At 41.8% G+C, this 115,366-nt stretch overlaps 4 protein-coding genes across 7 annotated transcripts; 2 read left to right on the forward strand and 2 right to left on the reverse strand.

Moving 5' to 3' along the window:
* Positions 1–23,325: 23,325 nt before the first annotated feature.
* Positions 23,326–39,515, forward strand: top3b (DNA topoisomerase III beta). Its single transcript, XM_085787337.1, has 18 exons — positions 23,326–23,410; positions 27,517–27,648; positions 28,041–28,147; positions 28,263–28,337; positions 28,731–28,927; positions 29,666–29,822; positions 29,905–30,018; positions 30,433–30,523; positions 32,186–32,340; positions 32,493–32,598; positions 32,975–33,121; positions 33,701–33,874; positions 34,249–34,377; positions 34,593–34,742; positions 35,152–35,252; positions 37,273–37,474; positions 37,724–37,911; positions 39,062–39,515. The coding sequence occupies exons 1-18, from the start codon at positions 23,341–23,343 to the stop codon at positions 39,341–39,343; spliced, it is 2,577 nt and encodes an 858-aa protein (XP_085643463.1). The 5' UTR covers positions 23,326–23,340; the 3' UTR covers positions 39,344–39,515.
* Positions 24,306–26,275, reverse strand: LOC146981800 (uncharacterized). The gene is made up of 3 exons (XM_085787951.1): positions 26,212–26,275; positions 25,060–25,282; positions 24,306–24,589 (listed from the first exon to the last, which is right to left on the reverse strand). The coding sequence occupies exons 1-3, from the start codon at positions 26,273–26,275 to the stop codon at positions 24,361–24,363; spliced, it is 516 nt and encodes a 171-aa protein (XP_085644077.1). The 3' UTR covers positions 24,306–24,360.
* An 817-nt stretch (positions 39,516–40,332) lies between the features above and the next one.
* On the forward strand, positions 40,333–46,963 carry ppm1f (protein phosphatase, Mg2+/Mn2+ dependent, 1F). Its single transcript, XM_085787352.1, has 8 exons — positions 40,333–40,449; positions 41,925–42,155; positions 42,993–43,123; positions 43,447–43,649; positions 43,767–43,955; positions 44,640–44,783; positions 44,968–45,061; positions 46,044–46,963. The coding sequence occupies exons 2-8, from the start codon at positions 41,989–41,991 to the stop codon at positions 46,388–46,390; spliced, it is 1,275 nt and encodes a 424-aa protein (XP_085643478.1). The 5' UTR covers positions 40,333–40,449; positions 41,925–41,988; the 3' UTR covers positions 46,391–46,963.
* Positions 46,964–52,263: 5,300 nt separating this feature from the next.
* On the reverse strand, positions 52,264–111,247 carry LOC146981802 (tight junction protein 2-like). 4 transcript variants are annotated; one of them, XM_085787351.1, is made up of 23 exons: positions 110,723–111,247; positions 81,786–81,839; positions 80,062–80,186; positions 79,452–79,554; positions 76,993–77,494; positions 76,179–76,282; positions 75,032–75,185; positions 70,193–70,298; positions 69,664–69,767; positions 68,660–68,723; positions 67,987–68,137; positions 67,793–67,901; positions 65,814–66,033; positions 64,149–64,333; positions 63,096–63,191; positions 62,925–63,004; positions 60,642–60,852; positions 60,442–60,542; positions 59,369–59,587; positions 56,331–56,432; positions 54,157–54,627; positions 53,974–54,059; positions 52,264–52,792 (listed from the first exon to the last, which is right to left on the reverse strand). In XM_085787351.1, exons 1-23 carry the CDS (start codon positions 110,795–110,797, stop codon positions 52,660–52,662), a joined length of 3,555 nt encoding a protein of 1,184 aa, XP_085643477.1. In that variant the 5' UTR covers positions 110,798–111,247; the 3' UTR covers positions 52,264–52,659. The 4 variants fall into 4 exon arrangements, with proteins under 4 accessions (XP_085643477.1, XP_085643476.1, XP_085643475.1 ...); XM_085787350.1 differs by having other exon boundaries at positions 52,377–52,798; XM_085787349.1 differs by lacking the exon at positions 110,723–111,247 and adding an exon at positions 95,497–95,720 and having other exon boundaries at positions 52,377–52,792.
* Between the last annotated feature and the right edge of the window lie 4,119 nt (positions 111,248–115,366).

Here is a 115,366-nt window from a genome sequence, read left to right on the forward strand (position 1 = left end):
CATTTTAGAAGAGGAAGCGTTTCCCGGTCAAAAGCACGTTTTACACACAATAGCTCAGCCTGGTGCTACACTGATTAAACTGCCTCCATGTCAAAAGAAAAACACTTATCAGTAACAAATAGACAGGCCTAGTAGTTGATTATGGGATGGTTCGGTGTGAAGGGGTCTGAATATCGGCTGCCACAGTTCTCACAATGAACTCCATGTCTACACAGGTTAAATTACATTTGCCTGTGTGTAACTGATGACTCATTTGTGATGTGCTCCGGTCCACGGACCCCTGACGGACCCCCGCGTGGACTGCTGGATTCACTGATATTGATAAATAACCTAGTTTTGATAACTCAGGAATAATCACTTTCACCCACCTGTCATTCAGACCCTTTTATCACGCATGCCCTCACGTGCACGCGCACTTACTCTGCTCCCACTTCTCTCCCTCTCTCACTCACTCACGCACGCACGCGCACACACACACACACACACACACACACACACACACACACACACACACACACACACACACACTGGCTGTTGTACCTACATTTTAAGCTAAGAGCAGAGAGTCAGACCCACCGACACATCCACGTCTGGACCGCCAGCTCCGCGGCAGCAGCGCTCTCCTCCCGGGCAGGCAGGGCTCTGGTGAGCGGTACCTGGCGGATGCAGGCCAGTCCGTGCACTTCAGCACACAGAGGAAGCACAATGGAGCTAAGTTGCCACTTTTAACGAGGGGAAAACATCCGGGCTGTTTCGGTTCGTCTCCCACGCGCGCGTCCCTTTCAGCCGAGGTAACGGTTCTCGAGGCTTCACGGCTCCTCTGGTTTTAGCACGGGATTTCGTCCATTGGCAACCTCACGGCCTCCAAGCTTCGGACTCCATCTTTGACTAGTTGACATTCAGCTCTTGCAGAGACACATTCCTTATTTGCATGCCAGTCTGCTATTGGTCCGTTTCTGCGATTGTCTCTGTCCTGATTGGTAGAAATTGTATCTCATCACCTTCGGGATTGGTCACATACCAAGGGGACGACATTGTATAGTTTAATTTTAACAATGAACAAAAATTCCTTCTTCCATTCACAAATCTCTCATCGCCCGCCTTTGAGGTGCTGCATCGTGTTGTTGTGCTTCAATTGAACGAAAAAGACTCAGCGGCTCTGCCACTTTGTCAGCTGCAGGAGTCCTGGAGCCTGCACACAACACAACATGGACTGACTCGTCCACAGTGGGGACCACCCTGAGTTTAGCAATAAGCCTACACGTCACTGCTCCTGTGTGGAAAGTGAACTGTAGGACAAGTCCGTGTGTAGCTACATCTCACACAGGAAACCTCTGGCTGTAGCAGCAGGCGGCAGCAGCAGAGGAAGTCCCACCGTCCATACGTGGCGGTGTCGGTGCAGCCAGCGCGGGGCAGCAGGGCACGGCCAGGGTGAGAAAAGGTTAAAGGCAACGGGGGCTAAACTGGAGGTGCTGCGGCCGACGCTTGGAGGAGGGCAGCGGCCTGTGAAATCTGGCATTCCTGGCCATTGGAGCTGAAATAATTGTATTGTCCGGGCGGGAAAGACTCGCCTCTACATCAGCCAGCCCCTCTCTACCTCTGCGCTGCGCGTTTGGTGTGTGTGTGGTGTGGTGTGGGCGTCAGACACAACGTGTAGGCCTACAGATATGATTTATCACGAGGAAGGATAAAGAATAAAAAAGTCACCTTCGCCAGTTCCAATAATGCAGTCTCCTGGAGTCTGTCGCCCCCCGGGGATCAGGGGACACCGCGTTTTTCCCCTTCATGTCAACAAAGCCGCTGGATCTGAGTTAAGGAAAGAAAGGCCTGTCCCCTCTCTGCCCCCTCCCCCAGGTCTAGAGCAATAGTAGCCCATACATTTTATTGTCAGGAAGCCTATAGCTGCATGCAACTCACATGAGCCGTGAAAAGATAAAGAAAAGAAGCCAACTTTTTACATGACTGATGAAAACTCTCTTCGTGCTGCAGGACACAGATCGGGGTGGACTCTGATCCCTCTCTCTCATCAAAACCACTTTTTAAAACTTTGCCACCGGGTTTTCAGAAGAAACCTGTCTGCCATGACGTGCTGTAGATGCTATGTAAGGAATGCGCGTTCACGTTACCGCTGCTCGTGTGTAGTGTAGAGTGCATAAGAGGTGCCGAGCGGAGTCTGTGGGGCCGCAGGAAGCGCTATGCCCATATTTAGAAGTGATGGCCGAGCTATAAAGTTGACACGCTGACCATACTGAAGATGAGTGTTGCTCTTCCTGTGTTGTCTACTGGCCTATGGGGTTGTAGGCTACAGGACAGACAGCCACATATCTAACACTGAGCACATGAACGCGCAGCGCGTGATGATGTTTGTTCAGTTATAAAGAAATGCTTTTCATTATCGCTTTGGTATGAAACATGTCTGTCTTTTTTTAATCGGATCGGTATTTTTTTTATAAAGACCTGTACTGGGCAACATAGCCTACGCGTTTCTAACTGGAATCGTCTCCACTGAATGTAGGCTATAACATGTTCACATAATGGGACAGAAACAACATGTGCTCAGGTAACATTTACAGCCACACAATATTATGTCGCAATTTTCTATAGATCCCAATTTATTTATTTTTTTAAACAGGGTGAACGTTGGAGGAACAGATAACACAAATTGTCAGTCAGGTTGAACATGTTCAATGAGGAGCAGAAGATAGTATACACTGTATAGTGTGAATATTATGTGCAGGCTAGCCTATAAAATGTTCATATTACATATAACATTTTTGAAATGTCTGAAAACTTAAACATGATTAAATGAACCTACAAACAGGGAACCCACTGAAATATATAAAAATAAAATAAAAATGTCAGTATGAATTAGTTTAGGCTACTTATTCATGTGTAATCAGTGGACACTGTTAATCCACAACAGAAACAGAAAAAAAGATCCAGTGACAGTTCAGAAAACAAAAGAGTTTCATTTGTCTAAATAGGCTACTTGTTCATTTATGGTTCATGCAGTGCTATTTATAAAAAATAATAATAATAAAAAAATAATAAAACATCACATTCATGACTGGTCTCCCCTCCCTGCCTCAAAACATTTGATATGCTTTAAAAAATAAAAAGATTTTTATAATCATGTCTTTAAACATTCATCAGCATACTTGGTTGGCTCTTTATGTAGCCTACTATTCACCCACACTGTTGTGACACATCTGTCATTAAGCACCATGATTTTAGCTGCAATTTTACATCAAATCTAAATATGGCCCCTCTGTAACACATGAGGTAACGTTGGATTAAATAAATCAGATGTGAACAAAAGGAAGTGTTTGCACAGACTCTCAGAAACGAGCACAGATACACTGTGTGCCGCTGTGATTGCAGGCTGTGTCATGCATGGCCATGGTCCAAACTTGTTTGTCAGTGCATGCTCCAGCAGTTGGTTAATTTTTACTGAAAATTGTGCAACACATTGCCCAAAGCAGAAGTCAACAATGGTAGCAACAATGTACCTGCTGAGCTTTTATTCATACCTTCAACATTAACTATCATTTCGCTAGTTTTGTTTTGCAGTTTGTTTGTTTTTTTGCATTCATTTAGAGTAACCATTTTCAGGGACATTCAGAAGAATCTTAACACTTAACACTTCACATCACAAAATGAAAGTAGCTGGTGATGAAACTAATTGGAGAGTTTGTTCCAGGATCCAAGTGTTCAAGGGAAGTTAGGCCCTATTTGTCTGTTTTTGCTTCATTTCAGCAGAGAGGTTTTTTTTACAGAAACTTTTACAACAACGATTAGCCCGTCACAACAATACACCAGCTTTTCTACGCAGTTATTCAGCCTTGGTTCAATGTGAATCAGACCATTGCAGACCGATTCTTCAGACTTAAAAATACGTGTGTTTAGTAACAGAGGCATGTGCTGACAATTGACTAAAGAAAAGGAAAAAGTACTGTGGCCCATTCTGTCGTCTTTTAACAATTTTGTGGAACAAAACCACAATAGCACAATAAAAAAGCACAATACAAATATTTATGCAAGCATATTAATTTGTAGAGTAAGGCAAATATAATATAAATTGGGATCAAACGTTAAATTAAAGACAAATCTGTGATTTAGGTTTAGTAAATCCTAAAATAATATTCCAGCATTGGTTACATGCATCACATAAGTGTTCATCATGTTGTTAACTTGTGACTGACAGATCAGAGGGGCCCAGTATATCAATTTGTGTGATTTAAACATTTAAACACTGTTGTGAAAAAAAGAAGAAGAAAAAAAAACCAGTAAATTTTTGCACCCCAAGTGACTTCCTATGCCATGGGCCACTCCCGGCCTTGTGGTATTATGTTGTTCCGTTCTTCCTCTGCTATGCCCCACATGTTTAAACCTCAGACCCTGTATTCATGTGTGTTTCTCAAAATTGTCTGTGTAGCCTCAATGCTGTCTCCCTTTTATTCAAAGCCTCCACCGTTGTGCTGAGAGTACTGAGCGATTTATAGAATTAAAAGAAGAGGACAAATAAACTCAACAACGGGTTGACAATAAGGCACCAATGTATCACACTGTTACTCTGCACCAGTCACAGTTGAAAGAATTCAGACAGACAGCTTGTGTTTGTCCTGGCCACAGCCCCGGCGCAGGTCATGTGACCTGTCAGCAGCAGCAGGACACACCTCTCACAGGCTCTCACAGGAAAACAACCTGGCCTTAAAGAATGGACCTGCTGCAGCTGGAGGCTCCATCTCACAACCTTAACGTGGCGAGCAGTGATTTTCTATCAACAATTAAAATGAAGAGGGAATATCAAATGGACAATACTTTGAATTTCAATATACAAAACATTTGTGGTTGTTATAATAGTTATGAGTTATTAGTTCATTACTCACAGTAGGGGTTTCTTCTATGAGCAGAAGCTTGCCTATGAGTCCTTCAAACTTGTTTTTCTCATACAACCGATGGGGGTGGCCCCTGAAATAGTGCAGCCTACAGATGTTATGCATCAATGAAACATTCAAGAAGGAAAATGGTGCTTTGTATATTGTTAAATAAATTATTGTAAATAATATATATAATCATTGGCTTGTAGGTGTTTGGGAACTACTATACATAAAATAATGTATAGGGAATTATTCAACAATAACTTCTGTGTATTACAAATTGTACCTTTTAAATAAGTCGAGTAAAAGGTACATGTCCATTAAATATTGTGTAGTAGTAGCTCACACATCGTGCAGTAAACAACCTCAGCTGCTGATATCAGCTCTTGTACATACTGAGGCTGTCCCTGATACTTCCATCATATCCTTATATGAAAAAAATAGAGACTATTCAGGAGCTTCAGAGCTCACCAGGGGGTTTTCTGTTTTATCCTATAGGCTACTTACCTCAGGCTGCTTGTGAAATAACTGTACCCATATGAAGCTGCAAAGGAAATGAAGGCTTGTTAAGCAAACTGTGGTCTGTTGTCGGACACTTGCAGAATGCCAAAAATCGAGGGGACAATGATGTTGGTAGGTAGGTCTGCTGACATGTGGTTAAATACTTGCTTGTCATCCTGTTTTGGGGGGATTGGCTTTCATCAATCAGACTGTTTTGTTTGGGTGATCGGGAACTACGACCTCTATAAGATTTGATAACTGACCATTAACAGCTTTGTAGATGAGGAGGAAGATTTTAGAGAGAAGCCAACACATGAGAGGAGAGATCTATCTTCCAAGCTCCTGCCAGTATTGCGCTTCAGCATTTTGAATCATCCTGAGGCTTTCCACGGAGTTATTGGCACATCCTGATATTTAAAAATTACAGTAGTCCAGTCTAGAGGTAACGAATGCATGGACTAATTTTTCAGCATGCTTTTTAGACAATATGTTTCTAATTTTCCTAACATTGCACAAAAGGTAGAAGGCTGTCCTCCAGACTTGGTGCTAATGCCATGGCCATTACCCCAAGGTTTTACACTAGCACCACTGTAATGCCAGAGTAAGGATATCATTAGATTATGTGTTTCTGAAGTGTTAAAGGCCAAGTACAATTACTTTACTTTCTTTACAATTTTTTATGATGTAGGATGTAGGAGATGTAGGAGCACAAATGAAGAGACGAGTGCATTGTCTGAGACCATGAGTAGATCACTAGGAACCTTAACTAGAAGTGTTTTTTAATCCTGACTGAAAATCTTCAAGCAGAGCATTCCTATCCAAATACTCACATGGTTAGCAACCCCTGTCTTATTAATGCAGGGTCACACAGGGGTTGGAGCTAATCCCAACTGACATAGGGAGAGTAAGATCTATCACTATGCCACATATAGAGATGATCACATTCATAATAGACCAACCAATCATTTTTTTTGACTGTGGGAAGAAGCTGCAGTACCCGGAAGAACCCATGCAGACATGGGAAGAACATGCAAACTCCACTCCACTCCTCCCTGGCTTGGGAATGGAAACTAGAAACTTCTAGCGGGGAGATGGGAGTGCTAACTTGGCTAAACCATCTAGATCAAGAGTAGACCTTTTAAGGATAAGTTATTGTGAGTGAGTATAGTGATTACTGCACCCCCAAAAGCCTGTGGATAATGATGGGTTGGTCAGATTTAGTAAAGTGTTGCCTAAGAGTATCAGTCTAAATGTAAACCAGTTATAGTTGACTCTGAGGCTACTGTACTGGACAGGACATCTTCGTCAGCTGTGAGGAGGAGATGATGAATCTGTTCTCTAATAGTTACAATTTTATTTGTAAAGAAGCTCATTAAATCACTATTACTGAGGGTTAAAGGAAACTTAGACCAGACTAGACCTTCAGCTGCGACTTTGTGTCAGCCTGGCAGAAACCAGTTGTTTTATTGTCTAATGATGAGTAATTCTAAGTTCTGGCTTTACAGAGGCATTGTTCTAACTCTGTTTAAGACTTCAAGAGTGTTAATTCATTCAGAGCAGCATGTTCTTCCTGCTTCAACCAAGTTTCAGTGAGACTCAGTTTCACTTACATGAGCAATAGTTTTGATGTATTTTGCTCTTCTGTTTATTTTTGGATTTAATGAATCTAGGAGTTAGACCTCCTTCATGAGCTGTTCAGCTTCTTTCCCCATGCAGCCACAGTCTGGAATCCATGCTGATGTTAAGTTTGTGATTATGAAAGTGTTGATTTAGATATTTTATATGTCATCAAACTGCTAGTCTTAATAATAAAAACATGTGTTATATTCTTTGTGTTATACTCGGACTACACATTGTTTACTCGACTCTACTGCTGCTGATCCCAGCTCTCACACATGGTGCTTTCCGTGCTGAACCACAGCTCTACACGAATAGATGCTTTAGAAAACAAGTGCATTCATATTCCAGTGTTTAATGGTCGATTTGGTGCTTATTTGCAGGTTTGCTTTTTAGTCAGTGGATATTTTCATAATTTCAAGTGTTGGGGAAACAACACTAAGCAGCAGCATTTGTAGCAGTAGAAATGTTCTTTGTCAGTTGTGTCAGTTTTGTATGTCAGCATGTCTTCCACATCACAAGGATTTCTTAACAGTGAGGCATGACAGTAAACGGTGGTGATGAAACCAGAAATACTTCCTTTTTATTTGTCCAAATGTACCAACACAGCATTACAAAAAAAACAAAAAAACATTACCATCTGCACAAAGTATCAAAGTAAAAGTAATCATTCTGGAATAGTGAATCATATATTTATTCACATACTTGAATTAATACATGATATATGGTATGAATTGCTAATACTAAAATATAATAGTGTGCATAGCTGTGCGTAGCAAACAGTTTATCAAGTAGTTTGCAGCCTTGGGCTGAAGGGTCACAAGTTACCTGGGGGTTCATGAGATGATCATCCATCCATTGGGCACATTGTTAATCCATGTGGGGGGTCTGAAGCCAGTCATTGCCGACTCTGGGCAAGGACAGAGAACGTCCAGGAGTCCATTTCAGGGATGACTCTAGGCCTGGTATAAACCTGTGTCTCCAGTGATGTGAGAGTCTTCTGTGCAACTGAAAAACATGTGAGTTTTGTGTTTGCCACAAAACAAACAAACATAGGGACAAAGAGCACCATGCCAAATCCAATGTCAAATTTCAATGCCAAAATAATGTTTCAAACATGTGAAAAAATAAGCAGTATTCTCAACTCTGGAACACTGAAATGGAAAAGAAAAGAAAACCATACACACACAGAAGGGGACAGCAGCTGCCTGCAAAAACACACATTTAAAAAATTCATGGTCACTTTGGGTAAAACAAACAAAAAACATGTCCTAATGTTATGTCATCCTAAAGAACACCTAGTGTGGTCATTAATTGCTTCTCAGTCACTCAGCATTGCATCTGACCCTTTGGTGTGAGCCCAGCCACCTTTAATTAATGTTAGCTCCAGCTTCTGCCAACATGCTACAGCTCACTGATATAAAGTGTTGTGGAGTTTTACTAAGCAGATATGTGTTACAAAATCTAAAATGTGCAGTAGAATAAGTTGGAATAAAACTTATACATTATATTAAGTTTTATTCCAAAACAGGGACAAGCTGTTTGAGGTGATGGTCAGGGAGCAACTCATATCAGTGACGACTGCACATCTTCACTTCTGCATCACACACCTGAGAGTGCCCACAGTGTTGAACACATCTGTTCTTTCATTTATGTGACAAATATATCAGAATGTCAAAGACTTGTTCAGCTGTTACATTAAGCAGCTCTGAATTAAAACTTGTTGTAAGGATTTTGAAAGTTTTATCAACATTACCATAGATCTATTCAGGGCTGTTGTATAAGGGAGAAAGGTGATGATAATTCTAGGGCCCAGCGCCCAGGGCCCACAAAAAACCCCAGTAGTCTAATCTTAGTATGACTGATTTATTCTGATAAGACCCTGACTAATACTCATAGTAATGCTGCATTAGCATCAAAACAAAGTAGGCTAAATAAAAAACGATAAAAAAAAGTGGAAAAGTCAGGGGGTAGGGGCCCACTTTAGGATTCTTTAAGGGGGCCCAGAATTCCTAGCAACAGCCCTGGATCTATTAAACAAATCACTGCTATACACAATATCAAGTGTTTGTCTTTTCTTCCTACATCATAGGTATTAAAATATTAAAAGGTTTAGGGGTGCATGGAGCTGAAGAGACAGGTGAACAGTATAATTGATGAAGGATGTGGTTGTACGGGCAAAAACTACTTTCACCCCTGTGGCAACCTTGTTTGCCAGTTGTTTTTTGGAGGCGTGAAAAACATTCTGCACATATGACTTTTGGTGGTAAACCTCCCTTCCTCTCCACCTCTACTTTTTACAAAAACATACCACCTCTTTCTCCTTCTCATAATCTTGCAGAAATGTGAATAACAACACGTCACTGTTGGTATACTGCATCCAGGGAAAATGCACATGGAAGAGAAGGCAGAGTTGACTATTGATCTAACAAATCAAATCAACTCAAAAATGATGACATACAGTTTAATAATTGTCTGTTTTTTATTCTCTAACTAACGATGTTTTTGGAAACAAATCTGCAAATTTGCTTTGAAATATGTTTGATCACACACTTTATATGCAAATAAACTGGTATTTGTTGTTCTTTTTTAGCCAGTTAACACACAGGGAAATTATCAGTGTTCCTGCAAATTAATGTGCTGTGTACTGTATTCATGAGCAATAGTACAATATTTTTGTTTCATGATAAGACAACAACAATACTAACAATGTTTCCAGATTTATTTATGTTTTTGTACTAGGGCCATTACAATAATTTACTACTAGTGCCTCTGTTATCTGGGTATAACTTCATACTTGCACTGTTACAATGACCAATCATTATTACTGCTGTTCATAGTCTCTCTCTCTCTCTACTCCCCCTCCCCCTCCCTCTCTCTTTCTCCTTTCAAATCCACCCAGTCGATGCAAACTCGAGGCTGCCCACCCTGCACCTGGTTCTACTGGAGGTTTCCTCCCCCTGTCGCCAAGTGCTTGCTCTTTCTGCTGGGTTTCTCTCATTAATAAAGTCAAGTGACCTTACCCTGTAAAATGCCCTGAGATAATAAGTATTATGCTTATTTGGTGCTATACAAATATAGCTAGTTGAACTGATTTTAATTACTGTAAATTGAATTGTGTTGAACTGAGTTTAATTGAATTGAATTGAATTGGGCTGAAATGAATTGAATTGATGGCTAATGGGGCAGGGAAGAAACAGTAGGCCTATTAGATGAATAATTTTGTTTTATATTTTTGTGAAATACATAATCATGTAGCCTATGTCTACAGACTAGAGCATCTACAATTTTGTGCATGTAACTTAGAAAAAAAGAAACATTTATGCATTCATTATTCAAATTTATTCCGTTTAAATTAAAGAAATTTAAAGATTTGAATGTGTTGTTGAGCATAGCCTATATAACCATAATTTATTGCCATTTTGTTTACCATTAAATGTGTGTGTAAAATGTTTCATGCAGCTGTGACAGAGCCACAAACCTCAAATATGGCAGTGTAGGCATATGTTTCTTTATTGGACGAGCAGTTTTTGCTGCTGTCACAGTCCAGGGTTTCACTCAGTGCCCCCGACACCCCCCTCCCACACACACAGCTGCCTATCAGTGCTCTGAATGATGTTCCTGCAGAGGGGCAGGGCTCAGGGTCCTGGCATTCCAGAGGGAGGGGCCTAAAATCGAAGCACTGTGATGCATTCAGTGAAAAAGGAAATTTGGGGGATTGGAGGCAATAGGCTACCTTCCAGGTTGAAACTTCCTCCTGACCGATAAACCAAGCTGTGACAGGTCCTCAGGCTGACGGGGAAAGACGCTTCCTCCGAGCTGTGCTCTGGTTCATTTGTAGCTAACAGTTACAGTTCAGTTGGTGAAGAGAATGACAAAAGTAGCAAGATAAAAGTCATCAAATATTTGCTCTTCTAGTCAAATTAAAACCGGTGTTGATTTTCACGTTGTAGGCTAATTGAGCTCAGCATAGAAATATGGTTTATTAGGACACATGTCAACTCCTACCAGTTCTTCTAATAGGCCATCTATGTCCCATTCCCGCGGTTAATCCCGTGTTACCTGAATGCAACATTAACCTAGGGGGACCCAACCACCGAAACAGACCGCGTTGTAGCTATACATTGCAGCTCAGATACAGACCTAAGAGCCCGTAACCATAGAAACCTTCTTGGAGAAGGAGTGGGTTGAAGCAGCTCTGCCTACTCAAGTGAACTCCACAGCCAACAACGCCACCTTCAAATCCTCCAGTCAACTCCACTGTTTAATGGCAATCGTTTTAGTCTGTTTATGTCTGATTGACACAGAGCACCCCCCGCCCGGCCCCTCCCTCCCTCCTGACGTCGCAGCAGGCCGAGGCTGCGTGCCGCCGCCGAAAGGGTTAACCGCGGAGCCGCTGGACCACACATGTTGGAGGGAGCTGAACGCTGACCAAACCAGTTTACATCAAGCACACTCTCATTTAGCTGCAGACAGGCCAAACTAATGGAGCTGACAGGATTAACGCCGCAAACCCAACTATGAGAGATCAAAAAATCATTCCTGCAGAGATTCCAAGGCGGGATTTCACCGTCAATATGTCTCATTTAATTCATTTGAACGAATTTTTAAATTCCAAGATCCTGGTCCGAATTTTTTCGATCACACAGTGATGTTGGGCCTACGTCTAGTTTTTAATCTTTGTGATGCAGGAAATGAAAAATATCAGCACTATTTTCAATTCCGTTTCTCTATTATGTGAAAAACAAACAAATAATCAAACAAAAAACATTTGCTGAGATTTGGCATCATAATCAGATTGATTACATTTGTTAACACAGTAAAAAGGGACAGATAATAGGCTATTGTTTGGTGCTGGATGTTTTTTTGTTGGGTTTGGGTAGGGATTTTTTTTTTGTATTTTTGTATTTTGTTTGTGATATTTTTTAAATTCAATTTGATTTATTTATTCATTTATTTAGATATTGAAAGTGTAATTGTTTTATTCAGATAGGCTAATCTTACCTGATCTAATTGGCCTATGTGTGTTTACACAGGCCTACATTACAACATTAACTGATTTTGTTGTTTGACAGAAACACTGACACCAGTTTCTCATATTAAATTATACACAAAACCTGAGTGAAGTAAGAATTATCAGATATTTCATATTGGCATACTTGCTGAAAGAAACATTTGTTGGTTATGGTGATTTAAAATGTGCTGTGTATTCATGTTATTTAAAAAATTCATATAGAATTTTTATTGCTGTCAAAGATATTTTCAGCACATCAGGCTGCTATCATTTATTATCATGTCATTTAAATGTTTTAGATGACGGAGGGAGGTGGGGTGGGGGTGGGGTCTAATTTAAGAACATTATCAATTGTTAGGGCAGTCGGATTAAATGTAGCCTATTCTTTGTATGTAAAATATTAATATTAAGCAACCAGATAATTGTAGTGGAGAAGTACAATATTTCCCTTTGAAACACAATGTAGAGGAAGTAAAAAAAAAAGTACCTTACATAGTTCTAAAATATTGTTATTGTGTGATATATAGCCTATGTCATCCAGCTTTAGATAGGCTAACATAAAATAAGTCACAGTCGTTTGTATGTTGTGTTTGTTGATGCCATATGGTCTATGTGTTTTCATCAGTGTAAAGTAAGGCATGGTTCCTTCACTTGGAATGTACATATATCAGACAAGTAAAGAGACAGAGACAGACAGTGTTCAAAGGTTGGAGACGGCCATGATAGGAGAAGTATTGTTAAAACAGTTATGGAATTCCAGGTTTGATGCACATGGAAGACAGAGGAGCTGGAGCACAGACATGGAATACAGAGATGTCAAAACAACACAATATGTTAGCTTTCCCCAAACTTCTGTGGCTTTTATCCCCAATTAACTGTCCTGAAATGTGTCTTGAAAGGTCACATCTGTTCTCCACATGTCCATCCCACTGATCAATATTTGATTTCAATGTCTTTTAAAGGACACACTCTATGCATCCATTGGGTTGAAGACAGATATTAAAATAATAATAATAATTTTGCAAGAGTCTTTGGCAGATTACAACACTAAAATAATAATAATAATAAAAATTACAATAACCATAATGCAACTTAATGTCTGTGAAAAAACTAAACTGAATTTCTCAAACACCTTCATACAGGTCAAACAGTTTATCTCACCTCCCCCAGGGAGAGGTCATGCTCTAACTCATGGTACTTTGGACTTATTGCAGTTAGACACTGTGGAGACACTTTACTATATTTCCAGCTTCTAAAAACAAATCTACTTTTCTGTATGGAAACAAATACAAATACTGCCGTCCTAACAAACAAAGGAAAGGCAATGGAGAAATTAGATCTAAATGTGAAATCTCTGCAGTAGCATCGCTGATTAAAGCCCCACTTCGAGAGACAACTTTAACTTTAAACTGCCAAAGATGAAAATGAACTGAACAGGATGGAAACACCTGATACTGAAGGTTGTATTTATGTGTTACAGTAAATCAAATCTAAACCATGTTCAGAAATGAAGCCAGTTAGAGCATGAAACAAAGCTGCTGCATGGGTGCTTCCGACTTGCTTAATTTTAATTTATCATTCTCAATATTTCTAACATGTTTTTGCCGACTAGTTCCTTGATAAACTCTGAAAAGGACTGGAGACACATCTAATTCCTCATTCATTCTGAGACTATAAATTTCACGTATGCAAATATCATGGACTTTGTGTGATTTTTCTTCAGCATAGAGCAGTAGAAATAACACAAGCTTGTTCCAATTCAGGCTCCATGTCTCTCAGAGGACACAGTCTACGAAGGTGTGACCTTGAAAGACTTCAAAGATGCTAGCCGTGTCCCATTTCATGGATCATATGTTTCAGAGGCATTTGAAGACCAGTTGTGTCACATGACAATGTTGTCCCATCTGGAGGCTCCTTCAAATGCAGCCTTATTTACTGGAGCAGGGTGGATTCTAGTGGCCCAGCCCATCCAAGATTCATTATGCACAGCTAAGGTTACAACTGTTAACACCAGGGGCCTTAAAACTTCAAGGTTTTGAGAAAAAAAAATTGTGCGTTGTCATGGATACTAGATGATAGGAGTCGCAGTTTGCAACATAATAGTATTGGCAGACACAAATAGTGACGCAAGGCATAAATCCTCGCTAGTCCAGACCATCTTAATTCAGTTCAGCTCTCACAGTCTACGGTGGCTGTAAAGGGCCACACATTTGTACAGGTGCAGAAAAATCCATCAACTCCCTCAGCTGCTTCAATTGAAAATTTGAAGTCAACTGCTTGTAAAAGACATGGCAACTTGTCAAATCTTTATTATTATTATTATTATTATTATTAATTTATTATTATTTTTCATTTGCATTTCAAATCCCTTGAAGTTGAATAACACGAGGGCTATTCTAATAAATGTGATCAGGATTTTTTTTCACCTTGAGACAGGCATGCAGAAGGATTACGGGCAAAGTTTGCCCTTTGGCCTGATGGTGGTGCTAAAGGAATTTCCAAGTTTTACAAAATATTTTTTGACCGAAAGGTTTCCCCTGTCAGGAGCATACTTGTGTTGATCATCACATTTAAGATTTTCAGATCAGCATCCTTGGAATGGTGGTCTGAAAACATAAAAAAAGTACAAAAATGTCCAAATTCAATTACTGTTTCTTTCAGAGACAACAATAAAACACCTTTTCAAAATATATTGAAGGCATGTTTCAGACACAGTTCCATTCATTCCTATGCACTTTCAACATCCATGAGACAGATGCCTGTAGTTTGTGAGGACGCTATTCATCTTTCCAGAGTTGATGGTTGCTGGTGGAGGAAAAGAAAGAAACGAAAATCCTATGTTTTAATTGAATGAACCCAATTAATTACAACCACGGCAACCTGTTGTACAACCACGGCAACCTGTTGTACTTTTCTACAACAGAATTATTTTGGGGGAAACAAATAGACTCCCTTCATGACCTGAGTCTGTCGGCACTATCTTCAGTGAAGTTCACGCTCTGCCTGACATTCCCCTAACTACTACCATCATACAGTGAAGGGCAGTAGCACAGTAACACATACACATTTGTCATGATTACACTTTTTAACATGGGTTGAAGTCTTTGGTAATTAGACTCCAAGTAGACGATAAGTTGTGACATTCCTTCTTGGTTTACAGAGCTATCAGAATGACCTCAGTCTTGACTTGTTGCAGAGATTCATTAGGACTGAAATCAATAGGTGAAAGAGTTAAAGAAATCAGACTCATCTGCATATATGACAAACCACTCTGTGCTCTTAGTAACAGTGATTTAACTTTTCACTGGTTCATGTCAGGGCTGTTCTTCAGAATCCAACCCAGTTCTCTAATTTGTCTGACAGTATTTAATGATCAACAGTCTCAAACGTTGCACCAAGATCCAGTGAGACCACTACAGTTATTTTACCTGTGTTTAGTCGAATGTTATGTAGTGCCTTCATGATGGCAGGCTCAGTTCTGTTGTGTTGACAAAACCTTGACTGGAACTGATCATAGCCTGTAGACACCTCCAGGTTTCAGGAGAGGATGACTGCAGTCTGTGGTGACGCAGAATCCATTGTCTGACTGTAAGGGCCTGTTACTGACAAGGGCCCTTAAAATATTATTTCATTTGTTTGTTTTTTTGTTTTGCAAAAACAGCCAATAGGATTGTGGACAATTTGAAGCACTGAGTGTCTCAGGCTGTATTACGTAAGTCAGCAAAAATAGTTGGACCTGAAATGTTTGTTGTTATCATTATAGGACATGTTAGCATGCATCATGTACTCTCTAAACCTATTGTTATCTCAGATTCGCCATTCACTAAATATACTGCTTTTCAATGGATACATCCATTTCATTTTGAAACACCAATAAGCAGAGGGGAAACTTCCGCAGCCTTTACATGTGGTGTGTGGCTGACCAGTGCTTGACCACTAGTCATGGACATTTGTGTTTAATGGCCCCACTCCTGTGATCCAGCCTAAAACATGCCCCATTTACAAAAGAGCTGGTTGGTTGATGATAGATAGGTTGTGTTTTAATGAACACGTATTCAAAGTTATGATGGTTCAAGATATAAAGACAAAAAGGTTAACCCTGCTTGAGGTGATTCTAGGGACCAGGACAAGGTTTTACCAACAAACCCAACATGTCTCATCATTGTGATTGTATTGGCACCGTTATCTTTAGTCATGTGAAACTACATTGCTGTAGTTGCAGTGTTTTAATGTTGTGAAATCTTGTTGTTGTTGTCATTAAGATGCTATTTTGTGTTTGTCTTAGCAGATATGTTTTCTGCTCCCTGCCCAGGGACCTCAGATGAAATTGAGCTCAAGCTAATTCTGGTACAGCTGAGAGCCGTGCACTGTCCCTGTTAAGTATACAAATAAACAAATAGACTACAGATAACTAAACATTGACATCCAGAGACACAGAGTAACTTCAACATGGAGTAGTAATACGTCTGTGAGCTGAATTATACAAAATCCTATAAATCATCACCATTGCCCTACATGCTGCTTAAAGAGTCTTGTGTGTGTGTGTGATCTTGTGTGTGGACGCATGTTGCATAGAAATCATTTCTTGCCTGCGCTGCACTATCACAGAATACCTCCCCATCTCTGTCTACATGGAATCCATACCATAATACTCCTGTTCTCCTGCAGTTCCAGATCTGAGCTCGCAGTCTGAGCTCCATTCTGAATGGATCTGGCATCATGGAGGAAAATGCGAGCATGTTACCATAGTAACACTGCTTGTCGCAGCCGCTCATATGGTATAGAAAGAGAAAGCAGTGGTGCAGGCTAATGTACATTCATTTTGCAAGCTTCCCATGCAGTGAGCAGCTCAGACTCTGTTCGCAGTGAAGGTGACTGCAAGAAGCAGCTTTTCTTTAGTGTCAACTGTCTGAATAACATGAAAGATCCAACAGCACTGCAACTAGAAGCAGGCTCAGTGAGGTGCAGACATGGGAGGGAATAAGTAGCTTCATCATGTTTCCTGACATCAAATCCTCATTGAACTGTATCTGGACTGATGGCTGACATACACTTCCTGGTAAGATTTCTGAGCTGTAGCATGTCAAAGGAAAGCATTTATGCAGATGTTGCTGCTGTTACTACTCCATTAGAAGATATAAACCTTTAACATTATCATTACAATGTAACTGGGGCCGGATGGCATGTAACAAATTTTCTGGACCACCACATGAGTAACAGATTAAATGAGTCTATGATATGTTTATGTTGACCAACCAAAAAAAAAAAAAAAGGCTGAGTGTGAACTGTCAGCAAAAGAATACACTAACTACACTAACATAGATGAGAAGCTTTATCCCAGCAGACACAGGTGCAATGCATAAGTTTACCCTAAAATGTTCAGAAATTGAATGAACATTAAAGGTGTGTGAAGGAGCCACAGTGATAATGTGATGACTAAGACATCTATTGCAATTCAGACATACAGTCAAATGAAATTGAAAAGCTCACCGTCTCATGTTATAATCCCACTACATGGTTTGTGAGTCAGTGTGTCTCCTCAGTCCTGAAGGAGGACCAGAGCTTCCTCCAGAGCTTGAAGTTACACTACAGCTGTAGCATCATAGAAACAAAGAGATGACTGAAGCTCCCAGAAAGTCATCTTCATCTCCATCCCGTAGAACCTCTCCATGTGGCTTTCCACCACTGGATAAACTCTGGGAAGGGACGTCAACTTTAATTAGTTTTGCAGCCGGGTATTTCATACTATTACTGTGCATGTTTGTGACTGTCATCAACTAGCCTTTAAACTTTATTGTGCGGAGGAGTTTCCTACGTGAGGCAGATGGACAGATAGTGAGGGACAGACAGATACTGTGCATGAGGAGTGAACAGTGAACACCAGAAATGTGAAAGTCCTGGTGGTGGTGGATGGCCCGACTGTGGAGAAGAGATGCAAAAGCAGTGTGACAGATTTGACAAGCAGCTCAGCCCCCTTTGAGTGGTCCCATCGGTTCTTTATGATGCATCCGGAGCTGGTGGACCAATGCATGGAAGCATCAGGTTCTCTCTTGAATTTTGTGTACTTTGTCCAAAACAGATGACAGACGACAGTTAAAAAACAACAAAAAAAAAAAACTATTATTATAATGTGAATTGGCTTCATTCAACCAGTTTTATACACTGGCCCCTAGACAATTCAACTGCTATGAATAAATTCAGAGAAAATATGAAAATTGAAAATAGCAGGAGGTTGTAGTGAAAAAGAACAGCTCATAATAAAAAGGAGAAATGAACAAACTGTATGAAGAATGAAAGCAAAGTTAACATGTGAACTGAACTTAATTTTCCGAGTTGGGATAATTTAATTAAGTATGCAAATATCTGCCTGCCCCTCCTCCTCGTCAAACATTCATAACCCATAGATCAAATAATAACAGGGCAACCAGAGGATCAGCTCGAGGAGACTGTGTTGTCCCCATGAGAAAAAGTGCTTTTGGCTGCCTTCTCAGTAAAAGCAGCACAGGACTGGAACTCAATACCAGGGCATATAATTTATTCCTTAAAAGACAGTTAAGGGAGTGGTTAGTGGATCATCAATCACCACTAATCCTGTAAACCACATTCATGTTATTGTCTCATGTACATGTCCATGTCCTGTTTCTCAATGCTATTGCATGTCCATGTAAATTCTTACTGTATGTAAGTTGTATTTTACTGTAATGCAATGATGAAAATTTGCCTTACTGGTTAACTCTGGCTCACTTGCAGTTTCTTTTAATAAATACTGTTGATTAGTGTTGCATTGTTCCTGTTAAATAAATCAATAAATCAATAAAACTTTGAGCTGCAGTAAAGTATGAACATGCACATTTCTGCAACCAGTTCTGCTCCCCAGTGTTAAAAGTGGTTTTGAGCGGCCTACCGTCTGAAGTGATCTTTAGTTGACATGTTCTTTATGAATTGCTGGATTGTGGATGGTGTGCAGTTTCCTCAAGGGTGTGTTGATATAAACAGTATACACTTGCGGTGTTTAGGGTTTTGGGGCGGCCACCAGAATCAGAATCAGAATCAGAACTGTTTTTATTGCCAAGAGCAGTAAAGGTCAGTTTATACAGCACGAGGAACTTGTCTTGGTGTCAGGTGCAGACATAAAGGTACCAAAAATAGTATAAAGGGAGGGATAAAAATAGAATTAAGAATTAAAATAAAATAAAATAAAATAAAATAAAATAGAATAAATTAAAATATTCTAGTGCAAAAGATATGCATATACTATAGGCAAAAAAAACAAAAACATACGCATATACTATATAAAAAATAGAATAGAATAAAGATATATACAAAATACTACTAAATAAGTTATTAAATTATTGTAGCAGTGCAGAGTGACTGCCATAGGTTTAGGGATATTTAGGGGGAACTGGGGCATTGTTCATTAGAAACTGTTCTTGTGGCGTGAGGTCCTGGTCCGGATGGACCAGAGCCTTTTGCCAGAGGGGAGGGGCTGGAAGAGTTTATGTCCAGGGTGAGAGGGGTCAGCAGCAATTCTGGCTGCACGTCTCCGGGTCCTGAGATGGGAGGCTGCAGCCGATCACCCTCTCGGCAGAGTGAATGACACGCTGCAGTTTGGCCTTGTCTCTGGCCGTAGCTGCAGCACACCAGACTGACATGGAGGATGTGAGGATGGATTCAATGGTGGTATGGGAGGTGAAACTTCTTCATCTGCCACAGGAAGTATATCCTCTTCTGAGCCTTCTTGGTGAGGGAGCAGATGTTCTGCTCCCATTTGAGCTCCTGGGAGATGGTGGTGCCCAGGAAGCGGAAGGACTCAACCAGGGTCACTGTAGAGTCACAGAAGATGACAGGGGGAGGGCAGGTGGGTCCTTTCTGAAGTCCACTATCATCTCCACTGTCTTCAGAGTGTTGATGGCCATGGCCATTGTGGCTTTGGCCATTGTGGGGTTAACGTCTGAGGCCTTTTAATTCCAGGAGTAATGGAGATGTTAGTATTTTTTTTTATCATCGTGTCAGGTTTTGGCATTCCACCACTGACTGATGAAATGACTTGACTGCAGAACTTGTCGGCCTTGTCCACATCACCTGATGGAGGCTGTTCCTCCCTTTACTGCCAGTGATGGTCCTCATCAGCTCCCCCCTCCGATGTAGTACTGCAGATTCCTCTGTACTTCTCTTCTGCAGACCTTCATCTTCAGGTCCTGTTGCACACACAACACCTCAGCTTCTCCCTGTCTCCATCCTCACAGGCCTCCCTTTTCTGGTTGAGGAGAGTTTGTTATTCAGAAACAAACATACATATCTTGTAGGTAATACATTGTCCATACAGAGGTTAAAGCAGAAGTAAGTGGAATGTTTGTATTAATATAAGTCTTAAATAGTTATATCTTCCGACGGCAATCACTTATATAGAGTGTTTGGTCTGAAACACGGGTCTGTCAGTCACTCTGCTCTGCTGTAAGCCGAGGAGAAAACTTTCCTTGTATCCTACAACCTTTATCCAATGAGGAGAGAGAACGGCATAAAGGGGCGGTCCTCTCTGTGTGTGCAGCCAAGGGATGCGCGTGAATGTGGTGACGTAGGGACGAGGGCGGGGACTGCTAACTCCATCGGCTGACAAGAAGTGAGCCAAAACGACCGGATCGCTTACTTCTGCTTTAATGTAGAATGTGGTGAATTCAACCGTTCTGTTAAGGTGTCCCAGTCTTCTATGACCCCAGCAGCACATCCCAATCTGTCTACTCAAAACAGTCCTTTATAGAGGCTCAGTGGCATCTGGGGTCTGGTTCCTCAAAGGACAGGTGGTAGCAGCCTGCCTTAGTACACAAGCTTTGTGGTGGAGCTGAGGCAGTGTAAGCCTCCTTGACAACAAGTGAGAGACACGCATGTGTGTGTGTGTGTGGGTCCTACTCTCACCTGACTGGCTTCACTAAGTACTGTATGTTGACTTGCCTCACTGTGTATGTGTTGTCTAGGTAACCTCTTATTTCTTTTCATTTACCATCCAAAAAAGAAAGCTGACTTGCTGTGTGGGACTTTAGTCTGTGACAAAATGGAAGCTGTTACAATAATAGTGCCATAAGACAGTGGGGTTGGTATATATAACCAAACCACCAGCACACATGGGCAGTTGGGCATATGAATAATATATTCACATTCTTAGTGGCAGGACCCTGGAAGCAGTCTATCCCCCCCTCCCCTCCCCAGGTCATTCAGTCCACTGATATCCACAGGACTGCATCTGCTCAGGGTCTGCTGATTCAATGGATGGCATGGAGGGGGATGGTTGTGGTTAAGATGCATTTAATTGATTACCCCCCTAGAAGGGTGGAGGAGGGGATGAATGAAATGACATGCAACCACACACACACACACACACACACACACACACACACACACACACACACACACACACACACACACACACACACACACACACACACACACACACACACACACACTCTGCTCTCTCCTCAAAACATATGTCTGCATCCTTGCACCACCCCAAAAAGACAACCCTCCCCAATCAACCCCTTCCCTCTTTTCCAGCTTTGTGCCTTTTGCTGTAAATTGTGGATCACAAACTTCTACCTGTCATCCCTGTTCAAAGCCATAAAGTACTTTGATGATTTGTACTTCTCTCAGCCCAACACTTATAAAAAGACTCAAACACAACATAATTATCAGTGGGAAAAGGGTGGCTGGGGGTAGACCTGTGGTCTACTACTGTGTCTTAGTATTCCATGTCATGTACTGCCATCTATTGGTCAAAATTGGGAACAGTCTTTAGACCAACTTGATCTCACAGACTATAGCTTTGTCAGATATTCTAATATCCTATTCAGGTCCAAAGATGTTTCTCCTTTAGTCAACACTTGTATATCAGAACAGTTTTATGTGTTAGATCAGATTCCCTCTGCCCTGATTTGACCTGAGCCCATGCAATGATGTCCTCTACAGAACGGTGTGTGTTTAAGGGCACGGCTGTAGATGGCATGAATGCAAGAGTTAATTCAGGAATGGTTTTGGAGCTTGTCCCTTAACAAAGATGTACTGAGATTCTCCGAATCTGATATTATGTGTTGTAAACACTGAAACCCCACAATTCTTTGACATTTTACATTGAGAAACATACACTTTTAAAGAGTAGGCCTACAGAACAATTCTCCATCTAAACTTGAGACTTTACTTATCTGTTGCCAGGTAGCTTAATTCTTTGTGAGATGTTCTGCCAGGTGTTTCATTACTTGTTGCCAGTGTCCCAATTTTTGTTGTTGTTGTTGTTGTTGTTGTTGTTGTTGTTGTTGTTGTTGACATCAACAACGTCAGCAATGATATTGTTTGGTGGTTTGCTCAAGTCTCTTATGTCCTGATGATTCTTTGATGATCTTGAAAATCCATTCATGTGTCTTAAGACAGAATCGAACAGGATGAGGCATTTCAAGGAAAAATAGAAAATAGTTGAACCTGGAAATCATACTCTTGATGTGCACTAAGACATGGAAGTATCTTAGACATGTCGATCCTTTCATAATGGGGGTGGGTCACCGGGGGGCTATGGACACAAGGGGATCAACAGCAAATTGGCAGGAAGATGAGGAGAAATACAATCTAGAAAATAAAATATTTTGTATGGCCATTATTTTAAAAGTCTTACCATGCCATGCTGCATCTTCATCTATCCACCTATTGACTGGTGTCAAAACAAAATGGCTTGTTTGCTTGTTGTGAGCTAGTGCTTTGCTAATGTAAAAACATTTATTTGCATTAATAATAATAAAAAAAGAAAGAAAAGGGAATAGGCCTATATTGAGACTTTTTTTTTCTTTCACGTTTGCTGTGAACGTCATGCTGCTGACTTTGAAGCGAAAATAGTGGCTAAGCAAACTCCCAGAATAGCAAGTAGGCTACAACAGTTCCATTAAACAAAGCCAAAACATATACGTACACAGTCAAGATCACATTATTCAGTCACATTATTTAACTGACAACTAGTAGTTTGTAGTATGGTAGCCTATTCAGTTGTTCCTGTATTACTGTAACCACACTCCAGTCCAGTAGGTGGCGGTAGTGTTCCTTTCATATGACTCGCTAAACCGCCAATCAAGACAAAGGAAGACCAAGCAGGAAGGAAGGAAAGAAAGAAGCCGACTGTCATGATACCGGTGTAGGCTGTAAGTTAGACAGTTAGCAACACAGGTGTATCAGAAGAACTATAGGATTAGCAAGTAGTTCTTAGCAAAAGTGAGAATATCTCCATAGTGCAGCGGTTCTCAGTAGGAGCGTAACAACAACAGCACTGGCGCTGAGACGGACTGACAGCGTTTCAACATGAGGACTGTGTTGATGGTGGCAGAGAAACCATCACTGGCTCAGTCCATTTCCAAAATCCTGTCTAGAGGCGAGTATGAACCATAGACTGTATGTTATGAAGGTGTGACTGTGGAATGAGACATTTCTTTAACACGTGACGACAACCGTGGGCTCAGATCCCGCTGTGTGGGCTGTCCTGCCTTTACTATAGCCTACAGTATATACTACAGCATTGTTAAAAGTTCATCTCTAATGTGTTTCATCGAACAACATCTAAATACTTTGTTGTACAATCGCGCCAATGTCATCTTATTAACAGTGACTATGAATCCATGTTGGGGACAACTGTGGGATGGTTTGTGAGGCATATTCATCATCAGTGGGATTAGTCTTCATGTTAAGAACTGACCTGGGACCTGGAGTTGATTCCCAAGTGAAACAGAACAAAAAGTGGCTTCATGCAGAACTTTGTAAAAACCATCACTGCATCATTTATTATTTAAAGTTTATGGTAGTTTAGCTTTTTCCTAATGTGATAGTGACAGTGAGACAGAGAGAGAGGATGAAATGCACCTGGGCTGCTCGGACTGAGCATAAAAGCTCTGTGCTTGTATGTGGTTGCTGACTTTATTGGTTGGTTCATGTTTGAGAGTGATGTGACAGTCACAGCAGTGACAAAGACTGTGGTCATCGCTTCCATAGACATTTCTACTTTCAAAAAGCAATACCAACAAACCAAGTAATACCGCAAGTATCTGTATGTTGGGATCTATCAGCCCACCCCTAGGTCGAAGGCCACATAGAAAGTATTCAGAAAGAAAACTGTGGCAGTCACACTGTGAAAATACTAATATAGACACAAGGATACCATTTAATGTAAAATAACTTTTATTCCATGTGATGTGCATTGAATTGTGACATCTTGAGTGTAAACTGGAAAACAATAAGAGTGAAATGGACTATTTGTTAGAAACTACCAGATTTACAAACAGGTTGTTTATCAGTGTCCTACGTGGACGTTGGAGGAGTCAGTCCTGTTCAGCTGTGTCTGGAGATGGCACATATACAAGCTATGGTGATGAGTTCAAATTCCAGAGAGTAGCTGGCTGTGGGGAAGCAGCTGGGGTTTTTCTTGAGGACGGGCATCTTCAGGGACACAGGGATGGTCTCTAGACCGAAGGCATTGTCCAGCCCCCTGCAGGAGTGGCTGGTGTGGCAGCTGGCCTCATGGATGACCTGAGGGACCCGGTTCAGGTCGATGTTCTCCCTGGTGAGAGATAAGAGACAGGTTTTTCACTTGACTCATAGTTCATTTTATGAGAACACAGAATATGTAGAAGTTTGGCTGTGGTGGTCTGGAGAAGAGGAGAGAGAGATGCTGCTGGGCTGAAAGTAACTGTTACTGTTACAACAGCTAGGATCTGGGTCAGCCAAATACTAGATTCTGACCTGGTCTTGTTCAAGTAATCCAGTAATCTATTGATCCACTACCCTTAACTCATCTGTATGGTGAAGGATGAAGTTTGTGTTATGATGATAGACTGATAATAAAGATGTGTATGAGACTACACTTTGGATGTTGGATGCTGAATTTTAAGCCTTTATAAAAAATTTAAATCTGTGAGTAGAATGAATATACAGATGCCAAGAAATAGGAAATTCTCCACTGACATTTTAAGATGAGAGTCTATGGGGATGGAGCGGTTTCTGGGGGCCAACCTCCACATGGATACTCACACGTAGGTCCAGGTTGCAATGCTGCGCTCGTTGATGTGGCTGGGCAGGTTGACCAGCTGGCTGTAGTAGTCGTGCAAGCTATATGGACAGAAGGATTCGTCCACGCACTGACTGCCCAGTGGGATGGCCGGACACTGGTGGAAGGCCAGCAGGCACAGCAGAAAGACACGAAGCAGCTGAACACAAAGGAACCAGGATGGTGTTAGTGTGGACTGAGTTCTCTCTGTTGCTCACCTGGATATGGATTTGTCCAACTGTTACTGTAGTCCTCTGAGTTTAATAAACACTGCTTAATATGGTGCAACGCTCCCCTAGACAGTGTTGTGCATGGATTGACCACATAGTGCTGGCAATACAAACAACAAGGATAGCGATATTTGTGTAATAAAATGGATTCACATTAGAATCACGGTTCTGTCTCTACAGACGGGAAATCGATTCATAACTAAAAACTGATTCAATTTTTTTTTTTACTTTTTGCAGTTAAAAAAAGTTGCAGTCTGCAGATAAAATCATCACTCAAGTGTATATTACGTAAAGAGTTGCTTCAGAACAAATGATATAGCCTAGCTGAAGTTGTCATGGTAAGGTGTATTGACTGATTTCTACTACTACTATCTAATGGAGAATCCCAGTGTGGCTTCATTTGCTCAGCTCAAGTCAGAATAAACTACCTGCTGCTGAATCCTGCACTGATGCAACCTGCTACATGTATCCTCTAATATTTCATCCTAACAGGATGTGTGCTTGTTGGGCACACGCCATAGCTGAGATCCTGCACACAAATAGCACTCCACCTTTGTCTCAAGGAAATTAAAAAATCGAATGGTGGTTCAGCTGGTCAGATGCAAACATGAACTGATGAAGCCTCTTGGATGAGAGGTGAAACCTCTTCCTAGATAAATAACCAAGTCCAGTAGCGTTTGATTTTTAAATTTCCTTGAGATAACTATGACCTGGACAAATGAGAATATTCACAGGTGCTCCACCTTTGGGACCTTTGAGCCCATGAATGGAGAATCACAGAATATTTCTGCATCTTGTGCCAGGTCTGACTAAACAAATCTGAACATCAGCCTCCTCAACAACGGACCTGTTGCATCCTTATGACATCATTATAAATCCTTACTTTTAGAGCAGATGGAGTGTAACCCGTGTCGCTGTCAGCTTCAGCATCATAGTAAAGACTGTAGTTTCTTACCTGCAGATGTTCCATGGTTTAAGTTTCTGACTGGAAGTTGGTCTTGGTGCTGTGTTTTTTTTTTGGTTCTAGTTTTTCGTCTCTGGTCCTTGTGTTCTTTGGCTTCAAGTCGATCTACCTGTATCTGCTCATGCCTCCATTTATATAGTTGCTTCTTCTCAGTATTGTCGTTGCTTTACGTGTGCATGTCTGGATTGGTAGGGTTATTGGTGATTCGGTTGTACACGTCAATTAAAAGCAGTTTGTGTCTATGTTCTCCTCATTTGCATTCGTCCTTGACAGAATCATTTTATGCAGAGAGGACGTCACTGTGTAGCATTGAGCCAGAGTCGGCTGTCAGAGGTCATGTGTTACCACTCCACCTTCTGTTAAACTCCATGTCTGACTCATTGCTATTTTATGTAAATGTTTGAGTGCGTTTCGAAAGTTCATCAACGAGGTCCCACTGGTCTTCACTCTTAGAAAACACAGTAGGACCTACTTTAATCCTGCAAGTGTGTGAGTAGTACAACTATTGTGGTTCAAGAAAGCACAGATCCAGCAACACTGTCACTGTCACTGAACAAAACAACACATTTGGAATGCAATCCTCGGTGTGACCATAAAAGAGAGTTACTGGTAATCTAAAAAAATTAAGATATATTTGAAGTTGGAGTATTAAACAATTGTTGCCTAGGTGAAGGCCTACTTTTTCTGCACAGATGGGAAATCTTTATCAGTATCACAAAAAGGCTTAAAAGATAATGGCATTAGTGTCAATAAAATCTTATCAGTTGCCATCCCTCCAAAAAGCTCCACAAAGCTGCAGCTGCAGCATGCAGACATGTCACTGTGTTCAATGAAATGTATTCATGAACCAGCTGTATGCCAGCATCATTTCATATTTGAAAATTGGTTATATAATATCTTAAAGAAAAACAAAACGGTGAAATGCATTTTGAGAACATGGCAGCCTACTTCAGCTAAACCAACAGAGTAAACCGCTGTAATCTGATGTTTTTTAGATGAACAGAGTAGCAGTTTGTGGACTTTATTTACTGTCTGTCTTCTGATTGTCTTCTCTAACACATTTTCCACAACTGCCATCATTTCCCTTTTCACCGGCAACATAAAGTGATTGGAGTTCCACTTGTGCTGATTGTTCTCCAGCTCATCTATTCAGCCTAACAGAGAAAAATGTTGTGAGATTGATATTGTGATTTAAACAAAAATAGCTGCATTTACTAATGACATGTAACCTCTTGTTGGCTTTTTAGGAACCTGCAGCAGTCGCAAGGGGCTTAATGGAGCATGCTCAGTGCATGAATACACTGGCAGCTTCCAGGGCCAAAGTGTACGCTTTAGGATGACTTCTGTTTGTGGACATGTGATGAGTCTGGATTTCATTGGTAGGTAGCATTCTCTTTGAGATTAAAACGTCTCTTTGTTACATTTTTCTTCACCAAATTTTCATTAAAAAACACTGTTAACACCACCATAGAGACAATAAGGACATGTTTGTGTTTTATTGAACTGTATTATAATACATCGCATGGAGCTTACCATTTATTGCTTAGTGTAGTACAAATTATCATAAGGTTAACTCTAAAATCCATGATTTGGGCATCAGTGATGTACAGGAGGTATGCATATACTCTGTGACATCACTTTTTGTTTGTCAACATGTACATTTTGATATGGTTTCAACCTCTACAATTCCCAAACTCGTGATTTGGATTTCATGGATTTTTCATACTAAAATTTTTAAATCTTCTTTTCTTGTAAAATCTTATTTTTCAAGGAAAATACAACAACTGGGACAAGGTGGACCCTGCAGAACTCTTTAGCAAAGCTCCCACGGAAAAGAAAGAAGCCACCCCCAAACTCAACATGGTCAAATTCCTCCAGGCAAGGTTTAGGGTTGACCCAGCATTTGGTTTTGATGGATGGATGGATGTCTTTATTGTGGGATCAAGATGTATCATCTAATATCTTTGCTGATTACTCATTTTTTTGTGTCTAGGTTGAGGCACGAGGCTGTGACTATGTGGTTTTATGGTTGGACTGTGATAAAGAAGGCGAGAACATCTGTTTTGAGGTAATTCAACCCCCATGTACATATGGAATTAATATTTGATCTATGTGTGGATAGCGTTTTTGCATTTACCCCAATCGCAATCTTTAAATCGGTTGAGCACATGACATGGCAGTAAACATGCTGCATTTGGGGCGGTGCGTGGCGCAGTGGTTAAAGGCTACAGTCCTCAACGCAGGCGTAAAAGCCAAAAATATACTTAAAAAAAACATGCTGCATTTCATCTCGCCTCAAGACGTCTAAATGTCAACTTTCATTTTAAATCATTGTGTCATCGAACACCAAACAAAATGTCACGATCAGGATTTGATTGAGTCGTAGAATGTTAACCAGACCCCCCTCAAACTTGATCAGGAAATGCTTCTTTCCTTCAGTCATGTTTCTCTTGCCTCCAAGGTATTGGATATCATCGAGCCAGTGATGAACATGGGGAGTGTGATTGGGCAGAGTGTTTTCCGAGCCAAATTCAGTTCCATTACTGACACTGATATCTGGAACGCCATGAACTGCCTGGGAGAGCCCAACCGCAACGAAGCACTGTCAGTGGATGCGCGACAGGAGCTGGATCTGCGCATTGGCTGTGCTTTCACCCGGTACAGTATTTCTGCAGCCATACACTGGCTTTGGCATGGTCTGTTAAAATAATTACTGATCTCTACATTTCAAGTATAAATTAGTTGATTTTGTTAATACAATTAGATGGGGTTGGATTGTGTTGGAGGCACAGTACCACAAAATAGTGTAATGTGTGTGAATGTTAGAGGAAACTTGATTTGCAATCATGTTTCATCCATATTTATATGTTGATGTGCTATACAAAGAAATACAGAAAACATCAAGTATCTAAAAAAATGCCACTTAATCTGAACTTTTCCACAGGGATGTTATAAGTGGATGTAAATGAAGCTGAGACTTTAGCGGCATAGCAGCAGCTTGGACGTTAATGTCCTAAGGACCCATGTGTCAGTATAAAAAACATGTCAATGAGAACAGCTTCATTGCTGTTTAGCTGTATTAAAGTCCTGTATGAATAAGATAACAGATAAAGAGCTGAACCTAGCTGGCAGTAGACTCAAACCAGCTGATGTTGGTAGTGTTACTGTCGGTTCCACAACAGTTTCCAACAAAATCCTCATTTTAAACCGTTGATTATGTGGCCTGCTCAGGTTTTGACCCAGTCTCGTTTGTTGATAAGATTCTCTATGGAGTTATATGTGGTAGATTTTCTGTTGCCTAATGAGTTAAGGGTTGAGAGTGAGGGTCTTTGTTCTAAGGTAATAATGCTCATCTAAAAATGAAAGCCTGACCTTTGGTGGTCAAATATTTTACAGGTTCCAGACAAAGTATTTTCAGGGCAAATACGGCAATCTGGACTCCTCCTTGATCTCTTTTGGACCATGCCAGACCCCCACGCTTGGCTTCTGTGTGGAACGCCATGACAAGATCCAGTCCTTCAAACCAGAGACTTACTGGATCCTCCAGGCAAAGGTAAATCTCAGATGCTGCCTGAAACCATTTCAGTCATTTCCTCCTTCTTGCTGTGTTGACAGACATACTGTGTTTTTGTCAGGTGTTCAAAGGCAAGGACTGCTCACTGACACTGGACTGGAAGAGGGTGAGGGTCTTTGACCGAGAGGTGGGTCAGATGTTTGTCAATCTGACCAAGACATCCAGGGAGGCCAAGGTAAGAACATAAAACCTAAATATGCCAAGCACACTAACCATCGTCAGTATTATTAACATGAATGTCAACTATAGTACATTGTAGAATGCCATCAATGTAACGACTGATTAATAAAGTATTTGCATTAGATATAAATATAACAATATACAGCCTGACTGACATTGACACTGACATTCCTGAGGCCGATAATTATTTTAGTATTTTAGATTATCAGAAGTGCTAGAACTAGTTGTAACAAAACCAAGTGGCCACCTAATGATGATAAATAGACTCTAGGGAGTCACTGATATATCAGTATGTCAGTGTGTCCGCATCCTAATTCATTACCACAGAATATATATGATTACAACATTTGTAATGCCCCACCAGATTGATTCAAACTTGACATGACATGTGTAATACCTCACTCTACAGGTGGAGTCAATGAGTAAGAAAGAGAAGACCAAACAGAGGCCCCAGGCCTTGAACACAGTGGAGATGTTACGAGTGGCTAGCTCTGCTTTAGGTAAATTTACACCAACATAAGCATCACTTCTCTCTCCTCATTTGTGATATTTGGGGTGTGCACATGTATTGTCTACTGGTCAGCAGTAGAAAGCAAACAACTGGGTAGTGCTCTCTAGCGCCTCTCCTTCTAAGTGTGATTACCACTTACAGTAGCAGTGATAAGTCAAGCAACATGTCAACATCCCACACAACTTCCCACAAGTAATGAGGTCTGAATAAAACAATAATTAGAAGAAATGCTATGAATTTATATGTTATGTCCTCTATGTAATTTAGTGAATAACGTTGATATGTATAAGGGGCTGTTCAAATGTAGCATCTTTTGTGCGCACAAATCCATAACTTTCAATGCAGCCACGCTACAACTGCCAGTAAACCCTGAACTCTGTCAGCGCTTTTAGCATTTCTGGTTCCCTCGTCTGAAAGTCAATACGTTTTCTGAATGGGATTTTGGTAAAATCCCTCAGATCAGGTCTGTGGTTAACAAAAGCTTAAAGGGACAACGAGGAGTTTTGGAAAAGCGAAGCGTTTTCACACTACATTTATGAGCCTCTGCGCGCACCGTAAAATTATTTGACCGGCGCAAGACGGACTCATGTTTTCATTCATCAATAATTAAAGTCAGAGGTTCAAAGAGGTTCACATACCGTCGTAGTTCCGACCATAAACGGCGATTTGGCTGCGTTATTCTCATGACTCGCCACGAAGGAAACGCTGGTCGGCTCGACCAGCATTTCCGCCACCACTAATAATAACAAAATAACGATAGAGACAGAACGATATATTTATAGAAAATGGGCCCATTAACAAGTGTGGGTAATGTAGATTCATCCACATTAACGTGAGACTTTTTTATAACCGAATAGAAACTCCTCGTTGTCCCTTTAAGCGAGTTTCAGGTTTTGTTCTAGGACATAAAACACATCAGTAAATACCCTACTGGTGAATGTTGAAGCTTTTACGTGTGGTAAAAAAGGCAGTTGGTAACAAGTTGCTCAATACGACTACAAACCCTGTCGGAGACATTAAACCCCCAACAGGCCAGAGTGTTCTTATGGAGGTTATTTGATGTCATTTATGGCTCTTCAACAAGTAAAAACAGTACCATTTCCCCATTAGACAATATATTTAAAAATAAAGCAGCTGAAATCAGTGGAAAGCTTAGTAGTGGTGATGTCAGTCATGTGACCGTGTAGTAGTCCGTTACAGCCTAACGTTAGCTTTTTACTTCTGGCCATCGCATCAAGCTTCAGATACGGTATAAAAGGAGTTCATATGTGAAGATTATCTCACTGAACAAACCTATTAAGTATCATAAACTTGTGTTAGTCACAGAGCTGATGTTCTGACAGAATCCAAAATGCAATGCAAAAATCCCATTCACTTTCTTTTCCTGGAACCAGCACCGTAAACTTCTGGGTTTTGCCGTCATCCCTGGCTCTCTACTCCATAGCTTGGCCCTATTGTTGTCAGTTAGATCAGTATTTCAAATTAACATGATCCCTTAGTCTCTGGTGACATATTGGGTGAATTTATGATTACTTGCCATACATTTCTTACATATAGCTCCTTTAACCATTGCAATGATCAAGACATAATATGTCCTAGTTTTGTGAGTGTGTAGAAAGAAGAGAAAGAATTAACATGTTTTGTTTTTTAGGCATGGGCCCTCAGCATACCATGCAGATTGCAGAGCGCCTGTATACACAGGGCTACATCAGCTACCCACGCACGGAGACAACCCACTACCCAGCCAACTTTGATCTGAAAGGGACACTAAAGCAGCAGGCCAACAGTTCCATATGGGGAGAAGAGGTGAGGGCCACTCTGGGGTCAAGGACACATGAATAAATGCCTTGTGTATGCATACATTTACAAATACAATAGACCTCTGCTCCTAGGCAGGCAGAGTGTGGATACACTTTTAAAATCTCTTACTAAAAAAATGTAATTTGCTTCTTCATCAGGTGAAATCTCTGCTTTCCACTGGAATAAACCAACCTAGGAAAGGAAGCGACGCTGGAGACCATCCACCTATCACTCCCACACGCGCTGCCTCAGAAGCAGAACTGGGTGGGTCAAGTAACTCATTAGATAATGGATAGTAGGTAATGAATATCTACTCTGACAGCAAACAGGTAACGAATAGGCAACTCTGTGATCACTGATGGACTAGAACATACTAGTGTCTGTGGTTTAGAATAAGATGAAAGTCACTGTTGAGCTGTCAGACAAACACATGACACTGAGCGTTGCTATGATTAAAATCACAGATTTCTCTGGTTTGAGAATTTAGGGAAACGTTTGAGCTGTAACAATGATTGTGGACAATCTTGAATTCATACCACCAACCCCTCACGCTCTCTGTGACATACCCAGACTGCAAGATTCATGCACAGACCATGTAATGTACAACCATTAATCCAAATCTTCTTCTACTGTTCAACAGGCAGCGATGGCTGGCGACTGTACGAATATATTACACGCCATTTCATTGCCACTATCAGTCAGGACTGCAAGTACCTACAGACCACCATAGAGTTCAGCATCGGACCAGAGGGTTTCTCATGTAGTGGCAAAACACCTATATCACCAGGTACAGTCACATTCAAACAAATTCAGTAAAATTACATTTTCATTTTCATTTTCACATACTTGGAAACCTGCTCAGGCCCTGCTCATAAAATTACATTTTCATTTAGATTTTTTGCATGTAAGTGGAATTGTAGTGTAATCTAGTCTACATTTATGTAGACCAGGTTAAGACTTGAAAAATGAATTCTGCTCCTTTTTAAATTTGAATAAACATTTGAATATTGCTCACTGTGCAGCAGGGTATGAAAATAAAATACTAATGGTTTTTCCATTTTGATTTTTAACTTGGTTCTAGAATCCCTATACGTGTGTGTGTGTGTGTGTGTGTGTGTGTGTGTGATAATAAAACTATACATTTGTTAATTGCACTTTCATCCTTGCTAATCTAACAAATGTGAATGCAAATTAAACATATATGGGAAATTATGATGCTATTGTGAAATTACATCATAATGTGAGAATAATCCCCCATAGACTTTTGTATTGTTTAACGCCCTATTATGACTTTTGAAGTGAATAACATTGAACAGGAAAGTGCAGGTCAATCAGTGTTTTCTTCTTTATGTACTTTCTTCACCAGGGTTCACAGCGCTGATGCCCTGGCAGAGCATCACTCTGGAAGAGGTCATGCCAGAATGTGAGCATGGAGACTCTTTCACAGTAGATGAGATCAAGTTGGTGGAAAAGCAGACCTGTCCTCCAGACTACCTCACAGAGGCCGAACTCATCACTCTTATGGAGAAACATGGCATTGGTATACCCCAGAGCTGCTTTTTGGATATAATTCCTGGTTATTTTGTGTAACTGAAAATGTTTGAAGACAGGAATCAGGTTGTTCATAGTGAGTCTCGAAGACCGTTTGAAACTTTGTTACATTAAACCCAGGGTTACCATGGTTACAAAGGTGGCCCGGGAATGTAAAAAAAAAAAAAAAACAGCAAAGAAGAAACAAGTCTATGCAGATACACATGCAACCCTTTATTGAATCAGGCCCTTACTGTAGTCATGTGTATTATTGGTTATGTGGATTATTGAGTCAGAGTTCATTACTTGCTACAGTTAAGATCTGCATTTGGAGAGAATTGGCACTTATGATTTGTGGCCCCCCCCCCCCCCCCCCCCCACCAGGAACCGATGCCAGCATCCCTGTCCACATCAACAACATCTGTCAGAGGAACTATGTTACCATAGAGAGTGGCCGCAAGTTGAAGCCCACCAACCTGGGCATTGTCCTCGTACACGGGTATCACAAGATAGGTAATCTACCCTTTATTGCTTTACATTCTTTGAAATGTATTATTTGTACTGTAGGTGTCTGGAACATTGTTAAATCAATGTCAACTGAACATGGGACCAGTGGTATTCACTGATGTACAATATGAGTCACAATATTAGAGTGACTTCAAACAGGTATGTGTTTTTTTTAGCATAGTAATGCATTCCCAGTAACAGGCTTTATTTGTATTGTGCAGATTCAGAGTTGGTTCTGCCCACCATTCGCAGCGCTGTAGAGAAGCAACTGAACCTTATTTCCCTGGGCAAAGCTAACTTCCAACAGGTCCTGCAGCATGCTCTGGATATCTTCAAGAGGAAGTTTCACTTCTTTGTGGATTCCATTGCTGGTGAGTTCACACGTCCAGCACAGTGTCACAAGCTTAAATCCAACTCATGATGACCTTGTTAGCAATGTATTTAGGACCTGAGCACTGAGTATGCCCGGGCCACCATGGTTCCACCATCATCCACTTTTGCCTAGAGGCTTTTAGACATGTTGTATACAGCTTTTAGACACATGCTAATGGAAGTGAGCAAAAACTGTAAAAATGCAGGATGATAACGTCAATTACAAGGATGCATGAGAATTCAGTAGCAAGGTGGAAGGAAATGCAAAAGGAAATAAAGGAAAGGGTTAAACGTTTAAAGGGGTTTCTAGCACAGTCATAACACTAAATAAACTGAGGGACATATCATTTAAACATGATACTGCTTGGTTCATTCCTATGTAACTCTCACCTCCACTTTCTCTTATAGGCATGGATGAGTTGATGGAGGTCTCCTTTTCCCCCATCGCTGCCACAGGAAAGCCGCTGTCCCGCTGTGGCAAGTGCCACCGCTTCATGAAGTACATTCAGGTCAGCAGCATGGTCAAAAGACAAGCCCAGATTTTGTAGATCATTTTGTGACTGCTGCTTTGATTGCTTTGAGAGTAGTCATCAGCTACAAAGACAAAAGACAAAAATAATAGTCATAAAATAACAGTTTAAACGAGACTTATAGTGACAGCTGTAGGGATAGGTGTTTTATTTTATATGTCCCTGAATTAGCTGAGATGGCAAACACAATTATGGAGGTGGAAAAAAATGCACAATATTGGATGGTGTCTATAGCAACCAATTGAATAAGGTAAGGCATAAGAAACAGAGAGTGCCAAACCACACCCCCATACCATATCCTCAGAGACTGCTGAAACAGCGTTATAGAAAGCCTTCATTGTCTTTTGGACACCAAACAGACCGTGTCTTCTGAGGAAGTGAAGTCTTTGGCCAAATTTACAACATAGATAATCAATGTGATCAGTTTTCTATGACCACCAGGTCATGAACTCTCACTGCCTTTGGGTCAAAGATAATTTCTTCTGTTCTTGGGGGGTGGCCTGGAAATGGGCTATTTCTCTGTGGTATACCAATGGGCAGCAGGATACTTTGCTCATATGTAGTTTTTAAGGTTTAACTTTTAAATCATCAAGGCCCAGCTCATGTTCCATTCTGAACCACATGATGTCTGACTGCAGCTCTGGCCTTCAAAGTTCAGCAGACAAACTGTATTACCATTTCCACCTGATGAAAGAACCACTTTTCAGCTCATGAATGAAACATTAGGTTGCAGATCTTTTGGTCACCGCCAACGTATTAGGTCATGTATGTCGTAGTGGGTCGTGTATCGCTGCTAAGTGGCGTGTTCTGGTGCTCCATGTGCAGGAGGGGGATGTGCACACAGTCAGTTTGCCTCATTACAGTTTCAAGGAACCTTGTCAGTGTCAGTGGTCAGTAGACAGTGTCCAGCACGTGTATTGGAAGTCACATGCTGGTGCTTTTGGCTGTAGAAAGTCTGCACACTCTGTCTCTTTAAGACTTCCATCTTAATTCAACCTGGGGGTATAGTTTCCTGATATTTTAGGTCTAAAAGAATCAATCTGAAGATTTTCTCTTTTAATGTCTCCTGTTTTGCAGTAGTCGTGTCTGTCCCTGCATCAACACAGCAGCATAGAATGGGAGCGGACAGATCTTACGCTGTTTAGGCTTCAAACATACACAGAGGGGTTTGTTCACTTCAAGAAAGACGACATGTTTGTAAACGGAGCTGGAATAAAGTCTCGCAAACTCGCAAAGTCTTGTGTGAGAGCCAAGTTGACGGCTAACTATGTTTACAGGTCGTCTGAAGCTCCCGTATGTTTTATCAACAAAGGAATATGCAGAACTGCTTCAGAACAGGAGCAATTAACAAGACAATCTTCAGATTCCTTCTTTTAGACCTAAAATATTATGAAAATACAGCTCCAGGTTGAATTTGTCTAGCAGTTGATTGGTAAAAAAAACACTATTTCATATGTGTGCACTCATAACTCAGACTTCAAAGATGTGATTATTGAGGCTCACTGACTTGTTGCATATACTAACTAGATATCTAACTTTATATCTGGCCCAGTTGCTGAACAGCAACAACCAATCAGAGTGCAGGACACGGGATAATGAGGGGAGAAAGAGCCTGTGTTGCCGCTCAGTCATGTGCTATGAACTCTTTACGACTTCAAAGCAATCTAAAGTCAGCAAGTTGTGTAGTGTGAACTGTACAGCACTCTGAACTGATCCACCATGGCATCATATTACTACAAATCAATAGTTTAATTTCTCTTTATGCAGTTACAGAGCTACAATAGTGTCTGCAATAAATAATAATGATAATATGTAGTTATGTATGTTCTGAATTACATTTGAATTAATGAATGCATTATCGAGTGTTGATTGATGCCTGACTGTAACAATTTGTGCACAAGATCAAATAAACTACAACTACTTATTATATGTATTATCAGTAATAAATACTAAAAGAAGTGAATAATTAGTTATGTCTGACTCTAACATGTATCTGCAGGCCAAGCCCAGCAGACTGCACTGCTCCCACTGTGACGAGACCTACAGTCTTCCACAGAATGGAGCCATCAAGCTGTACAAGGAGCTGCGCTGTCCACTGGATGACTTTGAGCTTGTCCTGTGGACCTCTGGGGCCCGGGGCAAGAGCTACCCCCTGTGCCCTTACTGCTACAGCAACCCCCCCTTCAGGGACATGAAAAAAGGTAGGACCAACACATGAACTCAGTAAATCTTGTGGTTGTTGGACAGTGGCACAGCTGGAGCCTCGCACCCCAAAAGCATAATGTGGTGTTGCTGGGTGGAGCCTATGCCGAATGTCACATGAATTGAATGTCAGAATGAGTCACCTGCTTGATTAGCTGGTTCCCAGAACACTAGTAAATCAATGAAAAGCACAATTCACATTTGCAGCTATTTTCTTTTGACAGTCTTTAAATCTCTCTCCTCCTCAGGTATGGGCTGCAACGAGTGCACCCATCTGTCCTGTCAGCACTCTCTCAACGCTCTGGGCATCGGACAGTGTGTGGAGTGTGAGAGTGGGGTCTTAGTGCTGGATCCCACCTCTGGGCCAAAATGGAGGATGGCCTGTAATAAATGCAACGTGGTGGTACACTTCTTTGAACATGCACACAGAGTGCAGGTAAGAAAACAGCCTTCCTTTCCCCCAGCAGCTCATTAGGAACAACAGTAGTTGATAATGAATGATAAAACAATCATAATGTTGTGCAGCCTGATCCTGAACCTCTCAGTCCTGCAGCACAGTGAGATGGGATGTTCCTGCTGCTGTAGCTGCCTCTCTGACCTGCCACCATGTTGTGGAAAGGGTGGTTGTTATTGTCTAAGACGTCCTGCGTCTTACATAACATGTGTCTCTCAACAACAGTCTTCAGTGAGTCCAGACTCCTGTCAATCACAGCAGCAGCCGTTTTTTAACCAGACAAACTAAACCCAAGCAAGGCAAGGCAAATTTATTAGTACAGCCCATTTTTATAAACAGTTTGTCTCAAAGGGCTTTACACAGCATCATAACGACATCCTCTGTCCTTAGACCCTCACATCCACAGAAAAAAAAATTGGATCACCCAGGACGGGCAGACGTACAATAGATGTTGTATACAGACAAGAAAACAGTTTACAACATGGAATATGGAATGACATGGAAAACATAGACTGCAGGACGGTGGCCACTGCTGACTGACAGATGTGCATGTACATGTGCACCATTTCACTGCACATGGTGCACATGCACTGCATTCTGCCCCTCCTGCTAGATGTTGTTGGTGTACAGGGATCAGTCCAGTTTACTGAACAACCCCCCCCCCACAAGTCCTCCGACACTATCGACCATCTCCTAAAAAGCAGTTCTTGTCAAATTCCGGTACTCTTCCTGCCTGTTCCTGATACAGCCCACATTATCTCTGTCATCCAAGCAATGACAACAGGGGCTGTCCCTGAGTCCCTGTTAATCTGTCTCTAATGATCCGATCACATGTTGTCAGCTACAGGTGTGAACACTTCCAGGACCTTTCAGGACTTCTCTGAGATCTGAACATTGGGAGGTGGTCTGGACTCTCTGTGGCCACATTCCTTTCTTCCTTGTCAAATTAGTCTGCACAAGTTGTTACTGACTCTTATCAGCACTGATGTAAACACCCAGAAATAAACCCGACGGTGAATTAGCAGGTTTACCAACATTAAAAAGTGCTTATGCCCTCTAATTTGGGTTGAAAAGGGTTATTACAGTTGGCAAGATGCTATATCCTGTTTCTGAGGTTCCTCTCTTCCCGTAGGTTGCTCAGGAGACCTGCGACACCTGTGAGGCCTCTCTGGTCGCAGTTGACTTCAACAAGACGCGCACTCCGCTTCCCGCCGGCGAGACCCAACACACCGGCTGTGTTTTCTGTGATACGGTGTTCCAGGATCTGGTGGAGCTGAAACACGCCACCATGAGGCACTTCTTGCATCGGTGTGGAGGTCGAGGACGAGGAGGACGAGGACGAGGCAGAGGACGCCGCGGCAATCCTAAGAAACCAAAAGACAAAATGGCGGCCCTGGCAGCATACTTTGTATAACATCTGTGGATAGTAAATCTTGTTACTTGTTTGAAAGAATATGAAGGTGTGTTCACACATTTGATTGCAAAACATGTATTTAAAAAATGTTTCCTGTCTGCATGTTAATTCAGACAAAAAAGATTAAACATGTCCACCCACATGACAGGAGTACAGACCACAATTAATGAATATATTTATTGATTGATTGATTGATTGATTGATTGATTAATTGAATAGATAGGATCTATATTCCTATGTGGAATGTAGCAGGAAAAGCAATGGATCATTCACCTCACTGGAAACAAGAGGCTTCTGGGTGATTTTATGTGGAGCAGAAGGCTGGAACAGATGAGGCTGATCCATGGTAAGTCTTAGGGATGTTCTCCCCAGGGTCAAGTCCTTCTTCTATTGTGTGAGTCTCTGAGCAGTGGTCCACAACTTCCTTGGGCCCAACAAATGTCCTCCTCCACAGCCTGTTGATTTAACAGTTTCATTTTTCATGTTCAGTCCACTTTATGCTTTCCAACTTCAGCTTTCAAGTGGATTATTTCTGCTGATGCTCTTCCATACTGTATTAGGTTTTTTATTAAAAGTATATTACTTTCCATATTGAAATTTCATGTTTTAAATGTACTCAAGTTATTTTTGTCAATAGCTCATTATAATGTTCATAGACAAACATGAATCACCAATAATAAAGAAATGATGATCCATATTCAATGGTTCTAGGTGTTTAGATGACGGTCTAGAAACTGAATACTTTGGGCATTTGGGCACAAAGCATTTTTCATGATCTGATAATAGTTTTATGTAGTTCCCTGATATTTCCTCATTAAAAAAAATCTTGAACATCATCAATGTCAGGATAGACATAGTACTAGTAATACAATCCTCTATAGTGATTTCCTGTGTGGTTGGTATAGTATGTCTATGGTTGGTATGACCATGTAAAGCTTATGGTACAGCCCTTTAAAGCCACAGCGGAAAGAGGGCGGAAGTATGATGACGTACAGGAAAAAGGTCCAATAGGGTGTAGCGCACTGCAGCTCGCTCAACATTATTACTAGTCTACATTGTTTATTTATTACCGGGCAGCCTCTTTACCATCCGGCCAACCAGCGCAGGTTTGTGTGCGTGTGTGTGTTCATTATTTAATTATTTTGTACTTTTTGTCTCGTCGTATTTTCAGTTGTGTGTAGGCTACGTCGTGTAGCCCGGACTGTGCTAACCTACACGGCTCTATGAACCGCCCTGGGGCTTGTCAAGATTCAACACATCCAGACAGGAATGAGTGGGTTTTCTCGACTGACTGGGTGTAATTAAGGTTTCAGCTGCAGTGGAAACAAGAAGCAGACCGTTTACGATGTGTGCATGAAATAACTGTATCTGCGAAAACAAAGTACAAAACATAGTAAAACATAGTAAAACTCTGAAGCTGAGTAATGTGGACTGCGGGAACCTTAGACCCGCACCAGAATGTGCCAAATCAGTGTGTGTACCGGTCTGTAGCCTACATGTTAATCCATCAAATTTGTGTGTGTATCGCACATTATCTTTGTTTAATGAAGACGGGACACCTCCCAGCAGCCACACACACACACACACACACACACACACACACACACACTGTTCGGCCGGATGCTGAGTTGTGTTGCTTCATGTCTGGTAAAGTTGGGCCCAGTCAGACTGACAAGAAACACACCGACTCACTGTTTTGACTTTCAGGTTAAAACCTGACACATAAAGTCTGTTACTGCATCATGCGGTGGAAGAAGCTTTCAGCTAGCCTGCTGCTAAGACACAACCCTATAGCTACCGGTCATGTCGGAACTCCGTAGGTTTGACAAGAACAGCTCAACTAAATATGATTTAACACAACCAACATCATGTTGAATCCTAGTCCGAGCAGACAGTGTGATGATAGACTCTCAGTTTAGGGAGTTAAGCTGCACGAGACTCAACTGTTCCTGCACAGAGGCTGAGGAAAGGCTGGGTTCATGATGACAGAGCAACATCTACTGGCCAGAATGTGAAATACACCAATGCAAACATTAGTGTTTTAGGAAGTATCAGTACAAGGGAAACCATGATTTTGTAGATATTTTTTTATTTTATTTTAAACAATCAACACATCCTTAAGTATAGTTAAATAAAGCATTTATTAATGTTACACAACTATGCTCATCAGGTATCAGTCTTGTCCATACCTTGGCTAATCCATTGACAATACAATCAGCAGTGTCCATCACTATTATAATCCAGCTATAAACTTAATCTCTTGTCATGAAGGTCCTATGCACACAGTCATGTGATACAGACAAGAAGTAAGGCCTCACATATCAAATACAGGATGTATGAAATGATCCAGCCACATTCCACACAAACCTCAAAACCTGAATATCTCATGACGTCACTAGTTTTCAGTTCTCTCTGCTTGGTAAACCTTTTGGCTGGATCCGAGAAATGCTTGACATTGAATGCTCAGTGTTCCAGGGTTTGGTGTACAGCGAAGGCCAGGTATAGGCTATATACAATGATAATCTTATAATGTTGATTTGATTTCTTACCACTGGTAATTCAAATTCTCTGCCCTCTTCAGTCTCCACCTGTGACCTTTGGGCCCTGACCTCGCCTAAGAGCAAACTGCAGCCACAGCTAGCGGGATGGAGGAGGAGGAGGCCAGGAGTTTCTTGGGTAGATTTGTGGAGGAGTTCCCAGCTGCTCTGGAGGAAGGCAGCCCGTTGCCTGTCAGCCCCCTGAGCTGCAGAGTCACCGAGGGGGAGCTCCAAGGAGAGAGCCTGGAGCTGGGCCTGAGGCTGCTGGCTGCCAGGTGAGACCGGCACGGAGAGGGACGCAGACTAGTCCATGTATTACAGGCCTGTAGGAGAGAGAAGAGTTATAGCAACACAACATTCAACGCAACAAACAACAAGACAAACAGTGCTTCCATCTGGCCTGCAATATCATAAGATACAATTAAATGTTTGTTACATTCCATCAAAAGCTCATCCTGCCTTTCTCATTATGGATCATAGAACTTCATTAGTCTTCATTTAATTATCAACTCTTACAGTCAAAGAATGAAATGAATGTAATTAAGCGTCAGAGTCTTCTCTGCAGCAAGCTGTATTAGTAGGTATCTTCTTTAATATGCTGATGTCTCTGCTATGTATTCAGATAGCTGTGTTAATAATTGACTACCACTTCATTATGAGTTCCATCAAAATGATTTATGAATGGAACATAATAGTGTTCATTAACCTCCAAACTGAGAGAGTGACTCCAGCAGATTCCAGGGTGCAATGTGTGTGTCTGTGTGTATACAATTACATATGTGTGTGTTATAATTAGTCTCTATGAATGAACATTCAAGCTCAGCTAAAGTTAACTATCTCTTCTTGCTCACATTGTTCATCTGAAGGAAAGACTCTCTCTCTCCATTGTTGTGTCCACTTCCTGTTTCTGTGGGCCCAGTCTTCCCTGCACCAACATGTCCTGCTATGAAGGAAATGACAAGTTGATCTAAGTTACATGTGAAGTAAGCAGCTTCAGTGTAAATGTGCAGCTGCTTTCAGTCATATTTGTGTTTGAAGAGTCTTGTTTCTCTGTAAACTCTGCATGTACAGCTGTGTGGTGAGATGGTGTTGTTGCTTGTGTGTTGGTTCAGGGCCGCTCCTGCAGGCCTCAGTGCCGCCCTGTGCCACGCTGCCTTGTCCCAGCTGCTGCAGAATGACCTTTCACCTTTCCAGTGCCCTGAAGAGACTGAGGTTGCCCAGGATGAAGAACAGAGAGTTACCTGTGAGTGTTTTACGTCTGTGACATGTGGGCATTTGTATTGTAGGGTTTTACTGAGAGGCAGTTGCAGCTGGTGCATATGGAGAGTACTTCTACGTAGGCTAGTAGTCTTACTATATTCAAATACTTCTCTATGATATTGACATTTAGAAAGGCTTGATGGACAATCATTCTGATGATTGTGGATCACCGTCATCATGATACTATGGCACAACTGTGCAACTAACAAATTGAATATTGCTCCCCAATTCATGAATTGGATAAACGAGAAAGTACCAAGTGACTGTCATTTATTCCTTGTGTATTTCTGTTTTTTTTTCCATCAGTACTTAAGTCAGAAACAGTCCAACGACTCTTCCTCAATAAGCTCATAGATGTAGGATTGGCATGGCATCAGAGCCTCCCCAAGCGCCCCCCCTGCCCCTCCCAGTTACACCAGTGCTTTGTTCATGCCATCAAGAACACAAGGAGAAAGATGGAGGACAGACACATGGCCCTGGCTGAGTTTAATCAGCTGTTTGGAATCCAGGTACAAGGCTTTCATTGGTCGTCACTGATTTCCTTGTGTTGCTTCTGTTTCCAAGATTTCATGATAATGAATTCAGTATATCTGATCTTTCTCTCTCTCTCTTCTACAATGGTCCAGGACGGAGTCCAGCGTGCCTATTTTGCTGTGTTTGATGGACATGGAGGAGTGGACGCTGCCAACTACACTGCCACTCACCTCCATGTTGCTCTGAGCCAACAGGAAACACTTCAGAGCGACGCAGCCGCGGCCTTTAAAGCTGCCTTCAAACAGACAGACGACATGTTCAGAAGAAAAGCCAAGAGAGAGGTAAGCTACTACAGCAGCTCTGGGTTCAGCACACAACATCAATTACACACACTGGAATGATTACAAGACAAGACAAGTGTATTTGTATAGCCTGTTCTTCACAAACTGCTGGTCTGGGCTAACAGGCAGAAGCATGAAATTAGTCACATGTGAAGGATTACTTCATGCGATTTGTTCATTAGTAAGCAGAGCTTTTAAAAAAAAAAAAGTTTTGTCCTTGTTGCTGAAAAATCGTCTCATGCCGTCATGACAGTTGTCTGCTGCTGAATTTATAAATATTTGAGAAAATGTTATGGTCTGAATCTGAATTAATCAACTAATAGGCAACTGATAATTCACCAGAAAATTAATCATTAGTGGCAACCCTTAAAGAAACAGACACAAGGTGTTGTATGGAAACCACTTTGTATTCAGTCAATAAAAGTTACATTTAATACAGACATTAGAACTCTAAATACATACAAATAAAAGCTATAAGAGAGCTATTTACCAGTTAATTAATTTTCAACTTGAATTTTAAAACAAAATTACAAGTGAATTTCTATTCTATTTCTATTAATCTGTCTGCCTAATTTAGTCTAACAGATTATTCTTGTGTCTTTCTTCAGCATTTGCAGTTTTCACTTTGTAATTTCTCCTTTGACTTAAAGACATGTAAGCAGAGTGTGTGTTGTGTTGTTGCAGCGTCTGCGGAGTGGTTCTACAGGTGTGGCCGTGCTCATCCAGGGTCAAGAGCTGACCATAGCCTGGCTCGGAGACTCTCAAGCAATGCTGGTCACTAAAGGACAGGACGTAACTCTCATGGACCCCCACAAACCAGAGAGAGAAGTAAGGATGCCACCCACACACACACATACACTGACATACTTTCTGTGGAATCAGTATGTGTTGCAGCCCAACATGTCTGTTGCATATGGAATAAAAATGTGATGAACATTGCAGTCAGTGTTGTCAGTGGTAGGAAGGTGACCAGCTGTTCAGCTCTGTCCCTTTTGTCTCTTTTGTCCTCCAGGATGAGAAACAAAGAATTGAAGATCTTGGTGGCTGCATCACATTCATGGGTTGCTGGCGTGTTAATGGCACTTATGCTGTGTCGAGAGCTATTGGTAAGTCTCTAACAAACCATCATGACTAACATGGTCTCTACATGTTGTAGAACATTCACTAAAGTCCATAGTTCCAGAGTTTATTAGTAATCCGGTGAACGTTGAACCCAGTGTCACAGAGCAGGTGCATGACAAGAGACTGATGCAGAGTGAATACACAGCTGTGGCAGGACGGGGGGTCACACGTGTTTACATTTAGGGGTCCTACTGGGTCACACATGCAGTTTTCATGCAGACATACAACTGACTTAACAGGAGACAGGGAAAACCCAGATGTATTAGGGATCAATTAATATTTTCTTCCATACACATTCTACACAAACCAGCACTTATCACTTTGATGAGCCAATTGTGTTTGCCAATGTTTATGTTATGGTCATCAGACCACTTTGTACTCTTGTGTGCTATTTCAGTTTGAGCATTAAAAGGCCATGACAAAAATCTGGATTATCAAAATGGGTGGCAACAGGTAGAATTAGAGTGAAATAAAAAATAAGAGTCAAGCCACCCTTTCAACCCTGAATGATTGATCATTACCATTTAAAGAAAAAGTGCTCTGTGAGGGCATTGTTTTGCCTTTTGGTCAGATGTGAGCTGGCAACATTTTTGAAATTTTCAAGTGGGCCTTGAGATGCTCTCAAGGTATTCAACATATATCATTGAAATTCCAGTACTGAAAATACTGAATGTAATGTAGAATAATGTGTTAATTCCTTCATGTTAATTATTAATATAAGTGGGGATACTGGGGGGATGTTGTGATATGCAGTAGTATGAGTAGGAACTGATAAATAGCGCAGTGAGCAACCCGGACGGGTATTGATGTGACACGCTGTACATGTGTATGTGTTATTCTTGTGCCTTGCTGACCAATACTTCAGTCATGAGCAACATTTTACCTGGTGTATTAATTTAGACCTAGATTTAACCAATCTGATCTGGTGTATCAGCTGCAGCTGCTAACCACACCTCATTTCTCCAGGCGACTTTGATCAGAAGCCGTATGTGTCTGGAGATGCAGACAGCTCAACAATCCAGCTGTGTGGAGATGAAGACTATGTTTTATTGGCATGTGACGGCTTCTTCGATGCGGTCAAGCCTTCCATGGTCCCAGATCTGGTCTTGGATGCTCTCCAGCAAACTGGTGAGCCTGAAGAAGGCGCTCCACAGTTTGAGGAGAAGCCTGGGCTGAGAGTGGCTCAGCACCTGGTGAGTCATGCTAAGGCAGCCGGTTCTAGTGATAACATAACAGTGATGCTGGTGTTCCTGCGTCCGCTGGAGCAGCTGCTCTCTCGGGACTTTACTTCGGGAACTGCACAAGCTTCTTAGGAGTCCACATCCCAGAATGCTCCACAGCAGTGAAGGAGGAGGTCTGCTGTTCCCCACTTCACCAAGCAAATGCCACTCAGTATATACAGTATTAGCCTCTTTCTGCCTCCAGGTGCTGACATCTTTACAAACTAAAGAAGTTCATTTGAGCCTAACAAAACACAGCAGAGTGTCATCATACGATATCACTGTTAGGGTGAGTAGGAGTTCTTTCTAGCATGGTTTCCCCTGCTGAAACACCCCTCCAGTGCTCCCCTCCATTCATATTTATATATGTTTTAAAAGAAATATAATTTACATAATATTTGTTGCATATTTTGCATTTTGACTGATTAGGAAACATTAGAGAAAGTATGACATGAAAAATATGTAAATGCCACAATGATTTGAATGATTCCATATTGTCTGTGCCAGAAAAAGAAGCTTGTCTCCTCTTGAACTTCATACTGTTATTAAGTCTGTTACCTTTGTTGAGTTCAGTGTTTTTATTTGTTGCCAAAAAACCTCTTACCCACATGTTCTCTAAGCATAATACATATTAATGAACAATTTGTTTCATACTGTGTCTTTTAAGTCAAGGAACTCTCACCAAGTGCAGTTCTGCAGTGGGACTGGAGTCGCATCCACTGATCATCACTGTTTGGCCTAGGAAACTTTAACTGTTAAGCCAGTGAAATCCTTCTATAGCTCTTAGCTGAGCTGCATGGGCTAGTTGCACTTTTCTATGAAAGTTTGTTTGTAAATGTAACTTCGGTCACCCTCACACTGTCTGCCAAGCAGTAAGGTCATTTAATGTATTCTACACTGTGCACTTTGCAGGAAATGATCTGGATTAAACTGGTAAACCCTGGAACTGACCCTGGGTCAGGACCATAATTGTAAGATAAAGTGTTTAGGATCTCTGAAAAACATGTGTTAAACCAGAAGCAACCTGACAAAAGGATCACAAGGCAGCAGTATAGTCATCATTTTAGTTTTTTCGGAGCATTGTTGTGGTCTAGCTAATTGCATCTTGGCAACCCTCTGATGGAGGGTCAATTAATGTGCAACATAGTGCTGATCTACTGGATCACAAACTAACAGTATTTCTCACAACTGTGTGTTTTAAAATCTTCTACTCTTTTTATGGTTTGTATGGTTCTTAATCATGTCTTATTGATAATATGAATATTTGAATAAACAGCTGTAATGCATTAAAGATGTACATTCTGTGTTACTGTTTTAAAGAATGCTTATCATATATAAATGCCTATTCCACATGTTTACAGCAAAGTCTAGTTTACTGAATAATGAGATTTGAAGGAATGCACTGAAGGCAACAAGAATGGGAAGGGAAGACCAACAGTATTTGGAGAAACAGTTGAATTAAAAATGAGAGCATGAGAGAACTGGATTTCAAGAATGGCATCAATCAGGCGGGGGAGTGAAATTCTGATCAGTTTTAGCAATCTCGGAAAACACAAAACGGCTACCAGAAAACAGCAGTTGATGTGTTAGACAAGAAAATCAGATTCATTAAACAAACTTTTTATGGTTGAAGAATTCAATACATAACATATACAGTATATTCTTCGTGCCAGGGTTTCATGCAACCTGTCGGGGTTATTTCTCCATAACAACCTCCGAACTATACATTATCCCTTACATACTGTATATAATAAATTGTGTAGATAATATAAAAATAATGCTGATCACAGACAAACAAAATAAATGTTCAGCGAGTGACAGCTTGCCACAGGAATGATACGGAGCATTTTAAGAGACTTTTCTCTGATTGCTAGGGTCTTTAAGTTAAAGAAAAAACAAAAACACCCCTGCCTGTGGACACAATTTCTCTCCCAAACTCCTTCACCTGGATCTCAAAGATCTCAAATTTGTCTCTTTTTTTCCAAAGATGAAGTGACCACCATCCATGGTCACTTCATCTTTGGAAAAAAAGAGAAAAATTTGAGAAGAAACAGATTAGATATTTGTGGTCAGAGGTCAAGGTCACAGTGACCTCAGAAAACAAGTTTTGGCCATTCACATTGTCAATAATCACAATAAATGAAGATGTGGTTAAGACTTTATTTTATTTGGTGTTGTAGGGTTATTACATAGCAGACACAGTTCAGACACTCCTCTGTCTCAGCACAGTGTTGTACATCACACCTGTTCCCACTGAAACTATTAATACTTGGTAATTCATGTGGAAGTAAAGAGTAAAATTTATTGCTATGACTATGACCACAAGTAATGGAGATGACCCGCTCATCAGCCGTTTAACCTTTGACCTTCAGGTTGAGACAGTAACTCTGTCCAGTCACATGAGAGATTTTCACATCTGAATGACAGTTGATAATTCTCATACGCTCATCCTTGTAAATGCTCAAATGCTCATGGTGGATTTCTTGGTTGGTCCTGGGCTGACTCTGTAAAGTGCCTTGAGGTAATTATGTCGTGATTTGGTTCTGTACAAATAAAAGTGAACTGTAACGGATCTGTGATGGTTGATTTATGTTTAACTGTATGGCACAGAAGAATAAATATATATATGTGTGTATATATACACACACACACACACACATATATATATACATATGTATATATATATATATATATATATATATATATATATATATACATATTTATATATATATATATATATATATATATATATATATATATTTAAACTAAAAATAATAATTAAAAAAACTAAATACAACTGTGTTATAGGCAGTGACAGCCGGCTGAATGGCTGAATGGACACCTGCAGAAAGAAACTCAGAGAGTCAGTCTTCAGCTCTCTGACTCAGCAGACTGACAGGCAGGTGGTTTCTGGAGCCCATCACACCAGAGACCACTGAGACCAGAGCAAACCTGAGAGAGGGCCAGTCACACCAGTTAGTGGAGCAGCAGCGTGTCCTAACCAAGTGGCAACCTGCAAGGATGAAAAGTGAAGCCATCACTGAAGTACTAAAACCCTCTGGACTGGCTCCAAAAGGTGAGCCAGTTCCCATAAACTCACATGTTACAATGCATATGCTAAGGGCACAAGCCAGCATGCAGACTTAATATAACTTAATGTCATTTTCCTTTATAATATGATTACATCTTATCTTATCTAGAAACAATAACTGAAAAATTGGTTTCCAGTAGAAATCACACTGACACACATGGATGATTTTGGGGTTCAACATATAATTATAATGGCATCTCTGTGCACCCCCCCAAAAAAACATGGGGGCTCTCAGCTCTCTCCAACAAAAAGAAGCAGCAGAGGAACACAAAGCATGTTCACTCTAATGTCCACCGACTGAGACAATAATACAATGAGTCCACATGATGTGACCACCGGCCTCAGCCCTCAGCTGCAGTGACACTAGTTGCCCACCTCTGCCCCTATATCTAACATCAGACAGTCAAACAGGGCCAAGGAGTACAGGACTGTGCATTTTGAAGTCATCACAGCTTTTATACCTGGATTAAATGAATACACAATAGATACATGGTCTCATTTCAAGGTAGAGAGAGGGAGATTAATGCACTCAGTGAGGGACAATAAAATGTGTAACGAAGGCAGAAGAACTGGATGGAAACGGGTTTGTCAGAATTTAGGTCATGTCTGTCCGTCCGTCCTCTGTCTCTCACCCTGAGCTTTCTCCTGTTTTTTCTTGGGAGTTTTTCCTCAGTGAATGTGAGGGTCTAAGGACAGAGGATGTTGTTATGATGCTGTGTAAAGACCTTTGAGACAAGCTGATTGTAAAAATGGGCTGTACAAATAAAATCAGCTTGTCTTGCCATTTAGGTGTGGTGCCATTCAGACAACTGTCAGTAATCTATGCTGCACATGAAGATGCAATGATAAACTAATCAATGGCTTGAGGCACTGGGCGACCATCAGCTCACTGTGCATAATTCTGACTGATACAGGCCCCGCCCACCAACACAGGTGTCTTCATTCAGCTAAGACAAGAGGAATGACACTGCTGCTACCCTGTCATCCATAGACTGTCAATGAACTGGAAAGGATGGTTTTCACCTGAATGTTGTGTTATAAAGCTGAACACAAGTCGTTTCTGAGGTTGGAACATCTATATCACCTACAGCCCTTCAACTGTCTGCAGAGCTGCTCCAGGTTCAGCTGCAGATGGAAGAAATCAGCAGCTCAAGAGTTTCTCTGCTTGGTCATACAAAGATGCATTTATTGATTTACACAGACATGTGAATATCACTGGAACTACTCATCATGTCTGCTAGTGAGTGCTGCTGTCATGAACCACACACCACACTGTTGATGTTGATGATCATCACTGATGATGTAGAGATGAGTCAACTCTGGCCCACTGCACTCTGGTGTGTGTGAGGTGGGATGGGAGGATAAAAGCAGAAGTTGGTGATTACCAGTCTTATTTCTAGTCAAAACAAATCTAATTCTACTTAAAATAAGACTCGTCACATAAAAAGTAGCTTGTTTTTAGGCACTTTTTTTTTTTTTTACTTCTTTCAAGCATACTTTCACTTGAAATAAGGAGAAAAATCTAATAGTGGAGCAAGTTTTTCTTTCTTATTACAAGCACAAAAAAAACATGCTTTCACTGGCAGATTTTTCTTCTTGTTTTAAGTAAAAATTTGTTGAAACAAGTGAAAATGATCTAAAAACAAGTTAATTTTTAGTATAGGAGTCTTATTAAAAGTGGAAAGAGAGTAGTTTTGACTAGAAATTAGACATTTTGACAGGAAATAAGACAAATATTCTTGGATAGATTTTGAGTTTTTGCAGTGTAGGAGCTGCTGCTGTATCTATAGGCTGCTGTTGTTGGTCCACTCGGGGTTGTGGAGTAGCTACTTTGAAAAGGGAATCCGAGCTGAGCTGTCATTTTATTGCTTAACTACTATTATGGTGAAAACAATCCTGCTGTCCATAGCCAGAAACATGGAAGTCGGACACAAATGCTCTACGCACTAACTTTCTAACCAGCTAGTTTACTCGCTTGTTCAGTTTAGCAAGCTAGTTGGCATGGTCGCTAACAGGACTGAGGACACATTTGTACAACTGTATCCACTGAGCTAATTAACTCCACTACCACACATGTGGTTTCATGCTGGAGTGACAGGGCCTGCGCGGTAAACTGTATAAACTCAGTTTAACATTTGAGAGTATTCATAGACATTATTCTGGACTGGACTGGCTCTTCACACTTGGGAGACTAGACTGGCAGAGGGGTGTGTGACGTGTTGTAGTAGAGTAGAGCATGTGGGGACAGCATTAAGGTTTTGGTGTGACTGGTTCCCTGGTTTACCTTTGACAGCAGCAGAGATTTTAGTCCAGCTGGGTGGCTGAGGGGCGGACAAAAGACAACCCAAACTTCATGGGACTAAGAAAGTAAAAGGCACTTCAAAAAACTGTAACAAATTCCAGTGTAACTACAGAGAATATATAGAGATATATACTGTTTATACAGACATCATCATATAGGAAGGAATGCAAAGACAGAGTATAAATACTTACGCACGCAGACAGACACACACTCACTCTCTCACTCACGCACGCGCACGCACACACACACACACACACACACACACACACACATCAGTTGTGTCTAATTTACAGAGATGTGGAACAAAGTGACGTCAGATGAGTCTTCTTTCACCGTATTCTCCACAAAAGGGTGAGGTCATATGTCCACACCAGGTCTGTCCACAGGCTCTGATAGGCATTTAGTTGGTGTAGTACCTCTAGTCCCGTTAGAGACGAGTGTCTTCTTGGTGAGAGTGTCTCCACCCACAGGTCACACTGGTGAATCATGTTGTGTAACTTTCACAGTCTCTTGATCTCTGTCTTGGTGAACTTTGGGAGATACAGGAGTGAGCACTTTCCAACACCACCATTATGTATGTATGTGTGTGTGTGAGTGCGTGTGTACAGGTATATACTGTATGTATGTATGGATTGATAAAAGATGGGAAGAGGTGTGTGATAAAGCACATTGAGGTTTGAGGACAGGACTCGTGGCTATAGGTTTCAGTTGCTGTGCAATAACTGAGGAGTTGCATAGGCAAGAAAATAAGTGGTTCCTGATCATTTGACCATTCCAAAGAAACGAAAGCGAAGACAGGTGTGTTCCCATCCACATGAACGGTTCAGATCCAGCTCCTCAAAGAAAAAGAAGCAGCAGTCAGTGCAGTCAGCAGCTGACTTGTGCAGGGCATGATGGAATGGTGAGTGTATACGTCGACTGCATGTGCAGCACGTGTACATGTCTGTCCAAGAGGCTCGGTGCAGACACCTACAGCTCCGTGTCCTGGTACTGCTGGGAGGCGGTGGTGTAGTATCCTGGTACTGCCTCCTCCTCTGGCTGGTAGAAGGGACATTCCTCTGTGGAGGGCAGAGGGTTCTTCGCTTCAGGGTGGGAGCTGGAGCTGGAGCTGGAAAAACACAGACAACACAAGGTGCACTGAGTCCTACTACCTCCAGTTCTTCTATCAGCCTCAACAAGTCTGTATTTTTTCAGTTTGACGCATTCAGAAACAGCAACAGAGACTGCATGACTGTGTCTCTAAGACTCTTGTGAGCAACACATGGGCTCTGCAACGGTATGTCCTCTCTCCCCTCCTGTTTCATTGCACACCTAGATTTTAGGCACAATTCAAATGTAGTACACCTACAGAGGCTCTCTGGTGACTGTCATCATGTGGTGTGTTCGCAGTGAGCAGAAGGGTGAGGATGGAGGTCAGGTTGGTGATTGCGGAGTGTTTCCACGCTGACTACATACAAAATTAAGGATTTTAAACAACTGTTTTTTTTTTTACTCAGACCATCAGCTCTTGTTAACATTTCTATGTCTCCCACATTCTGTGTTATAAACTGTTTTCTTGTCTGTATACAACATCTATTGCATGTCTGTCCATCCTGGGTGAGGGATCCCTCCTCTGTCTCTCACCCTGAGGTTTCTCCAGTTTTTACCTGGGAGTTTTTCCTCAGTGGATGTGAGGGTTTAAGGGCAGAGGATGTTGTTATAATGCTATGTAAAGCCCTACACAAATAAAATTGCCTTACCTTACTTTGCCATCACTTCCACATCTGTCACAAACATTCACCTAATTACTACAAATCTTTTGTTCATATTTATATATCTACATTTATTTGTATGACTGTCTTTGGCTTTCATCACAAGTCACAAGTGGTCAGCTCTTTGTATGTCTGTTCACGCCTGAATTTTGTTGTGATCAGATCTCACTTCTCTGCTTGATATGCAAATAAAAGTGTATATGTCGTTTTAGCCAATCAACAGACAGCAACATATTGTGGTTGGGACAAGTGGTTGCTCACTAAGCAATAGCATGGATAAAGTTTATAAAAGTTTTTTTTCTGGCTTTAATAGGCCTTTGTTATGATAGACAGAATGAGAGAGGTGGGAAATGAGGGTAGAAAGAGAGGGGGATGACATGGATGTGAACTTGGACAACTGTAGTAGGGACAGTTGGGATTGCATTATCAGCAATCACCCAACAATAGCAATAATAACAATCAAATAATTTTGAAAGTGATAAGAACAATGTGCAGGGTTTATTTTTGTCTAGATGAATTAGAGAGAACCTACCCGATAGGCTGAGGGCGACTGTGGTCCAGCTTGGCTGTTTTCAGAGGAACAGCGTAGATGTCTGGATGTTTCTGAGCAATTTCCAGCTGGAAACACAGGAGACTGATTAAACCCTGTGATCACTGGGATTCAAACAAACATCTTTCCTGTCTGAATACATAACAGTCCTGTGGATGTACCCACCCTGGCGTTCTGTGCCTCCTGCAACTCTAGTATCCTGTGGGCTCGGGCGAAGTGATCCATCTTTTCAAAGGCCTTGATCTTCCCCAAGAAGGACCTCATGGACGGGTCATCGGCAGGACCGTCACTGGCCACCTCCTCCTGCTGCTTGCAGGGTACCACACCTGGCGGGACCACGAGTGGGTGAACCGTCGTCTCCATGGGTGCAGAGGGGGGCTGTAATGCTCTGAGCGGCCGCAGTTTGTTGAAGGAGCTGAAGTGGTGAATTAGAGGAGGGGGCGACGGGCTGGGCAAGACAGCCGAGTGGGATATGGGCGGTGGGGGGTCGTTGTTGCTGCTGGCTGGGCTGCTGCTGGACGGAGAGTCGTAACTCCGGCTGGAACTCGGTGGAGCAGGATGCTGTTGGCGGGGATGGTGCTGTGGGTTGATGGCTGCGGACACAAAGACCGGCTCGTCCCTCAGAGAGAGCTTCACCTGAGCAGGGAGGGAAACCATCAGAGCGCTGTGCTCAGACTGATAGTGACAGAGACAGGCCGTTCTACAACATGAGTTTCACTCTTCAGATCAGTGTTTAAATTCTTCTGTTGCACAAAACAGTTTGGTTCTTAACTAATGACTTCCTTAAATTGGAATGTGTTGCAAGAGGGTCAGAGGTAGATTACTGTAACTGAAGAGATATCAGAGTAGTCCGGGTCTCAGCCGTGGCTCTGGCTCAAAGGTTATCTTAAGTTTTAAACTGTCATCTGAATAACGGCTGAATAGCTGAAAATGTTGTGAACGTTTTCAAGTTTGAATGAAGTCTGTAGCTGAAAGTACGCTGAAGTATTTTCAAGTTTCTTTTATAATGAGGCTACTATGTTTGCCTTTTTAACACGGGATGAACAGCAATGAAAATACAGTAAATGAGTCATCCACCGGGTGTTGCGTTCATGAGCACACTCAAATTCCAAGGCTATAGTTGATGTGTATGAGGTTTGAGTCACACCAACTGCACTGGGTGGTCAACTGTATCCAGTCCACTACTGGTTGACCAAATAGCCCATTAAGCGCAAAAAAAGGGTTGAGCCACCATATTAGGAGGTAGGTGCAACCTGTTCACCTGCGGCCATGACGCAATCAAGGAAAGAGGGAGAGAGAGAAAAAAAGAGAAAGATTGCGGATCGAAGTCATTTTGGGTGAAGTGGAGTCCAGAAAAAATATTTAATTCTCTTCTGTTAGTGGTGGTGTGACTGGGACAGGTCAAAGGCGTGGAGGGAAGAAACAGATTTAGTGAATTAAGTAGGCCTATCCTTGGTTGATTAAAGAACCGTTTAAGAAGTAAAGCCAGAATAGTTCGATATGAAACATGAAATTTTTTTTTTTTTTTTTAAAACACACAACTACAGAACTACAGCAGGGACGGGAGGAGGAGGCTCTTCACAGTCTCAGCTGTAGAGGAGCATGGTTGTATCAACACAGGCAGGTTATATTGTTACAGAAGCACCAGCCGTCTGTCACAGCTTCATCCAAACCGGTGCCGACTGCCTGCTGCGCAGGGTGAAGTGTGCGCCCACCGAGCGTGTACTGTAGCAACACAAAAAAACGTTTTTTCCGGTTTTATATCAGATTATTATCATCATAAAATGGAGCCTTGGCGTGTTTGTGCGTGTCCGATCCCTAAAACGTCTCTCTCTCCAAATATTTCTAATTGTTTGTCATGTTTAAATTACGTGTTTCAAAGGCGTCGGCGTATTTTGAACATGAGAGAGAGTAATACGGATTAAAATTGTAATTTTCAACAATAACAAGCAGTATTTATTTGCATTCCTCCATTTACACAAGCGCTACACACAGTCCGGAGCAGGTGTAGATTTTGTGAGTAGCTACGAAAAAATCAGCACTACTAAAAGATTGATGAATGCGGAAATCCACGTAAATTTGCGCTGCTCAGGGTTTACACACAAATCCGTGCTGCTCACGTTTCATGAATGAGACCCTGTGTCTTTGTCCTCCAAACATTTTGTTCAAACATCTGGACCATTACCAGACATAGAATTCAGACCAGACAATGTCAGATATTAACCATCTCTCCAGCTTCTTCAACACCATGGATCAGACACAGTCCAAAGCCCAGAGAGATTCCCAGTGTCTTCAGACACTTGTTATGTACAGTCTCTAAACAGAGCTTGGTGTCTCACCTTGTTGTCTGGAAAAGACACAGGACTGGATCTGTTGAGGACTTCACGGCTGCTAATCTTCTTCATTCGACTCCTGATGTCTGGACTGTACCTACGCAAGATCTATGCGCACACACACAAACACACACACACAGTTAAAAATGCACTGACCTCAGTCTAATCTAAGAGAGCGGTTCCCAAATTTAACAATAAACAATACAGAGGCCAAATAATGCGTTCTTAGAGCATTCTTTTTATCTTAGTGATAAAGATAAAACATTCAGGACTGAACTGAAAGCAGCAGGAAGCTCCAATCTGCCAGTTCAAGCAGCATCTTGACTGAATCCTGAAGAAACCAGAGAATGTCTTCAGTGTGGGAAGATGAGTTCACTTTCATGATCACTGAGGGTGGACAGTTCACTAATCCACAGTTTGGTTCGATGGGCGATATGGAAGATATCTTTTTTTTTAAACAACAAAAATCATACTATTTTGAAAATGATTTTGGCCCACCTGCAAAACTTTCACGGCCCACCAGGGGGCCACGGCCCACAGTTTGGGAATCACTGTCCTAAGCCATTTGAGCCAGTGAGGAAGGGGAGTGAAAATCCTACATAGACCTGACCAGCTAATTTCACCACGTCTCAGGTCTATGAAGGGACACACTTTTGTGGACCACTTACTTCAAAACAATATGACCCTTGAACTGTCACACAGTGATGTTATAATCAAGCTGCCAGTAATATGTACCTTTAGTTACCTCATCTATCAACATAAAGTCTCCTGTAGACAGAATTGGACATGGAGATTAGTTTTGATAGAGACAGACAAACAGAGAGAGAGACACACACACACACACACACACACACACACACACAGAGTCAGAGAGACAGAGAGCGAGATGTGTGTATTACTTTGGTATATGCACTCTTTGCAAACATGTACTTGTTGTTATTTCAACACTAGTCTATTGAAGTAGACTGCTTCTTCTTCTTCTGGAGATCCAGTGAAAACTGGCTAAATACCACACAGGCCCAATTCCTCTCCCAGTCTGATGTCACATCACTATATAAACTGATCTTACCTACAGAATGTGAGCAACAGGAGGATTGAAACAAATCTGTATCCATGAGATAGTTTCAGTCACTGTATTGACAAAACTGATGAGATCATGTTTTATATTGACAGAACAGAAAGTGAGGCACAGTGCATTAGTAGCAGATTAAAATAATCTAATGTTCATACTAATTTAATTCAGATTTCCCTGCCTGTGTGTGTAATTTAGTTTTAATGTTGCTAATATGAAGAAAAAGCATCAGATTAGATTATAAGATTGTGATATAAGTTTTGTAGATGGCTCGACTGACAAACTTATTATAGCTGTCATGCTCACACCAACTGTCCATCCGTCTGACAAAATGCAGTGCTGCTGTAAAAACCACCTGGTCCTGAAACTGCAGTCTCTGTGTGTGTGTGCAGGAAGATGCTACACCTCCGTGATGACACTGGAGAAACACCATGTACTAATCTCCTTCTGTCCGTCTCCTTAAAATCAATTGGATTAGCCTGAGTCAGCTAACGATACATGGTGGTCTACTGTGGTCGTATTCTCTGGTAATCTACAATCCACTATGTGAAGCAGGGATCCACCAGCATCCCTTTGAGCCTGTCATTAAGAATGGGGGATTAGATGGTGGTAAATGCTCTTGAGAAGTGAAAGAACATAAATCTCACAGTTTGAAATGTTTGTAAAAATGGACCATACAAATACCTGCCTTGCCTTGCTGAACCACCTGGCTCAAATAAGAAAGAATGGGCCCAGTAGCACAAATATAAAGGACACCATCCACCCAAACATAGTCCTTGTAGGTGAACTACAGGGGTCTAGTGCATGTTCAACCTCTGGCCCTTAGAAAACAGAGGAGCTGCTCCAGGATCTGTGATGGCCTCCAGTCAGTAGGCATTTATCTTCAGATACCAGGACAATACATGATGTTTGTAGACGTAGCTTAGTGGCCAAAAGCACCTACAGTATGATCCTGCATCCTTGAATCCTAAGACTTTCTCACTTTCCAGGTAAGCCAGGATTAGCCTTCTCAGAAACTACTGGGGATTTTTGTCCTAGCTCCTTACTGCACTGAGATCAGTGAGTGATAAAGTTAGAAGTTTCCTCTCTTCAATCAGTCAGTAACACACAATTCCCACTGACCGTTACTAACAACGTAAAGACAGCAAATAGGTTCTATTAACCTTCCTTTATGTGTCTTGTCTACTGTTGCATTGTGGAGCTGGCTGCTGCTGCCGGCAAACATGGGACACAAGCAACCACTTCTTCAAAAACAAAAGTCTTCTTGCAAAAAACTTGATTAAACATGAAGGAAACAGAAAAAAACTTCTCCCACCCATAGAAGGTGCACATCCATTGTTTTTCCTTGCAACTGTTCTAATAAAAGTGCCCACAGTTCAACACAAGCACACATGTTTTCCCTCAGCACACACACATTCTGTTCTTGTAGTTAATGAAAGTTCAGTGTTTTGTTTTTTATGTTTTAACTTAAAATCAACAAGAATGTACTACGCTGGGACTGAACAGTTGATTGTCACATGGGACAGAAACAAGTGATCCAACATGGGTCTGTTGTTGCTCTCAGTTCTTTTAAAAGAAGTTGCTCTGTTAATTTTATATTGATCTGTTTATCCTGTTCAACATCTTTTTATACAGAGGGAATTTCACAATTGATTTTTTTTATTTTATTTTTTTTTAAGTTTTCTCATTTCAGGAATTTTATATGGTTCAGTGTCTGTTGTCTAATATGTTCTAAAGCACAAAAACGTTTTTGGTTTTAATAATATACTCTCTTTCTTTATATCATAATAATAACCTGTATTAGTTAATATTTCATTTCATTTATCTGGCATACATGGTTTCTACTTTAAGTTTAACTGGTGCCGGACTGTTTCCAGTCCGGCACCAGTTAAAGTGTTAATTGCTCTCTCACTCTTTATGTGTGTGTGTGTGTGTGTGTGTGTGTGTGTGTGTGTGTGTGTGTGTGTGAGACCTCCTCAGCTGTGACAGGTTCAGATGAACGACTGATGGCAGAGATGTGAACTGTCTCCACATCTGGCTCGTTGTCAGTGTAAGCCCCACCCTCGTCGGCCGTGTCGTCCAGGTCCGAGGTCAGCCGGCTGTCCATGCTGAGGTAGTCTGCAGACATGGCGGACAGAAAGGACAGACGCTCCACGTCTTGGCAGTCCAGATCAGTCTCTACTCCCTCCAGCTAGAAGAGACACATGATGGATCTTGGGTGTACAGGAAGGAAGGATGGACAGACGGATAGCAACGAGAGAAAAGAAGAAGAGACAAAGCCAAGCTGTAGAGAACTAGTAGCAAGAAGTAGAAGAACACTGAGTATTGTGCACACACAGGCAGCAGGAAGACAGAGGGGCAGTCAGCCCACAACAATAGTTATGAAGTCCAGTTTATAAGGAACACCATAAAGCTGGCTCAGTCTGATCCACCAGTCCGGTCTCAGGTGGTGTTAGTGTAAACTACAGCCACTGATCAAACAGGGATCAAACATTATGACAATCTGTATCCAGCTGAATCAGGACTGATCCAGCCTCAGGACAGCTGGACCAGACTGACCCAGTGTCAGCTGAGTGGACATTATGAACTGGACTCATACATGTGCTCATACATAGACATTCCTGGAGTGAAGCTGTGAAGTCAACATACTTAACATGTAATCACAGAAGCTGAATGTATATATATAAAAAATGAAAATAAAACAGGAACCCAGGTTCAAGCCCTCAGGTTCCCTGGTCTTTTAGTCTGGGTAGTTGGATCATGTTATATCAGAAGTAACATCCTTGACCCATTCTAATGACATGCATGAAGCCTAATCTGCCTAGCAACAGAGAAGAGTGAAACCACACCAGTGTCACACAGTTGAAATGTACAGTTGAATCTACAGCGACATATTAAGTTGTGAAAGGCAACACAATGTAAATATCAATCCAGACATCTATCCTTACAAATGTCCTTCAGAATCACAGTTCCTCAGTTCACTAATCATAATTAGTGTGTGTATGAGTGTATGAGTGTGTGTGAGTGTGTGTGTATGAATGTTACCTTGCCATCAGAGACCCACACAGCTTGCATCTGCTGCTCTCTGACTGAGTCTTTGATGCTGCCGTACCAGGCATCATTGGATGAATTCAGGTTGATGGTGGCTGGATGAGAAATTCATCCAAACTCAGCAAAGAAACTTCAATGAAGTAAATGACCAGCTGTGCGTTATGTTGCACCTGACTGTGTGTGTGTGACTGTACCAGTGAATAAGTGGCAGCAGGTCTTCCTCAGTTTGACAGCCTGCTCGTACAACTTGCGTGCACTGCGGTTGGAGCTGGGAATTATCCTCTGTCTCATGGCCTTGATGCCGTGCTTGCTGTCCGGGTTGAGGAAGATGACGATGGGATACCACTGGGTGTAGTTCAGGGTGTCCACCGCCTTGGGAGTCACATCAAGCAGGGCGTGCTTATCCTGTGTGGAGCAGGAACACAGGGTAATGGTTAGGGGTGGGAGAAAAAATCGATTCACATAAGTATCGCAATATTTTTTTTTGGCAATTTTTAAATCGATTTCTTTTTTTTTTCCTTTTTTTTTTTCAAAAATCGATTACTATTATTATTTTTTAGGGCCCGAGCGGCGACTGCAAGTCGCCCAGCGAAAGCCCTATTGTAATTGCTCTGTTTATTATTATTCTTTCATTATTTGTCTCTCAAAAGGATCGCATTTTTGGGGGCTTTAACATGCCCCAAAACGCGTCAATTTTGGCATGCACATCAGGCCTCGCAAAAAATTTTATATTTTAAAGTCGTTGGGAATGGGCGTGGTCAAATGGCTAAATAGCGCCCCCTAGAAAATTTCAAAACATCAGCCCAGCCTTTTTGTTTCACCTAGACGCATGAAATTTGGTGGGCTTATAGAACATGGCAAGACGCACAAAAAAGCCTCTTAATGTCATGGTGAAATCACAACAGGAAGTCGGCCATTTTGATTTGAACTTTTGACCTGTTTGATCTAACTCCTCCTAGGGATTTCGTCCGATTGACTTCAAATTGGCTAGAGACCACCAAGATGCAACTCTGATCAAAAGTTGTGCTCCGCAGGTCTCTAGGTCAAAGGGCGTGGCTTCTGGGGCCTTGAGGATTTTGGCGACTTTTCGTTTGCTCGCCATTTCACCTTCGAACAGCTCTAACACCCACACACTTTATCCGATCAGCTTCAAACTCACTGGACATGATGATGGCTCCGCCCTGAACGTCCCCATATATTAATTTCCTACGTTACTCATAGCGCCCCCTGGTGGTAACAGGAAGTGGCCAGGTTTTCCTTTAACGTGTACTGATGCCACATAGTTGACCCCATCAACTTCATTCCACTTCTAAAACATGCAGACTAAGGTGGTGAAGCTACATCATGAACGCTATGAAGCTACGAGTAATGGCGACCGTGTGGCGACGCGGCGACCATTCCTCGCCATGAAAATACGTTTGGCTTTTTGATGGCTTTAATGAACTCGTATCATCATGAAAATGGGTACACAGGTCAAGGGTCACGACCTCAACGTCTCCATATGCTCATAGACGATCTCACTCATGTCGCCCCCTAGTGGAAACAGGAAGTGCCATATTTTACATCAACATTGTCCGATTTCCATGAAACTTCACATGTGTGATGAGGGACTGACCCTGAACACACCTGCACGCATCCCATTACTGCCCCCTGGTGGACGAACCATCAACTGCTCATAACTCCTTCATGCTTTGTCCGATTTACTCCAAACTTCACATGAGTGATGAGGGGCCGCCCCTGAACGCACCCACCCACAACTGCTTAGCGCCACCTGGTGGATGAACAAAACATTGCAGCCCCAACATGCCTCAGGCCCCGCGGTCGCATGGGTGAGCGAGGGCCCGTCATCGCCGCTTGCGGCTTTAATTTATATATATTGTGCAATGTGCATTTTTTTTTACATACAGAGAGTCCAGGTTTTGAAAAGGGTTTAAGTTCACTTTATAATGGAGTATGTTATAGGCTTTATAATGGAGTATGTTATAGGCTCATACAGTATTTGTGTGCAGATAAATGTTAAAATGTAGCAGTTTACCTCAGTCTATATCTCATTTTGTCAGAAAGGTTTCAGAAGCCTGTTTTTTCTATACTCTTTTATTTTTACCTCTTTTATGCAGTCCAGGCTTTTGAAAAGAGAGTAAACATATATATTGCTGCTGAATAAATCTTGTGATGATGAAACTGATGTGATGTGTATTTTTGGGGGAAATATGGTTCCTGGAATAGTCTGTAGACAATCATAATCATTCAACTGTTTCACTGGTGTTAAAAATGCAGACTAAAAATCGAGAAAATCGGCAATATCGTAGAATCGAAATTTAAATCGAATAGGCATCCAAAAGATCGTAGAAGGATCGAATCGGGAGAAAAGCATATCGTCCCAGCCCTAGTGATGGTGTGGATCATATGATAGAGGATTCATTTTATCCAGATTATTTCAGATCAGGGAAGGAGACACCATCAGCGTGTGTGTGTACCTGCTCAATGATTTGTCGAATGGTGTTCAGACGGACCACACCTGAGGACTTCTCAGAACCAGCATCTTTAGGTTCGGTTTCTAACAGAGACAAACAATGAGAAGTCATTCACACACCACACAAGGCAAAGACACATAGACAACAAACACAGGAAGAGAACGAGAGACTCACTGGCAACAACAAACAGGTCAGGCATCTCAGTGGCCAGTCTCTCATTGGCAGCATCAGCGATTGGCCCAAACAGAACCACAGGACGCCGAAAACCAGCTGCAAATGATACAAAGTTAGTTACAATACTGCTGCTCACAGATCACAGTTTGTAACTGAACCATATACCTGTGAATAGCTTAAAGGGATAGTTCAACATTTTGGCAAATTGGCCCATTGCCATATAAGTATAGTCTTATGAGTAGGTTAATTACCTTTAATTGTCGGTGTAAACTATTTTTAGAACGGTGGAGCAGAGCCGTGAGCTGCTCAGAGCTACGCTACGGAGGCTCATGGGATTTCTTGGTTTCCCTCATCAAACTCATCAAATACACAATCCAACAACTCCAAAACGCTGTCGTGGACAAGTTGTGACCTGCACATTCACCACGCTATGAGATAATAACAGAACGTTATGAGACGGAGTTGTTTTAAAGGTAAATTCATGCAAAACCGCTGATGCGTGTTCCCGTCGGGGGAAGTTTTTCAGCAAGCAGTCTCTGCATTTGCCTCGAAAACAACGTTCTGTTATTGTCTTATAGTGTGGTGAATGTGCAGGTCACAACTTGTCCACCAGATGAGTTTGATGAGCGAAACCAGGAAATCCCATGAGCCTCCATAGCTCTGAGCAGCTCGCAGCTCTGCTCCACCGTTCTAAAAATAGCTTGCACCGACAATTAAAGGTAACAAACTCCTAAAACTGTAGGGATTATGGCAATGGGCCAATTTGCCAAAATGTTGAACTATCCCTTTAAATAGCATAATAACATTAGTCATGCTTATGCAGTATCATTGAAGTGGCCAAAGACATACAACAATGGTTTCAAATGTCATGAATCCAGAGAATAATTGATCATTTCTAATCTTACAACAGAAAAGCCTTTCAACATGAATCACTCACAACAACTAGATAACTCTCCTCTACATCTCCTATACTGTATGTGGTGACCTGAACTCCAAGACCCCTGAGGAGGTTCTGTGGAACCTGATACTGAGACACCACCATGGATCACCCACCCTCTCTGAGCACCACTCGCTCATATGCTGGGAAGCGCGTGGCCAGAGTCTGACTGATGGTGTTCTCTCTGCCCTTCCTCAGGTCTTTCCTCTTCACTGAGCGTTGACCTCGCAGCCTCCAGAAGTCGGCCCGATCGCCCACCACAGCTTTGTGAGAACTCTGCACGCTGGACATCTGCTCCGCTCTGATCGGGAGACAGACACCTGTCACTCACTCACACATTATCACATGTTCATTTGTATGCCCAACTGAGGACGAGACTGGACTCATTGGACATCAGACTGTACTCTTCAGACATTAGACTGTAGAACCCACTCAGCTGTTTGACACAGACCTGAACGGAAGACTTTCCTGTTAAATAGAGTCTGAAATAAGCCTAAGCCGTAGTGAGAATGATGGTGACATTTTAACATGTGTCAAACAGCAGCAGTTCAGTGATGCAGACTAAAAGTACAGAAACACTGTCTATGAGTCTGTCCCTGTACCTAGGAGACCTGTGATTGGTCCTGGTCAAACCTGCCTTAAATATGCCCATTTGCTAATCTTTGTTCGGACAACTGTGAACCTTCTTTTTTTTTTGATTTTCTTGTTTAATTTTAATCCACTCTGTGACACCCCCTCTGTTCTGTTGCTCACCCTGAAGTTTCTCTGATTTTTCCCTGTTAAAAGGGTTTGCTATGGAGTTTTTCCTCGGTCGATGTGAGGGTCTAAGGGTAGAGGATATTGTTTTGATGCTATGTGAAGCCCTTTGAGACAAACTGTTTGTAAAAACGGGCTGTACAAATAAAATTGCCTTGCCTTGTTCTAGAAGGTGTGCAGACATTTTACCGTACACATTTTTTCCTGGTGTGAACATATGGTGTGGCCAAACCACAGCATAGAAGTGGGACATGTCTCCGACTGGAGACTGATTCTGTTTCTGTATTAACAGCTGCCACAGTGTAATGTTACTGCTGAGCTGTGCATCTGTCTTCCTTCTAATTTTAAACATTCAACTTTTGTATTTTACAGTCTTTAATGGAAACAAACACACACACACACACACACACACACACACACACACACACACACACACTGAACTGAACTCTACACACTGACCTCATATTCTATTTGGTCTCTTGGTATTTGAGGTTACTTAGAAGTGTCTAACACACTGGACACGCGGCCCACAAGAGACATTATGTCCCTCTAAGGTTGCTGCATGTGTGAGTCACAGTCATGTAGTGTAGTGGTGACCATATATCACTTCAGGCTGTAGCGTAATACTCTGGTCAGCAGCTGGACTCAGACACATTGCTACACAGCATCACTGCTGTGTAAATGTGATAGAAACTAAATGTCCAAAGAGAGCAGCTGTCCTCTGTCCTGGTCCATGACTATTCACTGAGTTAGCTCAGCTGAATGGGAATGTGTGGACTTGTTGTCAGTCCCAGGGTTGATAATGATATCATTTACCACTGTTCTCTGACCCCATCTCAAATTCTGGTGTGGACCTTTATTACAGTGGCTGGACATTCAAAAACTGTCCCTGGTCTCCATAAATTGGGGACTGATGATGATGAGGGTGTGATTAATCTATCTTCAGGGGATGAAGAGTTCTGTCTTTGTGCTTTGAATGAACTCAGGTGTGCAACATGTTTTCTGTCTCCAGTCTCTGGTCCTACCTGCTCTTGTTTGGGATAATGCCCTTCTCCAGCAGCTGTTTGCTCTTGCCAACACGGATTGCCAGCCAGTTGCCCAGCTTGCCATCATACAGGGTGTCCACCACCTTGAAGATATCTCCCCGGCTGAAGGCCAAGCACTGGGGAGTCTCCTTCTCATACTCAAAGTGTGTCCGAATGAAGAAGGAGTCTCCCCGCCCTGACACCAAGATGTCGTTGTAAACTGGAGACAAAGTAAATATTTGGAAGACATGTAAAAAGACAATGTCAATCAATGACAAAGACAATCAAAACAAATTCACATCTTTGCCAGTCTGTAAGATGCAAATACTCTGTACAAGCTTCTGTTAGGCTTCTGTTGTCAAATGTTCACACGGTAACCTAAGGGCAGAGGATGTTGTTATGGTGCCATATAAAACCCTTTGAGACAAACTGTTTGTAAAAACAGGCTATACAAATAAAATTGCCTTGCCTTACCTCGCCTAACTTCAAAAGACCAAAAGTTTGAAAGTAGTGTATATGTAATTTGCGTTAGCCAGAGGGTTGTGTTAGTCTAAATGCATACGGACTGTGCTGATGGTCGTGTTAGTCACAGTTTGTTTGGCTAATTATCACGCACAGTTTGTATTGCTCTCTGACTGATGCTCTAGCGTAGATCTGTGTGGGCGCGTGTGTTATGGTTGGCTGAAAATCAGCCTCATTTGGCCTGAAAACCTCTGGGGGGAGGGGGGGGGGGCTGGTATCTTTATCATTACATGGAAACATAAGTGTGAGTGGGACAGTTGGCAGAGAATCGTTGGATGAACACCTTCTGTCCTTTCTCTCCTTCATTACTGACTCAGAACATTTTGGCCCAGACGAGGGCTTGCTGTGAACAAATCCTATAAATGACTCAAACAACCAGTGTCCTTCTCTCAGTGGTGTTTGACTTCCTGCTCTACAGAAGCACTGCTCGGCCCCCGCTGAAGATGGAAATCTTTTAAAAGCCTAAGCTCATCACAGCTGCTCACTGGAGTTTTTGTCACACAAACAGCAGGTAAGCAGGCCGGGACTATGTTCAGTGGTGGATTAATGCAGAGGAAGTGGTGCTCCAATTTGTACTGTACTTGTGGTATCATTAAAATGTGTGTTTATGATAATCAGGTAACGTAGATGGGATAAAACTGAAGAAAAGTTTGTCTTAACAGTGACACTAGTGAAAACAATAAAATGAAAATGAAAAGGCATCACAAGAGGTAGGAGAGGAACGATTCCAGGGTTCATCTCCTGATCTGGAATGTCAGCACTCACAAAATTAACTTGAAACTTTTATTAGACGCACAGCAGTGTCTGAAGGCCCTTGGCGAAACGCGTCCGTCAGACACTGAAATAAAAGTTTCAAGTTTATTTTGTGAGTGCTGACATTCCAGTTTTTTCTTGTTTCGATTTTTGAGCCGGCACCCTAGAGTTGAGCACGCCATTCCCTTTGTTGATATTGTGTTAAAGCATAAAATGTGTCCTGATGAAATACCAATGGTCAGTATATAGTCTACTTGCCAGCCCATAGGGTAAATGAGTAATGATCGTATTTTATGCTAGAAATAAGGTCCATATTGTAAAAAACGGTAATTATCCTTTAAGATTTGGCTTAAAATCCATCAAAATTGGCCAACTGGTGGTTAAAACCTGGTCACTTTAGACAGCCATTTTGAATTTTGAAAATGTCAGAAACGGATTCAGCATCATCAATAACCCCTAAAACCACTCCAATATTACCCAGATCAGCCAAGCAGTTGTTGAAATATTGCCCATAAATGGCGATTATGCTAATTTATGCTAATTGTCCTATATATACACAGTATAAGTTAGCATCCGACAGTTTCTGAATGCTGGGGAGTGGGGACCCATACTATATATTTAGACTAATAAAGAAGGTTTGTATAATCAGAGACAAAAGTGTGAAGGAAGTGTCATTGATGTGACTGTGTCTGAAGACGTCTTACTATCAGATTTGCTCTGGGCCAGGATGGTGACCACGTCCCCTTTAGGAATCTCTAACAGGAAGAGCACTGCTTCTTCTCTCAGTACACCCTGAAAATCAACATTGTTCACCTTCAACAGAAAGGGCACAATGATTAGAACACTCCCATTGGCATTTTAAGTTGAGCTTCTATATAAGTTGTGTCTGGACTTGCACCTTTAAGATCTGGTCCCCTATGCGCAGGCCCTCCTTCTCAGCAGGACTCCCATCTTGAACACCAGCAATGAAGATGCCGGCATCATTTCCTCCTGCCAGTCTCAGTCCAACACTGTCTCCCTTCTGGAAATTCACCATCACTGTGTTTGGCCTGCAGAGGGAGAGATCCACATCACCATTAGCAACACGGTCCAGGGCATACGGGGTCCACTGAGCATACGGGGCAACCCTGTAGAATGTTTCCTCTGCACTCTGTCCATCAGATGCCCAAACTACCATAACGGCCTCCTTTTGATATGAAGGATCTCCTCCAGTTGTTCAAGTTCCTCAACCAGTCTGGACGTTTGAGACCAGCCTCCCTACAGAGCTACTCATTTCAGCTGCTTGCATATCACCTTTTCGGTCACTGCCCAAAGCTCACGACCAGATAGATGAAGGCTGGAATGAAGATAAGTAAATCCAGAGCTTTGGATAACTCCATTTTTGCATATGCCACTTTGCCAATTTGTGCCTATGCAATGGTCACACATGAGCCCCTACATGCTATAGTGACCTGTCTGTTCCTATGTTTCACAGAGGTTCACATACTCAACATACAGTATACACAGAATGAGGCTGATCACACACAAGTGTAAGAGGGCAGCATTGACATCTTTTATAGAGAGAAGCTCACCCGTAAATCTTTTCGTCCTCTGGAGCCGGCCGGAGGAGGATCTTGGGTGTGGTGGTTACAGAGACTGTAGGTGAGAATCAGACTGTTCTTAATATGTTATGTGATCACAGCTGCAAAGAACCAGCTACAACAGTACAAGTTAAAGTACAATGAATAAGGTTTATATCTAAACTCTACTAGAAAGATCGAATGAAGCAGCAGCAGCTAACAGGTGAAATGTTGTGATCATGAACCTAAAGAGAAATCTACTTTAGCTCAGCTGCACAGAGCTTTCACCCTCTTTTACTTCACTGATTTGGCTTCATGAGCTGCCTGCAAGTGTCCTCTATTGTCTTCCACTGCTGTCCTTTCCTCCCACCAGAAGCTGCCTTCGTCAGCTCTTGTTGACATTTCCATGTTTGGCATATTCTATGCTATAAAACTGTTTTCTTGTCTGTATACAACATCTATTGTACGTCTGTCCGTCCTGGGTGAGGGACCACTCCTCTGTCTCTCACCCTGAGGTGTCTTCTGTTCTTTCTTGGGAGTTTTTCCTCAGTGGATGTAACGGTTGTTGGAATGATGTCATGTAAAGCCCTTTGAGACAAAATGGGCTATACCGTACAAATAAAATTGCCTTCCCTGCCCTCTACAGTCCTAAATTACCTCCTTCCATTCTCCATTGTCTTTTACTGCCCTCTACTGCCCACTACTGTCCTTTGCTGTCTTCACATGTTCACTATCTGCTCAGCTAATGGACATAGTCAGATAGCAGCTGGTGAACATAGTCCCTCATAAGCTGGTGGAGACCAATCACAGAGCTAAAAGTGAGGGAAGACTGGACTAAGATCTGGTTCCTGCCTCTCCCCCAAAAATAGCAGCTAAAACAGCTTTACACATCTGGTCATTCACGACATTTCACATCTGGTATACTGGTATTTAAGGGATGGGATCTTCAAATCAGTACTGCAATTTCTTGGTGAGTTGTAGTGGGGTGTTTTGTGTGTGTTAAGGTGAAGTCTAACCTGGAGGCTCCTCAACGAGGGTGGCGTCGGCTGAGGCGTGAGATTCCTCGGGAACTCTGAATGGGGAGGCCATGGCTGACATCATGGCTGTCATGGGTTCTTCCCTGTTACGTACACACACAGACAGATAGTCACAAACTGAACCCAACTCTAAACTGAGCCTAAAGGCGTGAGGACCTGAAGCAGAATTTAGCTCCTGTAAGATATTTCAAGAGACATTTTTAGTAGCCTAGCTGGACCAGAGTCACTTTAACCACAGCTCTCTGGTCTTCTGAGGTTAAGAAGTCACATTTGAGTCAAGTCTTGCCAGAACATAGTCTCGTAAACCAGCCTTTCAGAAATGAAATGCATTTCCGGGAGAGGCTGGTTCACGAGGCTAGCCAGAACTGGTCTTGAGCCAGAGTCCCCAATCAACCTCCTAACTTTCAAAGAAAATGTCAGTGACCAGTTTTCTGTAAATGCAGTTGATTTCTTTGACGAGTTTCAGGTCAAGTCAATCTTCACCTGTACTGACTCGACGTCTTCTTACCTGGGGTTGTCTTTATCAATGGAGGAATGGGAGGACAGGTCAGACTGGCAGGACCTCCTCTCCTCTGGGGGAGAATAGGAATGGTATGACTCCATCTCTGACATGTCTGGCAGACAGACAGACACACAGACAGACAAACACAGATCAATAGTTAGACAAAGGCTTCTTTCAGATGGAATCCCACCAACCAGACTGCAAGCCAACCACCAGCACCACCACCACCAAAGAAAGGTAGCTTTAGGAAGCCCAGACACCAGCTGATTACCATGTAGGACAGGGTGAGGATGTTTGTCAGAATCACGAGTACAAAGATCCTCCAGATAAAAGCAGCCTTCACTCAAACTCACTGCATCCACAAAGACAACCAGGACATTTAGACAGATAAACTGTTGGTCTTCTTATATAAGTCAAAAACATTGAAAATCATCTTCCATGATACCAGTATAGAACAGTTATAATCCTAGTTATATAATTCTGTCTTGGTTAGAATTGGTGACTCCTGTGTGAGTGGTGGAAACAACATGCGCGTTTTAATGCCTCACAACTCCAAATGAAAACCACCAAGAAACAACTCCTTCACATAACAACAACACAAAATAACAACGCCTGGCGACGCAGTGTGGTGGCTATAATCACACCTGCAGGCCACCTGATGACCACTGTCCATGAATGTGTAGTTTTCAGTTAGAATTACAAAGGAATTAATCAGAATTCAGCGTGAAGTAAACAGGAAGTCAGCAGAACGTGAAAAGGAAGTCAATATGGAATCAGTGTGAAGTCAGCGGGATGTTAGTAGAAAGTCAATGGGAAAGGAATGTGTCAATTAATATTTATTTAATGGTGGTATTTTTTATATACTGTATATAAAAAATATTAGTAAGTAGATTCATTAGGATTTACTTACAGAGTTTTACACACACAGATTTAAAGTGAATATTTTTGTGGACTTGAAGGAGAAATCATTTATCATTTGTTTTATCAATGTTTTTATACTAAAATATCTCGGGTTGATGTTCAACATTACACAAGGAGAACAATGGATATTATTTTTTTCAAGGCAGCATGGAGGGCAAAGACACTTCTTCATGTAGATGGAATTTTCCCATCAATCAGTGATTCTAATGATGGAAAAATTCCATATGGGACATGAAGATAAAATAGGCCAACCCCAAACCAAACTTTGAACAATACGCACAAATATGCTATCCATTCCCTGTTTAACAAACCATATTCTTAAGAAGTTAATTAAAGGTTAAATGAAATGGTATTATAATGTTTATGTCAGCTCACACAAAGTTTATTATATCTTTGCAATAAATGGGTTGTTCGTATCCTCTGTTTATGAATACACAAGTTTCATAAAGCTAAAAAAAAAGAAAAAAGAAAGGAACCAGCAGCATGTTAGAGGGAATTCAGTAAGAAGTCAACAGGAAGTCAGCAGGAAGTCAACAGGAAGTCAGCAGGAAGTGGCCTGCTCAGCCAGTCATACACATTCAGGACAAGAGACGGATGAAATGAACATAATCTACTTTCACAAAGTGTCTGCTGGAACTTATTTGCAGAGCTGCACTCAACAATCTGATCAGCACTTTATCTGAGGCGTAGAGATGCTGTCAAACAGGCTATTCTGATGAAACGGACTCCTGGACCCCTGTCAGACCCAGACCACACCAGAGGGACAAGTTTGGACAACTGTGGGGAGACTAAGTTTTCAAAAAGGCTCTTGATATAGTGACTGAACTTATATCTTAAGAAACTTTACCAGACTAAAAAGAACAAACCAAGCTTTAGAAAATGTGAAGAAAAGCTTTGTGGAGAACCGGTTTGAGGGCAGCTCTAGCCTCATGGGAGCTTCTACATGCTTCATAACCCAAACACAAGCTGGTGGAAAATACCAACACACTCATTCAGTCCCTGAGATTGTATCATCAGAAGTAAGCATGGATGGCAGAGTCTTTGATTCTGCTGCTTTTATCCATCAGAGTCAGGCTGGGTGGAGGGGGCAGGAGAGAGGGGTGGGACTTGGGAAGACAATGAAAGACAGAGAGTTTGACAGACAGAGAAGGAGAAATATGAGGAAAATGTGTCAAACCTGAATCAGCATCAGTCATTCAGAATGAGTCCTATGTCAGTCCTCCACCAAACACTCCAGGACCCCACAGAACCAATTACCAAGACCTGTTGTATAACGAGTCCATGACCTCTCCTCTACCTGTCCCACCACCTCCAGTGTCCATATTTACAGATAAATAGCTAAGTACTCTGTGTTGCTGCTGCCCGTGGAGACTCATATGCTGTATCCATGCAGTCCAACAGTGGATGTGAAAACTGTGTTTTGGTGCTAGTGAGTTATATATTTTATAATATTTTATATAATATGATGAGAGCTAGTTTAATGTTGTTCTTGTGATGTTAATGCGCAATGTTGAAGCGACTGAACAGTGTAGTGGTGGTGCAGTAGACAGACAGCTGTAACGCTGTTAAGGCAACTCTGAAGATTAATCCATGACAATCTAATCTAGAGCTCTGCTGGTAGGGCGACTTCACAGTAGAGATTTAGAGATTTAGAGACTAAATATCTTGTCCTTCCTAAAAACTGGAGATTCTGGTAGAGGAAGGTTGTGTGTTAAATGGGTCAGCTGCTGACACACTGATCCTGTCAAAATGCTGGTTTTCAGCAGCAGGATGTGGACTACCTCTGATCCTCCATTCTGTGGAACAGCCAGATTTCAGATTTCAGGTTACAGAGCTTTAAACCTACGGAGTGAAGAACCATTGGGTTTCAATATAGAACGTATCTGGTGTGAGACAGTATTTGTATAGAGCTGTTTGTTAGTGCACAGACCACCGATTCAGCAATCATGAAGGACAATATTTTGTGCAATGATTTAATATTTCATTTAAATTATTCTCTGCCAGTTCTACTGTCAGTAAATTATCCTGGAAACAGCTTCTGGACCAGACACAGCTACCTGATCTCACTATTATGCCAGTTTCCACCTCTTAACTAAAAACTTCAAAGAACTGAATGTGATGGGTCCCTCTTCTGTACCACATGACTATAAGCAGTGTACATTCCCATGCACCAACTAGGTCCATTGTCAGGTATACTCATAATCCATAAAAGTACTAACAATATAACTAAATATAATAATATACACCGACAGTGTCCAAAATGATGAGAACTATATCACTATCTCTGAAACATATCACACATATGCCCAAGTTTACAGTAGAAATAAACATTTGCAGCTTACAAAAAATGATTTTGATCTCTACTTTCCTCCTTCATGTCAACTGTATAAGGGCTGGGTTTTTCTATAACTCACTCATTTAAATTTCATTTAAGTTTAAAGTTCTGCATATCTGAGTGACAAGTGGGTAAGCATGTGCTTACCACATGCTCTGTCTACACACATGCCCCATTTCTTTGCCTAATTGTGAATCAGTTGGTAGTTAGGGGCGGAGTCAACTACTCCAAAAACCTGTGGGTGACATTAAAGAGGCAAAGTCTCCCTTAATATACAGTCTATCTATGTTAATAAATATGGTGTGTTAGAGGGAGTATCAGCGTCTCTACAGACCTGATCCATCAGTGTGTGTTGGAGGCTGCAGGAATACCTGTAACTGATCCAGCAGTGACAGTGAGGTGAGAGATGTCAGTATGAGTGTGTGTGTGTCTGCATGAGATAGAAATTCAGCAGAGAGATGAGAGTTCAGATTTCCCACCTGGACAGACAACGGTAAGTTATACACTGTTAGGACAAATCATTAATAAACTATTACACTGAAAATTCAATAAGCCTCATTTTGACATGCAACTATTTGTATTCACATTAATAAACCATCATGCTTTGTCCCATGATTCAACATTCAGAAAATATTAGAAGACAAAAGAGCTTAATGACTTCTTCTTCTGGCTCTATTTACCTTCTACACATAATGAATCACACAGTTCAAAGTGTATATGGATTAGAATGTGTTTATTCAGGAAAATGAATGGTATTAAATGTTAATGATTAAAGCACTATAAAGAGAAAGTTTTACAACTTAGTCAGGTTGTATCACAGTCATTTTACAGAAAGGCAACAAACTGTCACACATGCTGTGTGTCGGGGTCCTTCATCTAAAAGTAGGACATATTATCTGGAAGAGAAAACAAAGACAGAGATGCACTGAGCGATTACAGGGATTGCCTCTCCTCAATGAGCACTTTCACATCAATACCATCCATTTCTGGTCAGATTCAAACATCAAGGTTACTACTGGCCACAGTGAGGTCCAGGTCAAACCCAGGACCGATGCTGCTGAATGTGGACGATCATTTCAATCTAATTGGTTGAATCACATGAATCACACTTAACTCTACTGACCCTTTAACATCTGTAATTGCTCTGGTGACCAACTTCAACTTCCACAGCTAGGAGCTGGCATGGTTGTGTTGATTGTTAACAGTGTATATAACACAGGTGTGTGTGACTGGCTGATCCTGATCAGAGTTTGATGGTGTAACACAAACATACAGACTGTAGTCAGTCAGGAGGTCTGAGGTCTGAGGTCCTGGGGTCTGAGGTCTGTAGTCTTAACATCTGGGATCTGACGTCCTGAGGTCTGATGTGTGTGGTCATGAGGTCTGATGAGATCTTGGATATTAGGTCTTGAAGTCTGATGTCAAAGGTCTTAAGGTCTGAGGTCTTACATCTGATGTCTGAGGATTTAAGGTATGAGATCTGAGGCCTGCCCATCCACAGACCCAAAGAACAGGTACATTTCAGACCTGGTCATAGTCGTCCACCACATGAACTTCATTGCTAACAGGTCACGTGCTTATTGACTCACCATCATTATCAGAGTCAGAGTCGGCCAAAGGAGGGATGCGGACGAGGATCTGGCAGTGGTCTCTCTGGACCACCAGCTGCAGCTTTCCTCTGGACTTCTCTATCAGCTTCCCAGCATCGTGCAAAGAGAGGTTCTCTGTCACTGTCCCATTGATCTGCACACACAAACACCCACTATTATTACACCGACATACACACTGCACTGTTGTGTGCATCTGTTGCATGCAATGTGTAGTTGTTGTATAGATCTCCATGAGGCTGTAAAAAGTGCATTGGTTTATCTTACAAATGAAATGATTATTTTTATTTCATGTATACTCAACTTGGTCCAAACCAGGTCTGAAGACATCTTAACTTTGTTCCAGTAAAAATCTATTTGTGGTTGAACTCTTGAATCCAATAACCAATCACATGTGCAACAAGAGCCTGACAAAAAGGTTATTTTTAAAGGGATTTGATATGGTGATAGGGCTGAATAATATGCAGATATTGTGCTTGAAACAAGTCAGAACTTCAATTGGACTAGTCATTCTTCCCTTTTTTATTTTCACTGAAAAACATTTTAAGATGTCATGATTTTTGTTGGGTCTTGTAGGAAACAACCATACTAGCTCTAAGAATGCAAAATATGTTGTGATATATTTTACCTTTAAAGGGATAGTTCAACATTTTTGGCAAATTGGCCCATTGCCAGGCCAATTTGCCAAAATGTTGAACTATCCCTTTAACATAATTGGAAACTGCACTTGGTCATATTGTGATTTTGATTATGTTTTGATTAATTGTGCAGCCCCAATTATTACTACACTATCATTAAAAAACATACTACATCAGTGGTTCCAGTGTCTCAATCCACCACCACAGCTGATGACCTGTGTGTGGACATGGATTCTTCTTGAAACTGTTATTTAATATGTTGTATTAAGTTGGAGTTGTCGCCAGACTCGCCACAAATATTCAGTGTTTATAATTTAAAACATTTGCACAAGTTACACAGACACTAAAACAAAGGTGTGCTGTTGTTTGGTTTCTTCTAGCAGTCTACTGATCCACCGGGTGTCTAGAGAGGCAAGAGTCCCAGGACCCTCTGCTGAGAATCACTGCTCTAGATAATGATGAGGCTGTGATGTGAGTGAATGTGTGAGCACCTTGAGAATGATGTCTCCCTCCTGCAGGTTCCCATCCTTTGCAGCCAAACCCGTGCTGGTCATCTGTTTTATGAAGATCTGACTCCCCAGACGAAGCCCATACTCTACAAACACACAACACAGTCACTATCCAAGCAGTATGTAAACACAACATGACATAACGTAGTTTAGTACTGCTTTAGTACTGACACCCCTGTTGAAGTGAGAGTCCAGAGGTTGTAAAGTTAATGTGTGTCTTCACCACACACATAGAGATACAGTAGGAAACCAGGGATAGTCTCTCAGTTCCAGCAGCTGCCTGGTGGTTAGAGGTCAGGTAAGAAACCCTGCTCCCTGTTTTAAGATTAAAGGTTATGGAGTACAACAGGGTTTAACTTTAAGCCCACTGCGCTTCACTTTTATTATTGGTAACCGCAAAGTACAGCTTCATGTTCAAACTGTATCAGAGCTTCAGTGTATATTTAACTGTGTGCAAAGATCCTTGAAAAAGAGTCTGAGCCTAATTTAGAACAATTAATTAATACTGAGCTGAATACACAACACAACAATGTTTGTTATGATGTTAAACTGTTAGAGAATCACCTGAATGGTTACCATCAGACTGAGTCATGATAATTCATTCAACAGATGTTGAATATTCAAACATAGACCATAGTGTTGGACCCACAGAGCTTATAGCATGACTAAAATAGACCAATGACCACAGAGAAGATCACAGAGAAAGTCAGGGGTCAAAGTTCAATATAGAAAATAAGGGAATGTTCAGACAATATTTAGTCACAACAGTGGGCAGCTGTGTGTTGGTGTGTGTTACCTTCGCTGGGTCTGCTCTTCACCAGCAGGACATTGACAGGTTTTTCTAGTTCTCTGGAAGACTCTGGGGATGGAGGGTGGTCATTAAGCTGGTCCCTGCTCCGATATCTCCCTCTTTTTCCTCCTCCTCCTCCTTCTCCACGCCTGTTCTTGTCCTCCATGCGGTAGGTGTCTTCAGGGCTGCGGTACCTCTGGCGGTCCGCGCTAGTGTCCAGGGCCCGGTCGCGGCTGCCCTCCCTCCTGGATCTGTCTGGGCTGGGTGAGCTTCTCTCCTTGCTCCTCCCACGACTCCGTCCTCTCTGGTTGTAGTCCTGTCCCCCCGTGTAGTGAGGGTCCAGGTAGTCTTTGTTGTCAGCGACGTGGTCCCGGCCTTCATTACGGTACCAGCCGTTGTCATTGTCAGTGTCGAAGTAGTGGGTAGAGGGGGTGTACTCCCAGCTGTCTCCGCTCGGGGACGGGGTCTGCTTTGTGGAATGAACCACCTTTCGAGGTCTCTTTACCGTCTGTCAAATAATAAAAAAATACAGAGTAATTCTTGGATTTAGAGGGTTAGAGCAGCTGTTCACCATTCATTCCATTTCTAAACTCTATGTTATGCTAAAAACTATACGAGAATGTGTTAAAAATATCAGTAATATAATATATAAAATATACTATATATTATATATTATATATTAAGAATGCATGTTGATGAAAGCCATCGGTTTCTGTGGCAAGACACAAAGATAAAGATTTAACCCAGTAATAAGTTTGCTTAATTTAAGTCATTGATTGGCTCTGGCCCATTCTATAGATCTGACATGGCTAAAACATATTTAGTTGCTGAGATCGCCTGACTTGAACATTTAAATTATTTCTGAAGACATGAGGCAGTGAAACAGTCTACCTGAACTCTAACTCCTTCAACACTTCTTTGCAATATTCAAAGCCACACATTATTACATCTACATTACTGTATATTATATATTTTTAAATATAAGTAATGTAAATTGTGTAGGGAACAGACTGAATGTGTTTACATACATGTGGTAATTGTAATTTAAGTCTGATGTACAATTAACCTGCAGCCAGGTGACAGTAGCTACACCCTCAGGTTCTGGATCCTCATCCTTTTCCAAAACCTTTCTTATGTGCACTCAGTCATGTCCATCTAAAGGACTAAACACTTGAGACACCTCCACCCAAGAGCCAGAGCACAGGAAGGTCTCCACAGAGGAGACACCATCTCTATTTACAGGTTTTGAACAGACCTGCACACGAGAGTCTCTGCCTCCAGCCACAGGTATGATCACAGAAGACACCACCTCCACCCACAGGAGACCAAGGCCTGTTATCATGTGACCAGACCCATGAGAGCTGAAGCAACACTTTTATAAGAAGACAGAGGTCCACAGAGACAGTCTCAGTTCAAGAGATGTGTATTAAAAGTCACCGGGGCGGTGCGTGGCGCAGTGGGTAGAGCTGCCGCCCCATGTAGAGGCTACAGTCCTCGCCGCGGGCGTCCCTGGTTCGAATCCCGCGTCGGGCAGACCTTTCCTGCGTGTCATTCCCCCTCTCTCTGCCTCCCCATTTCCTGTCTATCTCTACTGTCATCATTATCAAATAAAGGCAAAAAGCCGAAGAAAAAAAAAAAAAAAAAAAGTCACCGGCTTCAAACTAAGTGGTTCCTATTTCTGATGCAGATGCAGCTGAGCTAGTGATTCAAATAAACTGATTCAGGCTCAGTGCACAGCAGTCACATTAGTCCAGAAACATATAAGACAGCTGATGCTAAAACACACACACACACACACACACACACACACACACACACACACACACACACACACACACACACACACACACAGAATGAAAGATTTACACCCAAGGAGAAATTACAATTATGCATACATACATCAAGGGAAGAACAGTAGCCTACTGTAAATAAATCATCAAACACGACATATTGTTCAAACAGTCACAGTTCAAGTCATTTCCACAGGAAGTCTGAGCCTGACTTGGTTAAAGGCTTTTTTTAAGAGAGAAAACCATATTCATTATGGACAAGTTCAACCTGATATGAATAAAATATCACATACACACACACACACACACACACACACACACACACACACACACACACACACACACACACACAAACACAAACACAAACACACAAACACACTCACACACACTGAATTGCAGGATTTTTATGACGTGTTGTGTACTACGATAACCCACAACTGTGAGTCAGAAACAGCACAACTGCTGCTTGGTGCCATATATTTGCAAACATAATAAATGAAATAGTAACACTATAATAAGTACACACTATTAAGCATTAGTTAGGCTTTAAGCATTAGTTAAGCATTAATAAATACTGAATTCTTCCCTTATTGTGTACTTATTGTAAAGTGTTACCAATGATTTTTTTTTCCAATACCAATTGAGAAAATCCTAAGAAGAGTGGGTTATACTCACTATTTTGGCCACTTTGCCACATTTACGCAGCGACTGCACAGCGAAGGAGTGAGGCACATTGTCCATGGGGATGGAGTTGACCTGAATGACACGATCGTTCTCACTGGACAAAAAAAAACATACACAAATGTAAGGTAATATCTAGTCACAGTACATAGTCACAGTCAAAAGAAAAAACAATTACAATCTTCTGTTGTGACACTTTTTACTTCCACTAAGATGACAGAGTGTTTGACCATGACTGACCTCTGGCTAGCAAGAGAAGATAATCTGAGGGATAATGAAATGCGTGTTATTCCGTGGTTTCCCTATTTAGTCGTTTTACTAGAATACTCTGATGCTGAACTAGTGATCTGAGGTACATGTTATTATGATATTGAGGCCTTTTCTGTAGAACAGACATGGTACGGACATTCCTTAGCAAGCAGAATAAGTACTTTTGGTACATTGACATGTAGTGTGAGTGAAGTGGGGGACTTCACTAAAGCAACAGTGGGAACTTCTAGTAGTACAGTTGTGGATTGGACAGTTTAATCCGTACACAGCAGCAGCTCAGTCCATTGAGGTATTTCTACTGAGGAGGATTATGGTCAGTGTTTGACAGACTTACAAGAGTAATCCATCAGCCGGCCCTCCCTGCAGCACGTCTGACACGATGATTGACGTCTCACCATTATCCACATTGGGGTTGTCTCGGCCACCTGACACAGCAATTCCAAAACCCATCTTAAAGTCCTGCAGAGAGAGAAGCCAAGAAGTGAACACAGTTATTTCTCACAGATCTCTGATGGATGGATGGATGGATGGATGGATGGATGGATGGATGGATGGATGGATGGATGGATGGATGGATGGATGGATGGATGGATGGATGGATGGATGGATGGATGGATGGTGAGACTTCCTGGGTTTCACAGGAGGTTTATTTCAAACCTCTTAAAGGTAGAGTAGGAGATCCTCAAAAAAAGGTTTGAGCATGCTATATTTTGAACATACACAATTCAAAAGTCTCAGCCCCTCAGACTTCTCTTCAAAGCCACGCCTCCAGAAAACAGGAACGCACATTTTCATCTGATGAAATCTGATGAAAAGTATAGTTATCGTTGTCATAAAATGCAACTTCCCTTTAATCCTACTATTTTTGTTATGAAAGCTGATGATCACACATTGGACAGGGAGGCTCATGGTTTTCTTAGTTCACAGTAGAACTCACACTGGTGGGTTTAGTGTCTACCTGGGCCAAATGAATGAATCACTCAGCTTACAGTCACAAGTTAAACCATCACTGCTGTGAGTTACCACTCGGACCACACCATCATGTTATTAGTTGAGTGTATTTTTCTATGCCAAATTCAGAGGCAGAGGTGAAGATTTCTGTAATATTTAAATTTGCATAAAGCAATAAGAATATAAAAATATCTCTTTAATAAAAAATGAGCACAATTACGGACACTCAAGCAATTATTTGTTATATAACATTTTGATTGATCTACAGCCCTGGTATAAAATGAATTTCTATCAGAGAGTTCCTGATATATCAGTGGTGCTGTCCTCTGTGCTGGTGTGGTCATTCCAATACAGGGCATTGATCACAGAGTTCAGTGAGGAGAGGCAGCCTGAGGGTGGGTTAGTGAGGCTCAGTGCATGTCTATTTTTAGGCGAGGTGTGTTCATTTACGCTGCAGTAATGTGGCACAGATAGCAGTGAATGACCCTCTGTAGTGTCATCTAGATTAGAGGTAGTTGTTTCACTATCTGTATCTCCATGGTAGATCCCTGACCTTGCACCTGGACACTGTGGTGGACAGTGTGATCATGCACAGTATGACAGTACAGAGTGAGACCTTGCTCTGGTCCTTTCTCTGGTGACACACAGTGCCTTTATACCGGCTGGTGCTGGCTGTATTATCAGCACTTTCACAATGTGAAGGACTGAGGATGATACAGATTTAGTTTAGTTTATTCAATCATGTGCACATAGGACACAGACCTAGGATTTGATATTATTTCAAAGAAAAGAGTAGGTTGAAGCCATTTAACCCCTTAATCTGGATATTTACAGACATGTAGAAGTTACGCACTATAGCTTTAAACATTTTTGTATATTGCTACTAGGGAGTAAATTATTTCTTGCTGGAGTCAGTCTTATGTTCTGTGTTTATCAGGTATAACTTTCCCAAGGGATTAAGATTGCAGACACAGTATACTGACAGATTTATACTCTGTAATTTGATGTTCAAGATCAACATTACTTATCAAGGTTAAGCCCTAAGTGTTCAGTGCATGATTTGGCTCCAGATCCTTGAGGGTGGTCCGATGGATCAGATGAACTCACCCGCTGCAGAGTGACTGTGTACTGCTCCCAGACCATCTCCTCCATCCCTGAGCTCTGTGGAGACACAGCAGAATAAAGTTAATTAATCTCATCAATCCAACGTAGCAGACATACCAGGTCTGGTAACAGCCACCACCAGCCACTAAGTTCATAGTAAGGATATACACAGTTATGGACCCAAAACTGACACTTAATTAGTCGTCCCACAGCCAATCTTTGAAACTTATAGGAAACAGAGACCAAAACAAAGCTTGTCCCACATCACAGATGTGAGTTTAATACCCGTGAAACATGCACATCCACCAGGAATAAAGCTGCTGTGATCATGTTACTCATCAATGCCAAGTGCCTTAGCTCAGTTGCCTTATGTCTCATGCCTCCAGCCCAGTGGCCTAGTGCCTTAGTTCTTAGTTGCAGGGTAATAACACAAGAGCAGCTCCACCAAGGCTGCAGACTGAACTGAAGGTGTTACATAAAACCAAAGCTCATTGGCTGGTGGATCTGAGATCAGACCACAATAACCTCTCAACAGCAACCAGCAACCATCACAATGGCAGACATCCAAAAGAGACAATCAAGCATAAGGAGCTGGAGGCCCCTGATATGATCCATACTGAAACTAACTGCCCTCCATGAACAGCTAGCACAAACAAACCTGCTGCTAATGGATGGGACCCAGTCTGACAGCCCTGATCCTGGAGGATCCTCAAGCCTGGAAGAGGTTCGTAGAGGGACCTGACGGTGTATTGTCTTGAAATTTCCGACTAAGTCACGAACTTTACCTTCACTTTCATCAACTTACCAACTGTAGCTTTAATTGGAGAAACATTTTTTACACAGTAACTTTCCTTTTTAAAAAAATAAAATAAAAACAAGTAGGGGAGAGTGGGGTAATGTGAGACACCGGGTAATGTGAGACACCCCCTGTATCTAGAAAACGGAACACATTTATGGTCATCTGACCATTATGTTTCCAAGCCCCTTCCATTTCCCCATGGTCATGAAGGAGAGGACCTCACGATGCTGTGGAAAGCATGTTTTTTTTCACAAAAATATGATTTTTGCATGTAAAAGTACATTTTCTTGGTGTCAACTTAATCAACTGTTGTGCCAAAGCAAATTGATTCAGGTAAAAAAACTTATATGATACATGATGATGAACTACCAACATATAAAACCATGTGATGATGCTGGCTGAAAATTAGCCTGAATTTCTAAGAGAGGTCGTTTTTTCTAAAATGGGGGTGTTGGGTAGCCTAGAAATCTAGACGCACCCTAGCGGCAGCAAAAATATTTGCTCCGTAGGTGGGTCTAGAAACGAGCCATAGGAACTTTTTGAGTCTCGAACACCGATTGTGTTCACCAATCACAGCGCTCTATCTGTTTAGAGAGTCGTTGGGCAGGCTTAACGCGATGGCGACATACATTTTAATTGGCTTGTCTATGGAGGTAGATTTGTGTCTTTATTATTCAATCAAAAAAAAGGTTGCTTCAATCAAAAAATATATTTTCAATCAAAAAAACCCGTTTCAATCAAAGAAAAAAAGTGTTTGAATGCAAAAATATATTTGAGACTCAAAAAAATGCATTTGAACACTATTTTTTTTTGCTTGAAAATGTTTTTTTTGATAGAAGTGAAGGTTTTTTTGTTTGAAGCAACTTTTTTGATTGAAGTATTGTTGTTTTGTGTTTGGGCCATATTATGGGTAGGACATTTGTGTCTTTATAATTCAATCAAAAAAGAAGTTGCTTCAAACAAACAAAAAATATTTTCAATAAAAAAATCACTTCAATCAAAAAATAAACCTTTTCAATCATAGAAAAAATGTTTTTGAATGCAAAAAAATATTTGAGACTCAAAAAATTGCACTTGAACACTTTTTTTTTGATTGAAAATGTTTTCTTTGATTGAAGTAATCTTTTTTGTGTTTGGACCATGTTATGGGTAGGACATTTGTGTCTTAATTATTCAATCCCAAAAAAGTTGCTTCAATCAAAAAAAAAACATTTTCAATCAAAAAAAAAATATTTTCAATCAAAGAAAAAACTGTTTAAATGCAAAAAAAAAAAAAAATCATTTGAAGTGTTTTTTTTTTTGATTGAACTTTCTTTTTTTTTGAATGAAGTGAAAAAAGTTTTGAAGTCGTTTTTTTTTTGAATCATTTTGACACAAACGTACCGCAGTGGGCGGGTGCTTCCCCATTGGTCAGACATGTTTGAGTGACAAGTGTCTACACCAACGACGTCTTTCTGACAAGCAAGTCATGGTCGCCACTCGCCAGCGAGCCAGGAAGCAGTGGTGGAGTTGTTGGTAAGTAGATAAAACCGTATTAAAATGATTGGTGTCACGTTATTAGCCTACTCTGTTTGATATTTCGATTAAACATACAGCTTGCTAATTTAGCTCACGTTGACTAATTTGTGTGATGGTGTTAGATATCTGACGCCTCATATTGTCAGGCAGTTAAGTAAAGTTGGAAAGATATTCACAGATTCGGACTTCCGGGATCAATAACTTTGAGACGAAACGTTGTTCAAACACAAATGATGCCTCTTTCACATCATAATCCTACAGACTACTACCTACAAGAATCAAAAAACGATTTTTTTTACGAAAACGAGCCGTTCTCCGAGCTGGATGGAAAACATTGATCTCTATGCGCAGCCGGTAGCCGGGCGAGTGCGCAGGGACCGTCTGCAAATTGCAATACAAGAGCAAGACGCTCCGAACAAAAATCAATAGCTCCACTGTTATACAGTACAGCGACTCCAAAATCACCACACACACCAAGGGACTCCTCGTGGTCATACTACAACAGCTGTTTTGGAGAAATGCACACACCAAGGGACTCCTCGTGGTCATACTACAACAGCTGTTTTGGAGAAATGTGCCTTGTAATAATTTTGGTGATTTTTTTTATTGGAATTATTCATTAAAAACCTCCAATATTAATCAATAGCTCCACTGTTATACAGTACAGAGACTCCAAAATCACCACACACACCAAGGGACTCCTCATGGTCATACTACAACAGCTGTTTTGGAAAAATGTGCCTTTTTGTAATTTTGGTGATTTTTTTATTGGAACTAATCATTAAAAACCTCCAATATTTATCAATAGCTCCACTGTTTTTGGCACATTTTTCCAAAACAGCTGTTGTAGTATGACCATGAGGAGTCCCTTGGTGTGTGTGGTGATTTTGGAGTCTCTGTACTGTATAACAGTGCAGCTATTGATTAATATTGCAAGATATTAATGATCAATTCCTATAAAAAAATCACCAAAATTATTAAAAGGCACATTTCTCCAAAACAGCTGTTGTAGTATGACCACGAGGAGTCCCTTGGTGTGTGTGGTGATTTTGGAGTCGCTGTACTGTATAACAGTGGAGCTATTGATTTTTGTTCGGAGCGTCTTGCTCTTGTATTGCAATTTGCAGACGGTCCCTGCGCACTCGCCTGGCTACCGGCTGCGCATAGAGATCAATGTTTTCCATCCAGCTCGGAGAACGGCTCGTTTTCGTAAAAAAAATCGTTTTTTGATTCTTGTAGGTAGTAGTCTGTAGGATTATGATGTGAAAGAGGCATCATTTGTGTTTGAACAACGTTTCGTCTCAAAGTTATTGATCCCGGAAGTCCGAATCTGTGAATATCTTTCCAACTTTACTTAACTGCCTGACAATATGAGGCGTCAGATATCTAACACCATCACACAAATTAGTCAACGTGAGCTAAGTTAGCAAGCTGTATGTTTAATCGAAATATCAAACAGAGTAGGCTAATAACGTGACACCAATCATTTTAATACGGTTTTATCTACTTACCAACAACTCCACCACTGCTTCCTGGCTCGCTGGCGAGTGGCGACCATGACTTGCTTGTCAGAAAGACGTCGTTGGTGTAGACACTTGTCACTCAAACATGTCTGACCAATGGGGAAGCACCCGCCCACTGCGGTACGTCTGTGTCAAAATGATTTAAAAAAAAAACGACTTCAAAACGTTTTTCACTTCATTCAAAAAAAAAGAAAGTTCAATCAAAAAAAAAAACACTTCAAATGATTTTTTTTTTTTTTGCATTTAAACAGTTTTTTCTTTGATTGAAAATATTTTTTTTTTGATTGAAAATGTTTTTTTTTTGATTGAAGCAACTTTTTTGGGATTGAATAATTAAGACACAAATGTCCTACCCATAACATGGTCCAAACACAAAAAAGATTACTTCAATCAAAGAAAACATTTTCAATCAAAAAAAAAGTGTTCAAGTGCAATTTTTTGAGTCTCAAATATTTTTTTGCATTCAAAAACATTTTTTCTATGATTGAAAAGGTTTATTTTTTGATTGAAGTGATTTTTTTATTGAAAATATTTTTTGTTTGTTTGAAGCAACTTCTTTTTTGATTGAATTATAAAGACACAAATGTCCTACCCATAATATGGCCCAAACATAAAACAACAATAATGTACTTCAATCAAAAAAGTTGCTTCAAACAAAAAAACCTTCACTTCTATCAAAAAAAACATTTTCAAGCAAAAAAAAATAGTGTTCAAATGCATTTTTTTGAGTCTCAAATATATTTTTGCATTCAAACACTTTTTTTCTTTGATTGAAACGGGTTTTTTTGATTGAAAATATATTTTTTGATTGAAGCAACCTTTTTTTTGATTGAATAATAAAGACACAAATCTACCTCCATACTTGTCAGGCTAACGACATCCTGCTCTTTGCTCTGATTGGCCGTAGCGCTACCCTATTGCGTGCAGAGGCCGTTTGAAAGACAGCCTTCATCCCGCCCCCTGGATTGAGCCGAGGTCTACCGGTCGTTTCCAGACTATACATTTTAGTGATATAGTCTGGCTTGTCAGGCTAGGTGTTGGGGTAAAGTGAGACAAATGCTGCGGGGTAAAGTGAGACCATGGATGTATTATAATAAATCCATGAGTGAGACACTGTGAGCACAAGAAACACAAAGATTTACACTAGAATCTCGTCTCCCAAGTCAGAAATCTCGCGTGATCAAGCATGATCTGTAGCCACACTGCTTTGTTATGCTATGTGCTCTTCAGTCAGCTCGCTTAATATTGGTTACATTCAATTTTAGTCACATTCCACTTTGTCGGCTCCCTCCACACACAAGAGGACTTTTGATCAAAATGGTCACAATTGTCGGGACCTACAATCTGACCCCCAGACTATCTAACTGGTTCTATCCGTCATTTGAATGTTAATTAAAAAATTTTGTGTTGCATTTGATTTTGTTCTTGAGTCACTTTGTATTGAGAAAAAAAAAGTGCTTAATTGACCAATCCCCATGATTCTGATACTAGTCCGACATTAGTTCTGGGAAGTGTGGTTGTCAAGCTAGCTGTCAGGACTCTAACCGTTACAACATGTGTTGTTATGGTAGTTTCAGAGTGGAAAAAGTAAGTGGATCAGTTTACCCCATTGATTTCTCTCGTTTGTCTCAGTTTACCCCTGAGCTGGGGTAAAGTGAGACACAAGACCACTTTTTTTAAAACAATCATATTTTCACTGCCCTTCGTTCTAAATACATTCTGATAATTTCCATCGTTAGGAAACATCCTGAATTAATGGGAAATGTGTAAATTTTACTGATAAATCATTTTAGCTCGCTTAGAGGGGAGCAAATGTAAAAAGTGTCTCACTTTACCCCACTCTCCCCTATCTGAAGGGTAGGATCTGTCACAAAACTATGTTGTTACGTATCCTTGTCTTTCTTAGTGGGCGTATGCAGGAGTGAAAGTATAGGCTCTCAGTTGGAGGGGACAGCAGCTGCCTGCCAAAATCTGAATCCAACCAAAAAAAGTCAGGGTCACACTTTAATCAAAAAACAAAAAAACACATTTGCTAATGGTATGTTACCGTAGATGACCATTTAGTAGCCCGGGCGTTTAATATGCTAAATCGACTTGGACCCCAGGCGTTTATAAGAACCAGGCGCGTATTTGCAACAGGCTACAATTTATTTTTGCAATGAGCAGCACCAGACCATCATGCAAAGAACAAGGATTTCACCATAGGACCACTGGAACAAAACTACTTTTTTCCCCAACACATGTTTATTGACATCAGACAATAAATACAAAGACAGTTTGTCTGTGTTACGGCGACACAGGGAGCTGATCAGAGCAGCCAATCAGATCAGTGTTATGAATGATAGCGGGAGGAGGGAAGGTGGGGGGTCGATCGCGGTCATTTCAGCACTGTACATTAGCGCATTTATCTATTTGTCTTTGTCGTCCAGCGCAACCTGTCCCGCTAGCGCACCTGTGTTTGTGTGTCTGTGTCTGTGTGTGTGTCCGCCTGCATGCGAGAGAGAGAGCGAGAGGAGGGGCTGACTGACAGAGGTAGGAGTCGCTGTTGAAAAAAACTTTTTTTTCCTGTGCAAGACTGGTAAACACTTAATCGCCCGGGCGTTTAATTGAACCGGCGTTTATTACGCCAAATGAGCTCGGACCCCGGCGGCTATTAGAGCACAGGCGCGTATTTGCACGCGGGCGATTATTTGGTCATCTACGGTATGTTAAATACATAGGTGGCTGGACGTATTAGTTAAAAAAAAGGTTTTCTCTGTGATTGGAGTCAGATTGAACACACTGGGGGATGTGGAGGAGAGATGAGCACTCAATTCTGTAAAACTGGGATCATCCACTTCATCACACCTTGATTGACCAAAAAACTTATCATTCACTTCTAAGCCAATCAGAATTCCCTGTGACACGTCAGAAAATTCAAAGACAAGAGCCTTGTAATCCATTCAGCTGTTAAATTAAGCAGTTATAAATTAAAAGTGTGGTGATTTAGAAAGTTTTGTCAACATTCCTATAGACCTACTGTATTAACCATTACGTATACCTTATACCATGGTCTGGGTGAATACTCAATTCTGATTGGCTGCCGGGTGTCCTTAAAAAGTGACAATGGACAGCCAGTGTTGCCAACTTGGCGACTTTCTTGCTAAATCTGGCGACTTTCCAAACCCTCTTGGTGACTTTTTTTTGTCAAAAGCGACTAGTGACAAATCTAGCGGCTTTTTACAAACGTTTCTGGTTTGGAGACTCGGACCTGAAAGCTAGGCTACGTGTCGGGTAGTGACAGCAACACTGGCCCCACGGTTTCCGGTGTGCTCCGTTTGGTCCGTATCCGTAAGCTTTGTGGAAACGCGCAGAAAATGGACGAAAGGCTCCATCCGTATCCATATGCGTATTTCACGTTGAGCATAAATGGGCCTTATTAACAAGACTTTTTCTAACTCCGTTCAGTGTTTCACTACAGGAATCGTTCCTGGCAAGAACATTACGGAAGCTAAAATAACGTCTGTCTCCACGCCACGGACGACTGCCCAGTCTGGGTCATTCTCACTTTCTTCCTCAGAGAAATTATGAGAGCTGCCTCAGTACATCCAGTCGAGTCAGTTGCTTCTGCTATTAAACATCCCACCAAGGTAATACGTGGCCTAGCGAGGCACAGACAGATATGGATGGGATTGTGTTAATGTTAGCTTGTTAGCCACGTTAGCTTGTTAGCCACCTTCACTCGGAGCATAGTTTACGTGTAATGGAGGACTATACTCCACACAACACGGTTATAATTAATGGGCTAATACCATATCAGATTAGAAAATCTAGCTAGGCTAACCCATAGTGCTGCAATTCTTCCCCAGTTGGCATGTCTGCCCCCGTAGCCCCTGCCACAGGAGCCGGGCAGAAGGAGGGCCGGTGCCCTATGTCATGTGGAGCAACGATCTCGAGCAGAGACCCACATCCTATATGCATAGTGTGCATCGCTTGCAGACCCGCAGGTCTGTGCACACTGCTCTACCATGCTGATGAAAATCTAATGGATATCTTTGGACAAGTAGAGGACAATGATGCAGACAGCGAGACCTGTTCTGACATTTTTGAAATTAATGACATGGAGGAAGAAGAGGATGACTCTGCCTTCCCCACTCAATCCGAAACAGCTGCTCCGGTGGATAACAACTTGTACGAGGTATGCAAACAAGCCACAGCCAAGCAGACCATCCCCTGGCTGACAGCTCAGGACACAGAGGGGTCGGCAAGGGACCTTTACGATAGGAAAAGGCTTCGCCCCGTCCTCCAACCAAGCAGCTGACAAGCATTATGACAAATCCTGATTGGTTGTAGCTTGGAAAGCTTGAGAAAACACCAAAGTGTTTGTACTGGGAAGAAACGAGGAGGATTTCCCTGGATTCCCCATGTACGATACAGTCGTACATGCACAAACCAAGCACTTGGAAGGAAGTAAGAAGTAAGCCCTCCTACGTGCAGGCTTCTCCAGCTGGGGAGGAGTGTGACACGCCCTCGTATCCCGCTGTGCAGCACCGATTCGCCGGGAGGTTAATGGTGCCGTTTTTACAATTCTCCACCTCACCTGACGTGAGACAGTGGAACATGGAAGTGTCGGAGCTCCCATGCTCAGTAACTTTGTAGTGGATGCAGTGAGCTATCAATCCTCGCCGTTCAAATCACACCGTATACGTTTGAGCTCCTCCGTTCCAACCCAGACCTCTAAAAAGCATTCATAACTTCCATCTACATTTTCTTCTGCATCTCCGCTGTTGCCGTCATGAATCCCAGCATCCTCCCAGAGCGGATTCCCTGTGTTGGCTGACAGACTGACTGTCCCAGGTACCGAGACGTTTTTTCCCCTCTGTTAACATGACAAGTACAGGCTGAGCTTGGTCTACCCACTCATCAGCTAGTAACAGAGTCCCCGACCAGATGGGCTTCTCACCAAAACATTATAAAGAGATTTCTCAAACAGGAGAAGGCCATAGTCCATGTCCTGGGTTCAGACAAGAAATGTCTGCATCTTGTGCCCACTTGGCAAGACCTTGACGTTTTAGAGTCCATAAATAAAGCTGTCAAACCACTCCAAGACTTCACAGATGCACTCTCTGGGGAGTCGTATGTCAGCGTTTCATGCATTAAAGAAGAACTATGCAGGATTTGTAGCTCAACTACATTTTGACCTTAATTAAACAGCTTTGGAGTAACTGTGATGGTTTAATATATGGCTTAACTTGTTACGAGGGAGAATGGAGACTCTCTGCCTTCAACTGCATGTCGCTAATTGTGTCTCTTGGTTGAAAACCAACATTGCAAGATTGGGGCCACCGCCCTGGTGTCCCAGCTCTCGTCTCTGCGCACCGCGACACAATCACGCCCCCTAATCCGTAAACTACACAGATATACATCGTAGGATTGTAACATCGTATATATATTTAATGTGCTACCACTCTATCGATTGAATTCTCGCCAGCTTTGTTGTAAACAAATGCACATGGCCTGGAGGAGGGTTAGCAAAACAGCAGAAAAGCGAGGTAGACGACACAGCCACATTGAGGAGGTAGGTTACTAAGTGTTGTTGTGGAGATGTTACAAGGTCATGGGCGCTGCCTATGACCTCCACCAAAGGTCTCTTCAGCTCAGCATTTGAGGAACTGTTACGGGCACGGCCGAAAGGGGTTTGGCCTTGTGTCTGTGTGTGTCTCTCTCCCTCCTTGTTCCCCCACAGCTCCACCCAGTTCCCAATCAGCCAAACGAGGCTCACCTGGTCTGGCTACCTTAAGAACTGTTACTATTAAACACACAGAATCCAGACGAAGCAAAACTAAAGGTAGAGTCAACCCACAAGAGATTGTGATTACGCTGCTGTGCAAAGCTGTAGAGAGCGTGACGTTGTAGAGAGGCACCCTGTGATATGGTTAATTAGCTAGTCTTCAGTGGCTTCCCGGGAGGCTTCTTTAAACGTTGAACTCTGCGAGTGAACAATGGACCCAAGGCAAGGCCCACTGCCACACAGAAAACGTACCCACACCCAGGTATCACCACCAAAAATAAGAAAGGCAAAATAACAAAGTGGCAAGAGTCTCTCTCTGCCCCACGACTACCTTACAGGGAACTCTCAAGCAAACACAGGCAGGCAGTAAAATCACAAACTATCTTGAAATGAAGACTACCACTACCTCACACAACAGCTACAAACTACTACTACTACACCTCATGGTTGTTCACACAAGCAAGGCTTCACAGAAGCAACCTTCTTGACGCGGTTCACACCTCTGTATCCATTAATTCCTGATATTTGGACACCTTGTCGGGCATTATCCCTTACATAATTAATTAATTAAATCACTGCTACAGTATATACAACACAGGTTTCTTCACACCAGCACTGTTTATAATCTACAGCAGGGTCCAAAGGTCTGAGACCAGTCACACCATTCAAGTGGATTTTATTCAATGGATTAATGAATCATATATATATATATATATCATAAACATATTCTTCACACAGTTCCACACAGTTCTTCATCCTAATGGCATACCCCTGGTGCAGTGACACACAAGCACACTTGCAAAATGCAAAAGTAATTTTTGAGCCATTAGTGCAACACACAGCTCTCCTTTTCTATTACCAGACCAACACACACACACACACACACACACACACACAAAGAGGAACATGTGTGGGTGTGGGAACTGACCTTAGCGGGAGTACAGTCAGTACCATGTCAATAACAGCAGCCTGCGTGTTGCCCTGTCTGTCTCACTACCGGGCTGGTGTGTCAGTTTTATTACACACCAGCCAACTATTCCAGCAGGCATCTGCAATCATCCCTTACCACCTCATTACTCTCTCTCTCTCTCGCCCTCTCTCTCACACACATACACACGTATGTGTGCCAAAGCTTGATGATGCTGATGGAGTTAGGCAGCTCTGCTCAGCTTCATCTGCTCCTAACAAGAATCATGAATGAGTGACAACAGAGAGCAGGAGGAAACACTGAGGCAGTTGGAGTGGGCGAGGGGAGATGTTTTCCCCAAGTTCCACTCATTAATTTTCTGTCTCTCTGTCATATCCTCCAGTAAAGAGCATGGCCTGGTTTGTGTGCGTGTGTGTGTGTGTCAGTCGGCTTTTGAGAGAACCATCTCCTTATTGCTGTACTGACACTAACCCTAACCCTGCTCAGATTGTTAAGCCTTCTGCTGTGGAGGATCACAATGCTGATAAATATGTAAATGGAAAACAATATCATTGTAAAAATAACTGATGTGAGGGTCTAAGGGCAGAGGATGTTGTTATGATGCTGTGTAAAGCCCTTTGAGACAAACGGTTTGGAAAAATGGGCTATACAAATAAACTTGCCTTGCTTTGAGTCAGTGAGTAGCACCACAGCAATACATGAGTGATGAGCTGGTGTTTTAATAGTGAACATTTTGTGAGTTCCTTTTAGAGAGTAAACCAACAGCTGACATCACCACATGGCCAAACCCAGTGGAGGTCAAACAACATTAAGATTTCAGTCAGATACTAAACATGAAAATGAATAATATTGTATTCCTATTACATCCTACATTTTATTATGCCTTATAACACTCAATGGCCAAAGATGTTAAACCAGACACCAGTAAATAGTGACTGTATTAGATTATATTTACATTCTTTCAACCCTAGGGATATGTCTGTCCATTTAGGAAGCAAAAGTGATTGCCAATCAATTTAACCTGCTTGGGTGCAAATCAGAGTGAGAACAGATGCAATGAAGATCCTGACTGATTCTGTCTTGTGTTTTGCTGGTGTCCCATCTGTGTTAGCGAAATGGAAATTGCACAGGTACTCTAACTCCTCAAAACTGTGTATATCCATATGAGCGGCTGCAAGAAGGTTTGCTTTGTCTCCCAGTACAGGTTCAAGAGCATGGAGGATGTGCCACTCATCCTCACGCTCCCAACCCAGCAGCAGGACCAGTATCTGCTTCTTAGTGTGAGGGGGATCAGGAGGAGCACTGCTAGATCTCTACTAAACCTCCAGCAGGCTCCTGGTGTGGATGCTTCTGACAATCTGTCAAAATCTTTGGTGCAGCAGCCCCTAGATTCATCCTCGGCCAGAGAGTGTAGCCAGCCACTTCCTGGATGTTAACACTGATGCCACTGACAGGCCCTCGTGTTCCTCTGACCAAAATCCAATTTACCCATGGGATACTATGTATAAGTGCTACAATACCACCAAGTACTGCACACAAACTGCCCAGGAGTTCCCTGATGCCCTGTTCCAGCTCTGGAGGCAGATCTAATGTGTTAAATCATCAGAGAATACTCTGATGTTATGTGGAGGCACACAGGCACACGGGGCTAAAAACACTGTTGAGTCACGTTGCCATGATCAAATTCATGTTGGATCAACCTGTGATTTCAATTTTTCACAGCAAATCCAGCACACACATTTTACACAATTGTGTCAATAAAGATTTGATTTTCAACTTGAATTATTTGTTCATTATATAATGATGTTGTTTTTAGTTGTTTGTAGATAGTGTCACTTCTAATTCTCTGAGCATCCAGTACAGCAAATATACCACTACTACTACTACCACCACTATTTATTACCATGTTATTACTTCTGAAGGAGGCAGAGGACTAAATTAACAAAACTATGATGGCCCATTTTGAAAGAGCAGCAGCACCAAACGCTCGGCTGACCAGTCGTATAACTTCATCACTCAGTCAGTTAGAAAAAAAGTAATTTTGCCAAAAGTAATTCACAAAAATTTACGGAGTGTGGCCATCGCCAAACATTCACAAACACAAACCAAGTCCACACCTTTCACCTATTCAGTGTCAGAGTGAGATCAAGTATGGAAACACATGACTGAAGAGCAGCTCCAGGCTGCGGTCGCATCCAGCTCCATCCAGCTGACATGCTCATCATGACCCAGAGAATTCAGACTAACACTCATTATTACTTGTTCGTTTCATGTTAATTTCCTGTTTTAGATTGTGGATGTAGTCTTGCTCTAGTGTAGACTTATAAAACATCAGTAGTTTAGTGTTCACATTTTCACTGTGAGGGTAGTTTTTGAGCCGCTTACTGTACTTTGAAGACAGAAACACACAGCTTTTCACAAATACTGGCATGCTCTCACTCTCTCTCGCTCTATCGCTCTCTCTCACTCACACACACACACACACACACACACACATAGACACGCAGACACGCAAAGTAAGGAACCTAAAAATAGATATAAGTCGGAGTAAATTATAAAGAAGGTGTGTACTAATGTCTGTAACATCTACTAACAAAATAAACTGACAGATGTGCTGGTCAAATCTGAACTGACCCACAAAGCATTAACAGCTGTGATGTCGACTCCAGCGCAGACATTCAGTTAAGTTCATCTTACTGTGACTTCAGCCTAAACATCAGGACCATTAAGATAAATGATTAGTCACAAAGCTGGATCTAACTCTGCTGGTCTCAGACACTGGTGTGACTCCGATATGAAAACACACACTGAGCAGCATCATGGTAACTATGTTTGGTTCAGTGTGAACAAGTAAAGTAGAAATAATGACAGATCTGGAAAACTAGGCTACAGTCGCGTGACCAAACTACCGAAATAAATACTGTCAGTTCACATTCAATAAAACGGAAAACGATGCAGCACAACACAATGTACTGTATAAATCCTTGATGTTAGAACTCATACCATGGAAGACTTCATCTTAACATGTAATAAATTAAAGACACTATAAAACATTCACAGACACACACTCAGTTAAACAGAGAATTTAAAGCAGCAGACACAACACATACATCAGCACAGTCTGCTCTCTGCTATTTATATCCATCCATTCAGCCAACCATTCATCCAATTCCCACCAATCGGAGCAGACAGGAGTTCCCAGCAGGTGCGTAGAGGACCACCAGGCTGCCTTTCAGCTGTTCGGTGTCCAACCCCCTCAGCTGGATCCTGGCACCCCCTCCAGCACCGCAGGCTCCCCCTTCCCTGCAGCCATCTGAGGCCCTGATCTTAGTGGTCTCCACATGCCTGCAGCCAGCACAGCAGCCGGTCCCCAGCCACTCAAGACTCATCAGAGGAGTGTCCACCGTCCACCTGCCCTGTCAAACAGACCACAGACCTGACCGCTGAAATCCTGCCTCAGCATGGTCTGCACAGTGCGGGCGCTTTACACACCACTGCTTAACCTCCCTGCTTCGCTGTCCTACCTCCAATCTGGATTAGCCCGTGCTGTAGCGGATTAGCCTAGCCCTGGGAGGGAGGAGAGACTAAAAATAACAACAGACTCACGGGGCCTCCCGGACCTCCTCCTGCTCCCGTCCCACGCAGAGTCCTAAGTGCTCGCACAGCACTCCTCCACTTCTTGCGCAGGCCAGATGACATAGCCGGCAAGCTGATGCAGAGAGACTTGACAGCGGTCAACACTCCTACTCTCTGTCTATCACTTTGAACACTAGCCTGCTGCTTTTCCTGCTCTCTCTGTCTGTCTCTCTCCCCCCCTCACACACACACGCGCGCGTTATACCACACTTGTGAGGACTATATTCACTCAACAGAATCAGAATAAACATTTCCAATATACTTTGACTAGAGTGGAACTGGACATGTGACTGGGACGAAGACGTTTTTTTCTCCCCCTTGTTTAAAAATTAGGAAACTGGCAAAACCAAACTCAGATTCAAACAACCGGGCTTTCTGTGCACTACAACAGTGTTGAAATGTGAAATGTTAAAGGTCATTTAACTTCTGCTACAGTAGTGCACTCATTCTCATAAAAAACTGAAGAAATGCCCAGATTTTTCTTTGAGTTGCCCTCAGCCTCAGCACCGGCTCCCCTCAGTGTGCTGAGCCCCCTGCTCTGTGCTCTGTGTACCTGTGTGAGGTGGAGCAGCTGGCTGAGTAGTGCAGGGAAAACAACCTGCTCCTCAACACCTCAAAAACTAAGGAGCTGATAATTGACTTCAAGAAGAGGAAAACTGACATTTCACCACTAATCATCAGCGTGAACACCTCTGAGCTGCTGAAAAAGGCCCAGCAGAGATTATACTTCCTGAGGGTGCTCACTCAGGAAGAATAACATCTCACAGGGACTGCTGGTGTCGTGCTCCATAGAGAGCATAATATCATACTGTATGTGCGTGAGGTTCACCAGCTGCACAGTGGCTCAGAGGAAAGCGCTCCAGAGGGTCATCAACACCGCCCAGAAGATCGTCACTCTGGAAGAACTACACAGTTCCTCAAAAAAGCACAGAACATTATGAAGGACACCTTTCACCCCGGTCACTCCCTGTTTGAGCTGCTTCCATCAGGCAGACGGTGCAGAGCGAACTCAATGTATGGTATGTGTTTGTTTCTGTCTTTATTTTATTATCAACATTATTTATTCCAGCTATTCTTTTTCTTATGCTAATTTATCGTCTCTTTTTATTTACGGTTGCACTGTCTGGTTTGGCAGTTTAGTTTTCGTTGTACATGTGACAATGACAAAAAGGATATTCTATTTTATTCTATTCAAAACATTTACAATATAACATACGTCTAGTTATATGTCATTTCTAAAAGCTGATCTATGCTTCTGCGTTAAGTTGACGGCGTATCTCCTCAGAGCCCTCTGCAGCGCCGCAAACCCCGTCGCAGCCTGACGCACACCTCCAAAAAACTGTATCTACACACCGAGGCCAGGCAAACCACAAGGGATGTGAATGGTCGACCACTAGCCTATCATTATGGCGCTGAATCACACAGCAACGCGTTGGCTTGATGCAGAACTTTGAAAGATGCACAACGGGGTCGAGGCACCGGCATAGTTCAGCTTGGAGTTGTTGCATAAACCAGACTTAAGGTGCATAGTCATATTACTGTTTCTATGTCTATCACAGAGGGCAGGATGTGGTTAAATCTCAGAGGTCTTACTGAGCACTTCTGATGTATGAATTATTGAGAGACTGACTTAAAAGCAATTCATGTTTCATCAGTTTACAGGCTGACAGGGGATCAGAACTTCTCTTTCTGTTCTGCTGCTGAACCATGTGAATAACAAACCCAGACTACATCAGTCATCAAAACAGACCAGCTCATCATCCTGGACCTCTACAGTACCTCTACCTGGCAGTAAATCTGATGGACTCCTGCAGCACAAAGGGAGATGATGGAGTGATGATAATGGCACCCTATCACAGAACATTAAAACCCACTGATCACCATGTTCGTCTATAGTTTCTTCTTTGACATTCCTGAGAGAAAGAGGGAAAGACTCTACAGTGTGTGATAAAAACTGCACAGTTAATCTGTGGAGCAGCCTGCTCATCACTCTGGACTACAACACTTGAGTCATCTGGAGGGCCCACAATATCCTAGTGGTTCTCAAATGAGGGTACTGGGGGTACTTGAAGGCACTCCAGGGGGTATGTGAGATTCTTTTTTTCAAATATATATTCAAAAAATAGCATCAGTTCAAAAAAATATAATTTAATAAATATCTATAAGTGTAAGTTCATGAACAGATTGCCATATAGATTCATGTCACAAGACCCAAACTATCCCTTTAAGCCTTGTGTGTATATCTATAAAGGTGTGCAGAAATGGCTGTTTGTCCTGTTCGTTGCGCCGAGTTGTCCGAGTTGCTGCGAGTTTACCCGAGTAAGGAAAACAAATAAAATGCCACACTTTCATCCTGGCTTTACTCGAAAATTGAATTTTGTTTGGCCTACATCGTCTGATAGATGAGTTATTACACTAATGTTAAGACCCATAGTGGGCTCAAATTCAATTTTCTTTTCTGTACAGCTAGGTATGTAGGTATTAAGTGTTGTTTGCTTGTTACCTTAATAAATTTAAAGTAATTTCAATTTAATTTGTGTACATTTTAGACATAAACATTAAAAACACACCCTTAGTAAAAGGTAAAAAACCGAATTCCCAAAAATTGAAATGGGAAAGAAGGAATTTCAAAAAATTACAATGGAAAAAATGGAATTTGGGAAAAAATAAAACTGATTTTATAGGGCCCTATGGTGTTTTTATCGTGCAGGTCCTGGAGGGGATGTTTGGCTATTGATGTTATTGTTGTTGAGCATAGCAGTAAAGTTGTTGTTGGTTAACCACAAAATGTTGTCTCCTCTGATCAAACAGTACTCCGTTCACTTCCATTTGAAATGGTCCAGTGGCGTTTATGACTGTGGTCTGTTGTTTCATTAATCCTGAACATTCACTCCTCCACCTTCAGCTCATCATCATTCTTAAAAGCCGAGGACAATGGCTGCCATTGTTTTACCACATGTTTTACTGGAACAGTTCCTCCCAACGTTGTAAATATTTCAAACATTATCTTTCCAGTCTAAATAAAGAACACAGCTCCTCAGAGATGATACAAGATGAGAAATGTACGACAACTAAGAAAAGAGAAGAAGATGACACTGCAACATACGTACTGACCTCCCACAGCAGTTACACAGCATTAAAGCACGCTGGCAACAGACTGAATAGAATATAGTTTCACATCTCTGCTCTCAGTCAATCAGTTTCTTAATGATGAGTAATGTTTTTTAGAAGACCGCAGTGGCCCAGGTTTAAATCTGACTCATGGCCCTTTGCTGCAGGTCTGCCCCCTTTCCATCCTGTCCCTCTCATACTGTTACAGTTTTAATTATGGCCCCAAAAAATATCTATATAAAAAAAGAGAGAGAGTAAAGCAGGATTGTGAAAACTAAAGCCACTGTTCCACAATGCACAAAGAGAGGGGGAGGAAAACTGAGAGAGAAGGCTTCAATTTAAATGGAGGCTTCGTTTTCAAACTAAATCTGAGGCGCTGCTGCATCCCTCATCAGAGCTGTGGCCTCACAGTCCAGAGGGAGATGAGTCAACAGCCACAGAGAAGACTGTAGGGAGTCAGACACAAGACATGACACTCACAGTCAGATCACTGTCAGCTCACTCAGAGGGGAACGCAGAGGAACGAGAGGCACAGAAAGAGGAGGAGGTAGATGAAGCAGAGGAAGAATAAGCACATAAAGAAGAGGATAAAGAGGGAGAAGATGAAGAAGAGAATGAACCAGAAGAAAAAGGAAGAAGAAGAGGGAGCAATCAAAGCAGGAAATACATTGGAGGCAGAGTGAGAAGAGGAAGCAAATAAGCAGGGATGGAGGAAGATGAGGAAGAAGAGGATGGAGAAGAGAAGGAGATGCTGGGACAAATCAACAATTAAATTTTTTTCTGAGTTCTATTGCAAAAGCAGCTGTTAGGAGTAAGTCAAGGCAGCAACCTGAGTTGGACCAAGGGATGGGTGTTGTATGGCCAAAAAAGTTGCAGAAGTTCAGAAGGGCTAGAGTCTAAGACCAAAATGCAGACATGTATTTGATGAGTTTGATGAGGGAAACCAAGAAATCCCATTAGCCTCCATAGCCCTTGAGCAGCTTGCGGCTCTGCTCCACCATTCTAAAAATAGCTTGCACCGACAATTAAAGGTAACAAACCTACTCATAAGACTATAGGGATTATGGCAATGGGTCAATTTGCCAAAATGTTGAACTATCTATAAGTTTAATTTTATTGATGCAATTTTATTTTGAAAAAATAATGTATGCAAATTAATCATACATACAGTATATTTTCAAATGTTAACCCTTTTAAATTTGACTAAACCATATGTACACAAAAAAGTTAGCTTCATGTCATTGACACAAACAGTTTCTCTCAAAGGGCTTTACACAGCATAACATCATCTACCCTCACGTCCACTGAGGAAAAACTTCCAAGAAAACCCTATAGATGTTGAGGTTGCATTATCTTTACTGTGAATAAAATAAAATGAATATATAGCCTGATAGATAGTGTGGGATAGAGCGTGATAGTTACATGACATGTCCAGAACATATTTCTTTAAAACTGTAAATGTTGGATTGTTATTTCTATCTATATCATATCCTGATGAGTTGAAGAGCTGAAGACAAAAACAACACATAACAAACCAAATCAAAAACTGTGACCCCAAAACTGTGACATGAACCAAACCATGGATCTTGTCAGCATAAAAAAAATGCTTTTTCTAGCTTCATTTTTAAATGTATATATTCATTCGTCTTACTTCTTTTGAACATTTTCAGCAAGGTTTGACAACATGGTGATACTGATGATAACTTGGATCACTTTTGTCACTATCATAATACTTGATTTCTTTACCGTTTCATGTTGAACCTTACTGCTATGACGAGTTTACACTGTTTTATAATTCATAAAGCACCACTGACACTACACAGCTATAAAAAGAGCTGCTGTGTGTAGCTGGTGAGGAGAACAGCTGTGTCTCCGTAGGACAACCTCACCAGTGTAATTGTGTTAGTTTGCTCCACTGAAGCACAGTTGCTGACAGCACACACACACACAATTCATAAAGTTGCATATTCATCAGAGACAAGTGAGGGAAAACAGCTCAGACTCGTTCATGTGTTCACCACAAGACTCTAAACATGTGTTTCAGCGTCATGAACCTATACAGTGTTTATGTAACTGCTTGCTCCTTGGTCAATTTAATAACCTTGTCAGAACATGAAGCAAAAACTCAAACACACACAGCCGCTCCTCTGTGAACATGCCACAACACTGATTACAGGACAGATCTGGACACTGTCTCCTGTGTCCTTATGCTGATGTCAGGAGAAAACAACCTCCTCCTCAGTGTGTCCTGCAGGAGGCGCTTAAGGGAAACAACACCTGCAGACCAGGACCATGTGTCTTCAGTGAGGTTATAAGAACACCTACTGTATTCACATCTGCCTCAATATTTGTTTCTGTTTCAACATATAGTCTTGAGAGACAACTCCCCCCCTTTATACACAAATAAACAGGTCCACTGTCAGTGTAGCTTAGCCCAGCTGATCCTATCATCAAGGTGCTGCTATTATAAGAGAATGAGGGAAAGACTTACAAATTCTCTAATTAGACTAGCAAAACCCTAGCAGCTATAGACCTTCCCATTTACCAACGGTAATGACCGCGTAGGCTGTGTTTTCTGAACGATCCAGCACCTGAATTGAGACACAGCTAGAGAGTAACATATAAGAAACTGCAATATATAAACAGCTATAACAGCTATAAACTCCAAACCATTCTTTTCAGGATATCAAACTTTGATCACTAAGCATTTAATACAAGTATGCTATCTTCAGCTATTACAGATTTCATAAAATTGAAAAATATGTGAGTTCTGAGTTTGTCACCACACATAAAAATTTGCCATAAAACACCATGCCAAATTTGAATAAATAACAATGTGGTCAAATATAATAAAATGAGGTTTAAAAAATGAAAAACTGAGCAGCCTTCTCCCCTCTGGAACGCCGGGGTCGTGTCTGCTGAAGCTGAAACCACAGCTAAGCCGGCCTCAGGAACGGCTCTGTATCCCTGTCAGTTAACTTCATGCTTAAAGGGTTTGGCTAGCTATCTGACTTGAGGAGGAGCAGGAAAAGTACTGATGCTGGTGCTTTACATGTTTCTGTACTCTTATATCTTACAGTAAGAGGAGGGATCTGCTAAGTAGGGTACGGAGTGTGCCACTGGTTCCCGGTTTTAGGAGTGACCCAAAATATCTCCAACTCAGAAACAATGAAATACAGTTTGTCTTGACAATTCAGTAAAACATAGTTCTTTTTTTTCTTTACATGTTTTCAGAAGGAGGTCTGTAATATGTTTATAAATGAAACTGCAAATTTGGTTTACATGATCTTAATGACAGACTGGGGGAAATCCTCTTTACTTGTTGTTTGAGCCAGTAATAAACTGCAGGTATAAACAGTTCAGTATCAGAGACACAATCAAGTAAACTTGCAGAGTGATGCAGGCAGTTCGTGGTTTGTTTGTGTGTGTGTGTGTGTGTGTGTGTGTGTGTGTGTGTGTGTCCGTCCATCCTGTGAGTGAACGTTATCTCTGGAATGACAGGAAGAGGGAGGGAGGTTTTACAGACTGCTTCCTTTTCCCTTTGAGTTCATCTCACCACACCCTGAGCCCTCAGGCCAGGACTAGATCACCACCACTGTGTATGGCACATCAAAGACATGTTGGCCTCACTTTAACTCATCTGATCAGATATGATCTTTATCATCATCATTAACAGTGGAGGAAGCTCAGCAGTCACGGACTGTCTGCCTCAGGAATGTGGATTTATCTCTCAGTTATTTTGTCTCATTAATGATAATCTTCACATAAGGTTGTCATTATGTCCAGTGTAGAAAAAATTACTTTAATTACTTTATTTTGGCTCATAGTTCAGGGTTGAAGACTAGTATTTAGAGATTTTTATTTGATTTTAAGGTTTGTAAAAATTATCTCATGTTGTGTTTCTGTTGAATCCTGTGAGTCCTGTCTGTCCTCTCACAGTTGTGCGTGTGTGTTTGCATGCGTGTGTGATATGAAAATTAGGGCCTGGTGAGTCATGCTGGTGTATGTGTGTCTGTGTGAAATGTAAATTAAGGACCAGTGGGTGTTGCTGTTGTTATAACAACCCTTCCCATTGTCACTCTTAAACACAGCTGCATCAGCATCTAACAAACTAAAATGCTCTTTATTTTTTAAAACATTTGTGTCATTTTAGAAAAGCATTTTGTGTTGCAGAAAAAAGCAATTGCACTAAATGTTTTTGCTTTACAACAATTTAAGTTTTAAAACTTTTTGGACAATTTTTGAGCTTATAATTGGCATCAATGGGAGAAGGTTAGAGTGGCTCGTATCACAGGAAGAGTGGGAGAACATGTCAGAATAAAAATATTCTTGTCATGTCTTGTTAGGGCCACGGGGCAAACGCACCGAGGCACTATTGTTATACTGTGAAATTTTTCTTATAATTATTATTCATCTTCCGTACCATATTTAGATGTGGAACTCTTCGAGTTGTTGGACAAATTATATATCAAACCGTGCGGTTCGATCGGGATCAGTATTATTACTTTTCTCTACTGAATACGAAAAACTCCCCATAGAGAATGAATGGGATGAGGTAAAAAAATAAATAAAAATTATTGGACTTTTTTCAAACATCTTAATGCTCTGGTCATTAAAACTGTAAAATGTGGGGGCGGTGTAGCTCAGTTGGTAGAGCACCACCCCATGTGTTGAGGCTCCTCACTGCAGGTGACCCCGGTTCGAATCCCGTGCTGAGCAGCCCTATCCTGCGTGTCATTCCCCCCCTCTCTGCCTCCCGTGTCCTGTCTCTCTCTCGACTATCCTGTACATTAAAGGCGAAAAAGCCCAAAAAAATATACTTAAAAAAACAAAAAAACAAATAATTATGAAACTGTAAAATGTGTCTAAAATGTAGTAGTGTACCGTTTCGATAGATATTATAGTTTTTGATCAATCCCTGTTCAATGACCATGATCATTTTTGGAGAAATTTTGAGATTATAAAGGGTGTATTGGGGGTGTGACGATACACTCAGCTCACGAGACTAGACGATAAACGATATTGGGTTCACGAGAACAAGACAAGACGATATTTTAACATTACTTTTAAGAAAACTACAATGACAAAATATATGACTGGACAGAGTCACATAGAGTCACAAAATAATGCAGGTGTATTTTGAAATGTTTTATAACTTTGCATGCACCTAAGCATGGGTTTTTAAAGGTAGGATTGGAGATCCTGGAAAAAATGGTTCTAGGCCACATTTTGAAAATACACAGACAAAAGTCCAAGCCCCTTTCCTCAGACTTCTCAAAAAGAAAAAAAAAAGGGGGTGCTGTTTTCATTTTTTTTCGTAATTATAGCTCCTCAATATCAGTGCTTATAGAAAGATGATCATGTGTCTGTCTGATTAGCTCTGTGACCTAAAACTCATGGGTTTGATTCCCATGTTGACAGAGATGGCTCTCCTGACAGTGGCCCCCGTGGCCCTCTCAAAATTTCTGTGTGGAAATGTTCTAATTTTTCAGTACAATCTTGTCTTTAAAGTATTCAACAGTCAATTTCACATTCTCGTTCTACTGTAACTCACTGACAGACAAAGAGAAAGAGGTCCGGCAAAGGTGTCAAAGCTGACTGTTTACTCCCAGAATGCAAGTATCCAGATTGGAAGCCACAGCGATGCCTGGTATGTATTTCAAAGAAGACTGAAAGCTGTTACAGTATGCACCAATAACACTGTAGGTCACTTTTTAAAGTTTTTCTAGGGAGACTTTACCCATGTAAACTTGTAATCATGGTCTGTTTATAGAAGTAACAGCCACTTATAAATCTGGCAGGATGATTTTGGAGATATCCTACTGATGAGAATTGCTACTACAACTGGAGATCAATGAGATACGAGACAAATTCTAAACATGGTTGGGAGAGGACTACAGGCCAGGGGGGGGGATATGATCATCCCGACATTACGAGATTGCATAACAGGCCCCAATAACAACTGACGCTACAACTGACAGTCTTATCACAAGAACAGCACTAGAAGCGGTGGTCACTGTGATGTGATGCCACAAGATGAACAGCAGGGTCCACAAGGAGATGTCCTCTGTTGAGACGGACAGGGGCTGGAAGCCAAGATCAAGGCAACACAGTAACAGACCTCCAAGAAAGGGTCTCAAATATGAAGAGCTGGACAGCACCAGGCCCTGACCTGATCCATGAATGCCTGGCAGCACAACCAGCTGCTAATGGATATGATCCATCTTGAATGGTTAACTGATCTTGGGGGATTGTACAAACCAAAGCGAGCAATTCCATCCAACCACAGGCTGATCACCTGCACAACATGTAAGCTCCTGTCAGACATCATGGCAGCTAATGTGCATGGCCCATGACTCAATGCATGAGTCATGAACAGACAAGAAGACTGTAGGTCCAGGTGCCTGGACTGACTACTAAGCCTACAACTCAGTGCCTCACTTATGGACCCTCGAATGCCTGGAACTGTAAAACACCAAGAGAACACTAAGAGCCTTCATCAAGAACTAAATGGGTCTATGTATAGAAAACCAGGGACGCTCTGTTCTCTGCTGCACTGCATAGGCCTGGACCCCATCAGAAACAACACAACCACAATGAGTGGCTTTAGATACCAGCTACGGACTGGAGCAACCTCAGAGAGTGCCTCTACATGGACAATGGGCCTTTCCCATGTCTCCACACTTGGCTGAGTTCGCTTGGTTACACACTTCGGTGACGTTTTGCTGGTGGAACGTACATTTGCATATAGTGTGAGAGCATGTATTAAGTGGCCAAGCGCGTGGGGAGATTTAGAAGCAATCAGGACATACTTGACAAGCGCAGCCTGTCATCCGAGTGCCATTGTGCACACTAGCACAACTCTGACACACACAAACAGCACAGCAACAGTTTTAATAAACAGTGCTGCTGGATCACAGTCTCATATACTCCAAAAGTGTCTCTATGCGCAAGATTCAAATCATAAATGTGTAAGCCCATAAGTAAAAAAAAAAAAAAAAAAAAAGAGAAAAGAAAAGAAAAACACAGGATTAGTGTGATGAAAAATATTCACATAAGTTATAATCAATAGAGATAATTCATAATTACAAGATAACAGGTCAAAAATGATCAGATGTAGAAGTAAACGAAGCCTAAAGACAACAAAACTGAAACAGAAAATATGAGATAAAAGTGGGCTATATAAAATATTCTACTTGGCCAAATACCGCTCCGATGCGGTCTTAACCTAAGTGTAAAGTGCAAATTAAGCGCGCTGCACTTTTGGTTGTTGGAGAAAAGTGTGATGAGTGTGCATACTGGGACAGGCCCAATGTCAAGCTGTATACCAGAAGTGAGGGAGACATTTACTCACTTCTGTATGAAATAATGTTTTGTGGTCTTCTGGCTCATCCAAGGGTTCAGGCAGGTGTGTGAGCCAGACAAACAGCAGGAGCATTTACTCATTAACCCACACCACCAGGATCTACTGCATATTGGATATTAGAATGGTATCTGGACTAGATTAGCGTGGTTGAATGGCCATCCTAACCCATGCAGGGACAGGTTTGTTCAGGAGAACAGCAGTGGGTCGAGGCCTCTGAGCTGTGGAAACACGAGTGTATTTACTACTATGAGGTTCTTAACCGTCATGGCTAGTTGTTGTGGTAGCAGCTAAATTAACATGTCACATCACATGACTGTGCACACACGGTACTGTGTGCACTGGTATGTGAGAGCTCTGCCCCGCCCCCAGACACATCAGGAGACAGGTGCAGAGGGAGGAGTGACATGTTGTCAGACAAATGTTTTGATCACAAACAGTGACTGTTCATGGGAACTGTTGCACTAACAAACAGGAAATCTGTTTTCCAGATGAGTGTGATGGTAACGTCTGGGGGTGAACTTGAAAATGCAGTGTGTTACTACTAGGACGCATGGAGAGTTGAGTTTACTGTGTTCTTTCACATTTTTATGGTTGTGTACCAACATCACTGCATATTTATTATTTCCCATACTGTCACATTGGTTTGCATACTGTAGACTGCTCTAAGAAAAGAAAAAGATGAGGGTTGGAGACTCATTCAGCCTGGTGAGTGACCTGCAGCTGTCTGCAGAAGTGTAAGAAATGGAGTGAGCTGGTACTTCCAGAGGGATCATGTTTCTGTGGGATATCAAGGAAGGCAGGGAGGCACAGAAACAGAAAAGACGGAAGGAAGGACAGGGGGAGGGAGGGAGGGAACTGACTGCAGTAATTAACCACAGTAATCAGTCAGGGTTTGGGGATAATCAAAATTTAACATACACATGTACGAACCAGTGAGACACCAGAGCTGCACTTGATGTGGTCTTCTCTGAAGTTAGCTTGGTTTTCAGCAGAGCACTCCCCCTTGGCCTCTGAACCTATTCCCCAGTCGGGGGCACTGCTAGTAAACACACACAGGGAGGGAGATACAAACGGACAGGCAGGAATTTTATCAGCCAGCCACTCCCAGCAGCTATCTGAGCCTCTGTGGTTCTCACTGCTCCTATCCCAGGAATTACTGTACAGCTGTGTTGGCCTAACAGGGCGTGGCTCAACCTCCCACTTCCACATGGAGTCACAGAGGCTTGACGCAGCTACTTATGATAATTGAGGGTGCAAGATTTCATTGAGCAAGGTGATGCAAACACCAGTCAACATTATTGAATTTGACAGGTCAATGAGCCACATTCTCCAGAATCAACTTAAGGTAGAATCAGCACGTCCTCACTTTTATAGTTAGGTAAATAGAGCTGAACGTGCTGAGACAACAACCTGCTGCTGCCACCAGAGGGCAGCTCATCTCCCGCTGGTTGTAAACACTGTGATCACATGTAAGGCAATATATCACTCCACTGTTATGTAACTGATTTAGCTATAACTGACATGAAACTATTAATATATTCCAACAAAACCTGAACATTATCATCCCGATGCTTGAGCAGGTGCTAATAATCTAACATCTGAGTGTGGTGCATCAGTGTGTGTCTGACTGTCGGTGCCAGCCATCTATATTTGATATGTGTGAGAGCTCTGATCACTGTCAGCAGCTGTGTTACTATGAATAGGTCACTCGGGCTCCCTGCAACCGTCAGAGGACAGAATAGAGCTGATGAACAGACCCCACTGAATCATGGGAGAAATCATACTTCAGAACCACTGGTCTTTGACACAGTGATGATGACAATGATGCACTGATGAGTGTGTGGTGATACACTCTCTGTTAGAAAGGAGAGGAGGCAGCTGTCACTGACTTCTTGTTCCATTATACATGAAGGTGTTCCAGCATGAATGAACAATGTGAGTTGACTAACATTAGACTTTGTTTAGGAACAGAGACACTCTTCTGATGAACAAGAAGAGAGGAACTCACTGAGCGTTCATTTACTTCCCTCACTTGTTTCCTTTGTACTCAGATCAGCAGTGAAAGCACTGAAGCTTCAGGTTGAGTTTGAGGACAGACACTTTGTCTCACCTTATCTCCCAGTCAACTCAAGTCACCTGCACTTTTGTACTGTATGTATTAAAGGGATAGTTCAACATTTTGGCAAATTGGACCATTACCATAATCCCTATAGTCATAGGTTCGTTACCTTTAATTGTCGTGCAAGCTATTTTTAGAACAGCGGAGCAGAGCTGCGAGCTGCCCAGAGCTACGCTACGGAGGCTAATGGGATGTCTTGGTTTCCCTCATCAAACTCATCAAATACACAATCCAACAACTCCAAAACGCTCTTGTGGACAAGTTGTGACCTGCACATTCACCACGCTATGAGATAATAACAGAACGTTACGAGATGGAGTTGTTTTTGAGGTAAATTCATGCAAAACCGCTGATGCGCGTTCCTGTCGGGGACAGTTTTTCAGCAAGCAGTCTCTGCCTCGAAAACAACTCTGTCTCATAATGTTACATTATTATTTAATAGCATGGTGAATGTGCAGGTCACAACTTGTCCACCAGAGCATTTTAGAGTTGTTGGATTGTGTATTTAATGAGTTTGATGAGGGAAACCAAGAAATCCCATTAGCCTACGTAGCATAGCTATGAGCAGCTCGCGGCTCTGCTCCGCCGTTCTAAAAATAACTTGCACTGACAATTAAAAGTAAAGATCCTAATCCTAAAACTATAGGGATTATGGCAATGGGCCAATTTGCCAAAATGTTGAACTATCCCTTTAAGTAACCAACTGAACATTAAACTGCTTTCACCTTTTTACTCTTTATTGACATTTCAAATGTTTTCCACTCAAATACATCGATGGAGGCTTCTGATTCTGTCAGTGTTTGACTAAAATGTAGGCCTATCATTTAAGTTCACACACTTCAACCAGCTCCAGAGCCAACTCATGGCATGAAATCTGTTGGAACAACTCTTGAAAAGATCACAGTTTTAGGCTTAGATTGCATTCCACAGTCTTAATCGCTATCTGCTGTCCGTTACTGTTAGTGTCTGATTTTATCATGAAAGTTCTCACTTGTGCTTTATTTCTTTCTGACACTTGCAAGCGTTGTTCAGACACTTCTGCTTACTGTTAATGATTTACCTTCAGCTTAGAAACTGTACCAACAACCTCCTTATTTCATATGGAGTATTCATTTGGACAGGGCTATTATTATGTGTTTAGATTTGCTACAGGTCTCTGAACCTGTGTTTATTTATGAACATATAAAACTACAGTTTTGTTTTGCGTTTTCTGTTCCTTTGGTTCAGGTGCTGCACCTTGAAAACCCTGTGTGACTGCATCGCATGTGTGCATAAATTCATTTTTTTTAGTCCACTGCCTTGCAGTAGGCTAAGTCTTTTGTGACGTGTTCATAGGCAATCACAATTGCAATAACACACACACACGCACACACAGCCCTCATGATTTCCCATTAAGGATCACAATTAAACTGAAAAGATTTGAGAAACTGTAGGCCTATCTCTCTCCTGTTGAGCAGAGCCATCCAGACGAGCAGCTTCAGAGTGATGCACACACACAGAACCACACAACCAGTCAAATCTGACCCACAAGCAGAGTTGTAATTGTCCACTGTGGTCACAGAAACATGAGTAGGCTACAGTTATGTCGTTGTTTCATTTAATCTAATTCAGCTTCAGAGAATCCTCCTCCATGTTCACAGTTCTACTGAACAGGGCATCAGTGTTCACAGGCTGAATAGCCCCCTCATACACTCTCGACACACACACACACACACACACACACACACACACACACACACACACACACACACACACACACACACACACACACACACACACACACACACACACACACACACACACACACGTCTGATTACATCCAGTGACCTAACCTCAGGGAAGTCAGTGAGGATCGGAATCACAGCAGGTCACATCAACACTGGACTAATGTCAGAGTTCACCCAGTCAGACCACTGGTTCCTGTAACAGCCTTTCTATTGGCTCTCCTGAAGTACAACAGGTGTATTGACACGCTCACTATTGGCTGGACTGGACAGTCACATCTAGCAGGTTTAAATCGCGCGCGAGCATACACGCACGCACGCATTCACACACAAACCGAGAGAGACTTGGACAGCAGTCATTAGCACAGAGGTGTTGTCGTTATGGCGGAGTTGTTCCCAGCTGTAACGTCACTCAACGTCAAACACACAAACACAGTGACACTCACTCCGGCGATGTCGCTCCTGCTCTGGTAAGAAGCCAGTCTTCCTGCGCCTTTCACCGGCATCCTGCTGCTTCTCATCGGCTGCACACAGCTGTGTGTGTCGTCGCAGTGAGACCCGGGCCAGACGTGGGGTTAGCGGTCGTTAGCGCGGCGGTGGCTAGTCGCTGGAATGAGACATCTCTCCGCCCCCCGTCGCTCGAGTTCCTGGGAGCGGACAGCCCACTGGAGGCAGCGGTCAGGCAGAGGGAGGTCCGTCCGAGCAGCACCGCTGTCGGTCCCACTGGTGCTCTCAAAGCCCTGGAGAGTTCCGCTTCCTGGTCGCTCTCCTACAGTAAACACAGCCCGAGCCGCTCAACCACCACGACAGATGCACGTAGCGTGTCCAATCACAGCTGTGGGAATCCGGACCAAAGTAAAAGTCCACACGCAGGAAAGGTTTCAGGGCCGGACTCTCTTGTTGTTATTCCACACGACGACACTAGATGGTGTGTGGGAAAGTGTAGCGTCTTGTCAGCTCTCAGTCCTATAGAAGAAGAAAAGCTTCCTCCAGAGTTGGAAGTACAGTCTATGGACCACAGCTGTAACCACAGTCAACTAGCTATGTCCGACGGCCCTAGAAGGCCACACCAACCTCCACCTACGGGACAACGCTTCTGACTTATGTCGACTGCACAACTTTTTTTCTTACCCCAGTGTAAAACTTGTAACGCACCAAACGTTTGAGGCAGATAGTAGCCTATACTTTTTATTTATTTTTTTTTATTCAAACTTTCGTGACGCATGTGTATGTTGAGATAACAGTTAAAGCAGATAACAGCGGCACGGCCGTTTCGGCTAATGCTGCGTTCAAGGCAGGCTTTTGAAACCGTAAGTTACAGCTTCAAGTCACAACTACGACTTGGTAGCGTTCCAGGTAACCCGTAGCTCGTGTTTTTACCGTCCTGTTGTCTGTGAAAGTTCCCTATAACGGCCACTCGTAACTTCCGACCCGTGAACTCGTACCAGATCGAACTGGTATGACTTCACAGGAAGGAAAAACACAAAGTACGAGTTTCCTTGAACGCACCATGAGTTAGCAGCCCCCGCCCTTGTCAGGCATCAATTGGTCCTCGTGCTACGTCACCACATTCACGCGCATCCCTTGGCTGCACACACAGCCCTTCATGCCGTTCTCTCCCCTCATTGGATAACACTTGTATCCCACAAGGAAAATTTTCTCCTCGGGTTACAGCAGAGCAGAGTGACGGAGAGACTCGTGTTTAGGCTGAAATACTTCATGTAAGTGATTGCTGACGGAAAATAGGACTATTTAGGACTTATATTAACAAAAACATTCCACTGATATCTGCTTTAAGATATTGGGCTGCATGTCTCACTGAATTTAATGTAGATAGATAGATAGATAGATAGATAGATAGATAGATGGATGGATGGATGGATGGATGGATGGATGGATGGATGGATGGATGGATGGATGGATGGATGGATGGATGGATGGATGGATGGATGGATGGATGGATGGATGGATGGATGGATGGATGGATAGATAGATAGATAGATAGATAGATAGATAGATAGATAGATAGATAGATAGATAGATAGATAGATAGATAGATAGATAGATAGATAGATAGATAGATAGATAGATAGATAGATAGATAGATCGATCGATCGATCGATCGATCGATAGATAGATAGATCCCAGCAGTTTATCAGTAATAATAGTAGTAGTACTAGTTCACAATAACACTAATAACTAGAAAATTTCCTCTCGGGAAATTTTGAATGGGCCACGGGAGCTACTGCGGGTTGTGCCATCTCTGTCAACATGGGAATCAAACCCACGATCTTAAGGTCAAGACAGAGCTGATCAGACAGACACATGATCATCTTTCTATAAGCACTGATATGGAGGAGCTGTAACCACATTAGGTTAACTGTGTGTGTGTGTGTGTGTGTAGGTGTGTGTGTGTTTGTGTGTGTGTGTGTGTGTGTAACTGTAATCACATGAAGCTGGCTCTAGAGTCTGTGTGTGTGTGTGTGTGACTGACTTGACACATAGTTAGTTAGTAGCTGCATCCTGTGTCAGTCTGATTTAGCTGTGTCTGTGTTTATAAACATTTAAACGAGCGCCAGGTGGATTGTTTATGAAGTTAACGAGCTCTGGCCTGAGGATCAAAGAGGTTACCACGGCGATAGGGGCCCCCGCAGGCTGAGACAGACAGAAACGTGGAGAAAAACAGCCATTTTCTGCCTCTAAACCGGCCTCACAATTAGGCTTAGCATGACAAAACGGTAACTCCTATCAGAACAAAACACAGATCAATGTTGCTCTAAGGACTTACTGAAAATTTCGGTACGATTTGGTGTTTCTACAGTAAATATTTTGGCGACGCTGGCAGTTTTAAAACATCAGGCCGTTCTGCTCCTCTCAGAAAATATTTGTATTGGACTCAATGAGGAGCAGGGACAGACGTGGCCGCACTCAGAGGCTGATTCTGTAAGTTCTGTAAGTCTCTCTGATATTTTGAGCACATGACATGAGAGATAACAAGTTTGTCTTACAAATTCTGAAAAAATTATGTCTGTAGAGTGTAAATTGTGGCCGTGGTGGCAATTTATCCAGAAAAAATACAGAATGTTTCTTCACTCTCTCCCACTCTAACCGATGATGTCACGCACTCTGACACGAACATTCCATGCAATACACACCCATTATAAACTCATAATTTCTCCAAAAATGATCATGGTCATTGATCAGGGATTGATCAAAAACTATATGACCTATCAAAACGTGGAGTAATACGACAATACACAAGACTTGTGTCTACTGTTTAAAGTTTAAATGGAGTCTCTAGGTGAAAGTATGCCTGAGCAGTAGACTTTTGTTAAACTCCAATGATTGGTCTTTTTCGGTCTTTTTTTTTCGCCCGTCCCATTGACTTACATGCAAAATTTTTGCGCAGTTTTTCGCGACTACGTCGCGAAAAATTCGTAAACTGTTGAGAAAAGTAATAGCACACCGATCCCGATCAGGACGCACGTTTTGATATATAATTTGTCCTGCAACTAGTAGCGCATCGAAAATCGGCCGGAAGTGGAAAAATAATAATAAGAAGAAAAAATCCACACAATAACAGTAGTGCCCGGGCTTCGCCCGGGCACTGGTCCCTGCAGCTATTTCATAGCTGTTGGGACCAGTGCCCGGTGCGATTGCCCGTGGCCCTAATAAACAATAAAAAGGTATTGAGTCAATTCATGTGCAACTTCCTTTGGCTCAGGTGTTTTCCAGTGTGATGACCTCCTGAACCTCACACTCCTGCAGCAGCTGCAGCTGCTTGTCTGACCTGCAGAATGTTGTTGAGAGGCTGGTTGGTATTTCATTTTACATGCAGCCCAGACTCTTGGCTGAAGAGCAGGCCTAGCCCTCCAAAGGTCACCTCAGATGTATCATGCACAACCTCTGAGTCACCTAAGACTTCAAGTGTTATATGTCTGATAACAAAAAAGGTGGTTAACCAAAGGATGGCATACATAATACACCAGAGAGCCAAGAATAGAATAAATCCACCTCACCTGATACTTGAAGGAGCCACTTCTTGAGAAAAACAAATTTCATACTTCATCATATTCTGAAGCCAGCTTTTTCTTTGAAATCCAAACATATACTGTATGAATTTGGCAAGAAAATCAGTAGGATTCTTGTCTGCAATCTTAGACAAGCAGCATCCTCACAACTGATTGTGGAGATTAAAAAGCCTAATGGGTGTCATGATAAAACAATTTTACACTTACCAACAATTTTACAAATACATAATAAGGTTTCCTACAGAACATTCAATGCGCTTGAGCATGACTCTCATCCTGCATTTGAGTATCTGACTGAGTCCATATTAAATAATACCATTTATATTGACCTGATTGTAAAATGGAGAAGTCCTGAGCCACTGTTCTACCATCATGTTCCACCATGTTTTCTAAACATGTACCTTGGAGTCAGGCATACCCTCAAACATTAACAGAGGCATGGCTATCTCTGCTAGTAAAAATATGTTAGTTCTGATCCTCCCACTCCAGAGATCATCATGTCCATGGTTGGACAAGATAAGGGATGCTATAAATCACACAACTATCTTCTGTCTTCACAAATGGAATGTATTTAGATTTTTTTTTTTTTTTTTTTTTTTTAAACAAATACCATGACTGTCGTCTCTACTTTTGGCACTGACTATAAGGCTTGTGGCCATAACAATCATGCAAAAAATATTTTGACACTTATACAGGGGTTGGAGCAGTGGGTATCACTAAATATTAGGCTATATCAGTCCTCTCTGCTCTTGATACCATGGTGCAACCTTGAAGCAAGATCTTGTGCTTCCTCCTTACCATCTGCCTCATTTGCTGTTGGTGTCTGACACTGGCACATACAGCAATAACATCCTGGTAAAACCGGTCTGACAACACTTCAGGGGCCCATGATCACTTTTTTTTTTTTTCAGTTTTTCTTAACGTTGTGTTTTCCTTACAGTAATAGGCTACAGCATTTTTTACCTCAATCTTTTTTGCACATTCTCAGGACCGATATCTATTGACATTTTTGTCTGCTCCTTGTGAAAACAACTGAGACTCTGCAGGCTCTGAATATGC

This window comes from Trachurus japonicus, chromosome 9 (genome assembly GCF_045865225.1).
Source record: "Trachurus japonicus isolate A0001 chromosome 9, Traja_1.0".
Classification (NCBI taxonomy): domain Eukaryota; kingdom Metazoa; phylum Chordata; class Actinopteri; order Carangiformes; family Carangidae; genus Trachurus; species Trachurus japonicus.

What these genes read in the sequence shown, in the direction of transcription:
- LOC146981802 (XM_085787348.1), bottom strand. Translation starts at nt 95,709, where the DNA reads ATGAGTCTTGAGTGGCTGGGGACCGGCTGCTGTGCTGGCTGCAGGCAT. An exon ending in ATTGATAAAGACAACCCCAG is followed by an intron (nt 69,768 to 70,192) that starts GTAAGAAGACGT and finishes TGTACGTAACAG; the next exon opens with GGAAGAACCCATGACAGCCA. An exon ending in GGCCCAGAGCAAATCTGATA is followed by an intron (nt 66,034 to 67,792) that starts GTAAGACGTCTT and finishes CTTTGTCTCCAG; the next exon opens with TTTACAACGACATCTTGGTG.
- top3b (XM_085787337.1), top strand. Translation starts at nt 23,341, where the DNA reads ATGAGGACTGTGTTGATGGTGGCAGAGAAACCATCACTGGCTCAGTCC. An exon ending in TTCCAAAATCCTGTCTAGAG is followed by an intron (nt 23,411 to 27,516) that starts GCGAGTATGAAC and finishes TTGGCTTTTTAG; the next exon opens with GAACCTGCAGCAGTCGCAAG. An exon ending in TATGGAGAAACATGGCATTG is followed by an intron (nt 33,875 to 34,248) that starts GTATACCCCAGA and finishes CCCCCCCACCAG; the next exon opens with GAACCGATGCCAGCATCCCT.
- ppm1f (XM_085787352.1), top strand. Translation starts at nt 41,989, where the DNA reads ATGGAGGAGGAGGAGGCCAGGAGTTTCTTGGGTAGATTTGTGGAGGAG. An exon ending in ATCAGCTGTTTGGAATCCAG is followed by an intron (nt 43,650 to 43,766) that starts GTACAAGGCTTT and finishes ACAATGGTCCAG; the next exon opens with GACGGAGTCCAGCGTGCCTA. An exon ending in TGCTGTGTCGAGAGCTATTG is followed by an intron (nt 45,062 to 46,043) that starts GTAAGTCTCTAA and finishes TCATTTCTCCAG; the next exon opens with GCGACTTTGATCAGAAGCCG.
- LOC146981800 (XM_085787951.1), bottom strand. Translation starts at nt 26,275, where the DNA reads ATGGAACATCTGCAGGTAAGAAACTACAGTCTTTACTATGATGCTGAA. An exon ending in TGAAGCTGACAGCGACACGG is followed by an intron (nt 25,283 to 26,211) that starts GTTACACTCCAT and finishes GGTGAGCAACAG; the next exon opens with AGAGAACTCAGTCCACACTA. An exon ending in ATTGCAACCTGGACCTACGT is followed by an intron (nt 24,590 to 25,059) that starts GTGAGTATCCAT and finishes ATCTCTCACCAG; the next exon opens with GGAGAACATCGACCTGAACC.